The sequence below is a fragment of the Cottoperca gobio genome, chromosome 7 (genome assembly GCF_900634415.1).
Source record: "Cottoperca gobio chromosome 7, fCotGob3.1, whole genome shotgun sequence".
NCBI classification, from domain to species: domain Eukaryota; kingdom Metazoa; phylum Chordata; class Actinopteri; order Perciformes; family Bovichtidae; genus Cottoperca; species Cottoperca gobio.
Window position 1 is genome coordinate 14,773,998 of NC_041361.1, and position 142,693 is coordinate 14,916,690.

The 142,693-nt window shown below is 40.9% G+C and overlaps 11 protein-coding genes across 17 annotated transcripts in view; 7 read left to right on the forward strand and 4 right to left on the reverse strand.

Moving 5' to 3' along the window:
- Window positions 1-395: 395 nt before the first annotated feature.
- ndufa4l2a (NDUFA4 mitochondrial complex associated like 2a) lies at window positions 396-5,692 on the reverse strand. The gene is made up of 5 exons (XM_029435992.1): window positions 5,573-5,692; window positions 5,283-5,355; window positions 2,367-2,452; window positions 1,614-1,674; window positions 396-1,403 (listed from the first exon to the last, which is right to left on the reverse strand). Exons 2-5 carry the CDS (start codon window positions 5,325-5,327, stop codon window positions 1,347-1,349), a joined length of 249 nt encoding a protein of 82 aa, XP_029291852.1. The 5' UTR covers window positions 5,328-5,355; window positions 5,573-5,692; the 3' UTR covers window positions 396-1,346.
- Window positions 5,693-9,938: 4,246 nt separating this feature from the next.
- Window positions 9,939-16,901, reverse strand: actr5 (actin related protein 5). Its single transcript, XM_029436673.1, has 9 exons — window positions 16,476-16,901; window positions 15,388-15,626; window positions 15,089-15,258; window positions 14,247-14,464; window positions 12,168-12,332; window positions 11,692-11,796; window positions 11,364-11,503; window positions 10,980-11,112; window positions 9,939-10,885 (listed from the first exon to the last, which is right to left on the reverse strand). The coding sequence occupies exons 1-9, from the start codon at window positions 16,857-16,859 to the stop codon at window positions 10,553-10,555; spliced, it is 1,887 nt and encodes a 628-aa protein (XP_029292533.1). The 5' UTR covers window positions 16,860-16,901; the 3' UTR covers window positions 9,939-10,552.
- Window positions 16,902-25,684: 8,783 nt separating this feature from the next.
- On the forward strand, window positions 25,685-29,238 carry LOC115011070 (vesicular inhibitory amino acid transporter-like). The gene is made up of 2 exons (XM_029436007.1): window positions 25,685-26,413; window positions 27,189-29,238. The coding sequence occupies exons 1-2, from the start codon at window positions 26,033-26,035 to the stop codon at window positions 28,374-28,376; spliced, it is 1,569 nt and encodes a 522-aa protein (XP_029291867.1). The 5' UTR covers window positions 25,685-26,032; the 3' UTR covers window positions 28,377-29,238.
- A 715-nt stretch (window positions 29,239-29,953) lies between these two features.
- bpifcl (BPI fold containing family C, like) lies at window positions 29,954-40,806 on the forward strand. Its single transcript, XM_029435896.1, has 16 exons — window positions 29,954-30,069; window positions 30,227-30,339; window positions 30,510-30,609; window positions 30,719-30,850; window positions 32,122-32,277; window positions 32,399-32,462; window positions 32,589-32,649; window positions 32,793-32,884; window positions 32,998-33,174; window positions 33,255-33,314; window positions 39,023-39,190; window positions 39,630-39,697; window positions 39,781-39,823; window positions 39,930-39,990; window positions 40,341-40,417; window positions 40,506-40,806. Exons 2-16 carry the CDS (start codon window positions 30,240-30,242, stop codon window positions 40,554-40,556), a joined length of 1,410 nt encoding a protein of 469 aa, XP_029291756.1. The 5' UTR covers window positions 29,954-30,069; window positions 30,227-30,239; the 3' UTR covers window positions 40,557-40,806.
- Window positions 40,807-43,083: 2,277 nt separating this feature from the next.
- On the reverse strand, window positions 43,084-47,991 carry LOC115010549 (PRELI domain containing protein 3B-like). Of its 5 annotated transcripts, none has more exons than XM_029435172.1 (6): window positions 47,801-47,991; window positions 46,552-46,720; window positions 46,167-46,256; window positions 45,541-45,611; window positions 45,243-45,345; window positions 43,084-45,130 (listed from the first exon to the last, which is right to left on the reverse strand). In XM_029435172.1, exons 1-6 carry the CDS (start codon window positions 47,830-47,832, stop codon window positions 45,014-45,016), a joined length of 582 nt encoding a protein of 193 aa, XP_029291032.1. In that variant the 5' UTR covers window positions 47,833-47,991; the 3' UTR covers window positions 43,084-45,013. The 5 variants fall into 5 exon arrangements, with proteins under 5 accessions (XP_029291032.1, XP_029291035.1, XP_029291034.1 ...); XM_029435175.1 differs by lacking the exon at window positions 47,801-47,991 and adding an exon at window positions 47,687-47,705; XM_029435174.1 differs by lacking the exon at window positions 47,801-47,991 and adding an exon at window positions 47,683-47,700.
- A 342-nt stretch (window positions 47,992-48,333) lies between these two features.
- Window positions 48,334-50,335, forward strand: atp5f1e (ATP synthase F1 subunit epsilon). The gene is made up of 3 exons (XM_029435177.1): window positions 48,334-48,444; window positions 48,824-48,948; window positions 50,170-50,335. Coding segments are annotated over exons 1-3 (159 nt in total). The 5' UTR covers window positions 48,334-48,412; the 3' UTR covers window positions 50,172-50,335.
- Window positions 50,336-50,344: 9 nt separating this feature from the next.
- On the reverse strand, window positions 50,345-81,092 carry LOC115010548 (piezo-type mechanosensitive ion channel component 2). The gene is given in 47 exon segments (XM_029435170.1): window positions 50,345-51,443; window positions 52,219-52,444; window positions 52,619-52,698; window positions 52,920-53,036; window positions 53,682-53,851; window positions 54,354-54,446; window positions 55,324-55,512; window positions 55,834-55,981; window positions 56,163-56,321; window positions 56,808-57,022; window positions 57,104-57,251; window positions 57,354-57,486; window positions 58,306-58,351; window positions 58,353-58,514; window positions 58,625-58,813; window positions 59,431-59,689; window positions 59,828-60,151; window positions 60,553-60,714; window positions 60,831-61,030; window positions 62,011-62,157; window positions 62,159-62,178; window positions 62,325-62,405; window positions 63,060-63,180; window positions 63,357-63,469; window positions 63,709-63,774; window positions 64,321-64,409; window positions 64,566-64,655; window positions 66,436-66,595; window positions 67,392-67,488; window positions 67,577-67,820; window positions 69,015-69,180; window positions 71,481-71,582; window positions 72,082-72,286; window positions 72,372-72,572; window positions 73,328-73,492; window positions 73,591-73,767; window positions 73,997-74,172; window positions 74,411-74,523; window positions 74,734-74,766; window positions 75,065-75,106; window positions 75,517-75,681; window positions 75,808-75,956; window positions 77,303-77,362; window positions 77,847-77,968; window positions 78,166-78,274; window positions 80,037-80,303; window positions 81,072-81,092. Coding segments are annotated over 47 exon segments (6,762 nt in total). The 5' UTR covers window positions 81,078-81,092; the 3' UTR covers window positions 50,345-51,187.
- Window positions 81,093-95,054: 13,962 nt separating this feature from the next.
- Window positions 95,055-115,687, forward strand: gnas (GNAS complex locus). Its single transcript, XM_029435506.1, has 12 exons — window positions 95,055-96,713; window positions 100,621-100,693; window positions 104,469-104,523; window positions 104,641-104,760; window positions 108,228-108,325; window positions 111,355-111,409; window positions 111,891-111,964; window positions 112,152-112,210; window positions 112,307-112,427; window positions 112,698-112,828; window positions 113,589-113,656; window positions 114,193-115,687. The coding sequence occupies exons 1-12, from the start codon at window positions 96,575-96,577 to the stop codon at window positions 114,337-114,339; spliced, it is 1,140 nt and encodes a 379-aa protein (XP_029291366.1). The 5' UTR covers window positions 95,055-96,574; the 3' UTR covers window positions 114,340-115,687.
- Window positions 115,688-118,688: 3,001 nt separating this feature from the next.
- Window positions 118,689-129,184, forward strand: LOC115010749 (vesicle-associated membrane protein-associated protein B/C-like). 3 transcript variants are annotated; one of them, XM_029435498.1, is made up of 6 exons: window positions 118,689-119,074; window positions 120,381-120,533; window positions 121,630-121,733; window positions 122,799-122,879; window positions 123,247-123,429; window positions 127,090-129,184. In XM_029435498.1, the coding sequence occupies exons 1-6, from the start codon at window positions 119,017-119,019 to the stop codon at window positions 127,261-127,263; spliced, it is 753 nt and encodes a 250-aa protein (XP_029291358.1). In that variant the 5' UTR covers window positions 118,689-119,016; the 3' UTR covers window positions 127,264-129,184. The 3 variants fall into 3 exon arrangements, with proteins under 3 accessions (XP_029291358.1, XP_029291357.1, XP_029291356.1); XM_029435497.1 differs by lacking the exon at window positions 118,689-119,074 and adding an exon at window positions 119,164-120,064 and having other exon boundaries at window positions 123,298-123,429; XM_029435496.1 differs by lacking the exon at window positions 118,689-119,074 and adding an exon at window positions 119,178-120,064.
- A 2,499-nt stretch (window positions 129,185-131,683) lies between these two features.
- Window positions 131,684-138,329, forward strand: LOC115011265 (charged multivesicular body protein 4c-like). Its single transcript, XM_029436346.1, is given in 6 exon segments — window positions 131,684-131,995; window positions 133,801-133,881; window positions 133,884-133,977; window positions 134,374-134,488; window positions 135,000-135,126; window positions 137,026-138,329. Coding segments are annotated over 6 exon segments (669 nt in total). The 5' UTR covers window positions 131,684-131,808; the 3' UTR covers window positions 137,091-138,329.
- Window positions 138,330-139,528: 1,199 nt separating this feature from the next.
- eif2s2 (eukaryotic translation initiation factor 2, subunit 2 beta) overlaps window positions 139,529-142,693 on the forward strand; it is a 5,889-nt gene continuing 2,724 nt past the window's right edge. The window contains exons 1-5 of the mRNA XM_029436515.1: window positions 139,529-139,686; window positions 141,514-141,697; window positions 141,807-141,907; window positions 142,019-142,148; window positions 142,232-142,332. Coding sequence (XP_029292375.1) covers window positions 139,672-139,686; window positions 141,514-141,697; window positions 141,807-141,907; window positions 142,019-142,148; window positions 142,232-142,332 — 531 coding nt within the window. The 5' untranslated portion in view covers window positions 139,529-139,671. The remainder of the gene's footprint in view (window positions 139,687-141,513; window positions 141,698-141,806; window positions 141,908-142,018; window positions 142,149-142,231; window positions 142,333-142,693) is intronic.

Sequence of the window (142,693 nt, forward strand, 5' to 3'; positions counted from 1 at the left end):
TGTGTGTGTGTGTGTGTGTGTGTGTGTGTGTGTTGTACAGTGTGCTCTGCTGTCATACAACGCCATGCTGGGGACTGCACAGCATCCTGCCTCTGCTGTCGCTGATCAAAGGCGCAGGGCTGCTGTCACACACACTGCTGCATACAGACACACGCACACATGCACGCATACACGCACACACACAAACACACAAACACACAAACACACGTACTGCTAAATGTGGTCATAGAAGCACCAATCAGGCTTTCAAAGTGACAGCTGCACTGCCAACAGATGGATATGTTCCATCAGAGTTACTGATTGTGAATGGGAAACTTAGGATGTGGAAAAAGATCTGTATCTGACTCTGTTGTTCCAAGCATGTGGGCGAGGAAAGACGACAACAAACACTCTCATCCAAACATAAAACAGACATTTTGTTTATTGAAAGAATCCAGCCCAGTTTATACGTCTCTCACTATAACTTACAGTCGTTGCTGAATTTAGTGGCTGCTAAAACAACAATAGCCAAAGCCACAAAGCCAGTTATGAAGAAACACATGAAGACAAACTCACATTCATTTGACCATCATTGCGTTCCAGCAGGCGAATTATATTACATCAAAGGTTGTTTTACATAAAGCTGTACACTTACAACTTATAAAAACATACAGAATTTTCAGCCGCAGAAGAAGATATTTTCACGTTGACATTGAAAAACCTTTAAAAGTGTTGATGTTAGCCCCTTAACTACAAATCATTTATTTTATGCATTTATGCATGCTATGCAGTTTAAACATTTCAGATGTATTTTTCCACTCTGTTCCAGGCAGCTATTTGTCTCCATTCTTGGCAGTCTCCAAACTTTATTAGCAGACACCTGAAGCCTATTTGCATAATCACTGCAGCTTGTGTGAGTCTGATAATTGATTTTCATACGTAACAGAGCGGAAATTAAACCAATAGCTGCCTGAAACATTCAAAATAATACACTAACAAAATGGTTAACAAAACAGTTATCTGTGATGTATAGTATAGTATCCCTTATTTGTATTAAATTGGCTAAACAATGCAATAACATTTGTCTGGTGCAGTGTGCATATGTGTGTCATATATGAGTGTAATTATGTATCCAACTTTTTCCATATTCATATGTGCATTCAGGATCTATTCACTGACAATCCTGATCAAATGTACCAGATCACAAGCACAGAGACACTAAAGGGTTACAGATCCTGATCTAAGATCCATTTCACCTTCCACCTGCAGTGAAGACATCGAGGAGGGAGAAGGAAGGAATCTGAGCCCAGATCGGGATTTTCTGTTTTTCTTCCACTCTGGTCTGTGAGAGGAGGCCAGCGAGATGTTCAGAACTCCGGTCCGTCCTTCTTCAGGCTCTTGTAGTCGGTGGTAACGGCCACAAACTGAAGAAGAAGAAGAAGAAGAAGAAGAAGAAGAAGAAGAAGAAGAAGAAGAAGAAGAAGAAGAAGAAGAAGAAGAAGAAGAAGAAGAAGAAGAAGAAGAAGAAGAAGAAGAAGAAGAAGAAGAAATAAATAAATAATTCTGTATCCCATGCAAACAGAGACGTATAAATCAAATTACACTTAGAATATCATACGAATGTGCTGCATTACCTTGTACTGGTATGTGGGGTCAAGTTTATTCCATGGCTCAGGGTTGTTGGTCTTGTTCCAGCTAAACACACAAATATACGGACAGAATTGGGATAAGTTACTATGGGCTCTTAGATAGACAAATAAAGACCAGCATTCAGTCACAAGTGATCTGATACCCCTGAGAGAGATTCAGGACTCAGCACACAGTATGTGCTTGAAGCCTGCTGTGACACCACCAGGACACTCTTTGATTTCATCAACCGTGTAAAGAATGCACCGTCCTGAGCTCTTGTGAGAAGCACTTCGCTGTTGTTATTGGAGTATCATTATGGGTAAATCAACAGGAGGAGAGGAAGTCCATGCAAGAGGCAGTTCGAGCAAGGATCCCTATAGTCAGTAACGATCATAGAACATTATTAGAATGTTAGCAAATGTCCATTTCAGGATGCAAAGAGGAAGGAAGTTTAACATTCACAATTTCCTTGTTTAAACATCTTCATTTTTTATGGTGGTGTTCACCATCCTGTGACCGCCCTGTAGGGGCTCATTGATTCTTCTTTTGAAATTGTAGTCTAATTTTCCACAAATAATGTGAAAACAGAACTAAACAGTCTAAACCAGAGAAAACGCACATATGGTGATGTATTTCACCTGATGGTCAATCTTCAATATTGACAAAATATAGATAGTTACATCATCAGTTTTTATATCAAATATCAAATACTGACGTATTACATATGATCTGTATTGCATATTATCAGAGGTCCTTACGTGACATGGGGTCCTTTGGCCAACCGGATCAGATACAGAGACGCCCCGCCCATCCCCAAAACGATGAATAAGAACTGGGGGATGAGCTGCAGACACACACAGAGATAATAGAAACATTAAGCTTCACAGATGTTACTTTCTTTAACATGTGATACTGTGCTGCTTATAAATGTCAACACAACCTGAACCTTTCACAATAAGACACCTTGAGTGGTTAACAGTGCGATTCTATTATTCATAGTGTACATAGAGATAATGTTTATAAATATAAGGTTTATAAAGAAGTTATAAATGTCTGGAGGGAGGGAAATTAAAACAAAGACATCTTAAAGAGGAAGTGCACTCCTTCTTCTTAAAGGATAAGGCAGGTAAGGGATGTATAGTCCCCCTTACAATTAAGTTAAATTGAACTTTATTTCAGACGGGTACTTTTTTTAAATGAATTAAACAACACATAAATGTGTTCATAACATTTCTTAATCACAGCATTTAAGGTGGGAAAATTACCAAAAACTTATGTGAGCAAAAAGATTAGACACAAGTTAACAAGCATTTCTAAAACATCACAAGCTCACGCCTCATATAAATGTTGAACAGATGAGCGAGAGGATTGTGCACCTTCCTCTCACCATACACACCAACATCGACACAAGGGAATTACATATTGGGAGTGAATTAAATAAGTGTCAAGACGCCAACCGTCAGCTGTCACACAACCGCAAATATGAGCTCATTCCAAATTCTCTATTAAGTGATTTTTTATTATACTCCACAGGGTTTTCATGAAGTAGGAACTGTCTTTGCTAAAGTAGCTGAGATTTACTGAAGCCTGCAGTTGGACCAGATCCATACTTTATTTTTCACTTCCTGTCTGCTGATTATAGTGCCTGTAACAGCTCTGAGGATTAACAGCTGCCATGTCACCCTGCATCAATCCGATGAACCTGCTGACACAAAGCATTGTGGTGTGTGTACGCGTGTCAGGCAGCGACACACGTACACACACTAATTAATCATCTCGCAACCCCTCAGATTTACCTTGTGACTCTTTGGACGGCCCGACCCTCAGGTTGGGAACCATCGGATTTACAATCTAATTATGTATTATGACATATCACGCAGGGGACATGTTGTTTTGCAGAACAAGTGCTTACTTTTGATAGTTTACAATTGGCTGATAATACTTCTATACTTTTACTATTATGCATGACTTTTACTTATATATTTACATTGTTTGAAGACAGCCAGAGAGAGACCAGCCATGGTTTTGATCATTTAACAAAACGCTTTTTACTGTCAGCTTTTTATCTGCAGCAACACGACCGAATGATCATCACGTCTGTCTTTAATTATTTCTGCCTGTCAAACTCTGTCCGTCTGTCTGACTCCCTTTCCCTGCCACTGAACTCATTCACTTCTTCTAATCACTACTCACTTTGCGTGGTAGAAAGTATCAAAGTATATTCTATATAAAAGTACGGGAATATGATTAAACTACCCGACATGTTGAATAATCACAACCTCAAACATCTGCAGGTGTACAATACATCATACACATTAATGATTTAAAATAACTATATAATATAACAACAGGGGGACAGTATTTTGAGTCGTGAGGGATTTTGGACATCTCAGTGTCAATGTTGCAGCCACCTGTCTGAATTTCTCTCTGACTCCTAAACTTCCTGACTGTCTAACAGCCCGTCTGTCTCTCTGTCTGTCTCTCTGTCTGTCTGCCTGTCTGTCTGTCTGACCAGAGCTCCAACTTGATCAAGGAGCTTTGGTAGAGTCTCACAGGGATTTGCTCCCTGTTGCATCTCTCCCTCTCTCACCCTGTCTGTCTCTCAGGATGATAGACCATATCAAGGAGTCTCACAGGGATTTCCTCCCTGCAGTTTCTCTCTCCCTCTCCTGGGAGGCCGGTGACAAGAAGTTAAAACTCTGTCACTTCGCTCTCTGACAGCAGAGCTGGTTAAAAAAACGAAGAAATAATCCCGTCCCCTGTAGGGAAAACTCATATTTTCAAATGTATTTTTATTCTAAACCACTCGTTTCCTAAATGGTTAGATTTTGTCAGTTTAGATTGAAGATGTTTGTAAAAGTCGTGGGCGTGTTTTTAAAGTCTTAATCCTCTCTCAGTTTGGCTTGGTTGTGAGCCACCGGAGAAATTAACTGCTGACTTAGAGTTCAAATAAGATTAAATGAGACAAAATTAGATTTCTGATCGTGTCAATTAATTGACCAGCACTCTACAAACCCTGCAGGTAATGATCATGATGTATTTCTATTGACTAAAGCTGTAATACTAAATACTAAAACGTAATCAATAGTTAAGCCTAACATTTAACATTTTAACACAAATATTCACTGTGCATTCTTTTCTTAGAGATATACCGAAAATCAATAAATGCATTGAAGGAGGATGTAATATTGTTCATATTAAAGTGATATCATAGAAGACAGGAACACACAACAATTTGGTGTAAACCTATAAAAGCATAAAACAAACTTTAACCTGAGTGTTAAAACCAACTTATCTTCAGCTACAGCCAATACATTACACGTCTATGTCCTATATATAACAATGATTATCTGCACTGGCCCTGTTAAACAAACTAAATGTATTTAAAAAAACTAAAATTCTTCAGTTAACCCAAATGTATTCAAACATTGATGTTGAATAATGTGAGAAATATTAACATTATAGGATTTCTTTTATCCAGTTCATCTGACTCACTATTACAAACACTGGAGCTGTCCAGACACTGACTCTACTCAGAAAGCAAAGAGTTTGTTCATTGCAGCTCAAACTCAAAATGTTGCTACATGTTAAATAATCTTTGGATATGAAAACAGGTTTCTGTCCCTGACATCAAAGTGCTAAACAGAAGCAAACAGAAAATAAAGATTACTTACGCCGGGGTACTTCTTAGCATGATCTACTGCGGCCCGAAATATCATTGCTCCAGTTTATAGAAAGTTGGGAACACTGCATGAAAAGAAAAGAGTGTTTCAGGCCCTTGTTATCTGCAAGCAGCTGTGCACGGACAGGATTCAGACCTGTTGCTCTCTGCATGTGGAGGGAGGAGGGGAGGGGGAGGAGGTAATTTACATCTGATTACAGCTACTTCTTCTCCCTTGTTGTGGTGATTACACTGTGCTGGACACTGTGTGACAGTTTATATTCAAACGATAAAGTTTCATACCAGTGCGTAAATATTAATTTAATATCCAGGCCAGAGACATTTGATCACGTCACGGTGTCCAATCAGAAGAAGTTGTGTAAATCCTGCAGAGACCTCAGAGAGCTTTTTCTTCCTCATTTCCTTCACTGCAGTTTGAAGACTTTTGACCCTTTGGGAGCTGACTGGAGGAAATAGAAAAACAAACACGTTGTCCTTTTTAAGGCCGCTGGAGAATATCTATAGTTCATGAACCTCTTCAGTTGACCTAATCATATCACTAAAGATGCACACAGTGCACATTCAAAAGAAACTGCTGCACCAGAGAGAAAGAGGAGATAAGAGATAAAAAAAAGGTAAATTAGCAGAGTGAATGACCAAGATTCACAACGAGTGTTTGGAAACATGGCAACTCAGCTTGTTGTCCATTAATTGCAAATGAAGTCTTGCAGCTAATGTTTAAAATGTTGGGGAAATTAAAGAAAAACTGTCTGAGAAAGTTCCTTAAGATGTGGTTCAGCCTGGAAAAGATAAGCTCTATATGATAATCAGTTATCCCAGAAGGATGTGTATTTACTTCTTTTCTTTTTCCACACAACCCCAAAAGTAATGATATTACATTACATTTCATTTAGATGACGCTTTTGTCCAAAGCGACTTACATCATGAGGATACAACTCCAAACAGCAAGATATAACTATATCTTATATAAGATATAACTTCCGTCCAAAAGAGGTCAGTGCAACAATGCTTTTCTTTTATCAAAAGAAAACCTCCGAGTCTGTTTAATGAACCAGTGTCTCTGATTCACTGCTCTGCAGTTTAATTGGAAGCTCAAACAAATGCAATTCAATTTGGCACATGAGCGCTTCACTTCACAGTTCACAGACGTGCCATTACCTCCCAGACACCACACGTCCGTCCTCCGATAATGAAGCAGCACTGTAAAGGAAAAACCTATATCTTCATCATTTAGCTTTTAAGTGGCTCTCTTACCAGAGTCACATCTTTGCTTCTTTTGTTTTTAATGAATGAGCTATGAAATGTGCATAAAATAATATGGACAACCTTTAGTTCAAATGATCATTTGCAACACTGGAAGTAGGAGGTTTTTCATAACAGCAGAGGTTCATTATAATGACTTCATCAGCCTTAAGATGAGGTGTCTGCAGACGCTAATAAATCCCAGTGAGACAGGGCCATAGGTTCTTTATGTCCATGTGTAGTAATAGTATTCAAATGAGCTGCTGGAACTATCCTTTAAGTCCCAAATCAGCCTCCACCATGTATGTGTGTGTGCAGCCAGGCAGACTATTCATTGGACAAAAAACAACAACCATTTGAGCACATTCAACCGGAGTTTTACAGCTGTTTTAAAGAGATACTTCATCCCAAATCCACCTTTTCAGTATGAAACACGCCTGTAGGTTTGACAGGTTGCTCTGAAAAGTCACTTACAAAGGATTCCAATGTGACAACCTTTCCCAGTGGTAAAAAAGTATTAAAACATCCACAGAAACTTTTCAAACTGTTCCTGCAACATCAACTTGTCTTCTCAAACCAAAATGCTTATCATGTTCACAATAAATCATTTTCCAAAGATATGGATAAATGCACTGTTTCTGCATTACCCTGTGTCCCAGCTCAAACCTCCACAGCAGTAGAACACATATAGGTGAACAAAATCATTGATTGATTAAAAAGTTTATATAAAGAAATATCATGCTTCGATGGATATTTTGGTACTTTTTTGAGTGTGCTTGTTCTTTATGAGGGAGACCACAAACTTTCATAGACACTTGTTAGGACTACATGAGGGATTTTAAACTCAAAAGATTTTGAGTGGAATATTCCTTAAACAGGAATCCCTGTAAACAATACGGGAAACAGTGCAACAGAAACATTGATTGTTCATAAATGAGACAGAAATACAAACAATGTGTGGCTTTCAGAGGTGCAAAGTAGATATGTACACAAAGTACTGCACTTAAGTACAATGTTGAGGTTGAGTCATTTCATTTTATGCTACTTTATAATGAAACACTGCACTTTTTATTCCACAAACTGTATTTGACAGCTTTAGTTAATGTTTTCTTTTCAGGTTAAGATTATACATTCAAAGTCTATAATCTAAAATATGTTACATTAAACTATTGATCTGAATACTTCTTCCGTCACTGCTGGCTTCAAGCTGCATTACAGCACAGCATTATCAAACTCTCAAAAAATAAATAAAGTTGCAAATCACCCCCAAATATCTAAATAGAAAAAAAAATGTATATGCAGCAAGCTTCAGCGAGAAGGCATGCGCAGTAGGTCAAAGCTAAGCCCTGACCAACTGTAAACAAGGACATGATCCCTCACAGGCTTCCCACCCTCGAACACAAGTGATAGTCGAGATAGTTGGCAAAAGTTTTGTTCCTGTGCAGTGAAGAGCGGCAGGAAGCATGGAGAGTATAGTGAGGTTGTCTGCAACAGAGGTTGTGTTGGATTCCAAGCCGTCTTCACCAACAGGACATTCTGCCAACAGGCTATTTTAAACTCCGTAACCATCAAGACAAAATAAGTGGATCGTGTTGTTCAGAATGTGAGACAGGCTCGAGCTTTACTCAGGAAAATGAAGTAGGATTGTCCAACCATTAAAAAAAAAATCATTGTGCATCTGTCACACAGCAGTCCTTAGTCCTTATTTCCACCTCGCCCCCGACACAGGACTGTGTGACATGAGCTCAGCTCTGCCTGCTGCTGCTGACCTGCAGCACGGAGCTCAAAGATAAATCCTCCTAATTGGACACTAGCCAACACTATGGCACAAACAGGGCCAATGCAGGTCTAAAACAGTGCAGGCGTACCGGCAGCATCCCTTGAGCTGCTTGGTAGAGAATGTATTTCAAAACCTAATGATGACGTTTAATGGTCCTCGCAGGAAATCTGACTTGTACATCGCTGACATGTGGCAGCGTGGCGGAGGTGAAAGCAGGTATGAACATGGATAAAAGTGCAGGGCACCATGACCACCCATCACACGTTTTTGTTGTTGAATTTGAGCTACGACAGATCCTGAAAGGGCTCAGAAGGCCAATACCAACACAGCCACATAATATTGTAAATATCAAATGTCACACATTAGGCCAAACCAAAAGCCACACAATGGCATCCACATTAGCAGAACGCAACGTATGGAAATGAAAAAGTAGAAAAGACATTCTCCATTTTCTTCTTTAATGAAATCTGAAATGTAGTCATTAGAAATGTATCCTGTTTGTTTGCTTTTACACATAAAACATTGCTTTTGTTTTTTCCATTTGAATGTCTCTTACATTTGCTCCAATCAACCTGCAGCCACAGGCCTGTTTTGGCTCTGATTAGCCTCGCTCTGCCCTGCTGTGTGTGTGTGTGTGTGTGTGTGTGTGTGTGTGTGTGTGTGTGTGTGTGCTGTTCGAGGAGACACAGAACAAGCTGTCAGACGGTTTGAACCTCAAGCTGTGGCACAGTTTAATATTTAACATAACTATTAGACCGCAGAAGTCTGCTGGTTTATTAACCAAGAAGCTAACACACCTGCAAGACCCCCGACAGCTCTGCAGTGAGAGGCAAAACCTGCCATTACATGTTCTTGTGACCATTAGGCTGATTGAACTGTGGGTTTGTAGATTATACGATGGACACAGAGAACATTTTGTTTAACTGGCAGAGTTTGCATTAATACAACAACAGTGAATGTGTCTCTTAAAGCTGGCTGACAAAGCAGACTTTGCTGCTATACTTAAGTGTAAAACTCTTGGCTTTTAGAAAATCTACTCAACATTACTACTATAAAAAGGTCAGTCTAATTATATTATAATAGATCTGCTATTGTGAACAAGCTTAGTTGCACTGCAGAGGCTGAAAACAGTACATTTTGTGTTTGTGCCATCTAGTGGTGTACAATTATATTGCAGCAGCTAATCATACATCTATGCAAATATTTTTGGTTTTATTGGTTATGGTTTGGAGAGATTTGGCTGAACTGAAAATAAATGATCAAACATTTTGCTAATGGACATATCGTTTCAGTTATTTATCATGCAAAAACATCAAACGTTCTCTAGTTGCAGCTTCTCAAATGTGAAGATTTGTTTCTCATCACAATAAATTCAACATTTCTGGGGTTTGAAATGTTGGTCGGACAAATTAAGTGTTTCCAGACGCTCTGGGAAACTGTGAGGGGCACATCTCAAAAACTAAGTGATTAATCAAAAACATAAACAATACAGTAATCGGCATTGAAATTAGTTAGTTGGAGCTGTAATCCAGAGTCATGTGGACACCGTTAGTGCGGATTAAAATGTCACATCTGTAACTAGTGGAATCAGCTCCACAACGTCATTCAATCAGAAGCAAACAGCTGTTTCCATCAGTGAATATATATATTTTTTAAACTCACAAACAACAATTTCTATTTACATAATACAAAATATTATCACTGGACCTTTTAAGATCATTCATTTGATGACCATTCAATATGAACGGTCTCTTGTGGTGTCGCAAAGAATTATGAAAATAAAACAAAACAGTCAGGAAGTCATAAAAGTTGGAGACCAAAAACAGATGATTGAGAACAGACAGGAAGTAAAAAGGAAATGATGACTTTGTTGGTACATAGAGGAAAACCTCCATGTCTTAACACTGTAAAAACAGCTACTGCTCATGTAACTTGTATTTCTCAGCTGTGGGTTTCTTCCCAATAGCAAACCACAGTTACAGTTACAATCATGTTTGTGCAGGACCACCTATCTGAATCCTCAACAATAAACATCAAGGTCTTCTTTACCTTTGATTGAATGCATTAGGTTCACACCTGCTTTTTGGGGTTGTTGAAAGGCATGCTGGGAAACATTAGAGGTCACAAACCAATGAAGAAGACAAGTCAAACTGAATGAAAGAAAAAAAAACACTTCATTAAAAAATTATTTCTGGAATTCTTTGAACATCAGAGACTCGTGAGAACGGACAGATCCCAGTTTAGGAGGTAACCATAGAAACATCAGCAGCAACAGTAGGACAGGAGGGAGTCAGGGCAGACGTAACCATAGTGACGGCAGCAGAAGCTCCGGTTGATGTCAGTGTGGTAACCGAGGGCTCGGCGGGGCGAGCAGGAAGTGGTTTGACGATTTTCATGGGAACAAAGACGTTAGAGGCACAGTGCTCGCTGAGGTACTCGCCTCCTTTCTCCTCGTACTCCTGCCTGCTGATCCATCCCTCTGCCGGCCCTCCCTCTCCACCAGGTGGATGCTCCAAGGCCCAGTCTCTTGCCCCGTACCAGGCGTCCAGGGCCGGCTGCAATGCCATTGTTACCTGGGAAGGAGTCAGTCAGTCAGTGGATGCGACTCAGAACACTTTAGTTAGGAGTGTGTGATGATAAACCGTGTTTTAAAAAAGGACCTTGTACCTTGAAGTGTGACTGGAAGGGCCTCATAGCCAGCAGTTCTCTCTCCACTCTCTCCTTCATCCCGGGGTACTGCATGTTCCCTCCTGTCAGAAACACATTGCTCACCAGCGCCTCCTGCTGCTCTGGAGTGTACCTGTAAGACATCAGTGTCACATGACATTCTCTAATGTAACACAACAGAAGTTAATATGAGAAAGATTGTGTTTCAGATGCTAAAGAAAGAATCCAAAAGTACAGTATGTGTGCGATAAAATCAAATGGGCAGAGAGAGAATTTTCACAATCCATGCGTCATGATTTCAGCAGCGTGTATTTATGTGCACCGTACTGTATATGCATGTGTGTGCTTGTCGTTTTTCATGCACCTGATGTACTGTATCATTACCTGGCCAGGACGTACTGCAGCGTCTCCATCAGTCCCATCTGGTCCTCTCCGGTCGGTGAGGGCTGGAAGAGGATCTCTGGACATCGTAGGCGCTCCGTCCCGACAAACAGCTGGTGGTACTCCGCCATATTGAACACGGGCTGGAGACGAGATCGGACGTTAATGTGTGATACCAAAAGTTTCAGCTTTTCAGCAAAGTTTGCTTCCTTACTGCTCTGGCACAAAAACATTATACAGGACAAATGTTCTGCCCCTCAGTAAAGTGACAGATGCACAGCATTGATGACGATCAAAATATCTGTCTGCTCCGGTGTCTCTGTGCCACTACCTGAACCACATTAGCAGGTTTTTCTGGCAGCGTGTCCTCAGGGAAATCAGGATCCATCAGTGCCACTCCGTCTCCCTCGTCCATCGGCTGCTCCAGCTCAGACACCTGGCAGGGAGCAACAGAACAGCCTCAGGCTTCATGTCAGCTGCAGCACATCATCGACTGCAGCAAACAAGGACGGACCCTGTAGAGCCCCGCAGCGCATTCACAGCGATGACATGTAGAGCTTATTAATTATTGGTACATGAAAAGAGAGAGAGAGAGAGAGAGAGAGAGAGAGAGAGAGAGACAGAGACAGAGAGAGAGAGAGAGAGAGAGAGATAGAGACAGAGACAGAGAGAGAGAGAGAGAGAGAGAGAGAGAACCAGACAAATTCTTTTTTTTACTATCTAAATGTGGACAAAGCACTTACAAGATAACAACAAATCAAGACTTCCTGGTTCTGTTTCTCTCTGATTTGGCGGAGTAACACCCACCTCCGTCTTTCCCTCTGCTCCGTCGCTGTGCAGCAGTTTTTGTCTGCCCTGCTCTACAGCCATCTGCAGTTTGTTGATGTACGACTGCAGCTCCTCGGCCGAGTCCATGTTGAGCTCCACCAGGCTCTTGTGAAACTGATCCAACAGGCCGTCCTCCAGCAGCTCCTGAAGAACCAAACCAAAGATCAAACATCAAATCCAAAATGTAGCTAAAGCTTTTTATTCTGGATGTTTTATAGTTATTGTTGTGAACACACACAATTCCTTTGTGGAACAGTTAACCTTTCTTAAAGTGTGTCTATTTGTGACATCAGATCAGTGTTTATCAGATGTAAATGTGTTTTTAAAAGTATTGTTCCCACTATATACAGTATATCTCAAAAGTGAGTACACCCTTTAGATTTTTGCAAATATTCTGTTATATCCTTTCAGGGGATAACATTATCCTACTGAAACTTTGATATAACTTAAAGTAGTCAGTGTGCTGCTTGAATAACAGTATAGATTTATTGTCCTTTGAAAATTACTCAGTACACAGCTGTTAATGTCTAAACAGCTGGCAACAAAAGTGAGTACACCCCATAGTGAACATGTCTAAATTGTGCCCAAAGTGTCAATATTTTGTGTGACCACCATTGTTATCTAGCACTGCTTTAACCCTCCTGGGCATGGAATTCACCAGAGCTGCACAGGTTGCTTCTGGAATCTTCTTCCACGACGACATCACGGAGCGCACGGATGTTGGACACCTTGCACTCCTCCACCTTCCTCTTGAGGATGCCCCACATGTGCTCAATTGGGTTTAGGTCTGGAGACATACTTGGCCAGTCCATCACCTTAACCTTCAGCTTCTTCAGCAAGGCCGTTGTCATCTTGGAGGTGTGTTTAGGGTCATTATCATGTTGGAAAACTGCCCTACGGCCCAGTTTCCGAAGAGAGGGGATCATGCTCTGCTGCAGGATGTCACAGTATATATTGGAATTCATGTGTCCCTCAATGAAATGCAGCTCCCCAGTGCCGGCAGCACTCATGCAGCCCCAGACCATGATGCTGCCACCACCATGCTTGACTGTAGGCAAAACACATTTGTCTTGGTACTCCTTACCAGGGTGCCGCCACACACGCCGGACACCATCTGACCCAAACAGGTTTATTTTGGTCTCATCAGACCACAGGACATGGTTCCAGTAACTCATGTTTTTGGATTCATTGTCTTCAGCAAACTGTTTGCGGGCTTTCTTATGCATCGGTTTCAGAAGGGGCTTCTGTCTGGGGCGACGGCCATACAAACCGATTTGATGCAGTGTGCGGCGTATGGTCTGGGCACTGACAGGCTGACATCCCACTTCTGCAACCTCTGCAGCAATGCTGGAAGCACTCGCACGTCTATTTTTGGAAACCAACCTCTGGATATGACGCTGAGCACGTGGACTCAACTTCTTTGGTCGACCCTGGCGAGGCCTGTTCCGAGTGGAACCTGTCCTGGAAAACCGCTGTATGATCTTAGCCACTGTGCTGCAACTCATTTTCATGGTGTTGGCAATCTTCTTATAGCCAAGGCCATCTTTGTGAAGCGCAATAATCCTTTTTTTCAGCCGCTCAGAGAGTTCCTTGCCATGAGGTGCCATGTTGTCCAGCATTCAGAGAGAATTGTGCCCAAAACACCAAATTTAACAGCCCTGCTTATCATTTACACCTGAATCCTTGTAACACTAACGAGTCACATGACACCAGGGCAGGAAAACAACATCATTGGGCACAATTAGGACATGTTCACTATGGGGTGTACTCACTTTTGTTGCCAGCTGTTTAGACATTAACAGCTGTGTACTGAGTAATTTTCAAAGGACAATAAATCTATACTGTTATTCAAGCAGCACACTGACTACTTTAAGTTATATCAAAGTTTCAGTAGGATAATGTTATCCCCTGAAAGGATATAACAGAATATTTGCAAAAATCTAAACGGTGTACTCACTTTTGAGATATACTGTATATTAAATCTCAAGTCTTACACATATAAATGCCATCTGAAAAACATAAAAACATAAACCGCAAATTATGTAATAGGCCCCTTGCCTGGACTGCCATAAGTCTGTCCAGCCTCTCTTGGTCCTGCAGCAGCTTCTCCTCCCGTCGGCGAGCGTTGATTTCCTGAAGCCGTCGAAGCTGCTGAGCCCGTCTCTCCTGCCTCTCCTCTACGCTCACACAGCCGCCCGGCACCTTAGTCGAAAAAGGAAGCTGCATATGGTGAACCTCCCGCTCATAAAACTCTGGGCTGCGCCACTTTTCCAGCTCTGTGGAGAACGCGGGGAGAAGAGAAGAGGGAATGGAAAGTAAGAAGAAGAAACGGGTTTGCATGCATCTCGATGTTGTCTCCTAGTCTGGCGGCACTTGCATCCCCACCTGCCACATGGACAAAAATGTTGTCTGTGTGGAGTTTATTAACGTTTGGCGGTTCTTTAACGATTCAAAAGCGTGTATGTACTGTATGTATGTATGTATTGTTGGATACGATTTGTCTGATTCAGGTTTCCACACATTATTGCAGTTTGAATGAGGAAGTTGGCATGTCTTCCTTATACAACCGTAGAAGGAACATCTTTCTTCATAAGACAATGTAACATGAGCTGCCTCCTTGTTTATGTTCTCTACCGACTCGTTTTATTTATAAAATAATGTAGTTTAAATTCATTAAAAGCATGGAAGATTTAAAAGGACTATTAAATGCACATATCCTGTCACTGAACACTGCTAACTCACTGGCAGATGCAATTTGCTGTTTTGTTTTAAGTCTATTGTTTGTGTTTTTATGTGAAACTGTTAAGCAGCCGTTTTGGCCAGGACTCCCTCGAAAAATATATTTTAAATCAGAATGGGAATATCCTGGTAAAAACAAAAATGATATGTTTGCACCGTACCTTCATGGTAATCCACAGCAGTGTAACTGTGTTCATGCAGCAGTTCCTCCACGCGGCTGAGTGTGACGGCGGCGAGGTGACCTGGGTATTTCAGCTGGAGGAGGCGCTGCAGGTAGGACGCTGCCTGACTCCCAGCCACGTTCACACGCTTACAGTTCACCGCATCAAACCTTGAAAGAGACAGGAAAGAAGGACACACAGAAAAAGCATTTCTTAGAGAAAAATAATCCAAGTAAGATGATGTTAAATTTAATTTGAAAGGTCAAATACATCACGGAAGACTGTCTGTGAATCCTCACCTGCCGTTGATGACCGGCAGGATGTGTGAACAGTGGTATCCTGACGACAGAACGATGCCGGTGTGTGGTGGCTGGAGGCTCCTTTGAGTGTTATTGTGGTAGAAACTGTACAAGCTGTCCACGCCGTAGGAGACATATGGGACGCGGTAGCACTCAAACAGCAACTCTGACATCATCTGCCGGCAGTGGAGCGGGTTGCCGGGCGCCTCTGTCAGCACAATGGGGTGTGGGACACCATCCTACAAAAGCATGAAGAATGTAATGCTGATTGATCGTCTGGTTGGCATTTAAAACAGAAATGGCAAAATATAACCAGCCTGCATTACTGTAATTAAAACACATCTAATTTTGCAACAAAAACACCTGGGGTTTAAGATTTGTTTTTCTGTTCTTTCCTCAATGAAAATATTAGTTAGCGAGCGGAGGATAGTCCGTCGTCTTTCAACAATAAACACTTTAATTGTTTGTCATTATTTGTATTCACGTGAGGCTGAAAATCCATTAGACATCATTTCCGACTTCCATAAAACATTTGAGAAAATAGATCATCTCTACAAATCATAAGATTCTCGTTACAACCTGTATTATTAAACAATTAATCTACAAATAGAATATATATACATACAGTATGCAAGTAATGATCACATTTGTTTTTAAAAACATTAGAAATGGTACATGTGTATTCAGTGTACACCTGGCACTTTCCTTTGAAGTTAAAAAAAATAATAATATATATATATATATATATATATATATATATATATATATATATATATATATATATATTATATGTATAAGATTAGACATAAAACATCTTATTGTACACAAACAAGTTTTTTTGTATTATCATGGTCATAGATTATCTGTGTAACACTGACCCTACAAATACGTATGTGTTCACTGTTTTGTCTAAACTGGGTTATGCAGAACCAAAAGAGACCCTGGGAATCTAACAGTATTGATAGTAAAAAATAAATGGCTGAATTTAACTTTAACCCAAGCTCACGTTTTAGCGTGATCTTAGAAAAGATGGGTGATAAGTTTTAATGTTGCACCAGCGGACACATCAGTCACCGTCCAGCACTAACCTCAGAGCCGAGACCCAGGTGAGTAAACACATGGTCGAACATGAGCTCCTGGATCTCAAAGTTTACCACCACGTTTCGGTCGAACTGGCTCTTTAGCAGCCACCGCAGCGGCTCCAGGTTTGAGATATCATTACCGATCTGGGTCTCGCTGCGGGCGGCCCCTCTGCTGCGCGCCGCCACCGACCTGAAGAGCAGCCGCGGAGACTCAAACTCCGCCGCTGGAGCCGCCCAGCCGGCCCGGGTCTGGAAGGAGCCGTTATCTATCACTATAGGAGTCGGTGTGTCGGTCAGACACTGAGCGGGGAGTTCAAAAATCGGGTCAGGTGAGGATTTACAGTCCTGAAATGAGAATATTTGATACACCGGTTCATGCTTGGAAGACATTTTGGAAGTGTGTCACTGCAAAATACATCCGAGTGGAGTCTCGGTCTCGTGGACTGATAGTTCCCAATTGATTTTAAATCCCCTATTTCAACATACAGGCAGTGCAACCGTATACATCAATATGTAGAGAGAAATATCAGAGTAGCACTTAACACAAATAAAATAAATATATTAATTATAAACGAGTATAATAAAATACATATTTTGGCTTTAGGTTCCTGTTTAAAAAAAAATGATGTATTGTGCCCATTTAACCGCATTTACAATAAATATGAATTTAGAAAGATATATCCTTTTACCACCAGAGGTCGTACTACCCTCTATGAGCATAAACCCCTCTGAGATAATACACACTGATTTATAGATTTATATTTATAGTTTATTATTTAAGTCAGACTGTATATAAGCGTCATACATTTGTATCTTTTCTAGAAATATTTTAAAATTATAAAATTGCTATGTAGAAAATTGCAATTGCAAATTTGACTTTACCTATTAAATCTCACTGACTATTGTTTAACTAGTCGGAGAAAAGTCATGCTGTGCAGCCACATTTTAAATTCTATAGTGGAGAGACCCCAAAGTTTCCATTTGATGATGCTGAGCCAAATGTTTATCTACAGAGCCATTCCCAATCTGTATGCAAACTAAAAAATATATGTTTCAAGTCTCACTGCCATTTTCTTATCATCAAATGTGGGGTCAACTGAATAAATATGCTAGAAATGGATGAGTCCATTTTGAAGCTACATTCAAACCATGTGAACTGACATTCTCCCTCAGGCCCCGAGATCCCTGATTTCTTTCTGTCTGCCGTCCTGTTACTCTCAGCTGACCGAGTGAAGCCTCAGCTGGTGATGTGGGACACCTGCACATGTGAGCTACTGTACATCCACCCCAGTCTGCTTCAACTCAGACCATTCAGTCAATGCAGATGATCATGTTGGAGATCTAAAACTAATTATTCTGAATTGCATTTTCTCATGCAATTCCCAATGCTAAAATTGATCAAGAATAGTTGTTGATGTGTATTACAGTAGACTAAAGTTAGCTAATGAACAAATATACCAAGAAAAATACTGCTGCTTTCAGCCCATGTGGCTTTACATTGTTGTTTTTATTGGAGTGTGCACTTTCTTTCCATTAAAGGGTAGATAAATGACTGCCTATATATCTAAATTAGCAAAAAAAAGCTTTCTAATTTCCTTCATACCGTTGTTCAGCAATCCATTAATTAACTGAAAATTAACGGCAGAGATCAATTAGATGTATGTATTAAAAATGTTATTTACATTGTTGCATTCAAATGGAGGTTTGTGCAGATTATCTTTTGTTTTTACAAAATATTTGTATCACAGCAGTTTTAATCCTGAACCTATTTCTATGAATCAATAGCCGACTATTCTTTTGTGTATTTTTTTTTATTTTAAATATGAAAAATACTTAGTTTTATAATATGGACAGTGCAGATCTCGAAAGCAAACTGAAATACAATATTTAAAGGAGGATTTCATACAAATGTGCAAAAGCTGATTGTAAATTAGACCCTTTCAAAGGTTAAGCTGCAAATCCATCTTTACAAAAGAACCAATCCACCATACAGAACTTTAATTTCTAATCAAAATCCCAAAGATGCCAAATATGTCAAGCATTTAAGTATGAAGTAATGCACAAGACACAGTATTTCCATTTGTTGTAATGTTGCAGCCATGTACAATGGCTTCTCAGGTTTGAATATTTCAGTCTGCTGCAATATTGAAATGTAAGAACAGCGCAGGGATTTAATGTTGGGTATTTGGGGAACTGTCTCACAAATTTGAATACCTTTGATTTCTGCTGTTAATTAAAAAAAATAAATAATGATATGTTTATAATGTTGCCATTGTTTTACGTTGAGGCTCTATTAGCCTAAAGAATTGCAGAAAGTGTGTTTTCTGGGTGGGTTTATTTCTTGGATAGCACAGATATTTGGGAGCAGAGGATGAAAGAGATGAAGGAAGGAAAGTGTGTGTGGGGTGTTACTGTATGAAGCTTGATGGTGTGTCACTGAAGCACGAGCACAGTTCACTGCTCAGGCACAAAGCTCTAAGTGACTGCCGGCCCCCTCCTCCTGATGCTAATAAGCAGATCTGGGTCAGCTCACCCTCTCAAACACACACAAATACACACGCACGCGCACACACACACATACATGGTACATACCCACTGGTAAGACACACACATCCCCACCCACGCAAACATGCACATACGGTCACATACTCATACAAATACACCCCCATCTCTCTCCTCTCCAACACACACACACACACACACACACACACACACACACACACACTGAAGTCCATTCCTCCCAGGAGGCAAGACGTGACATTGTGTCGCTGTCCGTGCACGATGCTCTGCTTGTTGTGCTTGTCATCCAGGCAGCGGTGATGAGGCGCAGGGGGAACTAATAGGCTACAAGCACTCTGGGACTGCCACGCGTGATGCCAGGCAGCCTCCATTTTGTGGAGGAATGAGCAGACTGTTATTTCCCACTGACGGGGAGGGGAAGGATGAGGGGGAAATCTCATGTTAGATAGGGTCAATCATAAAATTATTCGATAATGTCTTTCATTATTTTTCATTCATTTATTATTGTCTTTTTTAATCATCTATTTTATTTTGGGTGGTTCCCACTGAAGGTGATGTCATTTTAATAAAGAAGTGAATGGAAAATACAATATAGAATTTACCTTTTAATACAATTTCTACTTATATCAATCTATTTATTAGATTGTCTTGTTCATTGATCAAGGGTACCTTGGCAGTAATGGGACAGTTCTCCTCACAGTCAAGCATCAACTCCAGGGATTAGAACCAACAACCCCTCAACCACAAGCTTCTAGAACATGTTGATGTTTTCCACGTCTTCACAAACGCTGTTTTGTGGAGGCACAACGCCTTGCAGAGCTCTCTGAGCGGAAAAAAACATCTGTCAGTGACGATTATGTCTGTGATCATGAATCACAGCATTCTGGAATCATTTGTATTATGTTGTCATGACAACACATAATTCTCATTTGTAAACATCAGTTCTGGAATCAGAAAACATTCCTGTTTTTAGCATTTGAAATGTATCGTTCGCTGCCTTGTGCTATCATCATGTCACAATAAGATTATCAATTCAAATTCAAATGTAATTTATTGGAATGGCCATAATTAAGTAAAGTATTGCATTACATTAATTAATGTGAAGTAACACATTAATCTGTGAAATGTGGGAGGACTATCTGAAAACAGGCCAGAGAAAAGAAAAGAAAGCTCAGTGTGTGTGTGTGTGTGTGTGTGTGTGTGTGTGTGTGTGTATGTGTGTGTGTGTGTGTGTGTGTGTGTGTGTGTGTGTGTGTGTGTGTGTGTGTGGGAGAGAGAGAGAGAGAATGGCGGATGGAGGAAGAGAGGCCAGTTTATGTAACGATCCTGACTCTGAGCACTTCTGATATATCAGAGCCACACTGCGGACAAAACCCCTGCAACCTCCATGACTCTCCTCCGCACCCTGTCATGCCTGCACACACACACACACACACACACACACACACACACACACACACACACACACACACACGCACACACACACACTCACACACACAGAGTCTGTCACTATCGCTCTCTTCAGTCTCTGGCCCTGTAAGCCCAGCAGATCTTTTTGGGCCATAGAGTGATTAATGTGTTTGTGCACCTGTCACTATCCATGCATTCATGTATGTGTGTTTGTATGTGTGAAGGGTATTTCTAAAAAATAAGAGAATTCTAATTTATTAGTGTGTGTGTGTGTGTGTGTGTGTGTGTGTGTGTGTGTGTGTGTGTGTGTGTGTGTGTGTATTTGTGGGTTTGAAGGGTCTAATCAGGGTAATTAAACACCTTAATAAAACATTAATGACATTTTTTTTTCCTCTAGTTAGGTTGAAGTTGGCAGGAGGCTATACTAGGAATTGACCTATCAAACCCCACCCCCGAACAACAATTGTCCAATCATAGCAGCTGTAATAGCAGGCCTGTCCAGCTTTGGATTTCTAAACATGCCATAGTGATGTGCATGAGGCTATAATCAGACTGATATTTGGCATTTAAAGAGTTTGGAGGGTGGTGTCTTATTTAAGCCTTTACAAAATCAACAACACAAGAGCAAAGGTGTAAGGAATGGATTTAACTGTGTCCATCTTCTCTAACGTAAAAGATTTTAGACAGCCAAGCTGGCTAGCTAACAGTGGTAGCCAAGCATTACTTTCAAAGACAAACAACATATCATCAGTTCATTACATTTGTTTTTGTGGTTACAGGTTAGAAAAAGCACCATTCAGGACTGAAAACACACAGTGTGGGAGCAAAGATGCTCTTTATATATCAGCTGTTGATAGTATTATAAGACGCTCAGTCCTTCTCTTTATTTGGTTTGGGGACGTTTACACTCCAGCAACGAGACAAACTCGGTTAGGAAGCTTTACAGTTGCCAAACTCATTGATTATTCCTCATCTCAAATTCTATAAATGTGAAGTACGCTCAGTAGGCGACATGTTAAATGGTCATGGTCCGGGCCACAGATTCTAACTTAAACAAACCTCAATGAGTCAGGCAGACTAGACTAACATATTCAACTAAACTCCTCTGCCCCTGCACCCTCTCTACCAGGAGATGTCCAAACAGCCTACATTTTCTATAAGCATTTAAACCATCCAGTTATCTTAGACTACATTTTAATTACATGTTTTTTTCATTCAATAGGAACAATGCTGCTCTTTCATTTCCGTGTTGGCCTAGCAAAAAGGATGACAGGGATCAAGGTTTAAATTGTTCCAAAAGAGTTGTGTGCAAAAAAACAACAGAAGGGTAAACCAGATGTCAGTCAAGTTGAGTTTGTATGTACATGCCAGCACAGCATGGGAAGAAGACTAATCAGGCAACATTAGTGAAAACACCTTACATTGCTTTTCTGCTAACTATCCCAAAACGCAATGCTCTGCATTTTATTGATGCAGATGTTGAGTTACCTGCCTGTGATGATGCAAAATGGTAATGATTATTATAAGTGTTTGTTCTCTATTGAGTAAACTAAGTGTCTATTATATGGGGAGTCTCTGAATAAGTGAAAAGATCTTTTGTGCAGAGATTCATCTCTGGCTGTCTGTTTATTAGCAGGATATGCAGTATAAAAAACAGATTTTATTTAGAATTGATGGAATCTGAAGAAAGAAGATGTTTTTGGTGTTAACGGTGGAATATTGCTGCCTTATGGCTGTTTACAAATCCCGTATAAAGCCACGCCCATTTTCACTTCAACAGATATTTCACCTTTTTATTTTTTTCGTGCAAAATAGATTTTCACCACTCCTACAAATTGTATCTAATCTTAACCACACGTGGTACGTATTTTTAACATATTTGAATCAGAAGTCAAATATACTGTATATACAGAATAAATGTGTATATATATATATAGACAATTTACAAGTTACAGTGGGAAAAGCTCAGGTGTTACATTATTAACTAATAACATTAATGAATGCTCAGTAAGTCATGACAGTGTGACAGTGAGCCAGCATGCCCAATACATGGACTCTGAAACTGAAGCAGCTAAATGGAATTCAGCCATCATTCATTTTACAGTTTACACCTGTGCTTTTTCTGCTGTGACAAATCAAAATGTCTGCTATGATAAAAAGGCTTATTTTGTAGGAAGGCATTTTGAAAACAAAATCAGCTGACATGTGCATGTCGGCTACAGTAGTCTATCCGCGATCCTGCAAAATGTTGTTCTATTTAACCTGGAGGTGGCGCGAGCGTGAAGCAGCGGTCAGGAGACTGGCACGCTTGAACAATTCATTCAATAATCCCAGGATTTACTTATTCTCCAAACATCATGGTCACCATAAACCAATCAGCATCAGGCCTATCTGATGCAGATGTACCTAAAAATATATATTTTATATTATTAAATAATTTGTCGACTGGGCAGCCTTAGCAGAGGGAAGTGGTCCCGGACTGTTCTGTGTATTTGTCCTTTCCTTTTGTCACTCACTATAGTCACACAAAAGGTTTGGTTTAGTCTTAAATGTTTTAATTATCCTTCCGTCCAGGCAGTCAAGGCTTTCAGACACAAATAAGAAATAACCTGCGCTGGGAAGGAATGAAATCTCGTTTTCTCTCTAAAACATACACACACATTCACACACCCTGTCCAATTACTGTGGCCATGGCAACTATCAGAGATTATTGCTTGCAGTCAGCACTGCACGGCTGTTAGACGATGCTATAAGCCCCTCCGTATCTCGGGCCTCCATACACACACACACACACACACACACACACACACACACACACACACACACACACACACACATACACACACACACACTGAAGCAGGCGTTCTTGCAAGCTCCCCTCTCTGAGTGTATCTTGCTGTCTCTCACTCATACACACACATTGAGCCTGAATTAATCCTTGTCTTTGTAGCCTTAGAAGCTAAATTGGTCGCCCCAGCAACCAATCTTAAAGCCATTTCAAAGAAAAAAGGCAGACTGTCATGAGGAATTACATCTATCGTGTTCGAGAGAGTTTGATGTGGCCTGGTATATTGTTTCATTAATATTTGCAAAACAGATTTATATTTCGCCAAAAAAAATGTCTACATGTCTTTCTTTCAAATTTCCCCATGGATGTAGAAGCGGTATTATTTGTTCATATTTAGGGTGAGGCAGCATGTATTTCGCGTGCTTGCGTTTTTCTGTACGCGCGTGTGTGTGACATTTGCAGCCGATCCTCTGTCCCAGCGTTAGCCCGGGGATTGCGCATGTGATGGGGGAGGGAGAGGCGCCACAAGGACTCTCCCTGTTTCCTCACTGTCCTACACACACACACACACACACACACACACACACACACACACACACACACACACACACACACACACACACACACACACACACACACACACACACACACATACACACATACCCCCAGACTTGGATGACACACACTCACTAACAAACACTATGTTGGCCGGAGCATAAATAGCAGCTGGCAAAGCAGCCCAAGCCAAGCATGAAAATATGCGGAACTTTCTCTGTCCTCTGGCTGGCTTCTAAATTTAGACCTCTCATCCATGTTGCGTTTTTTTTCTGGCAATGCTGCTCGTAAAATATTATTATATTATTCTTAGTACTTGTCTCTCTCTCTGTGACAATTTCTATGCAACATCTTTTTTTTGCTTTACATATCCCTAACTAACAGATTATTTTTAATATTTTTTAAAAGCTCATAAATGGCTGAGATAAATCATTTTGCAGCCTTCCTGCCACAGCAGGCTACAACAGGCTGCAAAAATGTGATGACACTTTTGCTCAACCGTGTCACAGCAGATTATGGAGGAAGAGACGAGGTGCTTCGTATTCCCGAGGATTAGAATTGAGGTGGAGAATAAACAACCTTCACCCTGAGATTTTTTCCACTGTGCAGATATTTAGTAAATACATCCCACTGCAAGACAATAATTAATATAGCTATAATGTGTGTTAAATAGGTAGACTCTTTTTACTTTTGTGAGAAAAAGAAAAAAAGGGCTGAGGAGGAGTCTGACCCGTTTTTTCTTTCTGTGTTTAAGGAGCTGTCCGTGGTGCTGTCGGGCTCTGCAGCATCCAGGCCAGCTGCAAGATGTTCATCATATCAGCAACGAGTTGCATTCCTTCACAACCTGCTGAACATGCTCATCTGGAATCAAGCTGTTAAATGAGCTAGACATTTTAAAAATCTATACATGTATGCATTCGTGAGAAACTAACTCAAACACGCAGATATGGAATATGGGTTTTAAATATTTTAATATAAGCAAAGGTGGGACGTATTTTGTATTGAAATACTTGAATTATATGTTTTCCTAATTTGTTTATAAGGACGTGTGTAAGAACAAATAATAAAACATTGTTGGAAAATGCATTCAGATATTTGTATGATTATATGTATAATTTAGAAAGACAATTTCATCATTACTTTAAAATGTTAGTCTATTTGTGGAATATTAGACATTTTGTCTTTACATTGCAGAACATATCCATGAGATGTATGTGTGCGACGACTGCCGGCTGTGTATGTGACGCAAGTAGGATATGCTGCAGTGTGCGGGCTTCATTTCACACATTTAAGATTGATTTCAAATGTTACAATACCTTTGAGCAGGTCAGGCGGGACAGTTAAAATGTTGTCAAACGAAATAAAATAGATAATTGTTGCACTGATAGTCTATATAGTTAATTTATATATGGCGTTTATTATATTTGTTGCATTGTAGATATCGCACATACAACTGCAGATCAATGTACGAATTCAAAAAGGATATAGGCCTATGCTATAATTCAATAGACTACATGTTGAAATGTTGATGCAGGGGTCTTTTAGATATTTATTTAGCATGAAGGGCCGCTGTTTGTTGTCTGTCGACCTGTTGACAGAGTGCAGCATGAAATCAGGTGACATGTTTGATCTCTTCATTCATGCATAATGTCGCGAGCAATCCTGTAATACTGCCTTTAAATGACCTGCCGGGTTATCTTCGTGAGTCGTGACCACTCTGCCGGTGAATTAAAGTCTCTCTCTCTCTCTCTCTCTCTCTCTCTCTCTCTCTCTCTCTCTCTCCCTCTCGTGACAGTTCTGCTGTGCGCGAGCTGTTACTCTGGCACTCTATGCGGACACGTGCACGCTCCTCTCCCTCTCTCTCCTCTCTTTCAGTGATGCAGTCAGAGATTCCAGCGCTCGCGCTGTCACCTACAGGACCCCCAACTGACAAAAAAGTGCAACATTTTCTTTTTTAACGACAAATGAGGACATATTTTCCCTTTTGTCTCTGTTTTGGGGTGTTTCCTCGTTGAGGCAGATGCCAAGGAATGTTTTTTTTTTTGAGGGAGTAATATGGATGAGCAAGCCAAGGAAAGCGGCTGAGGATTTTTAACGGTTTGGGTGACACGGTTAGCAGCCGTTAGAGGGCTGGTTAGCTTACTTTGCGACGACATCGAAGAGGCAACAGGCATGACTTTACAGTATCAGTGAAAAAAAAGCGAACAAATCAACTTGCATGCATCTGCCTCTCTGCTTTTTACTCGGTAATAGCATTTTCACTTGAAGAACGTATTTTATTCGGGTAAAGATGGCTCACCTAATACGACACAAGCTCACCAACAAGCTGACCAATGCGGCCCACACGGTGTCCAACAAATCTCAGGCCAAGGTCAGCGGGGTGTTCGCCCGGCTGGGCTTCCAGGCCGCCACGGACGAGGAGGGTGTGGGTTTCGTCGAGTGCGACGACTTGGATTATGACTACAGGCAAGGGATGCAAATGGATGTCCTTCAGGGAGAAGAGGAAGGGGGACACATGGAGGGCGAGGGGGAGCTGGATGGAGACAGCCACTACCAGAGGGACGGCACCGGCCATGGGCCCTCGGGCCTGAAGACAGCAGGCTCGCTGGATGAGGATAAACCACAAATCACGACATGGGAAGCTGGCTGGAACGTCACCAACGCCATTCAGGTACATTATGATTACTTTCATTTTGCATCTTTGCAGGCAAAAACACCATGTGCTGCATGGTTCAGGCCTGCAGCTGGACCAAAAGTCACCTTGAAGAATTTCATATTTTAAGATGAATCTTTTAAGATTTTCTTTAGAGTGGGATGTGCATAATTTCACACAATCCAAGATAAGAATAAAGCATTATGTTCAATATTTCGAAATAAATATGTTGAGCTTTTAATGTATTTAAAAGTGCGTAATTGTGTCATAATTAAATGCAGGCTTCAATTCAACGTTTAATTCATGGTTTGAGAGGGAATTCATTGCATCCAATGGGTGAATTTATTTATTCAAATCTTTTTATCAGTGGAGCTGCAGGCAGGGCCTGCGTGGCTCTGATAGCCCTGAGGCTGAATGGCGCCCACGTGCTTATCAGGGTCTCCATCAAATTGAAATTGTAATCAAATTAATTTAAAATTTCGTTTTTAAATTGTCTTTTTAATTGTGCTAATTCGATTCAGCATTTATCCTGCGCAAACGGAAGGCCTGTTTTTCAAGGGCAAGGCGAATGCAAAAATAATTGTGTGAGGCAGACATTGGAAATTAATCAGCTGTGATAAATCAAACATTTCTGCCTTACTATTATCTTAATGCGCAAAATATTTTTTTGTTTTGTTACTATTATTATGTAAGTTGTGAGCTGTGTGAGTCATTGCATGCCCGGGCTGACTCGGCCTGTCACTGCGATGTGGGCCTCGTCCATTACCCCTCAACTGCGCTTCTCTGTCCGCAGGGCATGTTCGTCCTCGGCCTGCCGTACGCCATCCTCCACGGTGGCTACCTCGGTCTCTTCCTCATTATCTTCGCCGCTGTGGTGTGCTGCTACACCGGAAAAATCCTCATCGCGTGTCTGTACGAGGAGAACGAGGACGGCATAAAAGTGCGCGTGAGGGACTCCTACGTGGACATCGCCAATGCCTGCTGCGCGCCCCGCTTCCCCGCGCTGGGCGGGCACGTTGTGAACGTGGCTCAGATCATCGAGCTGGTCATGACCTGCATCCTTTACGTTGTGGTCAGCGGCAACCTGATGGTCAACAGCTTCCCGGGGTTCCCCGTCTCCCAGAAAGCTTGGTCTGTGGTGGCCACGGTCGCGCTCCTGCCCTGTGCTTTCCTGAAGAACCTCAAGGCCGTGTCCAAGTTCAGCTTGCTCTGCACTCTGGCGCACTTCGTCATCAACGTCCTTGTGATTGCCTACTGCCTCTCCAGGGCGCGCGACTGGGCCTGGGACAAGGTCAAGTTTTACATCGATGTGAAGAAATTCCCCATTTCAATCGGCATCATCGTGTTCAGCTACACCTCCCAGATCTTCCTCCCCTCCCTGGAGGGAAACATGCAGAAGCCCAGCGAGTTCCACTGCATGATGGAGTGGACTCACATCTCAGCCTGCGTCCTCAAGGGCCTCTTCGCCCTGGTGGCCTACTTGACTTGGGCAGACGCCACCAAAGAGGTCATCACGGATAACCTGCCTTCAACCATCCGGGCTGTGGTGAACATCTTCCTCGTCTCCAAGGCGCTGTTATCTTACCCGCTGCCCTTCTTTGCTGCAGTGGAGGTTCTGGAGAAATCCTTTTTCCAGGATGGCGGCAGAGCCATCTTCCCTGACTGCTACGGCCCTGGTGGGCAGTTGAAATCGTGGGGTCTGGGCCTGCGAATTACCCTGGTAGTCTTCACCTTGCTTATGGCCGTCTTTGTCCCCCATTTCGCCCTCCTTATGGGTTTAACTGGGAGCCTCACTGGCGCTGGCCTGTGCTTCCTCCTGCCAAGCCTCTTCCACCTGAAGCTCCAGTGGAGGAATCTCCTGTGGCACCACGTCTTCTTCGACGTTGCCATTTTTGTTATTGGTGGCATATGCGCCATATCTGGCTTCATTCACTCGGTTGAAGGGCTCATAGAGGCGTACAGGTACAATATCCACGACTGAGAGCTTCAGAGATGACCTTTATTGAATAGTGATGTCCTAAAATGCCGCACTCCGGCAGGTTGTCATGACGCAGACCTTATCAAAACATCACGTTCACCACTTGACGAAGAAGCTCATGAGGAGGATTATTTGTGTGAAATGTACATCTTTTTATTTTTGCCTTCGTGATAATGTGCAATAATAAACTCTACAATCATAGTGTAAAGTAGTATACTCATTCCAGATAACATGTTTTATTAACTGGACAGAGGAATACAACCTCCGCATGAAAGGGGGGGATTAAATAAGCGGCCATTAACAAGCCTGTCCAGGTATCAGTCTTCATGCAAAGTTGTCAAAGATCCAGTGAAAATGTCCGCCATGGGTCTTACTGTGAGTGTGTACGTGTTTATATCTGGGGAATGAAATATGTGAAAAACAATGGAGTGAATATGTTATTGGTTTTTGAGCTGCTAGATATTTCATTAATCCCATTTCAGAGAAAATATAACACCAAGGCACCCATCAGGTGCTCTGTGGATTATAATAAACCATGAATAACGTATGTGTAGTTGTTTAAACAGAATTGGGGTTTTTTTCAGTTTGTTTTTGTGTTTTACTTTCCATCTTATGCCTATAGTAGTCCTCGTTGGTTCGTTTGTTTTCTTGGTGTTACAAGTGTCATTCTGGATGAAGTGAATTCAAAGTGCAAGCAAGTGGGTCCTAATTGTGTTATATGATAAAAAAAAAAATGTCTGTCTGATAATATTCTCTTCCTATTGAACTTGTTAATTGTGATTTAATGGAAGTAATCATGGTGTGTGAGACAAAGAGTATGTGTTGAATTAAGAGATAAATAAATCAAATATTTTATGGCTGGTGATTCTAATGTTTCCTTGAAATGTAGCCAGGGACGACTGAGAAGTCATCCTGGGCTCTGTTTAACTTCCTCTTTACAAAGTGAATTACTTCTTCTTAACACAACAATGTGAGGATTCAAAAAGAAGACTGTTTTGTATCGAGCAGCATGCAGCTACATTTCCCCATTTAAACAATTCCTGACCGAGTGCAGAGGCCTCCAAAACATCATGTGAAGAGTTCATTTGCAAAAAGAAAGATGAAAGCCATTCTTAAAATAATGAAACCAACACTACTTTGATTGATATTCCCTTGCATGGTATTAAAGAATAATAACTTTTTCTTAGGAAAACGAAAAATACATTTTGATATTTTCTCAACACAAAAAAAAAACGTGATTGAGGAAAATACATTAAAACTGAGATATTTTGCAACTGAATCCTTCATGTAGCAATCGGGTGAAAACTTGGCACCGGTGATATCAATAATACCATTGCAGTCAGCTGGGAACCTCCAGGAGGCTGCTCAAGTAACTTCTCTCTAATAAAAATCAATTATCAATCATTTGATTAACACAGAAAGGGCAGAATCAAACAATAGTTTCCTGTTCTTCACACACACACACACACACACACACACACACACACACACACACACACACACACACACACACACGCACACGCACACACACACACACAGCATACACCAAACCAAAACCAGAATGTGTGACTTAAGTTTCACTTCTCAGTAACAGAGAAGTGAAAGCTTCAGCAGGTGACTCAACAGCAGAGAAACAGTGAAGACTTTTGTTAAGGAGTCGACTTTCAACTTGGCAGATCATCCTGCAGTAATTCAGGTACGCTACATACAATCACTTCAACAGATTTACTGAGAGTGTTTGATTTGATTTATATTTCACACTAAAATGTAATTGTCTCAGTAGTTCTGTGTGCAGAGTTTTGTGGTTACATTTAAGCTCACATGTTGTATTTCGTACATTGCTTGCACCACAGGGGACCCAGGAAAATGCTTCCACCGGTGATAGTTGTGTTCATGCTCATCTCTTTTACCTGTGGAGAAAATCCTGCTGTACAAGTCATCCTGACTAACAAAGGACTTCAGTACGGTAAGGCAATGTGAGATGGAGTTATTCCCTCCGTTTTTAAGTTTATTTAAATCTAAAACAACTACTTCATGGTGCGTTAGATTGCTTTAAGTCTCTTTTAATAAAGAACCCAACAAAATCGTACACGAGACATGTTTCATTCACAACTGTACACGTGCTGTTCGTCCCAGGAAAGCATGTCGGTGCAGGATGGATTCAGGACACGTTGGAGCATGTCACTCTCCCTGACATCAATGGAGACGTCTTAGGCATACACTACACACTAACAGGGTAGGATTACATTCCTCAATATATTCTTTTATACTTCATTTATTTCATTAGACATTTTTACATCACTCAGATCTGTGTCCTGTCTTTGCTCTCCCCATGTGCACTGTAGCATCACCATAACAAAGTGTGACTTTCCAGAGCCGTCTCTTGAGTTCAAGCAGGACAACACAGGATTCAAGGCATCCATCTCAGGCCTCAGTGTTGCACTGACCGGCGGGTGGATGACAAACTTTGGTATAATGTGAGTTTCCCCTGATGGAAGTGGTGGAAGACGTACTCAAATCCTTTCGAGTAAATGTAGCGATACTACAGCGATGCACAGTGTTACAAGTAAAAGTCCTGCATTCAAAATCTTACTTCAGTAAAAGTACAAAAGTATTAGCATCAAAATATAGCTTACTTTAAATACCAAAAGTAAAAGTACTCGTTGCAAAATAACAAGTTACTAAAGTTATCAAAAACATGTAGTTGAGTAGAAGTATAAAGTAGCATGAAATGGAAATACTCAAGTAAAGTACAAGTACCTCAGAATTGTACCTAAGTACAGTACTTGACTAAATGTACTTAGTTACTTTCCACCACTAGTGATATTTCTTAGATTATCCTCTTATTACATACAAAACTATAATTGAAATGTATAAGTCACACAATTCAGTTTCGAAAAAGACATTTACTTAGAGGCTGAATGAGGAAGTGATATTAAGATTCAAAACACCCTTTTTATTTTAGTTAATCTGAGGTCAGTTAGAAAAGGAAGTGACTCCTTAAAAGTAGCATGTGAGTGTCTCGCTGCATTGTTTTAACTCCTGTCCTTGTGTGGAGCTATGGTTTACTGTCGGTCTTTAAGTCACAAAACAATAAAAAATGTTTTACTGTAAATTAGTTATTAAATCCAGAACTTCCCGTACTATCCTGAATCAAAATCAGTTCGATTATTTAGGCTGATGTCAGCGATGTAGACAGAGATCAGTGGTTAATAACTTCCAAAAAGAAGGTTATATGATCAATATATATGCATCTTAAAACTGGCACAAAGTTTGTTGTGCTCTTTCACACTGTGATGTTGGTGACTTCCTGTTCTTTCACACTGATGAGGCCACTTCAGTGTCAGTATGTAACTACACTATCATCCACCCAGTTATTGATGCATGTGGAAGTAACAGTTAACTGGGGGTATTAATATGCACCTTTTAACATGCAGTTTAATCAAAGCATATAGAAGAAACAAGAAAAACAGTGACAAGGTCTATGGACTACAGAGCCGTGCCCATTCTTTAATTGTGATTTTAATATGATTTATAACTTTCTTCTAACTCCATATTTAGTATTTGGTCACTAATTACAACATTTAAACAGCAATAATAAATGACCATTTAATGCACTGTTAACATGGAAGCATGGGAGGAAAAATAAGACTTTCATAATTAAGATAGATTTGCAATCAGGTGTTATTCACAATGCATGTATAACACGTTAGAACTTGGGAGACACTGACTGTGTTTGTGTTTTCAGACATGACGGAGGAACATTCGATTTGGCTATATTTACTATGGATGTGACCTCGGTAGTGGAGCTGGGGAAAGATGCTAACGGCCATCTGTCGGTCACCAGTGTCAGCTGTGATGCTCAGGTTGCAGATGTGGACATACAATTTCACGGTGGAGAAAGGTAGAGTGGAACAGAGAGAGAGAGAGAGAGAGAGAGAGAGAGAGAGAGAGAGAGAGAGAGAGAGAGAGAGAGAAAAGACATGATGTTGAGACATAAGACCTGCATTTTAATTTGTCAATAGTTGGATCTTCAATCCTTTTGTGGAGCATTTCAAGGGGCGTATCAAGAGTGAAATACAGAGCACAGTGAGTGTTTAATTACATTTATCAGTGGCGGCTCTATTTATGCTGTAGGATCATCAGATAATGCTCACTGTACAGATTTTGATGGTGAGCATTGCAGAAAAATGTGCCTTGTTTTTTCCTCCTCAGATATGCCCAAATGTGAAGGAATCCATTGTGAACTTGGAGCACCATCTACAGGCCATGAACGGTAATGCAGCATAATGAATGGCCTTTCAAAGTCTGAGACTGGTTTACTGTTACTTTACTTTAAGCCAATAACATAAATTACAGTCAGGAATTTAAATATCTAAAGAGATAATTCAGTCTACATATGATTTTTATTCTCATCAGTTTCCTTTGATGTGGATGAAGACTTCGCTTTTGCCCTCCCTCTCACCGGCGTACCCGTCGTGAATGCGTCAAGTTTGAATCTGGGTCTTAAGGTCAGGATACACACTATCTGTAATCTATTTTCTTACTGTGGAAATTCAAATAACCATAATTTAAAGCAGTGATTAAAAGCAGTAATTAATCGTTTGCAACTCTTTATTTAAAGGGAGAGTTCTACAATATAAAGACTCACGCAGAGCCTCCCTTTGAGGCCCAGCCTTTCACAGTGCCTGAGCAGCCGGGCTACATGTTGTCATTGGGCCTGTCTGAATTCACCGTGAACTCTGCCACGTATGGATTCTACTCTGCTGGATGGCTTCAGACCCTCATCACTGACAGCATGGTTAGTGCACCTGAAGCTTAAGCATTGACCACTTTCTGCCCTAAACCATGTCTGTGGTTAACACGTTGTTTCATCATCAGATACCTTCATACCTCCACGTGCATCTAAACACCAGCTCAATGGGGCCTTACATTCCTCAGGTAAGTGGACGTGTAAGAGCGTTACAACCACACTGGAGAGTTTCATTAACTCACTGTGTGGTTGGCTTTATGCCAGCATGCAGTGTCACAGATCTGACAGAGAGACTTGACTAAAGATGCTTGGTATGAACAGGACTAAATGACTGCATTGTGGTTCAACAATTATTTTTGAATGGATAACAATCACAGCAACAGCTTGAGGTTTATACATTATAAAGTCATCAAGCATGTAAAACCGCAGCCTTATCAGCTCAGATTTCTTTGTGAACATGTGGCTTCCATAGGGAGCAAATACGTCAAATAAAAAATACAGTGCACATTGTATCTGAGAATAGTTCTTTTATAGATATGATTTTACATTTGATTGGCTGTTTGCATTACATTATCGACACATAAGCAAATGACTGTGTGAGAAAATAAATCAGAATCCGAATTATTTTTATTGCCACGTAGACCTACAAGGAATTTGCTGTGGTCATTGGTGCAAAAGAAAAACAATTGGTGCATAAAAATATAAATAATTGGCTGTTTGCATTACATTATATTATTTCAACACATAATCAAATGACTTTATGTGTGAGAAAAAAATAGCTGTAACTCCAAGACCCATGTTAAAACAACATTTATATTTCATATTCAAAAAGCAGCACTACTTCTGAAATGTACTCCCCCATACCTCTATGATAAACGCAATAAAAAGCATATTTACATACAATAGACACCATAACAGTGATATTGCTCTTAATACTAGTGTGGGTTAAATGCAGTCTAAATGTCACTGTGTGTGCCGTGCTGTGTACATGTGTGACGATAAAAAGAGGATTCAAATGAATCATTTGAAATCAAAAGTGATGTCACCACTTAAAATCCCAATATCATGTTGTGGCATGGGGAACCCAAGAAGCCATGGATATCATTTCATTGTTGTCAGTAAAGAGGTTTTCCACATTAATGCAGGTTCTTCTCATTCTACATCACACTTTTACTCTTCTTTATCTTGACCTGCGTTACTGATTACTTGCTCCTGTTTAACTAATGAGTTCCTTTCCTTTTCTTTTCACTTTCCTCTAGAATAAAGCCCAATGTCCCCATAAACACAAAGAATAGAACAAGACACTTGATTACAAACCAAATGACTTCCCAGAAGGTTGAGCTTTCTGTGGCTACTTCTGTAACTTTCTCTGCAGGAACCATAGTTCTCACTTCATGTTTGACCTCTTTCATGAACTCAATCAGCAGTTTCTCCATCACAACTCCGCTCTCCTCTTCTCCTGAACTTGTCTGCAGCACAATTTTCACATTATTTGTCACATGCGTATCTGAAAAAGAAATGTTACTTGTTAGCAGACATTTATAAATGATTCGCAGGAATATGTTAGAGCCTATTTGAAATAATTAGAAAGTTGTAGTACCTCTGGAAAAACCAGTGCAGCAGAGATAGAGTATTCCTGCCACCACCGCGAAGAAAACTAACAATTGGAGTGTTGAAGCTTCTTTTGGAGATGAAGTCTGAGGGGAACTGAAACAAGAGTAGCGTGGCTTCAGGAAATATTCAGAACCCTTCACCGTTTGCCCCCTTTGTGTAGTAGATGCAATTTTAAATGGATAAAAGTCTACATTCAACATCCCATAATAACAAAGTCAAAGCATGTTTTTAGAAATCTTTGCAAAAGTATTAAAAATCAAAAACTGTAATCTCTCATTTACTCCAAATTGTGCTCAGGTGCATCAATTTAATTGGAGCCCAGCTGTGGAAAAGTGAATTGATCGGACGTAGTTTCTAAAGACATACACCTGTGTATTTAAGGTCCCGCATTCCACACTTTATGTCAGGAGTAAAACCAAGACATGAAGTCCAAGGAACTCTCTGTAGTCCTCTGCGGTTAAATAGTGGCACGGCATAGATCAGGGCAAGGGTATCAATCAATTTCTAAAGATCTGAGTGTTCACAGGGGCACAGTGGCCTATAATCGTTAAATGGAAGAAGTTTGGAACCATTAGGACTCTTCTGAGAGTTGGCCATCCTGCCAACACGTGCCTCGGCCAGGGAGGTGACCAAGAAACCATCAATTCCCAATGAACTACAGTATACGCTATTTTTACTTCAGGATTTGCATTTCTCAACAATGCCACAATATACATAGCTTTATAGGTCCATTCAAGTTCGATTGGAGCTGAAATTTGACATATTTCTTACTACTACTACTCTTGAGTGGATCCGTATCATGATAGTCTTGCCCTTCCTAAACATTTGATACATGGTTTTTAATTAAGTACAAAATATATTTTTTAAAGTTACCATTAGTGCGTACAGTAAAAGGTGTACAGTAAAGCTCTGAAAAAAAATTGTAACGTTTTTTGGGGAAACACAACAGCCTTTAACAAACAAATGAACATGTAATAAATGAATCAAATGAAAATAAATATTCAAGCTGCCTTAGCTGACATCTTACCCGACACTAAGATTAGGAGGGGAATCCATAGACTTGCCACACTCTGACATGCCCCCATCGTTACTTGAAAAAAGAAAAACAAACAATATACAAATAAATACTTAACTGACCAAATACTGAGTATCCTCAGTTGACATCTTAACGAGGGATGTAATCCAGATGTAATCCAGAAACATACTTTCAATAGAAATTCTTTGTTTTCTACTTTTTGTGTGCAAAAAGTTGTGTCGATGTTTTTTTATGTTCAGAATCTGCTATTAAAAATGATACATTAACACGCATAATATCACATCCAGGCAGGACACATTAAATCACATGTACATAAAAGCCTTATGCTCCTTGACATGTGCAAGATTACAGAGAGCCCAAATAAAAAACAACCAGAGCCGACATTGTTCAAACATACCTCGGACAAGAGTCATCGTTGAAGTTGTTACAAAGATATCCGTTATCTTTGTGCAACCTGTGGAGAATATAAAGTGCATATCACTTTAAACATCAACTGCAATCCAGAAACATAGTTATTTTCTACTTCCGGTGTGCAAAGGGCGGTTATTTGTGTTTGGTTTTTATGAGCAGAAACTGCTATTAAAAAAGGGTGAAATAACACACATCATATCACTTACATACAGGACACATAAAACACATTTACATAAAACCCCTGCTGATGACATTTGCAAGATTACAGCGAGCCCGAGTGAAAACCAACCAGAGCCGAGGAGACAGTCAGCTGTTTAGCTGGAAAACGAGAAAAACTTTACCGCTAATGTTAAAACAAGCGTGTTAATTTCACAGCTAAACAGCACACGAAGATACGCTTATGAAACATATTGAGGAGACAGATAGACAAGGTCACACTCGTGATTGATATTTGATCGGCGCTGCAAAGTTAACTGCGTCAGACTCCTCGGCTCGGATACTTGTTTTAGCAAACGCCTTTAGACGCACTACGAGCAGAGAGAGGACCATGATGTTTAATAAAGTTAATCAAGGTAAAGTGAGGTACCACTGAAACACTTTCTGTTTAGTCGTGGGCGTCCAATCGTTTCTTGTCATCTTGTCTTTTCACTGACTGCAATAAAAAGAGAAAACAGACATTGCAGAAAAACACAAACATGATTTCAGTATAGCGCAGTTTGATGACCCAGACTGAGTGGAGGAAGGGAACAGAGGAACATTGTTACCTTTAAATCTTTAAATCTTCCTGCAGCTGTAGTTTGACCAGTCTGCTCATAAAATGGCGGTGCGCACTTGTTTTTAGACAAGTAAATGTCACATGACACTCACTTCGTTTTTGTTAAAGATGGCTCCTACACCACGTTTTTTAGATTAATAGTACACTTCATATCTGTAAATTAACAATATCATATTTAAGATTAATACAAAGAGGTTGAAACGATCCTTACCTTAAGAGCAGTGGAGACTCATTGGTACTGTCGACACACACACACACACACACACACACCCACCCACACACACACACACACTCCCAGCAGGGCAAATGACCACTGTAGTTGTCTGTCATGAACATTGTTGAATATCAGATTTGACATTACACTCTCATAGATGGTTAAGATATTTAGCACACAGTAATTATCCATTTAAAACTTCCTGATATACAGTGGATATAAAAAGTCTACACACTCTTATGAAATTGCAGGTTTTTGAAACGTAAAGACAGAAATAACAACAACGTACATTTCAGACTTGTTCCATCTTTAATGTGATCTTCCAACAAACAAAAATCCAGAAAGAAAAACAAAGAAGAGATTATTAGGACATTTTTAAATAAAAAAACCACAACACCCTGATTGCATAAGTCTGCACACCCTTTCATAGTGGGGGCTGTGAGCTGTGTTCAAAGTTAACCAATCACATTCAAAATCATGCCTGTAGGTAAATAGCATACACCTTCCATCCATGAAAGTGATTCTGGTTAAAACCAGAGTAAAGTCAGCTGTTGCTGAAGTATTTGCTTGAATGTTTGGTGTTGCATCCTACTGGGAGAGCCATGGACCACAAAGAGTTACCAAAGAAACTGCAAAATCTAATAATTGAAAAGTACAAATCAGGAGAGGGATATAAAAGAGTATCGAAGGCATTGCATGCACCGTGGAGCACTGTCAACCCCATCATCAATAAGTGGAGAAGATGTGGCACCACAGAGACATTGCAAAGATCAGGACGAGCCTCCAAAGTTGATGAGAGGATGAAGAGAAGACTTATCAGGGAGGCGACCAAGAGGCCAACGGCAACATTGAAGGAACTACAGGAATTTCTGGCAGGTACTGGTCACTCCTTGCATGTGACCCCCATCTCCTGTATTCTGCACATGTCTGGGCCATGGGGTCGGGTGGCAAGACGGGAACCCTTTCTTACAAAAATAAATATCAAAGCCCGTTTGAGTCACCCCAAACCACGTGGGAAAATGTGTTGTGGTCTGACGAGACAAAGGTTGAACCTTTCGGCCTTAATTCTAAAAGATATGTTTGGCGCTAAGCAAATACAGCTCATCATCCAAGGAACACCACACCGCCTGTGAAGCGTGGTGGTGGCAGCATCACGCTTTGGGGCTGCTTCTCTTCAGCTGGGTCGGGGGCTCTTGTCAAATATCAAGATATTCTGGCACAAAACCTGCCGTCAGAAAGCTGAAGATGAAGATGAAGATGAAGATGAAGAGGAATTTCACGTTCCAACATGACAATGACACAAAGTCGACCAAGGCGTGGCTTCAGAAAAGGAAAGTCAAAGTCTTGGAATGGCCCAGTCAGAGCCCGGACCTCCATCCCATTGAAAACATGTGGAATGCCCTAAAGAGAGCCGTACACAGGAGATCCCCTCGCAACTTGAACTTTTCTGCAAAGAAGAGTGGGATACAATTCATCAAAGTCTCGATGTGCAAAGTTAATAGAGACTTATTCACAAAGACTTGCTGCTGTAATAAATGCAAAAGGGGCTTCCACAAAGTATTAGTTGGGTGGGGTGTGCAGACTTATGCAATCAGGGTGTTTTTTATTTATTTAAAAATGTCCTAATAATGTTTGTTGGAAGATCACATTAAAGATGGAACAAGTCTGACATTTACGTTGTTGTTATTTCTGTGTTTACATTTCAAAAACCTGCAATTTCATAAGAGTGTGTAGACTTTTTATATCCACTGTAGAATCCAAACTGTTCACCCTGCTGCTGTTCATGAACACATGTTCTTAAAGTTGAATTAATACATTGTTTACCATTCACTTTCTCTCTCTGCAGCTTCCCAAGATGTTTCCTGGTCTTCTGATGAATCTGCAGGTTTATGCCAGACAGGTGCCGATGTTTTCCTTCCAGCCCGATGTCGTTAAACTGGCCCTCCAGGGCGCCGTGAAGGCCTTCGCCATCCAGACAAATCACACCCAGACCCCACTGTTCAAACTCAATGTTGTGAGTACTTTTTATTTTATTTTTTTACATTTATGCCAACAATAACATATCAAAGTAGTTTTATGGTGGATATTCAAGTACACTCACACCTTGCAGATGCCCAGTATGTTGTTATATCTGTGCCTTAATCCTGAGCGCATTTTGAACAAAAAACATCTTTTGCATGCACATAAATTGTATTTCGTAAAGAAATTGTTATCGCTCAAATAACTATGTATTTGAGCAAACAAAAACCTACACAAAAGGAACACATGCAGGTGATTTTGGGTTTTAGACAACAAGGGACTTTATGTAAATGTTCATGTAATCATTCAGTCCACTGTAGATTAATTTAATTAGTGCATTAGGGATTTCTGACAAGTCATAGACTGAACAACAACTGACAGATTAATGATAATGATTAATAAAAATAACCATTGGTCATTTAAACCTCTTTCAGGACTCAAACTTCAGCGGTAAAATGTGGGTTGCTGGTGGAAGACTGAAGGGCTCCATGGCACTGGAGAAGTGAGCATCACCATGTTTTAAAACGCACACCTGAGCCTGCAGTTCACAAACTCAAAGTAATGATATTTCCTTCTTTCAAACAGTTTTTCACTGACGCTGGCAGCGAGTGAAGTGGGACCCTTTAAGGTACACGACGCATAACTCCACCACATAATATGTCACAGGAAAACTTATGTGTGCACTGAGGAGAGTCAAACGCAGACTGTAACGGATCACACGTTTCTCTTTGCAGACCGACACTTTGGAAGGTTTCACCAGAATGGGAATGAAGTTCGGCCTCATGAAACTGAACAGTGAGTCTTTTTTGTGTTCAGTTATCTGAGAGCGTGAAATGAAAGATGATCACTTATCATTTAAATAAGCGTATAAAAGTTATAAAAATCTGCTTTGCTCAAGGACACTTGGACTCAAAGTGGGAGTGTAGGCTTGTTTTAATATTCCAAGTTTATCTGGGAGAAAATAGGAACTAAATGTTTATAATGTTCAGTATGAACCTATGTGGTATCTATTAACATAGAGCTACACAGAGGGAAGCAGAATATGCCCATACAATGCTGTATTGATCCAACATACTGAACATAGTGTATACATGTAAAGACTACTTTACATGTTCCTTGTCTTCACATGTGCTTTTCTGTTTCAGTGGAACTGGACAAAGGTGTTGTTTTACCCAGAATGAGACACGCACAGCTGGTCAACACAGTTCTGGGGGTGGAAGAGGTCAGTGTTCGTAAATGATTACACAATAATGTTAGGTTAAGTAAGCAGCATTTTATGTTGGGCTGATCATTGTCTTTATTTCTAACAGGGATTTATAGCCATCTCTTCAGATGCTGAGGTGTTAACAGACTTCCACTGACATCAGACCGGTCTGTTCAACTCAAACATGTCAACTCATCTCGGTTCAGACTCAGGCCTACATAATCAAAACGTGCTAATCTACAGCCCTCATGTCAAATCTGCAGTAATTCATTATTCATTTAGATATGCTTATAACATGTTCAGCCTCAAATCTAATCTTTGTTGTGTATGTATTCAAATTGAATATTTTTTTAAAGTGCATTCTCCATTTATATCAAAATAAGATAATAAAGGGGTTAAAAAATGTATTTATCTTTTACATACTTCATTTCCACTAATAGAGAAAAGAAAGCGGTAGATTTTATATTCAGGTCATTACATTATAGGATTTTTAATCACTGATCTCGGTTTATGGCAGGCTAAGAACATAATTATGAGCAGCAAGGGAGCAGGAGAGAAACACTGTAATGGGACCCGAGACACAATATAGCAGAGGTCACTGCAGACCGCGATACGTCTCCACACCAGATATAAATGTTTGAGTGTGAGCTCTCCCACAGGCCAGAGGTCAGCTTGTACGGACCTTCAGCTTACAATCACAAGAGGGGATCAGACATCATTAGACACCTGAACTCACAGGGGAATAGTCTTACATTTGGGGAAAGCCGTTGACTCTTACAGAAGTGCTTGAAAGAAGATGAGGGGAGCTTGAGTTAATATTGTAAGTGCTGGGCTTCACTGTTTCAGGTCAGCATGCTCTCAACTGTGCTGCATACTCTGTCAGAGACGATAGCATACACACCGCCTCCACTTTAATATCACCCACTCGCCATAGGAGCTTCCTTCAACGGTAATGGGGGAGCAGACTGCTCACTTTCGCTGTGTGGACGCCACGTTTCCCCGTACACATGGACGCCGATTTAATCAGACATGTCTCAACTTGGGAGTTGTTAAAATGGGTGGGCAAAGTGTGCTGGGTTTGATTCTGTTTTAATATCTTTATCCGGAGTGTGGGTGTACACATGCAAGCTTTTTGTGCAGGTCAAGTGTTAGTTCAGCGATAATGGGAGATAGATTTAAAGAGAGCTCACGTCTGCAGCGGGGGTTCCCAACCTTTTGACTGTACCGCTGCTGTCAGATGAACTAAAGTACCACTGTATCGACACAACCCTTCATGTTCCATGGGTACATTTGAATTTAAAAACTAACTGGATGATATTTAACACTAATTATATAAAAGTTGACATAGTTTCAATATACAATTATGATGGTGTTTAATGTCAACAATGTCTCCATTAGTTAGTTATCTTAAAGTATTGGATAAATGTTAACTATTCTTCCATAACTTTTACTTCTCTGCTCGCCTGCTTTTGCTAGTTTTCACACACCGTCATAACTTCTTTATGCGTTTGTGTGTTACAGCTCAATATGTGGATATATTTTTAAAATTAAATGATAGTTTCTATTTTGGTCAAATTAGTTGAGGTACTCTACAATCTTTCTAAGTACCCCCATGGCCTCTGTAGTATCCCCCTGGTGTACAAGTACCCGTGGACTACTTAAGCAATAGCTCACGACAGGCCGTGGTATATGGTCATTATATCACAGTTAAGGGCCGTGGTTCAACCCCCTTAACTGTGATATAATGACCATATATCACAGTCTGAAGTGAGCTATTGCTTTTATAAAACGGTTACCAAGTGTGGCAATATGAAAGAAAAATACACACTCCAATTTAAATAATTTTTATTATTAAATAATGATGTTCAAAATAAAATAGTCCCTCCGTTGCCTTCTGTACAAAACATAGTGTTGTTGCATAGCAACCACCTCGCACTAACAGCTCTGCTCTTCACGTAGCTCTGCATGTCGTCTTTTAGGGGCTGTTTTCTCTGGAGATAGGCACTGATCAATCCACTCCTCCAGAGTAAAGCTTTGTAAGTTTCTTTCTTAACGGACGTAATTTAACAGCTGTAACGGTTGTAGCTTTTTCTCAGACGCGGAGGGATACTGACTTGTTGTGAAAAGTAACTACAATTATACCCGTGATATACGCTCATTATACCACGGCTAAGAACCAATCAGATTGCTTGATTTGACATGTCCGTTTTATAAAGTACTTTATATACTTTCTTGCTACTACTTAATTTTTATTTGAACGCAACAATTGAACAATGTCCAACTTCATCAGCTGCTATCCTCAGGGCTTTTATTTTCTCGAAGGACCCTGCCTATCACAGATGAATGATTAGACTCGCTGTGACAGTCATGTCAGTGCCCCCTCCCTGAACTCTCCGAGGCAATAAAGCCAAGGAGGTGAGAGTTTGGTCGGGGGTTATGGTCTTAAAACACAAATATCTAAATCATGGCACCCACACTCCTCTGAGCAACGTGGTGCCCAATCTGGCCATAGAATATCCAGAAGCTATTTCACAAGCCAAAGATTGCATAACAATCGACCCTCTGGTCAGATATTACTCATTGAACTGAATGCCTCTTTGCTGATGAAGATGGTTACACATCAAGAGTTCAAGTGGAAGTTGAGACATTTAAATAAATGTAAAAATAAATAACTCACCCCCATATTCATGAAACAATGACATCTCTTTATTTTAGAACATTTCAGTCTGCACTCTTTAGATTATGTTACATGTTCACATTCTTGGAATGTAACACCACCAAAATAGAAATAGAAATTACAGCCACCGTTCCTAAAATGTTCCCCATAGAAAAACGTCACATTTCAATAATGAAGCGAGACACTGGAGGACACCGACTGGCTGAGTCAGACAGGAGTTAGTTAATCATGAACAAGCTTTTAAAAAGAAGCTCAGCTGAACTGGAAGTGGGTGTGACTGACCGATTGACCTACTGTAGATAAATAGAGATCCACTGAACTAACTGAGGCCGTGAAAGTCGAGCAGGATATCGACTGTGGAGCATCTCAGAAGACTTGTGATGCTCAGCACCATCAACACGCATCGTTGATGCAAACTTTAATCCAACTGTCCTTATTAAAAGTTCTAAAGAAAAGGGAAGGACGAACAAAGTTACAAAGCTATTATGGCGCCTTCATCTCTATATGAAGGAAAACAGGGAAACTATGTAGCACCTGAGAGTCCGCTGTGGGATAAAGAAGGGAAATGTATAAGAACACCACAAGCTTTTAAAATCAACCTTTGTTAATGTTCACCAATACAAATGTACTATAAATAACACCATCTATAGGCCGTGTGGAAACAAATGGAAAGAGCATACCAAGTAGGTTTGTTGATTGTTAAAGTGTTTTGGGGTATTAAATCGGAACACTTATTTTAATCTTCACATATTATGTTGGCACGCTCAGGGATCCTGAGCGTAGCCCTGCAGAGCTCCTTCTAAGCTGGCGAACATTCACAACATATTAAAAACACTGCGTCATGTGGATCAGTGCTCATACTCATTTTTGCAGCTCTGCACTTTAACAACTTACTGCCTTTTTAAATGCATTCAAGTCCGCATGCTAATAAGTTAGACATTCGTGTACGCACATTTTTATACTGCAACACATAACTATACAGCACATCATCAGCGTAAGAGAAGAAGGCAAGAGAGACTTGAAGTGAAGAAACTCGTACCTAGAACAAGACCAGAACATCTGAAGTCCACCATGCTGACACACACAATTCTTTTAAAGGTTTTGACGAATAACAAACTTAAGTAAATCCAAACCCTAAGTATTACAGCACCTTGCAAGTACACCCACAAACTGGCTTTCCTGTCGGGCCACTTAACCTGAACGCAGATCTGACTGTCAGACGAGAGTTCTTCGTCCCCTGAGCTGCAACAGTTTTCACTACAAACTGTTCACACTGCAACTCGGCACAAATACATCTGGGAGAAAGTCCAGGTGGGACAAACATCTAGACTCAGGACTGGAGAATAAAAGCCTGGAGCTTCGATGCGACAGCTGACGCAGTGACTGCTATACTTTCTGAGTCTGTTTGCTATGGTGGCTTTTTTGTTTTTGAGATATTTTGGTCTGTTCTGCTGTACAAAGCAAGGTAAGACGATCCAGAAAACGTCAGTAAAAATTAGAAAAAGTACTTAATTTCAGTCGTTGCAAGTACTCAACTTGCTTACAAGGATTTGAAAACAATAAAAAGAGAAAGATGAAGGGGAGGAAGACAGAAAAGAAGAAATCGATGAGATGATGTGGAGGCACGGTGTGATTTTTTTTTTTTAAAGAGCTTTAACATCACAAGAATAAGTTTATGAGCTTCAAGTGCAGTCCAATTCAACCCTGTTTGTTTTGTTTTCTAAACCGTCATCAGCTCAACACTCCCCGTCGCTGCCCACTGCAGCGAGTATCAAACCTGTCGCCGCAGACTGCTGAGGGACAAACGCACACGAAAAAACGTACGCAGGACCAGTGGGGCTGTGGTTATTATGCTGTGTTGGCAGATTAGGTGAGGGGAAATGTCTGAGAGGTCCATCGATTCATGATGGCGGAGAAAGCAGCGGGGGAGGCCGGGATCATTTGTCTGCGACAGCTGCTGCCATTGGAGCACGTATAGTACCGCGAGCAGTCGCCGCCAACTCCTCGATTTCTGTGTTTAATCTTCTGATGACCCACTCCATCGCCTCCCGACCCTGAGACAGACAGAGGGAGTTAGAAAACCTAATGTGTAGTGACGGACAGGCGCATTAGTTCTCAAAAGAAATATTATGAAGAGTTATCGCGAGGTTATTCGGTCGGCTTCACCTTTCCAGCGTTGACAGAGATGGTCTTTGCCATGAGACCCTCGAGGTAGCTGCTCAGACTGATTCCTTTCACACTGATCATAGCCTCCTGTGTCAGCACCGTCCTGAACACCACAAAGTGATTACAGCTGTTATAATCTTCTCATTAAAACTACCAACAAAAGCCATCACTCATTCTTAGTAATTAAACTTCAACTGAAACATACTCAGGTCTAAGCATACGTGCAGGACAAAACTAGAAAGAAATGAAACACTGATAATACATTTCATATTTATAAAAGAAAAACTGAGTCGCTCACTTTTCAGAATCCTGCGGATGTGGCTTGTACGTCAACTTCTCGTCCACAGATACCAGGTTAGTGAAGGAGATCTGAATGGACAAGATAAAGTAAGCCTTAATCTTACACAGCATTTACATCATCTACAGCTGCTGCTGCGAGCACAGATTCATAAAGCCCCAGACGCTGATCCTGTCGCTCTTTAAAGACCTTAACGATGGCTCCAGCAATTAGGAACAGTATTTACACCTGTGAGTTTGCAAAGAATATGTGTTTAAGTAAATTGATATCTAAATAAACTTTTCACCAAAGTGTCACTCCTAACATGACATTAACCAAACCAACAATCAGGAAGTTAAAAGTCTTCCACTGTGGCCGTTATGTGAAAGGCTACTTAATGAAAATCAGGTGCCGGGTCCAACTGAGCAACAAATCAATCCTGTTCTGCAGAGATATAAAAGTTACACTAGAAACAACATGTGAAGTCCAGATTTAAAGACGTATTAACAAACACAATAACTTCCTGTAATCGATCGTATGATAAAGAGTCTATGTATTTGTTTTCTGTCCTACTAAACACGGACACTCGCGCTGCTGTAAGTGTTGTTAGGCATCAACGATGATCCATGTCACTCAGCAGTACTTACATTTGTAGATTTCAGCTCAAAGCTTTTCTCTTTGGGGTCCACCACTGAATGTTCCTGAACATAAGTGCATGTTCTCGTTACCCCGAACATCTGCAGGAAAAGGACACAACTCAGGATTGGTTTAAATCCTTACATTAAACGGGAACAAAACCCCAAACATCTGTCTGACCGATCAATAACGAAAACTATTGTCTTGAGTTTCTGTTTTAATTATTGAGTCGTGTTTTTGAATTTCTTTATCTTGAGAGTCCAGCAACCAATTCTGGGCAGTTGACTTTTATACAGCGGCAAACTGAGGATAAACGATATCATCTCTAACACGTCTATCATCGTTCAAAATGTAAGCATCACTGCAGCTCGAGCGTGTAGTTATCATGCAACTCACAGACTTGGCCATGCCGGGGAGCCCCCACTCTGTGCTGAGCAGGCGGGTGCTGTGTAACCGTCCCTCTGTGTCCACGCTTCGGTCCAGAACATCCACACCAAACACACCGGGGTTCATGGGGTTGGGGTACTTCTGCATCGCCGCCTTGGTCACCGTCTCCCATGGGTGGCTGTTAAAACCAATATTAACATTAGAAACAGCAAGTTCCTAAGGGCCATTTAACACTCTGGAATATTTACATTGTACTACAAAGTGGTGAGGTTTAAACCCACCAATAAAGCAACATGCATTGCTAAGACATGTGACAACATGTTGGAAATCAGACGCATCGAGTGTGTCATTGAGCCCATTTTCGCCACTTACAGACAAATCACTTTGGAGATCTGTCTAAAGCTTAACGCAAACACGTCGGTTATTTAATGATTAACCTAATGCAAACACTTTAAAATAATCCTGAATGTGCGTCACTCATTATACAAAGAAGCAGCAGTAACAACATGATCAAGTGCAGAGATATGATCGGAATCAAAATGGAGGAATCATCTAAATACTGGGGCAGACTGACAGGAGGAGGAACGCCCCTCCGCGCCATCACATCCATCAACATGGATTTAACAAGAAACTTCTGGACCAGTCACACACCTAACGCTATTGTTGTCTGGTGAGCAGAAACACACGGACATGAGCGGGATCTGTGTGTTTGATGGCTCTCTCCAGCCCGTCAGCCACACCGTTATGTAACGCTCATGACCGCGGTACATAATATCACATTCAGCGGCAGATGGTGTCCTTGTGATAAAGACGAGACGCATTTAAACCACAAGAAGACTTTTTACCCTTATAGCTACTTGCTGATGAAACATTTCAATAACCTTTAAAGTTTAAAATGACGCACACGGCTGAGAAACGTTAACGTTACAACATCTGATAGCCAAAGTTAGCTTGAAGGCTAACAGCTAAACTTCAAGTACATTCCGCTAGCTAAAGAGGTTTACTTCAAATGCACAAAGAACAACAAGCGCAGATATCTGTTGAATGAACGTCAAACAAAATGGCGAATGAAGGTCACATTTACTAACATAAACGACAAACACTTAGGTAACTTAGCGCAGGGATTTTGTGTTAAGTTACCCAACTTATGAGCAACCTTAGCAGCTAAGGAGGCTAGCAGCTGCGACCGTCTGGAGAATAAACTACAACTTATCATACGAAAGGAAACCAGTCACTAAACAGACACAAACCGACTCACTTGAAAATGTGCTCTGACGCCCAGATCTTCATTTTGTTAGGCTTTTCTGTCAGAGCTCGGGACCCGGGACGCCGAATGACAGCGTGACCGAGGTGAGGAAGGAAGTAGGAGCTGAAGGAGAAACCTCTAATGGACGACCCTCCCCCTGGTGGGGCAGACAGGTGCTGCTCTCACATGCACAACCATCTCCTCCACAACAATTCATCAACACTTTAGTACAGACTCAGGGTAAGAGATAGAATCAATTACAAAAACATATCCGATGAGCAATACTGTTATTGTATACAGTGCTATATTTAATATATATATTTTTATCTATCTCTCTTTTTTACACACAATCTTCTTTTTCACATCTCTGAAAAAATTACGAAAAACCAATATATTACAAACAAACGATACAATAAGGACGATATTGTTTTAGACCTAATGGAACAATCATAAAACAAACATTTAACAATTTAAAATAGTCTGGGGGCGGGACAAGTGACCGTCAAAGCTGTCAATCATGATCAAACACTGTTTTTATTGGGTAGGGGAAAAGACCGACGTCGATACAAAACAACGTCATCACGCATATATCCGAACTGTCCTTGAAGCCATAACACAAGCAAGATGGTTGCATACTGGAGACAGGCAGGCCTCAGGTAAAAAACAGATATAAATGTATGGCTGCAGAGTTAGCTTTGTAGTCAGTGTTGACCACATTATTGTAAATAAGGATTTGTGATTAGAATGGAATATTTTTATGAAGTTATTGTTGCTGTTCCGTCTATTAAGTCCCTCAGAGGGCGACATAGCTAACGTATAATAGCTTCAGCTAGCATTTCCACCAATGTGTTTAACTTATGGCGCTAACGTTATCTGATAACTGTTCAAAATGTGACGCTTTCTGCCAATGCATGTTATCATGTCATTATTTGTTATTAAAGAAGCAGTTGGGTTTTTCACTGCCAGTGCTGTTTGCCCTTTAGCATGCGGCTAACGTGTGTGTGTGTGTGTGTGTGTGTGTATGTGTCTCTGCAGCTACATCCGCTTCTCCGCTATCTGCGCTACCGCTGTGCGGGCTGCGATGAAGCCGCAGTTTAAAGCCGCGGCATTGAAGGCCGTAGAATCCAACGTCAAAGTCTACAAACCCAAAAAAGCAGCATGTAAGTTCATTAAATAATAAGTTACCAACACTGGAGAAGAACTCTCCTCATATCGGCACTTATATGAGTCATTGCCCCTGACTGTTTCAAGGAGCTGTGACATTGAATGGTGACAGTGGTGGATGAAGTACTTAGTTTCTAATGTTGCTGTACAAGGTAAAGTCTAAACGTTACCAGCTATATTATATACAGTACAGTATCGCAGTGACCGTACTTGTTTAGCTGAATAGTCCCTTTCGGAGTGCTGTCTTCAATTCAGTTTATCCCAAAAACAATCGGTACAATCATAGGACGTAATGGAGATGCGTAAAATCCGACCATGATAAACAGTTTGAAGCTTGAGAATAAGGGCCCAGACACTGAGCAGATAGTATTTAATATATGCATGTGTAAACTAACACGTTATCGAGATTGGAAAAAAGTGCATGCATTATACAGTAACTCTTACAAACTTAAAAAAGCATAAGAATAACCCAAGACTCATAATGCATAAAACCAGGACTATTTAAATGTATTTCAGAGTAGAGTAATTACCGTAGTTTATATTGCCATTAGGGTATTCAAGCTTATATTTTAATAACCGCTACTGCCTTAAGCCCTTTTTGAAAACTAATGAAATTTTTATACTCTTGTCAAACTCCTTCATACCTGTGGACCTCTGCAAACATCTGTCTGTGTTGTTAAATTGGAATATTATTACTCACGCATGTATCATCATTGTAATGTTGGCTCTAATCAAGGTAGAGATAATTTATAACTCATTCATGTATGAGTATTTAAATCTATAACAATGGATTGTCTTTTTTGGAAACATGCATAGCATCTTGTGTATGCTAAATCTTAATCTTCAAAGTAACTAATAATTGGACAGTGGGAGGTTTTGGTCTTTGGAACATTGTTACCGGTCGACCAAGGCAAGGTCGTTCATTCAGTGTACTTGGGTAAAATAATTCTAGATCAAGGCTCCCTGTACTTTCTAAACTGATGCACAATACCTTGCTGACCCTGTGTATGAAGTCTCTGCACATTACTGCTATTTTTGAACCTCTTCAGTACAAATTTGGACTTTCAAGACTTTGTCTTTGAAATATTACATTTAAAAGTTAATTTAACCTCCAAGTAGATTAACTCTAATCCTCTCACTTATATGAATGACTCTCTTGTTCTGTTTGCGATACAAAATAATTTTCCGTAATGTTTCTATACTCTGTTTCCCTAAAGGATCTGAGACTGATGTCCATAGTTTCCCCTGAGTTTTGAGGTCCTTTCACTGTCCTGTCCTGCACTACATGGAAAAGGAAAAAAAGATGGATGACATCAAGTTGACCTGAATGAATTTGCTGTACTCACCCTTACATTTGTAATTAAAATGGATATCTGAAATGCATTTGTTCCTTGTATTCTTGCCTTGTTGGTGAATATAGTATTTACAGCACTGCAGAACGAGACACTGGAGCATTTCTGTCTGTAACAATGTTTATTTTGGTATAAATAAATCAGTGCAGTAGCCTACAGTCATATACAGAAACATGGTATTTACAGAGGTATGTGTGTTGACCTAATGTGGTATCAATGGTTTGTTGAAAATTCCTTGATTCTGTAAGAATCTAAGTTGAGGGATAGGGTGTCATGTGCACTGTACTCTAACTCAATCCAAAATCATTAGAAGTGCATGCATTGCCTCGTGGGCTGGAAATATATTATAGCAAATGACAACCGACAGGCACTTTATTTGTTTAACTAGTTCAGATTAATTGGTGCCGTAACATGACCGTTAGAATTCTGATAGAAAATTACTTATTTAGCTTTTTCTTAGGAAGTTGGGTATTCTTAGGTATTGTTGGCTAACAAACATGTCAGACAAGTGAATCCAGCAATTAATGACTTCATTGAAACATAATCAAAGCAGGAAGTGTCGGTAAGAATATTTTTTTATAGTATGAAAAGCGTTTGATCTATTTTCATATATAAGTGATCAGTTTTAGAAAAATTCTCTGCTCTTTCCACTAGAGGTCAGAGGTCAAGATTAGCAGCAGGATCAGAAAGGGACTCAAAGGGCACTTCAGCAGGGTTCTTGACTACAACTTTATCACAAGTGCCCCCTGCTGCTCCATTTACCACAAATGAAAAATAAAACTACTACTGCACCAAATGTTATTTGCTCTAATACATCCATTTTGAGTGAGAGTTCAGTGTGGACACGTCTACACAAAGGTGGCGTTGGTCCACGTCCCAAACCCTAGCTGTCTTTCTTCTCTCTGGTCATCTTGATCATGGTCTCCGGCGATCGGTAGAGGAAGATGAGTTTCTCAAACAGCGTCTCCTCCAGCTCCATCTCTCCCGTTTCCCGCACCACGAAAATATCCGTGCAGAGCTTCAGGACCCGATCCACACACGGCAACTCCTCGAACATGATGGACCTGGAGATCCCGTTGAAGAACTCCCTGACAAACTTTCCTATGACCAGCACCACTGACATGTACAGGCCTACGATGCTGCGGTGAAGAGGAGCAGAGAGTTCGGATAAGTCTGTGAGACATACAACTGCGAGCGCACAACAGCTGACGAGGTGGGAGCGACCACTGGAGAGTTTAATAATAATAATAATTAAAAACTTTATTCATATACCACCTTCCAGACAAGGGTGTAGTTCTGAAGAAATGAGGATACATCCAAACAGACAAATTCAAACAAATGCAAATAATGCGCAATAAAACCAGACAATCAAATTAATAACAAAAAGAGACGCAGCAAATAGCAAGAACAGGAATGCTAAGAACAATACATAATGTACAATAAATATAACAAAGGAAGACATAAGAAAAATTAATCATGTAAAAGATAAAAGTACGAGTAACAGTTAGTTAAAGGCAATGCTGAATAAATAAGTTAATTATCATTTAGAAATGTCTCAGGGAGGGGATTCCATAGTTTTGATGCACAGCTGAAAAAACTGAGCTGCAGATTTTCTTTGTGTGATATTTTGTGTTTAAAAAAATGGCAGCAGAAGATCAGAGAGTCTGTGAAGGATTATAAAACAACAAACACTATTAATGTAGGCCAGTCACAAACCATTAAGAGCAAGTAAAATAACTTTAAAATCAATTGTAAAAGACACTGGGAGCTGGTGCAGGTTAAACTGTGCTGATATGCGTTCTCCTTCTTGTTCTAGTGAAAAGCCTGTCAGCAGAGTTCTGAATTAAGTGTTTATTAATGGTACCTTTACAATATTTCTCTGTCACAATGCAGGTGTGATGTCTTGTTACCTACCCGTGTCCGGCCAGAAAGCCCAGACTGGAGGGGCTGACTTTATCACTGAACACCACGACCTCTATGCTGTGACACTTGTGGTGGGAGAAGGCGAGAACCGGGGAGCACTCCTCCACCATCCACCACTGGGCTGCCCCTTTCTCTGAGCCTGCGCTGACCTGCTGAAGCTTCACTGACATGGGTCTGAAGAAAGAGTGCGCCTGCAGTTCTGGGCGGTCCGAGTGTCCTGAGGGAAGACATGCCGCAGTTAAATCAAACTGCATGTTTTAAACAAGAGATCCCTCGGGTCAGCTGATCCTTATCCAAGATGGATGCCTTTCGATATTATAAGTACAATGCAGTTATAATTTATAAAAGAAGAATCTGCAGTATGGTCAATGAGCAATAAACTGTAACTCGCCTACTTTCATCCTGGTCGCCATTTTGGACTCTGGTCCTTTGGGACCCCTGAGGAACTTCGGCAGCAGAGAGTTAATGAACCTAAAGGACAGAATAACATAGTTTAACACCTTTTGAGCTCAAGTGGAGAAAATATTTAGCACTGTTGCACATAAAGGGACATACAGTATTTCAGCTCATGTAGTGCCATGCTTACTAAAGCATTGTTAGAGTTCATGTTTGTTTGATTTCATTTGATTTAATTCTCTTACATTAACATCTTTAGTATGTAATGAAAACTGTCTGGTTGTGTGGTAACTCACACAGGTTTGCTGCTGTTGCCTTTGAGCATGTGCACTATCCCTTCCCTCAAGGCGTTGTCCTCAAACTTCACAGTGTGTTCTCCCACCGTCTCCACAACCATGGAAATGGACGCATTCCTGAGAAGGAAGGAGAAGAGCAGCGTTAAGTGACACATGTGCCAAAGTTCATCCAGTGTTATGTGCATCTGAGCAAAATGCAGCCGAATGTAGTTGCTGAACAGTTTAATGAAGAAATCGACATGAAGAATGAACAAAGTAAAAAGAAGCGTCTCTCTTTATAGTCAAATTAAACTTAATACATTTCTGAATCCCCTAATATAACATTATATAAATGGACAGGCATGTAATGCACAGATGCATGAGTCTGTATCTTAATGAGTTGAATTATTTCTTCTATATGTCAAACAATGAAGGGCTCACAAACTGACCAAAATACAGAGCAGAATAAGTAGAAACAAACCCCACTTGTGAAACAGAAAGTAATACCATTTATTAAAGCTTCACATTTCAGAAAAATAATCATTTATCAGTGCTTGTGCATACCAAGGAATGTATTTCGAGCCAGTGCACGCTCATATTGCTCACAAGCATTTGACAATGACGTATACCAGCCCACTGGATCTGCATTGCACTATGAAACACACACACACACACACACAGCACAAGCAGACACACACACACACACACACACACACACACACACACACACACACACACACACACACACACACACACAGCACAAGCAGACACACACACACTGACCTGAGCAGCGTCCAGCGTAAGGTCATGTATACATGAGTGGAGTTGCTGAGCTCTTGTATCATGGCCGCTCGACTGGCCGGGCTGATGCTCCACAGCAGACTGGCGTCACTCTTGATCTTAGCGACAATAATGTCGTCTGCCCCGTAGTTCATTATGAACTGCATGGCGGACTGGGAGAGAGAGAAGTGGATTAGAGTTCCGCAGTTATTTCAATAAATGTGCTGAAATTAATGAAATCCTCATTTCTCTTTTCATATTTCCCTGAGTTTCTTTTCTCAATGCTTGTTACGTCTTGTGTGTCTTGAATTGCCTTGATGTTGAAAGGTGCTTCACAAATAACCTTGTCTTTGCATCTTAACCATTTGTCCACCAGGAGGCCCCAAAACAATCCCTTCTTTAGTATCAACAAACTGCAGCCTGACATTAAAATACTGAATACTAATATTGAAAACACTTGAGCTTCCTGGTGTCGCAACACAATCATCATGATGTGTTTAACACGAGCAGTTATGTTACCCTGTCATAAAGAGAGACAAATACAAACATTTGCATTTCAAATATAATTAAAACCCATATTTAGACAAAAAGACACTCTAAGACACTCTAAGAACCTGCACTGTTCCAATAAATATCGTCTCATTTCTGAGTTTGGTGTTTACAGTAAAATCTTACCGGATGCGTTGCGTAGACTTTGGTGAGTCGGTTGAATCCAGATTGTGTGTACGGAACCAAATTCTGCTCCTGGGCGCTCATAGTGAAGAGAGGCTGTGGAAACACAATCCGACACACTCATGAGTAAAACACACACACACACACACACACACACACACACACACACACACACACACACACACACACACACACACACACACACACACAGCACAAACACACACACACACTTGAGATGGACAGTGACAATCACCTGACCTGCACAGTTAGAGGTAAAAACGTAATCACTGTATAAACCTTGTGGTACTGCAGGGCAGTGGCTGTCTTCAGCAACGTCTGTCGGTCTGCTCCTTTGGTCCAGACTGAAATATCCTCAGAACTTCAGGATGGATTGCCATGCAGTTTTCTACAGACATTCATTGTCCCCAGAGGATGCATCCTAGTAACTTAGGTGATCCTTACTTATTCTCTAGCGCCAACATGAGGTTGACATTTGTGGTGTGGAGTGTAATGTAACAACTATTGGATGGATGATCATTAAACGATCATTTGGAACACACGTTCTAGTTCCCTTTAGATAATCCTCTGAGTGTTCATCTAGCGCCATCGTCTTTGTCCAACACTTTCCCATCACCCTTAGCTGTACTTAACAAGCTAATTAACAAAGGTTAGCATGCTAACATGCTAAACAACGATGGTGACCATGTTAATCGTTATTGTTAGCATTTAGCTCAAAACAGTAAAGCCGAATGAGCCACAAGCATGGCTGTGGACTCTTAGTGTAAATGATGGAGACCTGCATTTCTTTACTGTAGCACTTCAAGCAAAAAGTGACTTTGCTGTTTCACCTTTAGCAAGAATCCCTCGATGAATATGAGCAGCCAGCTAGCTTCAGTGTTTTAGAATACAAGCACTCAAACACTAAAAGTTGAGAAGCGTGCACACAGTTTACTGTCCTCGTTTCCATCCTGACCTCGTATCCCGCGATGCTGAGCTGGATGGAGACTTCCACCGGCTGGTTGGTCACTCCGGCTGCTGACTGGACCAGTGACATGAAGAGGAGCGGGAACCAGATGATACTGATGAGAGCGAAGATGATGAATCCTCCCATCCCGTATTTCACCACCTTCTTCTTCTTCTGCCCTGGAGTGTGGGGGTATTTCTGGACGAGTAACAATTACATTACTAAAGTCTTCAGCTTATAAATTATACATTTTAAAAAGACAAATGTTGGTCACAATTTATCAGATCGATGCTTTCAAATTGCATATTTTGACCAGCAGTCAAACATTTAAATGTACTTAGTTGATACCTCCTCTTATTTTAGAAGATACATCCCTGAAGAGACACATCTTAATGTCATTTTAAACCTCAAGGCGGAGAATTACGTACTTAATACACCTTTTCTTATCATTTAAATATAACTTTGAGTGTGTGGTACTGTAGTAATAGTACAGCGAGCAGCACTATAGCTGTTATTTACTTTCTCGGACTCCCTCCAGCACTTGAGGATGAATATGTTTGCATAGATGTCTTCAACACAAATCCAACTGGAGAGAGACAGAGTGGTGTCGGTCCAGACCCAGTCCATCACCGCCCTCAACTCTGTCAGGAAGGGAACCAAACGGAAGCTGGAGGAGGAGATGAGAGGATTTATCAGGGAAATGAAGGAAAGTATATCACCACCATAAAAACAAACACTCTCAAGTGTTGACCACAAGTGTTGAGAGTGTAGAAAATGTGTCTTAATTCAGTAAAGTTACAATAACTGATGCTGTTAATGGAGTTATTTGTATTAATTAAATGTCTCACCCTTGGAAGAGGAAGAGGTTCAGGTAGTTGAAGTTCTTGGTGAGGAAGTTGCCCAGGATGCGGTTTGGGTAGCCACATTTGATCTGGTAGGCAGACAGGCCGAAGTAGATACACTTCACAAAGTACCAGAGCTGAGCAATACAGTTCCTGTTGAACCTCCTGTGGAGCGAAAAAAAGACACGATGAGAGAAGAAGATAACATATAAGATCTTTTTCATTTTCAAGTTCAACAAACAAATTGTTTTCTTTTTATTAAGTCTTGAATAACTGGCATTAGAGATCAGTAGGTGTGGGTTAATTCTTCAAGGTAACATTTTTCATTTAAGTTATTTACTATACTGAAATTAAATAAAAGATAACAAAGATAATGTCATAATGTTCTGTGAAAAAAAAACTGCCCCTCCACTTACTCTTGGAAATGATTTTATTTGTTATCTTTTCTATCACACAGGTGTTTATAAAGCCTGTAGAGTAAAAGACTTTGTTTTCTTGTTCTGTGACCAAAGATAAAGATATTTCTGCAGTTCAAGACCCAACAGAGAGCAGATAACTCAGATTAAGTTTGTATTTTAAACACAATTAACAGGTAATGAAATGTTAGTCATAGTGAGGAATGAGGAGAATAATAAAAACTCCGTTGATGACCTCTCTGTGACCCCGGGGAGGATGAAGAACATCCAGAAGTGTATGCCGAACACCAGCACCACCTGGAAAACACACTTTCCCAGCAGGGACTTCTTCAGGTAGAGGGCCCGGTCCACTATCATGGTGCCGAACTGCATGAGCAGCATGACCAGGAAGGCCTCTGGAACCTGATCCTCCGACAGAGACTCTGAGATGTCGGCCCCTGCAGAATATTTCTAGAGAGACAAAGATCAGCATGATTGTGTCGTACTGCACATAACATGCACTGAAGGTGTGAATATTGTTGGGCATCTGACCCCAAAAGCCGAGTATCCATATATAGTGACGATGAAGTTCACTACTTCGATGACAAACATGACCGCGTAGACGTCACACACAGGACTGTAGTCTGGGTGGATGATGTCATAGAAAAACTGTCTTATGGGTAAGTAAATGTGAAGGGCGCTGTAGAAGAAACAGAACATAGAGCGTCAAAACACATTTTTCTCCAAGCACAAACTCTACATGTGAGACGGTTAAAATGTGTGGAGGTTTATCTTAACGCACACTTCTATGATGGCAGCTTTGGCCTGCAGCATCCTCTCTTTGATCAGCTGTCTGATCCTCTGCTTCCTGGTCAGTGGAACCTTGTTTCTCTGCCCTCTCTTCTTGTTCCTTTGCTGCTTCTTGGGCTTCCCTTCTCAAGTAAAAAAAGGAACGTGAAATGAAGAAATGTTAGTCATAAATGGTGATTAACGTCACACTACGGAGCCCCTCTTTGGTCACATGGTAGAAAACTAACTGTAAATCCGTGCAAAAGGATTTTTAAAACATGCCCTCGGATTTACAATCTGTGCATATGTTTACTTAAATAAAATGTTTAAACTGCTAATGGAGTATTCTCTTAATATGAATACTTAGCAATATTTTCTGTATATTAAGTATTGCTACTTTTATGTAAATAAAGGATCTGGCTTCTTGTTCCACCACTGAGAACAGGAAGACTATTCAATAAAACAATAAACATGTAAATTATTAAGTAGGAAATGAATGAATCAATAAATATATCAGCAGTGTGCCAAACATAAAGAGAGTCCCAAATCAATATATATAGAAAGCAAAATGTGCTATATGGAAATAAAATCACTATAAACGTGAAAGTGACTACACTGCATGATGGGATATGACTCCCTCTAGGAAGATTACAGTACCCTATTAAATTGATATAAATGCCTAAAAATACAATCAGGTCACTAAATGTAGGCTGCTGTCCTTGTATCACAGACTCATTATCAGTTCCCTTTAGATATTAATGGAAATAATGATCCAGCAGATAAAATGGCACAAAGGTAAGATCATATTAAACGTACGGAACCCAGTGAAATCTGTGAATCCGAGGGCACAGAGGCGTCTTATGGTGGAAATAAAAGTTAAGGAAAGGTTCTCACAGCGACCCTCAGACCTCAGACCAACTGGTCAGATTTGGATCAAAGTATCTCAATCTTTTCTGAATATTCACCATCAGATTCTGCTGAGTCGCCTCTCCTTCCTCTGCAGAACAGGGATGGAGGTGGAGGCCTGCAAAGGGAGGAACTTCAGCCGGCGTTGAGTTTTCTCTTTGCTGCCCGTCTTATCTCCTCCCATCATCTTCTTCTTGTCCACCTTCTTCTTCATCTTCTTGAAAAAATCAGGCATCTCAACCTCTTTGTTGTCCCACAGCCCGTGGCACTACGCAGTCATGGACACAAAAATAACTTTAACATGCAAAACGAGCTGCATGGCAACAATGCTTCTGCTCCGGTACAGGACGTACGGCAGCAGGCGGGTGGGAGCATTACCTTGAGAATAGAGCGGTGGAAGAACAGAGCGAGCAGCTGAATGAGGTCGAAGAGGACGTAGCCATCTTTCTTCTCCACCCCGATGATGTTGGGCAGAGCGAAGGGCCGGTCTGCGTTGATGCCTCGGTAGGCAGAAGTGGTCCAGGGGAAGAAACCAAACTGGAAGAAGTACTTCACCACAACAGTCAGCTGAGCGCAACAGAGAAGAGAGTTCTGGATCATACATCAGCTTAAACAATTCATAGCAAATGATAAACTAGATAATGTTTTCTCCAAAACTAATTGATGTTCTTTTTTCTGTACTTTTCTGTAATTTCTCAGACTTCACTCTGTCACGCTGTCTCTGGAGCCACTAAAGGCTTTCTTCTACACTTGTGCAGTAGTTCTCCCAAAGACCTGTAACAGACCTTCATGTGTAAAATCAGTGAATTCGGACCACATTAGCCATACTACCTTCCTACTGAGGACCATCCACCACTATTATATGAACTTCACATACATTTCATCAATGTCACCATGTTTTAGAAGACCCTTGGCGTCATAAGAGCTCATAAAGCCAGAAAACGTTACGGTCATATCTGTTTTTATACAGTACCAGTCAAACGTTGTGAATTGAGTCATTTTTTAACTTTGAATTAATTAGTTCTAACTCGGTATTGTATTGTTTTTTTTAATGTGTGTGTACAGCACCTTGAACCTACCTGTGCTTTATAAATAAAACTGTCTGTTTGTTCTAAAATGATTATTAAAGATGAGAATGATTGAAGATGATGTCGAACACACCACACGGCGCTGTAATAACCCACCTCTGTGTAGATTATGGCGGTCATCCAGAAGCGTTTGGTGGGCCGGGGCACAGACAGCATGGCCCAGAGGAAGATGAGAATGGGCAGGATGAGGGAGAGGAACGACGCTGTCACGATGTGGTTGAGGATGATGACAAAGTAGCAGAGCATCTCCGACTTGGACACCATGGTGTTATAGAGGGCGAACAGCAGCTTCAGCGGCCTCGGCAACTTCACAAAAAACTTATCGGACTCTGAGATCTCGTCATGCTCAAACATACTACAGACAGGATGCAGGGAAGGGAAGAAAAGACAGAAATAATAATCATATTAATAATAATAATGTTGGGCAGCAGCTTGTCTCTCTCTTGCAAAAGATAAAAAATGCTTTCAACCAAAAGGTTATTTGTGTACTGACTTGTTAAGCAGCAGCTCACTGGCTGTGAGGTTCCTCGTTTCCTGACTCAGAGGTACAGGAGATCCTGGGAGGTCGAGGCTTTTCTCTCTGTCACTCTCCCTGAAGCACAGTGAGGTGCATTCTGGGTAATCAGCGCATTCATCTTCTTCTCTCTGCCGCGCTTCTTCATTAAGCTCTTCCATCTCCACCTCATGGTCTTCCTCTTGCCGTTCCTCTTCCTCCGTCGCTTCTTGTTCTCGCTCACGTTTCGTCTCAGCCTCCGCTTCCTCCTCCTCATCCTCTTCTTGTTTGGGATCTATCTTTTGAGGGGCGCCATCTTCAGAGCTAGGATAGAGACAGGGACAACTTCAACAATCAGATGGAGAGATGGTTATGCAAAGTTTTAAAGAGTTGAGGGAAGTCCAGATTTACCATAGACAAATCATTTGCATCTCATTTACATATGTACAATATAATTACTTACATGTATCATGAAACGCGAGGGAGAGGTGCACAATCAGTAAAGTAAAGCACACTTGCCAGCAAAAAGTATTATTAATATTTTTTATTTGCACACACTTCATGAAATCTGGAGAGGAAAGGTCAGGAAGCCACAGAGTTAGACAACAGAACTCGATCCTGAACTTAAGGAGAAAAACAAACAATAAAAAATAAGGAACGCAAAAATGAGCAGAAAAATAAACCTGTTTTTAAAAACTGTCCGTAACCAAAGATTTGTGCCTCACCTTGGTGAAAGTTCAACAGTCTCAAAGGTGGTCAGGTCGATGTTGGCTGTTTTCAGGAGCCTCCGTCTGAGCTGGTCAGCAGCAGGCAACACGGCGGGAGGCTCGTCCAGCTCCTCCTGGGTCGGCTGCCGGGAGCCGAGCATCGTCTCGTCTGTCATACAGCTGAAGGTGAGCAGAGCGAGCGGTAAGAAGGCTATTCATTTTCGCACACATTAGAGGAAACACAGTCGAAGCAGGAAAGAGAATAAAAACGTGAGAGAGGTAAATATGTCCAGTACCTGGAAACACTGCTGCCCCAGGACACTTTGGAGGCTTGGTTCTTCAGCTTGGCATAGGCGTGGTGTGAGGAGGGGACGTCGGGCGGGGAGGAGGGGGGAGGCAGGAAGTCATCTAGGTCGTCTTGAGATGAAAGCGTGTTCTGACGGGATATCCAGTTTTCATAAAACTGCTTCACACTCTCCTGGTTCACCTCTTTACCCTGCAGAGAGAGAGAGGGGGGGGTGTAGCCGACCCAAAACATAGCGTGGGATACTGAACCATACGTTTGTTTATCAGTATAACATAATAACATCAGTGATGTTATTAGCAACACCTGCGCTTTTCCCGCTTTAACGAGCCAAAATGTCTGCTGTGAATGATGTTTTTTTTTCTCAGCACAGCTGAGCAGAGGACTGATCGACAGAACTGAGTAATGATCAGGTTCAATAATTGATCAATTAAATGAATAAACTAAATATTAAAAAATGATTTTGACAGACAGACAGAGATACAGACAGACAGACAGACAGACAGACAGACAGACAGAGATACAGACAGACAGAGATACAGACAGACAGACAGACAGACAGAGATACAGACAGACAGACAGACAGACAGACAGACAGAGAGACAGACAGACAGACAGACAGACAGACAGACAGACAGAGATACAGACAGACAGACAGACAGACAGAGATACAGACAGACAGACAGACAGACAGAGATACAGACAGACAGACAGACAGACAGACAGACAGACAGACAGAGATACAGACAGACAGACAGAGATACAGACAGACAGACAGAGATACAGACAGACAGACAGAGATACAGACAGACAGACAGACAGACAGACATTTTTTTTAAACATGGGTAAATGTTTGATTTTTCAAGTAGAAGTGAAATATCTCAGATTTTCATTGCACATGGTTATTTTCACATTCTGTAACTAACTGAATATTTATAGTTATTCATCAGAATGAAACAGGAAAACACACTTACTGTGTGCAGTACTGTAACTTTTCACACATTATTTACTTATTAGCTTCAGTTTGTCACTAAAAATCCATAAAATTCATAATAAGACAAAGATGTTACTCTTGGGTTGAAGTTGTTTGTGCCTATTTTTAAAGATTAAACCTGTTTTTGTGGCTCGTCTTGAGGCTTAAACCCCATCAGCTCCACATCCTCTCCTCTCACCTTATTTTTCTGTTGACTGAGTAACGCGCGCTCGAAGCGCAGCACCTTGGAAATGTCGAGGCTTTCTTTACAGAACGAGTTCAGGCACTCCGTCAGGTCGTCAAGAAGAGACTTAACGAACACAATGCTGAACTTCAAGGTGTTGACTGACGCGCTGCAGGATGTTTTCTGTGAGCAGAGTGTGAATGTGTTGGTAGATAAAAGGTTTTCCCTGCTCTTGTATGCTTATTACAGCAAATAGAAAGTCGTTCAGTTACAAACAACATTCCTTTCACTCAGAAGTTTACTTGTGCTAGAATCGCATGTTTGTTTACCTTTCTCCTCCTCTGCCTCTTCCTCTTCCTCCAAAGTGCTTTCATCCAGTTCATCCTCACTAGAGTCCGCTCTATCAATGCCTGGAACAAAGAAGATTTATTGTCAGATTGCTGTCAAATTCGGGATTCTGGTGACCTCCTGAACTCTCCTCTCGCTCCACGATCAGGACAGAATATCTGTGAACACCAAGGTACCAAAAATAAATCTGTCCAGACCTGGGCTGCGATCGAATATCCTTTTTTGTATCTGTAAGTATCTGTCCTAATGACGAGGTCAAGGAGAAGTGGGTAGGAAAGGCCACATTTCTTTTTACTATTCAAGCTCAGCCCTGACCTTTCCTCAGGGCCCATAATGTCCCCTTTACACGAGAAATATTCAAATCTGATGGATAGAATAAAGCAACATTTTAATTAATGGCCCTTTCCATTAGGGCAGGAGAAACCTTGGAAACAAGATACTGTATCTTTTAGTCGGATGCCTTTACATTTTCCAAGCATATTCATGCTCCGCAGAGGGCAAACCTTTAGATGTTAATGACCATCTATCAAACCTGGGACCTTCCAGTCTCACAATAGTCTCTAAAACCATCTCATATAACAAACAGCATGAAACAAGCTTTTGTTCATAGAAGCCACTCTGACCTCTGAATTCAAACACTGATATAATTATTCGATTATTAAAGACGACAGGAGGATTGGACGCTGTTACGTAGACACCACATGTTGCTCTCTCACCTTGCTGTCTCTGCAGCTCTCTCTTTGCTCTCTTCTTCTCTTCCTTCTTTATTTGTTTCTTCTCCTTCTTCAGGTCCTTCAGAGCCGATTTAGAGCTGTTGACCCAGGCGTCGTAGGCCAACTGGGATTATCAAAGAAAGCAAATACAACTCTCCACTAATGATGATACAACACAGCAACAACTATTTCAGTGTACACTTTTCAAGAACGACCATTAAGCATATGGAAAACATTTGTGGAATGAATTCAAATGTATCGTTTTCATTCGTCATCATTCGTCGTTTTTCTGGCTCTCACCTGGAAAGCAGATTTCTTCTTTGGTGGTGGTTGCTCTTCATTTTTCTCTGTAACTTCCTCCTCTTCCTCCTCGCTGTCACTCTCAAACAGGTGGTAGCCACAGTTGTTTTCCACTGCATAAAACAGAGCAGTGTCAAAACTGCATCACTATGCAAACTGTTGAGTTTTTGAGAAAGGCATCGGATCCAAAGCTGCTCCAGTACAGCGGCTCAGTGTCTGTATCTACTGTTTCATAAGATAACCCGGGTCAGAAACATCTCTGACAAGAAGGAGGACTTTGAGAAGAAAAGCTGAGAACGTGCAGAGCTCTGAGCACTGAGCAGTGTTTAGGCTGTGTAATGTTGCTGCTCACCTCCAGGCTGAGACACCCAAGGCTTCCACCATTTCCCAGCATCTCTCTTTGCCTTCTCATCGTCACCTGGAAAACAGATCAAATGTTTTAGTTAGTGCAGATATTTGTTTCCTAAAGTAAACACTTAAACAAGTACAGATCTAAGTGAAAAGTGCATTATAAAATAGAGCTGAACAATTAATCAGAATTCTATCGGGATCATAATAGTGCAGTATCCAAAAAAGCAATATGTGTTAAATGCAAAACATGTGTACTTAATTCTGAATCAAGTGTTGTGGTGCTGCAGCCCCGGGCAATCTTTATTTTGGTTCCGATCCTCGCAAACAAATCACACCATGATCTTTTAAAATATATTTTTCAATGAAAATGAGAATAATGTCCAATATCATACAGCTCTATTATAAAACACTCCATGTTGATTATCTTTCATCATAAAACCAATTATGTGTCTGAATTTAGCTCAAATTTATATCGACAGAAAACAAGCACATTTTTGTATTTTCTGAAAAGATCTTTCCTGTCACAACAAAGACACTTTTTAGAAATGTGTCTGTGTGTATGCTTTGCTGGTTTATCAACAGTAACAACAGAGAATAAATGAACTTTAGTTACTCAGTGTCTCCTGCTCCTGAACAGCAGGAAGAGCAGGTGTGTCTGCTGCTGCAGGCTTGCTCTTCTGTTTGGATTTGATCTTCTCCATCCTGCAGGAAGAAGGTGGAAAGGATACAATGGTGAATGATGTGGTTTGTCATTGAAACTGGGTCCATTTATTCATTCATTTAGAAGTGAGAACAGCTGTTGTTGTAAATGTACTTTAAACTGACACTATGCTGTTTAATGTGTTTAATGTGTCTTACTGCTTCTTCAGCGTCTGCACAGATTTCTTCTCCTCCTCCAGTCTGGCTGCTACCTCCTTCTTCACTCTGGCCTCAAACAGCTCAGCGCCCCTGAGAGAGGTAGAGAGAGGTAGAGAGAGGAGGAGAGAGGAGAAAAGAGGTAGAGAGAGGAGGAGAGAGGAGGAGAGAGGAGGAGAGAGGTAGAGAGAGGTAGAGAGAGGTGGAGAGAGGTGGAGAGAGGAGGAGAGAGGTATAGAGAGGTTAGTAGAGAGAGGTGGCGCGAGAGAGGAGGCGAGAGGTAGAGGAGGTTAGATTAGAGCGTGGTGGTGAGCGAGGGTGGAGCAGAGGAGGAGAAGAGGTTATCGAGAGAGGAGGCAGAGAGGAGGAGAAGAGGTGGAATGAGAGGTAGAGAGAGGTAAGCGGTAGAGAGAGGTGGAGAGAGGAGGAGAGAGGTATAGAGAGGTAGAGAGAGGAGGAGAGAGGAGGAGAGAGGTGGAGAGAGGTAGAGAGAGGTAGAGAGAGGTAGAGAGAGGTGGAGAGAGGAGGAGAGAGGTGGAGAGAGGTAGAGAGAGGTAGAGAGAGGAGGAGAGAGGAGGAGAGAGGTAGAGAGAGGTAGAGAGAGGTGGAGAGAGGAGGAGAGAGGTAGAGAGAGGTAGAGAGAGGTGGAGAGAGGAGGAGAGAGGAGGTATAGAGAGGTAGAGAGAGGAGGAGAGAGGTGGAGAGAGGTAGAGAGAGGTGGAGAGAGGAGGAGAGAGGTATAGAGAGGTAGAGAGAGGTAGAGTAGAGAGCGGAGGAGAGAGGTGGAGAGAGTGGCGGAGAGGTAGGAGAGAGTAGAGAGAGGTAGGGAGAGAGGTGGGATGAGTGAGGCGAGAGAGGTGGAGAGCGGTAGAGAGAGAGGAGAGAGGTGGAGAGAGGTGGAGAGGTGGAGAGAGGTGGAGAGAGGAGGAGAGGTGGGAGAGAGGTGGAGAGGTGGAGAGGTGGAGAGAGGTGGAGAGGTGGAGAGAGGGGCGGGGAGAGAGGTAGGAGAGAGGTGGAGAGAGGGAGAGAGAGGAGGAGAGAGGTGGAGAGAGGGGGAGAGAGGGGAGAGAGGGGAGAGGAGGAGAGAGGAGGAGAGAGTAGGAGAGAGAGGAGGAGAGAGGTAGAGAGAGTAGGAGAGAGGTGGAGAGAGGTGGAGAGAGGTATAGAGAGGTAGAGAGAGGTGGAGAGAGGAGGAGAGAGGTGGAGAGAGGTGGAGAGAGGAGGAGAGAGGTGGAAGAGAGGAGGAGAGAGGTGGAGAGAGGGAGAGAGGTGAGAGAGAGGAGGAGAGAGAGGAGAGAGGTGGAGCGAGAGGTGGAGAGGTGGAGAGAGGTGGAGAGAGGAGGAGAGGTGGAGAGAGGGTGGAGAGGTGGAGAGAGGAGGAGAGAGGTGGAGAGGTGGAGAGGGGGAGAGAGGTGGAGAGGTGGAGAGAGGAGGCGAGGTGGAGAGAGGAGGAGAGAGGTAGGAGAGAGGTGGAGAGAGGAGGAGAGAGGTGGAGAGAGGAGGAGAGGTGGAGAGAGGTGGAGAGAGGTGGAGAGAGGTGGAGAGAGGAGAGAGGAGGAGAGAGGTGGAGAGAGGTGGAGAGAGGTGGAGAGAGGAGGAGAGAGGTTAGAGAGCGAGTAGGAGAGAGTAGGAGAGAGGTGGAGAGAGGTAGGAGAGAGGTAGGAGAGAGTAGGAGAGAGGAGGAGAGAGGTGGAGAGAGGAGGAGAGAGGTAGAGAGAGGGAGAGAGGGAGGAGGAGAGGAGGAGAGAGGTAGAGAGAGGTGGAGAGAGACAAAGTTATTTTAATTTTTCAAACCTTTACCCCTCGTTGTCATGTGTTAACTTAACTGTAAAGTGCACTCGCTGCTGCTTCACAGTATGTTAGGAGAACAGACCTGGAGGCTAATATCTTAGAGGACTTGAGGTCAGACACCACGTAGAGGAAGTAGTAGCTGAGGAAGACCCTCCTCTGTGCCAGGAGGACAGTGAAGCAGATCGCATCCCAGACGATGCCGGCCTCCCCCTCCGGCAGCTCACACCCATCGTCAGTAGCGGCTGACGGGACGGAGAGAAATACGTTATACTCTGAATAATTTGACAAAAGTATTGAAGTTTTTATACTTTTACTCTCCAGACGTCTGAATCAAGATTTCAAACATTTTCTCTCAAATAAAAGAGTTGGCTGTATCATGAAGGCTCTCCCTTTATACATCGAGATGTTTCTAGACTCTGACATACACATTTATAAATATGAGAAACAATCTTATAAGTAGTGTGTCTTTTTTCCTTTTTGTGATTTGATGAAGCTAACTCTTTTAGGAGGGTTGTTTCTGTAGATGTATTCAACATTTCTTCTCTTTTTCCTCTAACGTAATACAATCAGTTTGAAAGTAGTGGATTCTTGTATATGGGATGATGAGTCTGAAGTATTAGAAGTATGGCTTTTGTATTACTTTTTCTAATGTACTTTCTCAATATACTTTTTTGAATTGTTAGTTGTCAATTTGTTTTTTTTTATGTTTTATCAGCTGGATTTTGGGTTTGGTTTCATTTATCAAGCATTCTAACGAACATTGTAATTATTTAACTTTCGTGGTATGGCTTAAGTGTGCAGGTGTTACCTTTCTCCTCAAAAGACTATTAAGGAATATCAAATGGTGCTGAGTCATTTCTCAGTTCTGTTTTCTGCATCCTCTACAGACTACAACTCTAACTTTAGTCTAACATTAACTCTTTATTTTTAATATTACTATCAACCAAATGTGGTAACACCTGCGTACTATACAGTACAAACACAAGAATGTGCTGAGATTTAAGATGTCGTTTATCATCATCTGTAACGGACACTTACGGACGTCGTAGCCATTGATGGTGCAGAACATGCTGAAGGCCTGAATTAACCAGCAGCAGTTCTTCAACAGGCTGTCCAGGTAGGCACAAGACCCGAGCTGTTCACAAAAAACACAGGAATGGCTTCTATAAGATTCTATAATTTAGTTTAAAAGCCGTGTTTAAAAACACTGTGTGGTAACTCACAGACAGCAGGTTCTTCATGGCGATCACAAAGCAGGTGTATCCGATGAGCCAGTCCCACAGTCGCAGGATGTATCTGACGGGCTGCATCAACACGCTGCCTCCAAACAACATGAAGTAGAAACAGGCCACCAGGTAGCCCAGACAGAAGATGTTGATCCGCGTGGTGCCGGTGATGAAGATGAGGCACAGCACCAGCCAGAAGAAATAGCTGAAAACAAAAACCTTCGCCATGTCGAGGTAGCACCTGAGGAGCAGACAGAGAGAAAGAGAAGCATCAAAAGAAAAACATGCTGCCAGAACAGATGAAAAGATTTCTTGCATAACTGTGAGAAATATATGAGCACCAGAGATTTTTGTAAATACTATAGTATAGTTACTATATATAGCTTTCTGAGAGTGATGTCAATCTTCTCGTCCAAGAAAGTGAATTTCCAAAACTATTTATTTCCCACGTGTGTGAATGATTGTTGATTTTATTGTTGTAACAGGCTACATGCTAATTCTTTGTTTTTGATTGATCTGTAAATGTTTCTTGATTAATCGATTATATATTAAAGTCAATATGAAATATTTTATTTTATTTTTTTACTGGAAAAAAAGAACAACAATTCCCTTAGCAAGTTTCAAAAAGGTACCTAAGTGATATAAATTACATTTAAATAATAGATTATCAAAACGGTTGATTCATTTCCAGTCATTGACTTATTACAAATAAAGACATTCAGCATTATCATGATTGTTGTTCATTCATTATTACAGTAAGCCCATTTATCTATGAGACCGAGACTACATGTTGATGGATGATCTATTCACATCAAAAATACAATCAACGACTCAGACGGCAACTTCATCAGCCAATGAAGCAACACAGCGTCTTTGAATTGTTAATAAATCTGCTGAAGGCTCGCAGCAGAAAGTGAAATAACGGGAGACGTCCGTAAGTGCTTATCCAGCAGTTTCAGTTTACCAGAACAGCTTTCAGGAGTTTGAAAACACACATAAATTAATGATCTAACTCGACTCCTTAATGCTCCTTAAATGACCACAAACCAGCGCGATGGACACAAAATATTCTCCACCTGCAGTTTAACCTCCAGTGCAGGAAGCTGTTTGAAGAGATTAATTTAGTTTCCTGTTCTTATCTCGGGTCTATAAACTTAGACTCTGAGGGTGAGGACGTCCAGGGAGAGGAGGAAATAAATTGTCTGTCTACACAAAGTTATATTATTGTATATTGTATATATGTTATATTTTTAACATCTGCCCTACTTTAGTCTTCACAAGATTTCACTGCTTCTCTGTAATTGCTGTGTGTATGACATGACGTTAAAGAAACTTGAAATCGTCAACATATTTAGATGTAATAAAATAAAATACTTCTCAAGAAAACGTATAAGATGAAAAAATAGATTAAAAAGACCTGGCTGTTGTTTCTGACCTGCAGTGAAGGAAGTTATCAACAGGTATGAACTGGTTGAAGGAACAAGGGTCCAGACTACGGCTGATCTCAACATTGTCTCCAGCCAGCAGTCGCACCACCGCTCGGTTCTCCTCCTCAAACACCTGCCACTGCAGAGACGAGCAGAGCAACAGGAGGTGGTCATCTGCAGGAGCAGGAGAGAGAGCAGGGGGTCAACATCTTACATCTTACATAAGGAAGAAGAGGAGAGGAGAGGAGAGAAGAGAGAGAAGAGAAGAGGAGAGAGAAGAGAAGAGGAGAGGAGAAAAGAGAATATGAGAGGAGAAGAGAAGGAGAAAAGATGTGAGAAGATGAGTAGAGAAGACGAGGAGAGGAGAGGAGATGAGAAGAGGAGAGAAGAGGAGGAGAGAGAGGAGGAGAGAGAAGAGAGGAGAGAGAAGAGAGGAGAGAGAGGAGAGAAGAGAGGGAGAGGAAGAAGAGGAGAGGAGAGGAGAGAAGGGAGGGGAGAGAAAAGGGGGGAGAGAAGAGGAGAGAAGAGGGGAGGAGAGAAGAGGAGGAGAGAGGAGAGAGAGGAGAGGAGGAGAGGAGGAGAGAGAGGAGGAGGAGAGGAGAGAGAGGAGGAGAGAAGAGAAGAGGGAGGAGAGGAGGAGGAGAGGAGGAGAGAAGAGTAGAGGAGGAGGAGGAGGAGAGAAGAGGAGAGAGAGGAGAGAGGAAAGAGAGGAGGAGAGAAGAAGGAAGGAGGAGAGAGGAGAGAGGAGAGGAGAGAGAGGAGAAGAGGAGGAAGGAAGAGGAGGAGAAAGAGGAGGTGAGGAGGGAGAGGAGAGGGAGGAGGACGATGGAGAGATGGGGAGAGGAGAGGAGACGAGAGAGTGAGAGGGAGAAGACTGAGAGAAGAGGAGAGGAGAGGGAGGGATGAGCGACGAGAGAGAGGAGGGAGGAGAGAGAAGAAGAGGAGAGAGAGAGAGGTAGAGAGATAAAACGAGAAGACGGGGGAGGGAGAGGGAGGGAGAGCGGACGAGGAGAGGAGAGGAGGAGAGAGAAGAGGGGAGGAGAGCGAGAGGCGGAGAGCGGAGAGAGACGAGAGGGAGAGTGGGAGAAGAGCGGAGGAGGGGAGAGGAGGTGAGGAGAAGAGAGAGGAGGGGAGAGGGAGAGAGAGAGCGCGAGGATGAGGAGGAGAGAAGAGAGAGGGAGAAGGCAGAAGAGAGAGAGGAGAGAGAGGAGAGAGAGGAGGAGAGGAAGAGAAGAGGAGGGAGGAGAGAGAGAGAGGAAGGAGAGAGGGGAGAGGGAGAGGAGGAGAGAAGGAGAGGAAAGGAGGAGAAGACAAGGGAGGAGGAGAGAGGAGGAGAGGAGGAGGAGAGAGGGAGAGAAGAAGAGAGAGGGAGGAGAGAAGAAGGAGAGGAGAGAGGAGGAGGAGGAGAGAGAAGAGAGAGGAGAGAAGAGGAAGAGGAGAGGAGGAAGAGGAGGATGAAGAGGAGAGAAGAGGAGGAGAGAAGAGGAGGAGAGAAGAGGAGGAGAGAAGAGGAGAGGAGGAGAGAAGAGGAGAGAAGAGGAGGAGAGAAGAGGAGAGAAGAGGAGAGGAGAGAAGAGGAGGAGAGAAGAAGAGGAGAGAAGAGGAGGAGAGAGGAGGAGAGGAGGAGAGAAGAGGAGAGAAGAGGAGGAGAGAAGAGAAGAGGAGAGGAGAGAAGAGGAGGAGAGAGAGGAGGAGAGAAGAGAAGAGAGAAGAGGAGGAGAGAGAGAAAAGAAGAGGAGGAGGAGGAGAGAAGAGGAGGAGAGAAGAGGAGGAGAGAAGAGGAGGAGAGAAGAGAGGAGAGAAGAGAGAGGAGAGAAGAGGATGAGAAGAGAGAGAGAAGAGAAGAGAAGAGAAGAGAAGAGGAGAGAAGAGGAGAAGAGGAGAGAAGGAGAGAAGAGAAGAGGAGAGGAGGAGAGAAGAGAGAAGAGGAGGAGAGAAGAAGAGAGAGAGGAGCAGAGGATAGAAGAGAAGAGAAGAGAAGAGGAGGAGAAGAAGAGGAGAGAAGAGGAAGAGAGAAGAAGAGAGGAGAGGAGGAGAGAAGAGGAGAGAAGAGAAGGAGAGAAGAGAAGAGGAGAGGAGAGAAGAGGAGGAGAGAGGAGGATAGAAGAGAAGAGAAGAGAGGAGGAGGAGAGAAAAGAAGAGGAGAGAAGAGGAGGAGAGAAGAAGAGGAGATAAGAAGAGAGGAGGAGAGGAGGAGAGAAGAGGAGAGAAGAGAAGGAGAGAAGAGAAGAGGAGAGGAGAGAAGAGGAGGAGAGAATAGGATAGAAGAGAAGAGAAGAGGAGGAGAGAAGAGAAGAGGAGAGGAGGAGAGAAGAGGAGAAGAGAGAAGAGGAGGAGAGAAGAGGAGAGGAGGAGAGAAGAGGAGGAGAGAGAAGAAGAGAGGAGGAGAAGAGGAGAGAAGAGGAGAGAAGAAGAGGAGAAAAGAGGAGAGGATGAGAAGAGGAGGATGAAAGGAGAGGAGGAGATAAACTCACAGAAGATGAATGAAGGATTGGGGCTCATGGCGAAGTCAGGCAGGTAAAACCACTTGATAATATTAGAGGTCAAAGGTTGAACTGTGGTTCTCCAGGGGTAATCTGGTAAGAAAATAGAATAAAGACATTTATGATATTGATGTTGACGACCAAGCAAAAACTGGTTCCAGCTTCTCAAATGTGAGAGGCTTTTCCTCGTCACATATGACAGTAAACTGAATATCCTTGGGTTTCGGACTGATGATTGGATTAATGAAGCAATTTGAAGATTTTAACTTGGACCCCATTTATAATCTTTCACTATTTTTTACTAGTTGTCTTTCACTATCTCATAGAACAAAGAATTAAAGGTTTAATCAAAACAATAATCAGATGAATTGATCAAATCAGTGTAGCTGGTACTACGTCACTCTTTTATCATTCACTGCTCCAGTTCCTCATCTGTTGTTTCAAAGCAAACTGCTGTTGCTTTTCACAAAAATGCATCATTTTCTGCGTGTTAGTGGCCTTACCATATGGTGTTTAAAAATAGGAACTGGGTATATAATTAAATCAATAGTTTGTATATACAGAAATCACAGAATTATTCAAAAGTCCATACCAACACAGACAGCGGGAGGGATGCCGATGCAGAGCAGGTACTGCAGCACCATGAGCCCTGCAGTAAAGCAGCAGTATTTAGGCCACACCTCCCCGATGGCCTTCCTGCGTCGCCGCGACAGAACAGCCAATAAGGCGCAGGAATGGAGCAGGGCATAGAAATCCATCCTCTGACCAATCACATTGACCGCCATGATTAAACTGATCTAAAGAGAAGTGTATGCATGTTAAGAAGACAATGGCAACAGCAGTTCAGATTCACAGACACACACTTCTGCCCCGGAAAAGTACCTCCAGTCCAAATTTGTAGAAGCAGAAGTTGATGTAGTACTTGATGCAGGGCAGGACGCCGTGATCCAGGTGCTGCCTCGTGATGCCCTGGAAGATGATGCTGAAGGGCGGGGCCTTCAGGTCGTTATGGAGACGGAAGTAGAGCTGGTGCCGATGGACCGTCGCCTCGAACACCAGCAGCCCGAGAACCAGCAGGTGGTTCTACAACACAGAACACACTTTACAGAGAAGAGCTGATCTGGGACACAATCCAATGGTGGGACTTCAGCGAAAACATTTCAAACTCAATGTGCAACTCTGGAGTTCAGTTTTATGTCTTTCTATCTGTAAGGTCTGAATTGTTTGGTCCTGGTCCTCTGTCTCCATTTTAATAAGCTTCATAATATGAGGTTGGAGGGAAGTAGCACAAACCACCAAATACTCTGGTAGTATCAGATTAACGTTCACATTCCTACATCTTGGACACATCCCAGTAAAGAAGATCCCTACCTTCTGAAGAGCTTGCTAGAGGCAAGTGAAAAAGGCCATTAAAAAATACTGTCTTTAGAAAAACTGTCCCACTGCTGGTGTGATCACCATCACAGATCAGATCACCATATTATCTATAGATCAGACTCCATACAGAAAAAACGGTGTGGAAATGTTTTTTTAGCCAATAATTATTATTATTGTATTCTTCCATAATTATTGTGTTTACCGTGTGTGATATTTAATTCTAAATTAGACTAATTTGCCTTGATTCAATGGCCGTCCCATGACCTCAGTATTGTTTGGTTTTTGCATTCTGTCCTAAAAAAAGTTTTAGTTTTTGCAGTTTTACCCAGTGAATAAATGTAATACACTTCATTATATATAATGAAATCCAAAAGCAGCTTTGTGTGATGGTTGTCATTTTAAAAGAAATGTCAAAGATGATTGAAGATAGAAGATTGACTTTGGCAGGTTTGTCACCGTACCCTGAGACAGGGGAGGATCCTGCCCTCACATTTACGCAGCGCTCCGCACCAGTAGACGGGGTCGACAGGCTCGGTGTAGAGAATAGACCTGCTGAGCAGCTCCAGCATGTTCCCCGTCAGCTCCACCCCATCATCCAAACCCGAGCTGTTGGACGCCGCCAGTCCCTGAGATACAAATGACGTTAAAGCCCACTGACGGAGGATCCAGCTGTGTTCAGCCTTAGATGTAACTGTTAGAAACACACACAGTGACGGACACTCACAGCTGTGCAGTTGGAGGAGTAATCGAGGGGTTTGATGACCTTGAGCTGGTAAAACATCTTGCACACCACCATGACGCAGGCCCACACCGCGGAGATGCTGGATGCGGCCGGTCGTAACCGTGGGAACGGGAGTGCAAACACCCACAGAACCAGGAAGAGCAAGTTCATCAGAGAAACCTGTGAAAAATCACATGGTTTCACTTTCTTACCTGAACTGAGATAGTGAGCACAGAACTTGATCTTGGTTACAGAGATTCTTCAAGTCAAAAACATTATTAATTAAAGGCTAAAGGCACATACCTACAGATTGTCACACACACACACACACACACACACACACACACACACACACACACACACACACACACACACACACACACAAGCACAGATTTATTTAACATCCCACCTCTTGCAGTGACACCCAGATGATGCCAGAGGACACGATTTTGAGGCTGTGGAGCTCCAGCAGCCTCCAGCTCTGCTCCTGCAGCCTGTAGAGTCCTGACTGAGCCTGAATCACCAGCAGGCTCGCCCGGTCCACAATCACAATCCACTTGTCCTCACGACTGCTGGGCACAGTTTCTGGGAGGAATAGAAGGAAGCAGAGTATAGAGAAGGACATCAGACATCATTCGAACATCATCTCTCATACGGCTCAGACGGCAAAGACAATCGTGTACGATACACTGCGATAAGAAGAGGAAGAGGAGAACATAACACAAAGGTTTTGTGCAAACATATTGTTGTAAGAGAGCACATCTTTTAATTTGTCCCGATCCTCATCGACCTAACGAAAGGAGGCTGAAGAGGCTGCAGTTACCTTCCTCTGTTTTCTCCTCCTGCCCCTCCGCTCCTTTCTCTGAGGAGCTCTGTAATCCGACGCTGTCCAGAGTCTCCTGACTTTTCCCATTTCCCATTTGCTCCTTCACAAGCCTGGAGGACAAGAGGAAATGTCTTAAATATTTACACAATTATTGGAAAACCATACTCAGAGAAACTTACAAAGCCTGAGAAAGAAGGAGTTCTGAGTCAGGCTCAAGAGTCGCATTGTTGGTTGTCACAGGGAATGTAAGTATGAATATGAATTATACACCAAAAAGATATAATAAAGTATGAGAATCAAGAGTCGAACAACAGCCTTACCTTTTCTGGATCTTTTCAATGTTTTCTTTAATGCTGGGAATCAAATAAAAGTAAGTTACGAACTTTACGGAGAGTATTACTGATATTTCTGTTACTGTGATGAAGACTGAGAACCATCAATAATCATTTCACCGTCACGTCTCTAATTAACTCAATGTTTAATTATTGTGACTAAGCAGAACTTATTGTTCTTCGTATATGATTCGCAGGCACTACATTTACACCATATGTGGCCAGATCCCTGATTAAACACTGATTATATCTCCAGGCAATAAATCAACTGTGTTACATACAGTTGACTGTGCTGAGATTAAATAAATGCAGCTCTTACGTCTCAGATATCACGTTGACTGAACTCCTGAGCTCTTCTTCTCTGGGTGGAGAGAAGGAGACAAATAAAGACAAATGAGACAAACAGAAAAATACAACATGTTTAGCAGTCAACCACAACTTATAGGAAGTACACACAGAAACAACAGGTTGTGCTTGTTTTAACATCCAAGAAACAAAGGCACTTCCAGTCATCAATGGTTCTGGTTCATACGAAGCAGGCTCGGTAATTAGTTGGTTTTATTTGTACTGTTTTGAATATATCATGTAAGATAGGTAAAACTGCTTCCATTTACATAGACAATTAGCCACATTGGCTGTTTGATATTTACCAGATGTAGCTTATGTTCTTTCATAGTGATTTTGTGCTTTTTCTTGAGTCACTTTTAATATAAGTGATTTTTATTTCTGCTTGCTAGATACATTTAGTGATACTGTCACTTGCCGTCTCACCTGGAAGCCTGTCTGACTGGTATGTTGTCGAGGTCAGTGAGAGTCAGGAAGTCTGAGTTGAAGTAGTGCAGCTGGAGGATACAAGCCAATAGGAACACAGCAGGAAGCAGGATACGTGCAAACAGCTCCACTGTGTCGTACCGCTCCAAACCCAGGTCACGAAGACTGAGAAGTCACACATGTGTAATGACATGATGACAAACGAGAAGTTTCTGTTGTCTGATAAAATTCACCATCAAACAATTAATGTTATGCTTCATTCCCAAAAAGACTCTTTAAAAAGAAACTCACCCTTCCTCCGACATGCCCATGATCTGTCTGAACAGCCCGGACACACTTCTGAACTGATACATGTAGATGGCGATTAACACCACCATGGAGTACCCGACCACCACCGCCCAGAACGTCTTCAGCACCCGACGCCACACGTTGTAGCGGATCTTAAGAGGAGAGAAAACAGACAGTGATACAGGAACCTTTACTCTGAAGCCACAGCTCTTTAACTCATTATTTTCTCAACTTTTTCTACTGTTTCGCTCATCGTAATTAAATTCTGTTTCTGCATTTAAAACGGACAGTTCATTATTTTTCCTCTCGCCAACGAGTGAGCAGGAGCGTCCCGTCCATGAGTAGATGCACGCTTCCTTCTGCGCGGTGATACGGTTGGCAGGTGCAGAAGAAATAAAATAGTTCCTACATGAAACTGCCCACCACAACGTCTGTGGATTATCTTGAGTTACTAGGTCGGCGTTTTTGGGAAGAGACATTGCTGGTAAGTTTTCCAAAAGAATGTTTTTGCCACTTTAAACACCACAAGCCGAGTGCCATCTAGTGTCATCATATTGGAGGACAGACATCTCCACGGCCGATATCTCTAACACTCTGCAACTCACACCAAAACAATCTAGATTCATAAACAGCACTACAGGTAAGAGAAAACATATGTATTTTTTATTTTGGTGTTAACCTTATTATTGGCTCTAAATTTTAAACTAATTTCAACTTCTTCTACTGGGGCATTCATTTTAATCTAATTCCCTGTTTCCGTATTCAATAACTGCTGGAGTTACTTAATCAGAATTCATGAGTTTGACTTCCAGTATTGAGACACTTTAAAACACAGTATGTCCTGAATGTTTAGCATCTTCTAAACATCAACATAACATAATAACAGTGTGTATGTAAAACACCAGGGTGTTGCTGATGTTGTCCGAACAGACAAATGGTGTTGTCTTGTTTTACGTTGCCGCCGCAGCCATTAGGCCTTCCTGTAATTGCCTACCATGTTTCTAAAAGGTCAGCAGAAACATAAGATGGGGGAGAAAAAAAACAGGAAAACAGCAGCAAAAAAAAAAAAGGCTGTGTACGTGTTCATGAGTCAAAATCAATACTTTTAACTGTAAAATAGTATCGATGAGCGCGCAAGTTTATATAAGAGCCGAGCGTTTTTATGCGCAAACAACAGCTGAATGAGTCACTGATGATAATTTAGGATCCATCACATTACTCTGTAAGATGACCCTGAAACTATAGTGGCTTTGTGTGTTACGCAACAACGTCTCAGCTATAAAAGCAGATTTCCTCTGCACTTATTGAGCCCAGCGATCTCAATATCACATTTACCATCTACTCAGAGAATAAATACATAATAGGTCATTTTCTCACCGAGGTGTAACAAACATGTGATTGCTATACGAGACTCAGGGTGTTGTATGAGTTACAGCTTCACTGGAGAATCTGGGTAAATAAAATCTCTATTACCAGCCAGATTACCGAAATCACTTACATGGTAGAGGACAACACAGAAGAGGAAGAGGACAATGTAGAGGATCTTGTAGACGACCACCTAAGCAAGTGAAACATGGACACAATTAGGTACATTATATTCAAATATACAGTAAAGAGGAAAATTAATAATAATGAAAAATATTTTTTTTCATTCTTCACCTCAGCTTTTTTTTTTGTTATACAAATCATCATATCATGAACTGTACCCAAGTACTGTACCTGTAAACGTTTAGAAGATCACAGACGATTATAGAGTGTTTGACGGGCAAATGCACATTATATTAAGTGGAATGGTGACTGATTGCATTACAGGAGCTTTAAATTATCACTGTGGGAAACTTTGGTCACATTAGAGGATAAAATGTTGACACTAACGGGTAAAGATTATCAATCGTTTTCCCTGAAGCCCGCAGCAGAATAATTGCATGCAGTTTATAATGCCAGTGACATTCACTGTAGTGTCCTGAATTCATATCAAGCCCTCAGACATGACATGAAGGGGACTTCTACCATTCTTAGTTTTTAAGTCTGTCAATAGATACCTTTCCAGAGAAGCTGATCACAAAGAACATGGAGCAGCAGAAGAGGATCCAATATTTCACCAGGATCTCTTTCACTCCTGAGATCAGCATCGCTACCAGAGGTGATGGCGGACTTTCCTCCGCTGATACCCCAAGAAGAGAAGGAAGAGGAGAGACAGGAAAGAATTGATGAACAGAAGGAGAATAGGATGCGAAGGGAGACATTTTTAACTTCACAGCCTGGGTACATGTCAAGATGTTTTTGTGTACACAGGTCTTATTACTTATTTTCTAACACACTAGTTGCAATCTTAACAAAAGCAATTTGAAAATAAATTACGTGGCACGACTTTGACTTCATTTAAAGATTCCTCCTTTAAGCTCTGCTCCTCCTGTCTCTCCTTTAGCTGCTGACGAAACATCAACCAGAAGCTGAAGCTGTAGAAGACCTGCGGCACACAGTGTATCATGAGTACAAAACATGCAGTTCACACGCACTGTTGTACCATCTGCTGTAGTACACATAGTTAGGTTCTCATTAATAATTGTGTAACAACTATCTGTAGTAAAAACAAAAGCTTGCTACCAAAATAATAAATTGCAAAAAATAACATGTCAATTCTCAGACAAGGACGGAGTTTGAACTCCATTAATTGATCTGAAAGTTGGCAGCCGTGGTAAGAGCTCATCATCTTGTGTAAATGCTAAGAAGATTAACTGTAGCGCTTCCTGTCCCACCTGCTTTAAAGACCATGAGAACCCATTTTAATCAGCTTCGTAATATAAGCGATGGGATCCTACATGAACACACTATCTGACAAAGTTGGAACAAGCCTGGTTTATTCCACATGGGATATTTCTGTGTTCCTGTCACTGGTCCAACATGTGTGGTATTTCCATGCACCAATCTTAATTCAACAATATCAAAATTAAAATCAGAATCTGATGACAGTAACCGGGATGTATGCTCATGTTGTCAGGAAGATGCCACTGTTAATCAAATCTGATCCACTCCCACAAAGTCTGCATGGAAATGAGCCATGTTAAACAATGAGTCATTATAAGGAAGACTGTTTGTATAATTCTAAACCTATCTTGCTTAATGGGATAGAGAAATAGTTTCTTTAGGTGCTTAAACATAGAAGAACTACACATGAGCTCTATCTGAAAAGAAATCATTCACACAATAAAACCTGTGTAAGTGTATACCACAGTGTAATATTATACATATAAAATACTCTGATTCAAGTAAAAGTCCTACATTTAAGTAAAGTATTAGCATCAACAATATACTTCAAGTACCTAAAGTAAAAGTACTGCAGAATATAATATCACTGCAATATTGTGTCACTAATGTTGCAGCTGGTAAAGGTGGGGCTAATTTCAATTTCTTTATATAGTTTAAAGGTATCTTAATCCATAATAATACATGTATCAGTTGATTTAAATGTTGTATTATTAAAGTAACTAAAGTGGCAAAGTAACTAGTAACTAATGTTGTCAAATACATTTAACAGAGTAAAACCAGTGGTTGAAAGTATCTAAGTATTGTACTTTAGCACAATTTCCAGGTGCTTGTATTTCCATTTTCTGTTACTTTATACATCTACTCCGATATATTTTGGAGGCAAATATTGTTCTTTTTACTTCACTACAATTATTTGACAGCTTTAGTTACTAGTTAATTTGCAGATCTAGATTATTATAATAAATCAACTAATCAATTATGATATATTATTCTAGATTAAACTACCCAGCAGTATATACAATTATTAAAATGAGCTCCACATTTACCAACTGCAACATTTAAGTGATGAACACATTCATGCATTAATAATTACAGTCCAGTAATATAATGTATATGATTCTGAAATGGGACATTCTGCATAATGAGTACTTGTACTTTTGAAGTATATTTCGATGCTAATACTTTTGATCTTTCACCTCCTAGAGTTTGAATGCAGGACTTTGACTTGTAGTATGAATACTTATACAAATTGATTGACAAAATGTAGTGCAGTAGAAGTTTAAATTAGTATAAAATGGAAGTACTTCAGTAAAGTACCTAAAAATTATACTTCAGTTAAGTATAATGTGCTAAATTACATTTCGCCATTGCTTATCCTACTCGTGCTTTCCCCCAAATTTTCCCATGACCTCATGACGTGTTTAATTGAGGTTCGTGTCATTTTACCCCCCTCAGCGCCTCACCTTTGCTCCCAGGTGGACACAGGGTGCAGGGTGGTAGCTGTTCAGGTCAAAGTCTTTTATCACAGTCTGGGGCAGACCGGGGTACAGTTCGGCCCGGCTCAGACGCAGCCCGCTCAGGAAGCCCAGCAGCAGCAGCACGGTGCCGTACACGGCCAGGAACGGGGCGGACAGCATGGCGTAGCGGCGACGGTCCCGCATCATCCAAATTATACAGGACCACACCAGCAGGGCAAAAGTCAGCCAGCTGTTGTAGGTGATACTCCACACCTAAATATACATATCGTTGATATAATGACATTGTTGAAGCCGAATAAGTTATTGATATCATGCGTTTGAACTGTTGCTTTTGCATTTTCTATGAACGAGTTTAGGCGGCGCTACGTAACGTTACTAAACTAACGTTACTAAGCTAACGTTACTAAGCAACCGTTAGCTAATGAGCTTACCGTTCTTGCTAAACATAAGATTTTAATGTTAAGGTTGATGTCTGCGCTGTTTTCCACTTCATTTATTTGCATTTTGTTAAGATAATGCCAGCAGGTAAGCTAAACTAGCAAACAAGTTGTCAAACTAACAGTTATATTGTTGTGAATCCTCTAAACGTCAAAACGTTGCTAATGCTAATATGCTGTGCTAACTTTATTAGCCTTCTCTTATAATATTGTACATTTAATATCTTTTGGGTTTTTGGAAAACCAATTAAATCAATAATGAAAAGATAGTTAAAGGTGTAAACAAATATATCTTACTCTACCTATATTATCTTTTATAATAGATTGTTTCATTTGTATTAAAATCGTTATAGTATTTTATACTTATCTGTACAAACCTCTTTTGTCGGCCCCTTGCAGTGCTGTAACATATGAACCCGCTTTATATTATCTACACTAGCCTACTGAGATACTTATGCTACACCTACACCAGAACAATGTTTCCTTTTCAGTTGTTTCTCTTCTGCTGACCTCCATGATTGTGCTATCCATGGTTTCTAAAAGACTCGCCACACACACTCAAATCAATGTTAGTTTAGGTTACCATCATGATTATAAGGGCGCAGACATAGCTGTGTTTTTGCAGCAGCCGTCCAAAGATGACCAGGCCGTTTGGGCCTGAGGGTGGAGGTGAGGTCTCTGTTAGAGTGTTAAAGTCCTCTAAACACTTTTCACCCATGTCTCCCTCGCCCTCTGTCTCTAGCACAGGGAGGGGAAAAGTTAAGAATGAAAGAGTTTTAGTAAACTGACCAAACAGGCTAATGTATGTATTGCTGAGATTTTTTTTATAGGAAAACCTTGCATACAGTCGATCTATACAAACTAATGAAAGCAGTTGTTGCTGAGGTAGCTTAGAGATTTAAGTGTGATGATTACCATGTGATGGAGAGTCTTTGCCTTCATACTGTGGTGGAGGGTAACTTTGGACATCTTGCCAGGAACTCCCCGCAATTAAAATCATTGGCTGAGGAAGGAGAGCACATCATACTATACATTTAGACCAGTATTCAGATGGCTCACCTTATTATCGCTCAAAAACATGATTAATCTTGAAAAAATATTTAGCAATAAAATGACTCACCTCGTCAGGCAGATAGATTTCATCATCCGTGCTGCTCAAAAGCTGAAAATACAGAGACTCTAAGGTTGGTTATGAATATATTGTTACATGGCAATTTTGAAATGCTCACTTGTTTAGGCCAGAGGTTAAATAGCAGTAAAATTATGACATCTGTACAGAGTAGTCTGTGTAGATGATATTATTATCCAGAACACCTAACAATGAGCACAACAGTTTAATATGGATCACTGACATAATTTCATGTTTGTAGGTTACCTCCTTCTTATCTCCTGTGATGAAGATGACCCTGGAGAAGCTCGGAGGAACCTCTGGACTTTCTGCTGGACTCTCACACTCCTCATCATCAATAGTATCCTGAGAAACATGTAAGTTAATATCATCTGTATGTTTAGCACTGGAAGTAATTCTAGTAGAATTCCAATTGTGCCCGTCGTGGTAGCAGTGGCAGTAGTAGTAGTATTTAACATCGTCAACTATATAAAATATCCTGTCAAGTACCAACTTCACACATAATAGAACATAATTCCCATAAATATACCCACACAAACCTCCTCCGTGATGTGGACCCATTTGTGCAGCAGAGCCACCAGTGTGTAGTAGAGCAGCAGTAAAACCAAAGGGTTGATGAAGTCAGGCCAGCTGACATGTGGGTGCAGACCAAGAGTGTGCAGGTCTGAACTGTTGGTTCTGACAACTCCTGTCATCCCAAACAACCTGGGACAGGTAGAGGGGGAGGAGTGCAGGGTGGAGTTGGAAAGGAGGGATGGTGGGAGACAGAGTTAGATAGGAATAAGAATAAATGTGATCTTGTGTTTTGTCAAACCTAAAAGAGAGGGCAAAAGAGATAAAGCAACCTGGAAGAAGTAGTGCAATTTAAATAAAGCCATTAGTAAAAGGTTTAAATCTTTCTTATCTGGCAAAATCTATCTTTATCTCATCTCCACACCCAATACTATGTAACGTAAATAAATAAAAAAGCCAAAGTGAATGATGCAAAGTGAATTTAAATGGTAATAATTCCACATTTGAGGTAATTGAAGATAAATCCTGAACAAAAGAAAACAGGTGCAGGTGTACTGTGAAAATGTATTCGTTCCATGACCTCATTCTGATAAGGATGCACCTTGCATTTAAGTATTCGTCCTTAGTTATTCACCGAAACACTGGGAGCCCATCATTTTTATTTGTGTTGGGGTGGCATAAGATTGAACCAGCATGAAATTGCTTGTAATGACTTCTGTACCTGGCGTAGACATCCTCTGGGGGTACAAGCTGCTGGGACAGAGGCAGCTGGTAGAGGTAGAGAGCCAGCAGGTGTCCTCCGCTGAAGATGGTCATCATCACACACAGGGAGCTGAAGAGTAGCAGGCTGATGGAGCGGCTGAACACCCACCACCACACCAGCCCGAGAAACACCCCGAAATACACACCTGAGGTGAGGGATGGCAGCGTGATACCTGCACACACACACACACACACACACACACACACACACACACACACACACACACACACACACACACACACACACACACACACACACACACAACACACACAGTATGACAAGCCACTAGTAGACAAAACTTCTCGGGACACTACAAGCAAAACACATGTTTTTTCTACACGGGTCAATCTTGAGAGTTTGCGCTATTTTGCTTCCACATGTCGTATTTCAAGCTAGTGAAAATAAAACATCCAAAATACTTACTTTATGTGTTTATATTACTCGGTTTACGCGTCTATTTACGCCTGTGATTTCTCCTAAATTCACCAAAAGTTAGCATTAGATCATGACTCTTGCATATTATATGTAATCAGCTGGGAAAGTTTCATGGGGATATCTAATAGTTAGAATGTGTACCCTATTCACATGTAGTGTCTTGCAAAATGTATGGGATTTTACAATACATGTCTTTAAAGGCCGCTTTCTGAAAATTAGTCTTTTTCTCATACTGTACACTGAGCCAGTTATCTAATTTTTCTGATTTATGGAGTGATACAAAGAAATATCTATCTCTGAAAAAACCTTTGACTTTAATATGTCAACAAAATAAAACAAGAATTTTGAACCTGGCGTTATCCAATGTTCAGATTTCTGTTCTGTAAATGTACACAAATTAGTACATATTTAATAACATAATACCTCATATGCGTATTATAACATAACATTTCAGAAAACTTGTAATTAAAAAAGAATTGTCTTAATGTAAATAATCAACTGGGGAAGTTTGATGGAGATATCTATTAGTTAAATTTTTTACCATATTCACGTTTAGTGTCTCCACTTAATACTACAATACACCTGCATGCTCACACCAGCTGCTGTGTTGTACCTGCCAGTCCCAGCAGTAGAGTCACCACCACTTTCCCCGCTGTGTTCATGATGGCTGACAGCAGCAGCCTCAGTCCGGCTGCAAACGCTATCAGCTTCTGGACAAACTGGGGCGTTTCCGACTGAACCGGCACCGTAGTCTCATCTGAGCTGTCAAAGGATGAGTCCTCTGTGTCACTTGCTCCCTCAGACTCCGTTTCAGAGGTTTCCACTTCCTGCCAGACCCACGTAAAAAATCTGATTGATATCAATGTGCTTTCTAACGCATTGTAAAGTAACAGTTGATGAGTGACCACGGTTACCTCAGGGTCAGACGGCGGTATTCCATTCTCATGCAGACTGACTTGGGGCCCAGGGCGCAGGAGTTTTTTGCACAGCCTCAGTATGAAGAGGGAAGAGAAGAGGAGGCCTACATCAGGGGCCAGGAGACGCACGATGTTCCCAGGGTCAACCAAGCTGAATCTGGAAACACACAAGCATTATCATAGGTTTGATCTTCACTGATCTCCATTCATACCAGAAAGGTACGAAAATATAATTGCTGAGACTATGTTCCCTGAAATAGGAATGCCAAGTGTGCTCCCTTACCTTATAATGCCCAAATGGTAGAGGACATCCTCCCAGTGGCCACTGACTGTTAAAAAATAACACGGTCATCAGGCTGGGAACAAAACTGTTTTTCTTGTCCCTGAAAGATTTACATTTTTACATTGTCCTTTTTCAACCAATATTTCCTTGAAGTCTACTCACAGGACTGGGCAAATGTTATCTACAAAAACACTGTTAGTCTCGAGTTTGGTTTTTACCTTGCGGAGGGATGTAGGCGAAGGGGATCTGCATGAAACACTGCAGGCTCAGGAGGGTCAAACTAGTACAGATGATCAGCCACAAGAACTGACCCGTTTTACCTGAAGAGAGCAGCAAATAAGAGAAACCAGGACAGAACAAAAGCCCATTTAGAGTTCTCTTAGATCTGATGGTACACACACACACACACACACACACACACACACACACACACACACACACACACACACACACACACACACACACACACGCTCACACACTAATTGATGGACCCTGTTCTTCTCTTCAAGACATTTTTTCAGTAGAATATTGTCTCAGACACAGTTGGCAGTTTTTTAAATTGAACTGGTTCTGTCTCTTTGTGAGCACTTTTACAGATCAATAAGTCAGCTGAAGTGAGAAGTGCGAGTCTGGGTACCCAAGTGTTACGGAGGTGGAGTATCCAAGCGGAAGTTTCTTACAAAGAAGCCCAACATATCTTTTGAAGCATTAGTAATTATTATTATTATAATAACCTAGGCTGTGTGTCCATTTTCTTTCAGAGCACCATGGCCTTTTTTATTTAGAGCGCTCAAACGTTTTGTGAGGAAGCTCAAAGCGCTTCTAGTTCAAAATCTCTGAACTCTTTGAAATCCGTTAATGTTTCTGAAGATACAACGTCTGTAGAAATCAAAAGAAGTTCGGGTTATCAACAACCAATCTCACTTCCTGTCATTTCTGTCTTAGTAGTGATTCTGAAAGTTATTTTCCGGTAGATTACAAGACTTACAACTGGGAACATTTAGGTTAATAAATGTTTGATTGACCGACGTCTCAGCGTATATCACCTTGGCGGCCGTCGAATAGTCTTTTTTGTTTAGGAAGGTTCCCTGCTGAGGGAAATGACCTGGAAGTGTCTAAGTGGCAGCCATGATAAGAGCTGATCGGATTCCCTAAATGCAAAGTAAAGGTGCCTCAATGCTTTCTTTTTTTTAATCTCCTTTAGCATAGGGAACACTGGATCATCGTTTACCAAAGGAAAGGAGATAATGCCGTCGTACAATTCCTTGCGGCAGCAACTTTAAAAGCAACGCAACATTCTGCCGTCAATAACTTTAATTGTACACTATGGATGAATTTCAAACATCCTTTTTTAGAGGTGTAATTCTGTTTTGGACAGGAATTCTTACTTACAGCATCGAGTTTGTCACTGTACTAGTTTTCTATGAAAATCTGTAGCTAGCCTGGTGTAAGTGCAGTCAGATCCTCTTAGCACTGTGGTTGTCTTTCCTTGATCTCAGGACGTTTTCCATCGAGGTCAAGGAAAAGTGGTTTGGAAATATCATATACTTTAATACATTTATTCAATTACATTAAATATAATAATCAAATGCTGGAAATGGGTAGCTTTACAATCATTTTGTTAGTTTTAAACAAATGCACCAGTTCACAATCTCGCTCTGGAGTTTGACGCTTGTAATCAAAAGGTTGGAGATACAAAAGCAGAAATAGCTGATGTGGCTCGACATTAGCTGAGCCTGCAAATGTGCTGTTGATGTTCAGGTTTTTTACTAAAAGCCTCGTTTCACTTAAACCTCTCTGCTTCCCAATAAGGGAGACACACATGCACTCTCCCAAGTATATGTGGATGTACAAAAAACCTCATGAAACAAATGCACGCAGGATGTACACACACACACACACACACACACTTGACCACTTAGCCCAAGGAGAGCGAGATCATATTAGGGAGATGAAGATAACTGTTGGATCTATGAAGCTTTCAAAGATAAGCTGAAAGGCAAACAATTTTTCGATGGAGGGACGGAAAGTAAAAGAAAGAAAAATGCTGTCAATATGCTGACATCTCATCTTTTAATTCCTCACTGTAATTACCAGGCTATGTATAATTGATTTGACCGTTACAACCGCATCCCCTTTACAAAGTACTTCGAGGGAGGAGTACAGATACTTTAATTCACCAGAATGCAATGATCAATACAGAAAAAGCGCACACACATGCTGCAAGCACACACACACACTTACTCAATATAATCTATCGTGCTTTATCGCCGCTCCTCTCCCTCTTTGTTTTTCTCTACAACAAACTTTGACGGAACAATTACAAGTTGATTTATAATTTAAGAGTTTACAGTTCAGCTAATTTACAAAGAAAATCCATCAAATCAAAACTCAATAAATGACAGAAAAGGGTATATAAGCCCAAAATAAGATATCAACTCACTGGAATAAATACATATATACATATATATATATATATATATATATATATATATATATATATATATATATATACATATATACATATATATACATATATATATATATACATATATATATATATATATATACACTACCTCAATAATAGAGGAAATATTATTTTAATATGATGAACTTAAATTGCAGGCACAACTGACTGAAACTTTGAAAAAACAAAATGATTTTAAAGCAGGTGTAGATGTTTGTAACTGGGTCAGAGCAAAAACCTGTAAAATCATGATTATGATGTAATTTCTCTCACCTTTCATGGTGACCATGGTGGGGTTGGGCAGCAGCGGCAAGGTGAGCAAAAACAGGAAATACACCACTGACAGACCATTGTAGCGGAACGAAGAAGCTGAGGTGCAAAGAACACAAATACTTCATGTGTTTAATAGAAATGCTTTGAATTACTTGGTTCACTTGTCCACAGAAAACATAAAAAATAATTGTATTTCTTCTTTATATCACAAACAGGTCACATTAACAACCAAAGAAACAAAGAAGAATTTAAACTGCGTAGGTGTAACCTGCCTCTTGTCTAATTTTAAATGTTTTAAGATAATACAGAATACTAATCTAAAATGAAATTACCAAAGTTCATCTCAACCACCAAGTGACGTGTTTTAGAATTAACACTGAAGAAAACATAGAATTGAGAAACCTGTGACCGGAAAGACATTTTTAGCAGAGGTGGAAGTACTGAAGTAAAAGTAGTGAGTACTGATGCCACCGTGTAGAAATGTACAAGTTGCATTAATAGTAAAATTACAAAAGTATTAGCATCAAAATAAACTTAATTTACCAAAAGTAAAACTACTGATAATGCAGAATAACACATATCGTTTTATTGTATTATAATTATTGATGAATTAATGTGTTCTTTACTTTAATGTTGCAGCTGATAAAGGTAGAGCGCACTATATAACTGTAATTACTTGTTACACTGCTGGGTGGCTTGTTTAATTCACCCTCGGGGATCAATAAAGTCCTTATCTTAACCCATAATAATACATGATAATGTATTTGCTGATTATATATTTTGTAATATTAATCTGTATCTGCAAAACAACTTGTAATTGAAGTGAATAAATAAATGTAGTGAAAAGGAGAATATTTGCCTGTGGGGAAGTATAAAGTAAACAGAAAAGTATCAAAATTGTACTTAAGTATTGAGTAAATGTACACAGTACCTGGATTTCACACTTTATCACATTTTAAATGTTTTACACATTTGCTTTTTCCTGTCATCCTATATTTGGTAACCTAAGAGGAACCCGACTGTTCTTATGATGAATACAAGAACGGTGTGAAAACATTTTGACCATCAGCAAATCACGTGTAAAATCTTTTAACACTTTTTCAAAAATGAAGAAACACACTCAAGACTCATATATCATAAGATATGAATGCAACCTAACTAGAAAGTCATTTTAATCCCTGAAACTGAATCAGTGTTGCACAGTTTCCTCAGTACTACTCAGCAAAAGACCAGCTGTCTGCAACAAGAAGCACACATGTACTGGCTTTACTACAATAACACTACCTCATCGACACGCTGCTTTCAATGCAACCCTTTTCCACTATGAGGAGGAATTATAACCAATATATTTAAATGAACCCAATGCCAATACTCAAAAATAATTCAAAGTAATTTGATTCAAAGTAGGATTTTTCATCATCTCCAGTAGAAACCTAACGATAAGTCTAACTCTGAGCAAAAGACCTGAAGTTGCTGCAGAAATACCATTTTGTTTATTTAAACCTAATTTACCTAATAAACCTCTCTAACTGAACTCTGGACAGGAACACACAAGAAATGTTGTTTCTATCAGCGTAAGTGCATCTGAATAAAACTAATTAAACAGACTCACCAGTCAGCAGGAGCAGTGGTAGTAATAAGTTATAGAGCATCCCCACCACGAGGTCCCCGGCCATGTCTCCTTCTTTGTGTCAGAGACACCCAAACAGCTCCTTTAGATACTATCAGCAACGTGAAGAAGAACATCTGTGAAGCCTCAAAAGCATCCTGCAATACAACAGTGAAAATACAGGAAATATATCTTGAGTCCAACACACTGTAACAAAACCGAGATGATGGCAGTCCAGTGACGAGCAGCACTGAGAGAGCGGAGAATCGTGTTTTAAAATTGTGTGAAGAGGATCTTTGCTTTTGTCTTTGTCACACCCTCCTTTCCCTCCCTCACCTCTCTCTCTCTGTCTCTCTCTGTTTCTCTCTCTCTCCCTCACCTCTCTCTGTCTCTCTCTCTCTCCCTCTCTCTGTCTCTCCCAGACATAATGGGTTGTAACCCAGCATCTCTGTTACTATGCTCATATTGAGGCGAGTCTAACTCAGGAGAATATCCTCTATCACTACATGAATGCTTAAAACCAGGCCGACAGACAGCAGAGACAAACGGTGACTTTCGACACACAATATTATGACGGTTTTGACTGTGATTGTACTTAAAAGTGTGTGTTTTTTTCTGTCTGCATTCATTCACTCACTATGTTGAAATCACAGTGTGATTTTTTTATTTCTGATAGCCAGACGGATACTCACACAGCACGGTGTTTGTTTCCGTACAGCCTCGCCAGGCTGGCTCATCATATTTGCGCTGTGGGGCGAAGGGAAGTGTATCTAATATTCATGGCTGCGAGGCCATTAAGAGCTGGTGTGACTACAGAAGAATGATCAATGCGAGGACTGGGACGAGCAAAAAACATTAACTTTAATCCAGAGTATATGAGAAAACATTTCACTATCACTCCAAGGAAATCCGTAAACTATGTTTTTGTCTTTCAAATGACTTTTTTTCTCCATAGTATAAACTAACAACATAAACCTGCTAAAAGAGCAGCTGAGTCTGCACAAGTGTTGTAGGAGTGAGTCGAAGAAATCGGTTAATTACTGTTTTATTACCAGTGAAAGACATTTATAGAGCTTTTTATTAAACTAATCTCCTTTTCAAGCAGGGCATTTATGCATTGAATGCTGTAAAGTCGATTCAATCTTAAGAGGAACTGAATATTATTCTGTGTTGTACAGTGTGTGCTGTTTAATTTTACTTTGATTCCATTATGTGAAGCACATCAATACAGGGTCAGTGTGGATCAGTACAAGCATTCACTTGCTGCTTAAGAAACCGAAAAATAGCTCAAAGCTTGGGTGGGTAATGTATAAAAATACTCCTTACATCCCGACAGCAATCAATAAATCAAAAATAATCTGCTATCTGTGGCTGTCGCGGGACATCAGTCTGGTTCCTGCCTGTCTACGCTCTGCTCAGCACTCATTGCACCCGAGTCTTCCACAAGCTGCTAGCTTGACAGTTGTGAGTATTAACAATAGCCATGTTCGTCGTTTAAGTTCATTTTGGGGGAGAGGCTTTGGAGCACTTTGTAATGTTGAGTTTTAGAGACATACAATGTAATCTTATATTTTATTCTTACTACAGTTTTACTTCAACTTTACTTTACAAGCTTTACTTAAGTTTGAATTAAGACTCATTCAGCGACCTTTCAGTAAAGTGTTAAGTGGGTGTAATCAACTGAGTTGTGGGTATTAATATTTACTTGATAAAGAACAGGATTATTTATATGCAGAAATAACGTTTCTGACTAGAGCTGCAACAATTAGCCGTTCAAGTCATTTTTCAAACTCACCCGCCTGTTATTTATGAGGATTTGCTTTTCTCAAGTCTTACGGGATAGTAAATGGAATCAAAATAAATCTGGTTTTAGGAAATGGTGACGATCATTTTAAACAATTTTCTCACATTTTATAGACAATAGTTTAAGTGATAATACAAGTAATCGTTAGTTGGAGCTCGACTTACGTCTGTTGTATTTAAGCCAAAAACACTATTTTGGGAACATAGTGTTGAAAAGAAGCAACTTTGGGTTCACACAGTTACAAAGGAAACCAAACAGGAGCTGCAGTTGTTTTCTTCTTAGTTTTACAGAACGCTCAGAATACCACAACATTAATTCATTGATCTCCATGTAATCATTTTAACACAATCCAGACGATCCTAACCTTCTTAACTAAGCCCAAACTAAACTAATACATTGCTTGTGTGTATTTGTCTGTAGATTATGATGCTCCTCTGTGGACAGATAAACCCTCAGAGTCAATGAGAGGAAATAACACAAACAATTACTCCTCAGCAGTAGATCTAAATTGATTTGGATGAGAATGAGTGCTGAGTAGGCAGCAAACATTTCATGATGGTGCAGTTAGAAAGCGGACATGCTGAGGAAAGGGTCTTGGGTGCTGATGTAGGGGGAGAAAGCGTGTGTGTGTGTTTTCAACTGTTTATCTATTTATGAGACATAGAGGATATAAATATGCAGAAAACAGTTTGAGAAGTTCTTACTTGTCTCAGGAATGTTGTCAAAGTTTTATTTTAAGATCCGAATCGGGTGTAGATGGGACTGAATCAAAGTTTGATCGATAATTGTTTATCAGTTTGTGTGCAAGAAAAAAATTGCAAAGTGATCAGTCTTGTTTAAGCAAAGAAAATGGCTCGCTGGCTGGCTCGCTGGCTCGCTGGCTTGCTGGCACGCCGACGCATGATCGTGAAATTCTTAAACATTTTTAGTGCTCTGGTTTTGATGAGTGCTGAGCCAATATCGATCCGTTGCCGGGAAAAGTCTCACATCAGTTCCTCTAACATTTGAATATTGTCCAACCTCCATCACTGTTGCACTTCTCCCTGTTACCTTCTGCAACACAAAACTGTGTCCAAACTGTTGATACTACACACTCACAGTGTGAACATTGTAGTATGTGCACTATTAGTATGTAAAATGAATGAGTGAAAAGTTTGTGAATGCAAAGGACACAGAAGAAAAGGCAGAAGAGCAGTAGCCAGTATTTGGAAATGTAATTCAAATGTATCTTTTGTCTTAACACGTTCATGATAAAGGTAACAGAAAGCTAAACAGGAAGCCACAATGTTCTACGAAGGGGCGCTGTAATTATAGCTTTCTTTACACGGTATGCTTAGACTGAATGTAAACTAATGTTGACAAAACTAGCCCAGAAGACGAGTGAAGGAATGTTGATGAACTTAATTTCTATTTGTGTGTCTTGTCTCTCCACTTATTAATAATCACTTCATAAAGGTGATGTACAGAGAAATGTATTGATTATATATCGTGAAAACTAAGCTGGGGGAAAGAGGCGTGGCAGTAATGTCTTTCATGTTAGTCCAACAGATGGGAGGCGGCTCCTCAGAGATTTCGACTGATTTGGCCTCAAGCTCCGGAGAGCAGCAGGTCAGCACAACACTCACTACCACAGCACACCGCAAAACCCAGAGGACAGCTGGGGGAGTCGGCTTTTAGTCCGCTCACAGATGCATTTCACTCTTAATGTTACCGAGACAAATCATCTCTGTCCTGTTTTGTGCTTTTGTAACTGGTGGAGTCTGACGGTTTGGGTTCAGGATACAGGGTGTTAAGTCGGATAAAGAGAAGGAAATAAATCAGCTACTTTTCACGAGAGGAAGTATGATGCATCGTGGTTAACAGAACAGAAAATGCTTGCCTCAACAAACAGCAAGGCATCTTGATGTTTTTTTAAGCATTGTGTGCTCCTACAATAAACCTATATTGTAACAACACTACAGGAATTAAATATAAAGTGTACATTCTGAATGAATTGAATTACATGTTGAATTGTCAATTTTAAATATTTTTTATTGACGTTAAGATTTCTGTTTAGTCTGTTTAGACTGGGAATTTAGCAGGCAGCTGATTTAACTTTGCAATGTCACTTCACAAAATTCTTTGTTAAATCAAAGATTTTCTTATTTACATGTTTACATATGAATATATGACAAGTGTGCAGCTGTTTGGGGTGAGTTGGCAGCAAAGAAATAAACCCCAAACCTGCTGCTCAGAGTTAGAGGACTGCTGCCACCTAGCGTTCAACAGACGCAACAGAGCTGGTGGTCTCCCCTGTGACTATTATTAACCCTTGTATTGATCAATTTGAAGAACTATGATTACATTTAAAATGTATTGATGTTTTAAGTTAAACTCACATTGGGTCAGAAACTAATTGTTGTTATTTAATCAGTGTTATATTTTGCAAACATGTTCATTTATTTAAATTATAAAACCTCTCAAAAAGGACATATGAACATTTATTTACTATAACAACTTGTTTAAACATTATTAAGCTATAAACATTATCAGGCTGATGTATGTTTGCGTAAAAAGAGTTAAATGAATAATTTGTGATATTGGTAAGCAGTGATAGTAACATCAGTATAGCTCAGTTTATAAACAATAAAAACACTCAGGGACCACCTAACTCCCCAAATATCCAAAAACAAAAGGCCTGCTTACCACTCCAACAATATATTACAAATGAAATCAACAATACAAATAAAATACGGATTCTACAAGCATTTTACACATCATATGAAACATAGACTACATGTATTACTGAGTTTATGTCCGTACAGAGCCGCAACTTACCCAAGCAAGATCATTTGCTACTGAGAGATATGCAAAATGCAAACTGTGAGGGCGCCTTGTCATGCGTCATGTGTTTCTTAAATTCATCACGTTTTCACTCAAAATATCCTGAAGGTTTCCCAATGTAATCCTTGTGTTTACTCTCAAAATGTCGCTTGATCTTGGCACAAAACACAGTGTGGATTGGGATCCTCTTCATCTCCAGTCGCTGTCATATTTCCTCTTCACTTTAGCGCTGGACTTTCCGCGTTCAAGCCGAGTTTCACAGCTTTCAGCCGGGTGGAGGTTGGACGGCGAACGGCTCTCCTGGGACTCAGTAACGCACACAACACCACTTGTTGTCGCTGCGACTGAACCACTTGTAGCTGCTGAATCACCTGCATCAGGACGATGCACCTTCACTGTCGCGTCAGATTTTTTGATTTAATTTTCTTGACCTTGTCTACAGCCATCGATCCATCTTGTCAGGTGACCGCGGCTCAAATTGACCGCGCAGATCATTTATGACGTAAGATCGTAAAACAAACCTACGTAGCTACACTACATCTATGCTACACTCTAGTCTATACAAGTCATTTTTAAACAGTTTGAAAGACTGGTATAGGTCAGAGGACATTAAGTTTTTCATCGTCTTCTCACTTTAGTCTCTAATATAATAAGCTTCATAGAGATTGCAGGGCTATGCTATTGGCATAGATGTACCTGTTAACATATTAAACTGGTATTATTGTTAACCAGTCAGTATATTGTGCATGCACAGCAATGCCTTCAAGTGCCCACACAGTATGAACTCCTGGGTTCAGTTACTTACTGTGTGCAGTTTGCATGTCCTCTCGGTATCAATGGGTTTCCTTCAGCTGCTCCTGTTTCCTCCCTCAGTCCAAAGACATGCAGGTTATATAAATTGGAAACGTATGGAGCACACACCTAGGTGGAAATGTGTTCTTCTGATTGTGTTGCCTTGTAATAAACGGGCCCAGGCTCTCACCTAAAACATGCTGGGTGTTGAATGACAGAAAGCTGGATGGGCAAATGTGGCCCCATGATATTTACTTATGAATCCTGTTACCAAATTAGATATAAAAGACCAATGTTTGTTTAATGCTTGTTTTTAATTAAAGGTGACATGTATTATGGTTGATGTTATTATTAGATTGTGTATTGATGATGCTTCAAACAAACACATTATACAGACATATACTACTACAACTGGAAATAAAATATTCAGACGTCATTAAAAGTTCCTTGATATCACCCATATTTGTAAAAACAGCAAAACAGACTTGTGTTTTCAATCATGATCACTTGAGAAACATAGAAAAAGCTAATTTGTCATCAATATCACAATTTTCTCTTGTGGATATCTACTATAGTGGATATGTATAGCTCTGGCAGCCCCCTGGCAGCCCCCTGGCCCCGCAGCTGTACTCTTTGACTCCCACCCTTCAAACCGTGTGCGGTCGATTTCTTTGAAGAGGGCGCCGTTTTCTCCGCAGAGCCGCGCCGCTGACGCTGCTCCGCGCCCGGGCCACGTGACGAGGCGAAGCGGCCTCTCCTCTCCTCCTCTCTCGGTCCTTCCTTCCCAGGGTTCAATGAGCGCTGTGTGGCCCCACCCCGTCTCTCTTCAGCGCTGTCTATCTCCTCAATGTAAGCTACTATTCTCGGAGAGAGAGAAAGGGAGAAAATAATAACCTCCAAGAATTGGTTATTCCTGTCTTTCACCTTCCACGACCAGCGGCCAGGAGGGGAGCGGCCTTCGCGGTGGGAATGTGCTGCTACAACAACCCCGCGTCCTATTTTTTTGTGAATGTAAATGCACATGCAGTCTCAAGCCTGTAGCCTATTTACCCACCTCGGATTCAAGAGGAATATATATGTTTGTATGAGAGTGTGTATGTGTGTACATATAGGTCTTATGTAGGCTATACAAACTGAGCCTGACAGCGGGGGTTGCTTTTTCACCTGCAAGAAACGTGGATACAAAATCGAGGGATTTTCACATCTTGGTCACGTTTTCTTTTTTCTTTTTTTTTTTCTTAAATGATTTTTTTCCTTGGAGGGGTTCATCGGAGCCGAGCTGGGAATTAAAAAAATAAAGTATCGGTGCGCAGTTTTGGAGGCTCGGTGGTGATGTGAGGGGCTGATAACACATTTCAGCAACAAAAGCGAGGGGCAGGGAGAGAGAGAAGGCCCTTTGCAGGAGAAAACACAGCAAGGAACAGCCATCACAAATAAGGAGGACAAATCGGGGAATCCAGCCGAAAAGACAACCGCAGTGAGTTTGGAGCTGTTTCGGGTTGATTTGATGCAGCGAATGAAAATGAGCCGGATGACGACGGAAGCAATGAGAATATCACACATGTAGCTCGTTTAAGTGTAAATATTGTTTTCCTTCCTCCTGTCCTGCTGGGCCCCCCGACCAAGACAGCCGTCGGGGAGACAGAGAAATAGATACAGTATAAGTGTACACCTATGGAAATGTTTATCATGAAAGGAGACGTGGAAACGAGCCGCGCCACAGCACGAGCGAGGTTTTCGGACACGCCGAGTTCGGCTCCTTGTCACGGGCAGCAGTGAGACGCAAGACCCGGGCTTTTGGAGATGCAAATTAGGCTCATTATTCTGCCTCTGTTCGAGGTGAAACCCCGATTTTTGGTGTCTTAACAGACGTTGTGGAATATAATTGTTAACGTTACACAGTCGACGGGGGGAGAGAGTGGGGAGAACAAAACAAAAACTGTACTGCATGTGAAGGAGGAAAAGCCCGAGCAGGATTCAGCAAACTGAGAAGGCGGCCTCGGTGTCGTCAGCAACAGTATCCTGCCCTTTCTCTGACAGCAACATACGCGTTATGGACACATAATTTCTACAGGGCTGCACCACGGACAGTTTTTGGAGCAGGCCAGGGACGTTAAACGGTGTAAATGTGGTTGACATTGCTGCCAAATCCGCATGTCAAACGAGGGATCTAGACTAGTTTAGTTTATTTATTTTTCTTTCTACATACCCTCTCCACCTCCACTTCTTCTTCCACCTCCTCCCCTGGACCCCCTTTTTTCTTTTTTCTTGCGGGAAGATGGGTTGTTTGGGCAACAGTAAGACCGAAGACCAGAGAAATGAGGAGAAGGCACAAAGAGAAGCCAACAAAAAGATAGAGAAGCAGCTCCAAAAAGACAAGCAGATATACAGAGCAACACACAGACTACTACTTTTAGGTGAGTTTGATTTTTTTATTTGTTTTATATATGCTATGTTTTCTATGCTTGCAGCTTTACAGGCAAGTCCTCAGTGTGCACAGTTGAGGCTCTGCTTCCTCCCTGCATAACCTTCTGGGATGTTGTTTTGGGAAACATTGTCAACAGTGTGACTTTGCCATTGCATAAGGCTGAAAATGCAGCACTGTGCTGGGTTTTCAGAATGTTGTTGTCAAATTGACAGTCTACCACTACCAACACATGCAGTAGCAGGTTGATTTGAGAGTATAGAGTGATGTAGAGGTGTAAGGTGGGTAAACTGCTGTCAGTGGTCATCATAGGAGAAACAACCACTCGCATCAATAACAACTGGGGGTTATCGTCATTTATAGTTAATTTATGCATGTCAACAGAACCTATCCTTTTTCAGCTGCATTAGTTTGGGACTATATTTTCTGCCATGCATGTAGGCCTGAAAAGTTAAACTAACACTAGTTACTATACAGTTTGTGGGTGTGTAGCCCAAACAGTGTCTTAAGACAATGGGACAGTGAGACTCTCTAATGTAGAGGTGTGTGTGAGTGAACTGGAGGTGGGCTGGGTCTCTACATTACATAAGAGACAACTTTCCCCGCCGTGCTCTCTCCTGCACCCTCCTCGTATGTCCATTTGCAGGCTTACCACCAGGAAGCTGTGGTGCTCTTTGTCAAAATCATAATATTTGATTACAGCGAGGGCGAGTATTGTGCGACACGCCTGTATTTATGTTGGGGAGGAAGTTGTGGTGACTTTAGGAAAGCAGAAGGACAGGACCCACATGAAAACCAAAACAAAGATGTCTGCCATAAAGTTAGTCGCCTCTCATTTATATAATCTATTTGTTTGACTTCATCGCAGATCTGTGATTCTGCTTATTTTGGGTGATATGTTTTAACAGTGAACAAAGACAAATTAAGCATCTTAATTCAAACCCTGTGCAGCTGAAAAACGGTCTGCCAGGCCTCGTGCTTGGTTTGTATCAATGTTGGGAAAAGATATATCTGAGTGAGTACAATCCATATTCTTACATAAAGAATCTAGCTGTGAAAGTGGCACTAAGGAAGCGAAACATGGTCAGTTAATCTTTATGTTAATTGTAGGTGACACACAAATGTTGGCCATCTGTTTGCAGTGTGTCTGTCCACCCGGCTGAAGTTGTTGATCATTGGATTATGTTGCTCAGTATAATTGTGACCTGCGACTACAACTACAACTAACATTGGATTAAATGGATCACCTAATTAAAGTGTTAATGAGTTTGTGGCTCCTGTTGGCAAAGTTGTTTCACTTTGAAGAAAGTGAAAAGGAGAGATGACACTATGTGTTGTATTGAGGGGTCGCAGTTCTTTTAAGTCAATTTAAACACTTTTACAGACTCTCCATACCAAAGATATGACGACCTTCAGGTAACATTCTAACCAAAATCGACCTATTGGGCTCTATCTCTTAATCAGACATTTTATTTATCTTTTATATTTATTTTACCTAATCTGACCCAAGATTCAGTTAGATGTTTTATTAGCCATGCATTTGTGTGACAATCCACAATTGAGGTGAACTTTTTGGTCAAATCATTGCAAGTATTTGAATTGAGTGCACTTCTAATGCAAGATAACAACACTTTATGCAAATCAAAGAGACAATGCTATGTGCTCAACGCTCCGGCAATGTTTTTTATATGGTGATGTGACAGTTATTAAACTTAACACTTTTGCATCTTTACATTCCTGACTTTTTCTCTGACCTATTGCACAGTTAACACCTGTGTCTGCGTTACAGTGGTAACTTGATACTCTGATGTATTTCCATGTCTCTGGTTCAGAATAGATTAATTTACCACTGATGTTATCAGGAAACGTGTCATTAAAGTTCTAGATCCTTCAGAGTGGACCAGATATACCAGCACCATGCTAGCTGCTAACATCATAACACATGAGTGTTCTTTCATCACCTCTGTCTCTCTGTACCTGATCTGTATCATGTTGGATGAGAGTTACAGGCAGATTTTTGAATTTGTTATTTTGGAAGTATGACTCTTTCAGTAGCATACATGCAGCCATACCACTGATGGTCCGGTTCCTCTTGTAGCATTCAAAAACTCTACTTTTGCCATTGGTTTGCTTAGCAGCACATAACCCAGCCCAACTTCTCAAATGCATCAGTGTTTTAGGATTCCTTGCAACTGTACAATAACTTTGCGCAAATATTTTAAAGGCTGAAAATATCTTTTAACATGCTGCCTTGCGTGGACATTTGTACTATGGTCACAGTTCTGGTACTCAAAAAGATTCAGGTTCAATACCACACTTGATTGAGTGCGTGTTCTTCCAACGTGCAACCCAAAATGGTTTCTCGTACACAAGACGGACAAGCTACACAATTTTGCTTTACTTTCTTGCAGGTATTTTGCAAGATGCTGTGTGGTTTCTGCTTCATCATGCAGTGTGGGAAAAGACAGGGAGATGGGAGAGAAAGAGGAGAAGTGACATTGTGACATGAGGTCATCAGTCAGATTTAAGAGCATGATGTTTTGAGCTCATGTGCTGTAGCTTGCTGAGCCACCAACATGCCCAATCTTGAAATGAGACACAAGGTGGTACAAGGACTTTGTATAAGCTTCTACATTTAGGTTTTTAAATGTCTTATTTTATTTATTGGTTTATTTAACGGGTACACTGGTACATTTACAACAGTGTGTATTAATGTACAGAGTTAGCTGAAAGCCCATTTGTAGTCCCTGGACAGATGTTGCATACCTAAAACAAGAATGGAAGATGATAAAAGGTTATTTAGAAAAAGGGATTTTAAATGGTTTAAAAGAGCAATAATAAAAAGGGAGTATTAACGTGTATAAAATAAATCGCTCACTTTCTTCACTTGTAAGAAAAAGACTCAATATTAGCTTAAATGTCCGGTTACGATTTATATTTTTGCAGATTATTGCATTTTTCACTACTTTATTTTTTATTCTATAAAACCTGTACAGAGTATTTGGATCCCTTGCTTAAAATAAAAGGTATTTGATTCAGGGAAAGTTATGAGTCATTGTTAATCTTCACTTCAGCTGTAAAGATAAAATGAAGATAGAGAGGAGTAGAAGGCTGAATGAAGAGATGTTTAAGGTCTGAGGCAGGAAAGGCATCGGGCCGTGTGAAAGCTGCAACTTGTTGAGCTTTAAGCTGCTCGCCCTTCATGCAGTTGAACATACTGCAGGCGTGGCAGCATTACAGACAGAGATGTGAGTTTGCTAGCAACACTAAACTATTCTCTCATAATGCTTTTTAGCAGCATCAGTTTGATAATTTTTGCCATTTACTATTTATTGACAGCCAAATACCACAGAAATGAACGGTGTTTGTTTTCCTTACAGGACATAAAGACCTATGAGGAGTTGTTTTAATTAATTTAACACTACAACACCTGCTTTTGAAGGGAAATGTTTAAACATGCTTTTGTAAAGCTAAAGTCTAAAGGCAGTCATCATCCGGTCTAAAAATGTAATCTTGTGATTGTGATCACAGTATCTAGTGGAATAATACAGTTTATTATTTCAGCCATGACCATGCAGCACTGTCCTTGCTTCTCCTCCAAGTTTTCCCAGATAACGTCACAGTCATGTATGAAATTTGCTGTTTCTTCATTGAAAGCTTCCTGCAGGGCATAATAAGTCACAGCCCAAACAAAACGGCTTATGAACATCCAAAAACCTTTTTAGTGAGGTATAGTGCTTGTATCCACATACAGTATACTACTGTACACATACGGCAAAGGGACATTTCAGACAAATGTGTGTGTGTGTGGTCTATATCCCAACACTGTGTGTGTGTGTGTGTTTTGTTTCACACGTCAACAGATTCCTAATTTTCCTCTTTCTCTTTCTCTTTTTCAGGAGCTGGAGAGTCAGGAAAGAGCACCATAGTGAAACAGATGAGGATCCTACATGTCAACGGATTCAATGCAGAGTAAGCATGACATGAGTAAAGGCCTACTAGCTAAAGTAGCTGAACACGAGCCTTGTATCCAAAGTCTGTTGAAATATTGAACAATTGGCCCAGCATTGCAATATACGGACGGCCACCTTTTTGGAGGAGCCTTTACAATGAGAAAGACCTGTGCTTTTATTTTGAAAAGACAGTGTAGTAGCCTAGTCAGACTGCAATGCAGAAATGGAGCCTGGAGCTTTGAAGTTATGTATAAAATAAGATGTGTCAATATTGGCAGGTAGGGAGGACTGACACTTGTGATTGTTTTGACTAAAAGTGGCTATTGAGCTAATCCATCTAGCAGCTCCATGTAAAGTTAATCCAGATGTCAGTACTGTCTCACCTCAGTAAAGAGAATATTTAATACTGAATTAATTGAGCTCAAATTTTAGTACAGTTTTTAAACACACAAGCATCTGGAATAACTTTTCCAGATATTCTGTGACATTAGAAGACTCCCAGCTTACTGTCCGAACTAAACGTTCTCCTGCTTTTCACTTTCATTGATTTGTCAATCTTTTTCATTTTCAGTTCTTTAATTTACTCTCTAGAAACGCAGTTCTCAAGTATTTCTTTTGGTTTCCGGATCACATCCCTGACTTGTGCTTGTTTCAATAAGCCAAATGGAAAGTTTCATTTGTGTGCGAGTGTGTCAGTGTCTCGGCGTGTATTGGTCTGGTGATTGTGATGGGGATGGAAGCGTCTTTGCAAGGAAAGACTAGAAAATCAGCACGTGTGTGTGTGTGTGTGTGTGTGTGTGTGTGTGTGTGTGTGTGTGTGTGTGTGTGTGTGTGTGTGTGTGTGTGTGTGTGTGTGTGTGTGTGTGTGTGTGTGTGTGTGTGTGTGTGTGTGTGTGTGTGTGTGTGTGTGTGTGTGTGTGTGTGTGTGTGTGTGTGTGCAAACACATACGGGCATCATCACTTCCATTTCCGATATGTGACATTGCGTGGATTATCTGGTTGATTTCTTTTTGTTTACCAAGCCATGTATGGCTCCTTTTTTGTTTTCCTTTTATGTGTAGTAAACTTCATATATGACGCTCCGTTTGTATCTGCCTGACTGTTCTACTTTGAATGTGAAGTCAGATTTCATCTTTTAAGTTCATAACAATAAATCACCTTTTTGTTTTTTGAAGATTTGCTAAAAACCTAAACAACAAGCCAGTTGCTTGTGGGTCTTCACATGACAAGCATAGTAATATGTTTTAATAAGCCTGGATCCTGAGGCAGGACATACGTTTACTGATGTGGGACTGAAAGAGTTCAGTAACGCCTGTGATAAAAGATTTTGGGTGAATGGATTGAGTGTTGTGGTAACCTACGGGTCAGAGTAATTGGCTTGTGACCGGAAGACTGCTGGTTCCAATTGCTGGCCTGATTTAAGACATTTTTATGAATGACTGAGTCAGCCCTCTCTATTCTTCTCAACTATGACTAAACTGCTGTTGGACGAGGCATTTAACTGCCAGCCTCATCACCAGAGCTGTTAAGTGGTCAAGAGCTGAGGACTGCAAATGTGTGGGACAGTTGTTGTTTTTTTTATCGCTGAAAAGAATCTATAAAAAAAACCTCATGGATCTATAAAGAGAGCTGGATACAGCGTTGAGGCGGGGCCCCGTTCATTCCTATGAAAGTTGCCTTTAACCCCTCCTCCCAACCGCCAGCTCTCAGCTCGCCCACACTCTCAATTCTGTTATTAGTGAGTCTTACAACTTTTAAGACATAATGATTTTAAATGAGGGCTATTAAAGTGTTTGTACGTTTGATTTATTTCAAGAACATTTATCTGCTGATTTACAGAAATCTCTTTCCCAATGCAAGTCTTTGGGAAAAACTCTTTTTGGGCTCAATGGTAACACGTGATGGACCCGGAAGTTGTGATTCCACGGTTTGGCCACTATAAAAATGTGTCACTATTAAACAATCTAAATTGCCTTGCTTTCTTTCTTTCTTTCTTTTTTCATCTTCTATCCTGTGATGGGACTATTTCTTGCCATTGTATTGACTAAATGATTGATTAGTTAACTGAAAATAAAACCAATACATTAATCGCTAGTCCTCTGTCGAAGCTCAAAGCAAGAATTTATCAACCAGCAATGTCTGAAGTTGCCGTGCCATTATTTGTGCGTTCATGGGACACTGGTGCTTCGAGACAATGAACATAAATTAGATTATTTTGATTTTGTAGACAAATCCATATCCTGACACATTGAGTAATATCACAACATTTTAATTATTGTGATATTGATTTCAGCCCCAGTACCTGTCATCTGCATTTATCCACCTTAATGTATCACCAGACGTCGTCACTGAAGCATGTTGTGTCATGTCTTCTCCACTCTCACCACACACAGGCATGCAGTCGTACTCTCATGATTGGAGCGCACTCACACACCACCACCTTGTGACTATCAGGTTGTCTTACCCCCTTCTTTTCTCTCTGTCTCTTTCCATTACCGTTTGTCAACAAGTATTACGCAAATAGTATAGTTTGTCGTAATTGTATTGTAAGTCTACGTGTATTTTTCGGTCCATTCCATAAAAACGGGGAAAAGTGGAACAGTGTAAATCAAGCCTTTGTATACCAAATTTGTGGATTTTGTTCTTGGCATTCCTCTTTTCAAAAGTGCAGTTTCTAGTAATTATAATAATATTTTTTTAATGTTGATGTTATTGTCGCATCTGATAGAGAGCAAATGTTGTGATAGATATCTATGAAAGCTGTGTGTGTGTGTGTGTGTGTGTGCGCGCTTGACGAAGAGTCTCTTGCTACTTGAGTGTCTTTGACTGCAGGTGGCGATATTGACATGTCTAACTGCTACTGCAATTGCTTTCCTTGTATAAAAGAGGCACAAATTGCCATGTGTAGAGCTTGTTGACCGTAACAAAACAGCTCCCCCATGTGGGCAACCTGCAGCCTGTTCAAATATAGGGGGGTGCATTTGTGAGCGACATTTACGTCAGTTTGTCCCTGGTGAAAAGTAAAAACTGGCACAAAACAAAGGGGCCCATCTCGCCCTTTGTCATTGACATAGAACTATTGTAAACACGATGCGCTGTTGTCCTGGCAGGCTCAAGGTGAAAGATAGTCTGGCTCTCTGGTTGCCTTTTAATAGAAACAGTTCTGTCACAGAGAGTCCAAATGTCTTGTACAAACAGCAGACAGACATAATTTCTCTGCCACGCGTGCCAATGAAGGTCTATTTACCCTTCCCAGATCAAAAACAAACTCAATGCAGCTCACTGTAGTCTGCCATGTCACGGTAACATGGAACTCCTTCCCTGTCCTTTTTTTAACTTCACTAAGATAATACTTGCTAACTAAACCCTTGTTTGTGTTTAAAATAAGAGCATGCTATCTATGATGGCCGGTTATAAGCTGCTCAGACAGTTTGTAGTGTCCCTGTTTTAGACTGACATTTGTGACAGACAGTTCTTGTGCTGTAATTATCAGATTCTTTCAGATTTATGTCTATATCTTTTAATATTTGTATTACTTACTGCATTTAAACAGCTATTTCCACAAACAGTTTTATCTTATTTTTGTGATTATTGTAGTTTTCATGGGAGAAAATCTGCATAAAAGCTAATACTGTGTACAGACAAAATCATAAGTCATTGATAAATTAAAGAGGCTCTTCCTGAACTTTATGGTAGTGAAATAATAAAGAACTGTAGCAATGAAGAAACTCTTAAGTCTGTGTTACTGTTGTGCATCAATAACACGATTGTCACTGACTCTGTGTCTGTTTCAGAGAGAAAAAGCAGAAAATTCACGACATCAAGAATAATATTAAAGAAGCCATTGAGGTAAGTGGTGAAAACCCCAGAATAGCTCTAGATGCTTCGTTCAAAATTCCTCAGCATGTTCCGTCTCTCTGTCCGCCGCACTTAAAGGTATTTTGTGTTGTGTTGTGTTTGTGATAGACCATAGTAACAGCTATGAGCACCCTGGCACCGCCGGTGCGGTTGGCGTGCCCACAGAACCAGTACCGGATCGAATACATCCTCAACCTCGTCAGCCAGAAGGACTTTGAGTTTCCATCTGTGAGTAGTACAATATCACACACACGCACACACACACACACCTTTCACACCATTTTTTTACAGTAGTTGTTTATGCGTGTAGTTTTGCAATGAATTTGAATATTTTAACGAATATTTCACCCTTTTTGTTTTTCCCCCCCAAAAGTGGGCTGGATGGCTAAAGTATAGCCGTGGCCAGTATGATACATTAGCAACAGGTGCACATGGTCGGTAATAGTCCCAACATCCCAGGTGATAATCCCCTGACACGGGTAACAAACACAGAGGTTTACTAATGACCTGATGGGTAACGTCTGTGTGAGTTTTATATTCTCAGTGGGACATAACTAATTGTCCGAGCCATGAGACTAAACCGTGGAGTCTGGGACTCTCACTGTTTCTCCACAGCCACCTGCGGGGCCGGGCTTAATTCACTTTTCAATTTACTAAGTCTCACATATAAATACAAGGTGTAGTAATGGGAATTCATTTTCTTTTAACATCCTGCCACTATATGACTATATGATGAGTTTATGTCGTCATGGAGATTCTGTCTTACCAAATTATGATCAAATATTAAGACTTACACCACAGGTCCCCCTTGTACTGTACATGATTGAATTTTGGAGCAACTTGACACATACGTTTGCTTATTAATTAGAGAGTGTTTTTTTTAATGTTTAGCCCATTTATCACTAACCGTATTATATCTTTTTAACTAAGCTCCTGGCAACCTCTGATTTCAGAAAATAATATGAAAGCCAAATCTTGAAACATGCTTGAACAAGGTGATTCCTAACATTGACCAGAATAAATCTCATCACACATTGTTCAAACTTCTGACATGTGTTTGAATGCAGATGAAAGTGTGGATTAATTTGAACAGTCTGCCGGTGTGGCACAAACGGGAGACTTGAGAGGCATCAGCTGAGCAGTGTTTTCACAACCTCCGTTTGTTTGTTTTTAAGGAACACTTTAATCTGTGCTCGAACTACATTTCCACATTGATCATTTTGTTTGTTTTTGAACTGATTGATAGGAAATGAATAGAAACAATGATAATCCTAAAATAGGATCTGAATTCAAATGTCTTAGAAACCCTGTTGCTGCACTCAGCCGTAATGTTGTGATTTAAAGTAAATGAGCTAAAACACATAAAAACACTGGCCTTGTCCTTCATTGTTTGGAGGCACAGAGTTCATGTTAATAGCGTCCACGTGTTATGAGAAGATGGGTATTTTGACTAGCCTGCTAATCAATGCATTCATTGGCGTAACGACCTGATCAACCCAACAGCTTCTGTTTAATGTATGATTTTGATTATGTAGGAAACATTTCCTTGTTTCTTTCCACACAGTCATAGATGACGACCTGCATCAAACAGGGTCAGCTGTCCTACCAAAGCAGGCACACACATCAACCCTGCTGAAGTGTCCTTGAGCAAGACACTTGTTGCTTCCCAGCTCCAGTGGTTCTGTTATTGCTTCTTCTCCTTATGAGGAGTCATTTGGATGTATATAACGTGCGCATTGACCGAAATGCAACTAACACACCAGGTTCAATTTAGAAATGCAGTCATGCAGAGACTTGGATGTGTGTTCGTACGACCAAACAGGTTTTATATAACTCAAAGGTTTAACCACAATAGCTAAATCTCTTATGTCAAAATGAAGGCAAATGTAAAAATGTATCTACACAGATTGTAAACGTCTGTTGGATAGTCTGCTACTTTTTAATGGTTTCATCTCTGGCCCACAATATGTACACACTCACACACACAAATAGTTTCACATCCCAGTGGCTATGATTGACATTTGACACCTTCATTTGAACTTTCACTTCACTTATGATCAACAGTACAGAAATATAGATCAGACAAAGTTGAGGGCAGCACATGTACAGTATGTAAGTCAATTCACGAGATACATTGATTTATTTACATGGTGGCACCAACACTCAAGTCTTATAATAATAATAATAATAATAATAATAATAATAATAATAATAATAATAATAATAATAATAATTTATAATGAGAGAGCAGACGGCAAATGAATGTCTTACTCTGCAACACTTCCTTAAGACACATCAGCTGTTTCAGAAATCAAATCTGTGAGTTTTCCTCTGCTGGGTGCGCTCTTTAACCACTAAATCACTCGGCTGCGCCAGGAATTCCACTCATGCTGCACTGTTGGGAAGCAATTATTTGTTTGCGGTTGCTGTTTGGCTTTACTTGACGAGCACAGCATAGTTTCCAAGTTATAAAGCAGGATAGCGAAAGTGTATTCTGCGTGTGTGTGTGTGTGTGTGTGTGTGTGTGTGTGTGTGTGTGTGTGTGTGTGTGTGTGTGTGTGTGTGTGTGTGTGTGTGTGTGTGTGTGTGTGTGTGTGTGTGTGTGTGTGTGTGTGTGTGTGTGAGAGACTGGGACAGGGACAGACTTATATAGACAGATATTCCCACTCTGGAACAAGGAAGTAGCCTGTGTTTGACCTGAATCAGGAAAGTTCATGGACACATAAACCACAAGGTTCCTGTTAATTCGTTTGAACAGCCCTACGCATACAACACACTGCTGAGTCACTCTAGTTAGCCTGCACTTTATCTGTTTCTTTACATCCACATACCTGTTTGTAAATAATCTCCTGATGTGCAATCATAAAACAAAACAAGAAAAGCAGCAAATCCCAATTTGTTTTTTGCAATTTTGCTTGATAAATGACCTAAATGTACCTAAAACTATTTTTTAAATGTCAAGTTAATTAATTGATTATTTATTTGAGTTAATGCACACACAAAGGCCTAATTCCATTTCATGCTCGGCCCTTAAAACTCTCTCTAAATATCTACCGCTGTATGTTTTAAGAACTCCCTTTTAATTGGGAGCAGTTTGGGTCCCACAGTTATACTGAGTCTCTTTTATGGTGCTGTTGACATATGTGGCACATTCTGTTTGTTGTTAGAAGTTAATGAGCAAGTTACCTGCTCACGTGTGCACCTGGATCACTGTGTGTTCAACAACTTTACAACATCATTGAAATGAAATGTACAGAGGCCACCTGTCAGTACAAAGAATGCCAGAAGAAGTGAAGTGGGTAACCCATGCAGTGTCCCAGGATGTAAATGAGTCTATAGTGCCTGTGTATAGTGAGGCGTCTCTTTCCCTCCACCACTATTTACCTTTCCAGACCTGTACACAGGCATCGCCTAGGCACAACGTAGACTGCATGTCGTGTCAACAAAAACGCTGAGTGCCCGGTGCCCTGGGACACGCATCATGGACGACGCACGTCCCTGTCCTCCTTTCTTTCTTCTCACCGTCATGTGGTGTAAGATGCACAGCCAATAATACAAAATGTCTCCTACTTTTAGGAACACTTTCCTTCTTTGAAAACTGAGTGTGTTTTTGACCAAACACACACATTAAGAATGAATATGTTGCTCTTCTGTGACCGACAGTCGTCATTAATGTATTTCTGTTTCCTCCTCAGGAGTTTTACGACCATGCTAAGACACTGTGGCAGGATGAGGGGGTCAGGGCGTGCTTCGAGAGGTCCAACGAGTACCAGCTAATCGACTGTGCACAATAGTAAGTAACGACGTGGTGCGCCTGTACTAATTGCTCATTTTAAATTAGAATATTTACGAAGCTTCAGAAGGGTGTTGAGGTTTGTAGTTGGCGGTGATGTAATATTGGATTTAGGGTTACGATTAATGATTATTTTCTCCTTAAAGGATTCATTATTGTGTTTTTAAAATTGGTTTGTTTTCGTTCACTCGGCTCAGATTACAAGTGAACCAGGTGAAGCCCAGCTGGCCCTTCTGTGATGTTCAGTTACACCGTGTGGAAACTTAACCACTTTTAAACCAATTATTGACAAAGTGGAAGGTTGTATTATTGGCAAACATGGCTCTGCTGATACATTTTGTGAAGTAATTCCTGTAAATGATTAAAACAGGAGCCTTTTGTTCAGGTTTCAGAAAAACCACCCGTTCTAGCATTAAAGGTAAAAAGGAAGTCGCATCATCCGGATTCCTGTTCCTGGAAACCAGATTTTACAGTTCTACTTTTACAGTTCTCAAAAGGAGAAGTCATTATGCAGATTAAATACCACAAACATGCCTGACGTTAACTTTCAGACAGCTTTACAGTGATGTGTTGTGTATTTTACTAGATACATTCTTAGATGTACAGTTCATAAAGGTGCTATCGGATTCTGTTCTTCAGTAACATCTAGTGGCAGCTGTAAGACTGCAGAGCTTTGTGTCCTTTAGTAACTTCAGAGATGTGACTTAATGTTATTGTGAGGTTATTTTACAGTGAACAAGCTGACCTGAATCCATTTTCACCGTGTTCTATATTTCCTTCCTGTATAAACTGACTGGCGGATATTAGGGCAATGCGCAGACATCTTTGCTTGTCCAACCAATATTGGAGTCAGTTTGTAAAATAACATTCTCAAACATTTGTAAATCTCAGACGGCTGCTGTGTCTCTTATGTGCAGGAGCCACTAAACAGTTTCTTTATTGATGTGCACGTTCAACGGACGGACATTTTGTCAGATACAGTTTTAACTACATGCAGTTGACAGTATGTGTTATTTATATACGGCCAACACTGATTTCTGTTCTCTGCCTGGCTTTTTCCCAAAGCATCTTTCACCCTGTATAGTCTCCAAAACAAAACCTTTTCATTGTCATCTCTAAATGATACACATGTATTTTTGTATAGCTTGCACAAGGCATCTTAAATGTGTTCACAGCTCAGAGTTGAGTGTCTCGTTACCATTTCCACAGCAAAGGCAGGTAAAATAGTAGAATATATTTCATGTAACAGCAGTTTGCAGTGTTTGGGAGCAAACATGGCCGAGGCTGAGTCATCTACAGATCACAGGATGTTTAGAGGAGGAGAAGGGGTGTTGTGTGAGGAGGATACTATCCCTGCTGAGCTGTGCACTACGATCCTGCAGCCTGAACTGCTTTTCACCAGTAAATCACACTTGGTTGAATATTTTGTACGTTTAATTTAGAATTTAGGTTGTTTTGGTGTTTTTGAAAGTAAACACGAGGAGGCTCTCTCCCTCCCGTTTCTCCCTCAGGTGGTTGAGATGGTACAGTCCAGACTTTTGTTCCCTCCCTCCTCTCGCTCACACATTCAGCATAAAAACAGACAAGCTCAACCTGCTCTTGCTTTCTTATTCTTCTTTTCTCCATCTCCATCTGTCTGTCTGTCTTCTTTCAGTCCGGTCGCACTAGATTGGGAGCTGATAGACTATTAATAGCGTCTGTGGTTGGGTCTCCATGGTTACCACGCTGGAGGCCAGGGCGCTGGGGAGCTATTTTTGAAATCTGCTCTGTAATGTCAGACGGACGCCACAGCGCTTTCATTCTCCGTCCTCCTCTCCCCCTCGGTGTCTTTCCTTCTTTCACATGCACTTTCTCGTGCACGCTCAGTACATTGCACACATTAGGATTGTTTTGACCAGTCTGATGTTTCTTTGGACATTAAAAGGTGAAATGGACCGGGAGATTTGAATAAATGGCAGACGCTGCACATGGCCTAACTTCTCCCACTTAATAACTTCAGTTAAACCATTTTGTCAGTAGAAAAGCGCATTAAAGGAATAATAGTGCCACACACTGCTCTCTGCGTTTGCTTGTGTAGAAGAGCAATACTTACATAAGTGAAGAAAAACAAGTCTGGAATTTCTTTTGGACACGCGTGTGCTCTGCTTGATCACTCTTAAGTATGTTTATTCCACGTGCAGCTGCGTTTTGACATTGGACCAGTGCTTTAGTGTTTTCCTGGCTCTTGAATGAGCAGGATGCCCCGACCGACAAATCACAATATCATTTATGTCAGTTTGAATGGAAAGTGTCAGTCGTATGTTGAACATTTTGTATCTAAGGATGCATGCAGAAAACAACTGCTGCACTTCATATGATATCCCAGCTGATGTGTATGAGTTATCATTTTATTTAACTCATTTGTACCCAAAGACTATATTTAGTATGATAAGGAGAAATGCCACAACATTTGTTCTGAAGTTTTGAAATCTGGTTAGGAACATACTTTGGGCAAGTATCAAACGGTACAACAACATTTTTGATCACATGTTTACACTACATATGTTTGCACATCTTTTGATATGTATGTATTATGTATTTTCTTAACACCCTTAAGTCTTTGGGAACGCAGGACGACAGTTTGTTCCTATAATATAATGGAATATATAGAAAACACAGTAGTTCCCTCCAAGGGCCCACAAATAAATACTACATAATAAGAAAAAAAGATTTGACTCATTTTGAAGATTTCTTCAGATTTGTGCTGAGGCAAGCCCACAGAGCACTTCCACCAAAGGACATTCACACACTTTCAGTTATGGGCACAAATGGGTTAATCAAACTTTTTAAATGTTGGGACAGGCTGTTGAAGAGATGATGCTCGCTGCAGAAAAGTGCTCCGTCATGTTTGGAAACTGTTCTTTTAGTTGTTGGTTACTGATTGTTGTGCCTGAGCACATCTGTACAAGTCTTCTACAATGAGACCACAATCAGTAATCTTATCTCCGTAACGTTGTTCTTACTTGTGCTTTTTTCTTCTCTCTCTTCAGCTTTCTAGACAAGATTGAGATTGTGAAACAGAATGACTACACTCCTACAGATCAGGTGGGTGAATCTCTGCCACCACAAAGTGAAAATAATGTTATCGCATTATACCGTATAACTTAAGTCTATAACGGTTAATAATGAGCACCTAATAACCTTTACTCATATTTAATAGTGCACACCCATGTTTGAGAGTAGAAAGGAGCGGAGTTGGATCTTGATGTAATTGGTGCATTTGTTTTCAGTTGAAATGTTTGACCTGGAGTATACCAGCTTCTTCACTGTTATTATCACACATTTTACGTTATTTTCCAAAACATCAAAGATGAATCTTATGTCCCAGGTTGCCCTATGCAAAGCGTAGAAAGCAGCAGCAAATAAAAACATCTCGTGTCCCAGTTTCTCCCAGTTTTTCACCCTGATCTAGAAAATAAGTCCAGGGCACGGAAACCATTTTGCAGAATGTAAAGCTCGCTCCAGTAATCACTCATTATGATCTGAGGAACCTTTTTGTTACAATTTCTGTTGTTTGTTTCGCCAGGATTTGCTGCGGTGCAGAGTTCTGACTTCAGGCATCTTTGAGACGAGATTCCAAGTGGACAAAGTTAATTTCCAGTGAGTAAAAATCTAAAGAAAAGGGCAGTGAAATTATAAATGTTTATTACAATCACTACACATTTTCAGTATTTGTCAGTGTTAAACATGTACAGTGACTCAGGATATAAACAAATGAGAATTTATGTACCGTTTCTCCACACGATGGCAGTATTTCACCTGTTAACCTCTTGTTTGATCCACACAGTATGTTTGATGTTGGCGGTCAAAGAGACGAACGCCGGAAATGGATTCAGTGCTTTAACGGTAACTTGTGATGGTTTCTGCCTCCTCTCACATCGCTCAGCTCAAGTCTTTTGCCTCTCACTGTGTCTGATCTATCCCCGCGCCTCTTATCCTCAGATGTAACAGCCATCATCTTCGTGGTGGCCAGTAGCAGTTACAACATGGTGATCAGAGAGGACAATCAGACCAACCGTTTACAGGAGGCCCTCAACCTCTTCAAGAACATCTGGAACAACAGGTGAAGACCCACAGATGCAACATCTGCATGTTTTCTGTCCCTCTGTAGAAGTGAAGTGGAAGAAATACTCCGATCCTTTACAGAAATAAAAGTACCCATACCACACTGTGAAAATACCCCACTACAAGTAAAAGTCCTGCATTTAAAACCTTACTTCTTTAAGTGTTATCAGCTAAATGTACTTGAAGTCTCAGAGAAATGTTTTCTTCTTGTGTCTCTTCACACAGACACAGTTTGTGTGTGAAGTTCATGCTGTTTTGTTGTCTTCAGGTGGCTACGGACCATTTCTGTCATCTTGTTCCTAAATAAACAGGACCTGCTAGCAGAGAAGGTGCTGGCAGGGAAGTCCAAAATCGAGGAATACTTTCCTGAATTTGCTCGCTACACCACACCTGATGATGGTGAGCAGTAGCACCACAGTTGTTATTACTTCCAGACACTTTCTGACCTCAGACATACATTAACAGGGAGGTGTGAACGTAGTTCACCATTAATGCTCAGCAACACTGTTCATAGCAGTAGCTGTACAAATACAGCTGGTCTCTTTCACCTTGTAAATATCTCCTTTTGAAACGGCGTCTTTATTTCAGGACGTTATCTAATTATTGTTTGTAAAGTAGGGTGACCAGACTCCCCACACTGCCTCAAAGAGTCCCAGCTGGAAACTTGTCTCTGAAAAATGTCCCAGTTTTACAGCACCTGTGCCAAACATGCCCCAGTTTTTTTAAAATCCCTTGCTCGTCGCAATGATAGTTTCCTGAGCATGCAGAAACAGCCCTGTGCTTCTACAGGGATACACCAACACACGGGGATAGTTCTGCGTTTTGTGTGAAGTCACGCTCTTTTCTTTTGTTTTTCTCCACATTAAAACAGCTGTGCAAATACCAGCACAAACTTGCTATTTCTCCAAAAAACTAGATCTGTGAGAGACAGTGCATCTAGCCTCATTGACCACAAGAGGACATCCTTGACTTTGAGAGTTATTTACTTACTAATTAACTTTTTACATAATTACTCTCATCATAATGTATACCTGCTTACTACTGAATGCCCGAAAAAGCCAGTTTCCATGCTGGTTGTTGTATGATCTTTCATGTTTGCACAGCCCCCACCTGGAGGACTTTATGTCATAAGAAATGTGGTTTCTTTCTCCTCTTTCAGCGACACCAGAGCCTGGAGAAGATCCGCGTGTTACAAGGGCAAAGTACTTCATAAGAGATGAATTCCTGGTGAGTGCAACAGGCATAGGTTTATTTTTGTGCTTTGTAATATGCAAACTGTAAAAGGCAAGTCTGGTAACAGTGTATATTGTTTGTTATTGTTAACTAATAACAATAAACTGATGCCTTTAACAAGTATTGTTATAATAGTCTGATACTATCTTATCTCTCTACTATATACCTCAAAATCTTTCATTTATCGCACAGACCTGCTGCTGTCAATCATTTTAGGAAACAATTTGACTTTTTTTATGAAACTTTAAATTTGTTGTGACATGTTTATTTTAAAGTATCTACAGGAAGAACCAATGAGCTGAGACACAGACAGGGTTGGAAAGTGTTGAGTCAGTTTCATGGGAGTTGTTGACAATTCTATTGGCTTAATATGGTATGACCATTAATGCGTCTGTGCACTGTACTTGTTTGCTTTACATCATCTATTTTGAAGTGCTCCTGGAGAAAACCTCACCAGTCAATCAGAAACTGTCATGTTTGTCGTATAGTTGGTGATGTAGTTTCTCACTTTTTCCTTTCTCCATCTACAGAGGATCAGCACAGCAAGCGGGGACGGGAGGCACTACTGTTACCCCCACTTCACCTGCGCCGTCGACACGGAAAACATCCGCCGTGTCTTCAACGACTGTCGAGACATCATCCAGCGGATGCACCTGCGGCAGTACGAGCTGTTGTGATGGGAGAAAAAACACATCGGACTATGAAAAACCCTGAACCCTGAGTCTCTGAACTCCCCTCTTACACAGGAGGGTGCGAGCTCTTGTGAAGGAACAGGGGCCAAAACACACACGCACACGCACACAACCACAACCACACACACACACACACACACACTTACAGTAAACACACCCTGAACCTAGAACTTCCCCTGATGCAAACTCCATACCTGCAGTAGACAGAGCTATTTTGATGGAAGAGTTTTAGGGGCTAACGCCTAAACAGACTCTGAGCCCAGCATAGTCCCAGCTCTCAACATCATATATCGACCCCTCATACACGTTACCCTCACCTTTCTAGAAGCCCAGAGCGGCCCAGTCTGGACTGTACTTCCTGCAGTGAGGGGATTGTGAGATTCCCTCTTGTTGAGGTCGGGATGAAAACTGAGCGAGCTGCTACTTCAGTGCAACTGGGAAAGAGATGACTCTTGAATTACTGCAAATGGAGAATAGACATGTCACAACAGATCAGCTGAACACTGTATCTAACAAAAAAAGCACTGTGCTCAGGACTCAAATCCTTCCTATCACTTACACACATCCATAAATCCGACCACCGGATCTGCTCTCACACAGAAACGCATCACACATGCTTTTTACTGGACTGCACAACAGGCTGGTTGAGCTGTCGGCTGATTTATCCTGGCACCGTGCTTTGAGATTAAGTGACTGCGCAGACTAAGTGGACCAGGGGTGTTTTGTGATCAGTCGAGGCAGCAGGGGGGCAGGGGTTCACAAAAACAGGATAGACTACGATGTGAATTTCTCTGATGGAGTCTAGACACGTTTGACAAGAGAAGACAGTCCTTCGACTTCTCCACAGAACTGTTTTGCCACCTGACTTTGCCTTGTTGGTAGTGGAGCAAAGCGTGCGGAGGACACATTGAGTTTAAAACAAAAAGAAACAAAAAAATAACTTTTATGGAGCTTAACTAACGGAGGGCAAAATAAAAGCATCCTTCTACAGTACAGTACCATATAAGTTGAAGAGAACTCTCATCTTGTCATGATTGACCCTGTTTTACTGTCTCCACAGCTGTTTTTGTCTGTGTAGACTTTTGTGCCATTGTGCCATGTGCGCTCTCTTTCTTTATCTTTACTCTCTCTGTCTCTGTCGTTCTCTCCCTTTTTTCACGCCTGTTCTTTCTCCTCTGATGATTTTACTCCCCCTCCCCCCTTCAATTTCTCCCTCACTCCTCGTCCTCACCATCACCTTCATCTGCACTTCTACCTTCCTGGCAGTGCTCTTTTGTTTTAAGAGAAAATAAAATATAATAATCCTGGAATATTAAAAAAGAACAACAACAAACAGGACACTAATTTCTTTTCTTTTTTTTCTCGTGTGGTCAAACACCTCTCTGCCATTCCTCCATCTTTCCTCTTCTCTCCTCCCTCCCCGACCTCTTGCTCCTTTGTATGTCTGTCTTCACATTACTGCTGAACTATTATTCTTGTACAGACTGTAAAATGTATTATTTTGTACAACTTTATTGAAAAAAATAACTTTTAGAAGATCCCTGTGCCTTGATCACGACTGTACGTGTGTAATGAGCTAAAGTGGGTGTCATACTGCGCTGTATAGCTTGGCCAATCCCCTCCTAACTCCAAGCCTCCCTCTCTCTCTCTATCTCTCGCTCTCTCTCTCTAGCTATGTATCTCTCTCTCTCTTTGTCTCTCTCTCTCCTCCGGCTCTCCGTCCTCTCTCTCACGCTCTCTCTCTCTGCTGTTCTCTCTCTCTCTCTCTGCCACCCTCTCTCTCTCTCTGCCGTCCTCTCTCTCTCTCTCTGCCGCCCTCTCTGCCACCCTCTCTCTCTCTCTGCCGTCCTCTCAGCCTCTCTCTCTCTCTCTGCCACTCTCTCTCTCTGCCACTCTCTCTCTCTCTGCCACCCTCTCTCTCTCTGCCACCCTCTCTCTCCTCCTCTCTCTCTCTCTCTGCCGTACTCTCTCTCTCCTCCGTCCTCTCTCTCTCTCTCTCTGCCGTACTCTCTCTCTCCTCCGTCCTCTCTCTCTGCCACCCTCTCTCTCTCTCTGCCGTCCTCGCTCTCTCTCTCTCTCTCTCCTCCGTCTCTCTCTCACGCTCTCTTCGGGGACGGAGGACAACCATTCGTAGCTTTTGTAGTTTTATTTCTCGCCCCTATTCTCTCTTTATGATTTAAATGTCTATTTTTGAATCCATATACCCCAAAAAGATAAATATATGAAATGTATATGGGTTTTAAAAAAAGTATTTTATTAGAATCAAATGAACCTTGACAAATTGTACACTTGATAGTGTGCGTATTGCTATAACTTAAATCCTTTCAACTGAAGTTGTGTTCAGGTTTCTTTTCTTTTCTTTCGTTGACATCTGTGAAGGACATTTTGAAGGGTTACAGAGGAGATGACGGGTGCAAAACATTGCTTGTTTCTACACCTCTTATTCTTTTGCTTAAAAAAAAAAAGGACAAAAAATAAATAAATTTCAGTTTATTTTCGGATGAGGGGGGTCCTCCTTCCTAGCCTTGCAGAGCAGAGGCAGCCTGTACAGTATCAGCATCTCCTTTCAGTGCCCTAGTCTTCATTTAATGTGTACATCAAATATGGGTCTCTACTCTCTGAACAGACGCTCTAAGAAATAAAGTTGTTTTTTGGTGCAGACAGCAACAGGTCTGTGATTACACATGTAAACACTCACAGACACGGGCAACACTACTCTCTACTTTCTCATTTACAGTACGCTGTATTTCTGCAATCTTGTTCCTAAATGTTCATCAGCCAGAAGGGTTGTAAATCCACGCTAGAGGAAGTGAAGTTTCCTGTTCGCTTACCAGTCATTTCCTCTACAGATATGCAGCGTATGTATTTATTGGGACAACCATGGAGGTTGTAAAGCCAGTTTCTGATAGGAGGGCCTTCGGTTTTATAAGTCAACAATGTGGAAATTCAGGTTGAACGTGAAATAGCAAAGTCATAAAGGTTTAACTGGTGAGCCTTTGTCCTGCAGTTGGCTCCTCAGTGAATCCCTGAAGAGAAAAATGTAGAGTGAACCGGTTCTGAGTATCCAACTTCATACTGGAAAAACAAAGCCTGATACCTATTATTATTTTTACTTTTCATCCCTTTTATACACCCCAAAGGAACGTTTTGTGCCCAGGATGCTTGATATACATAGTGGATATTCACAAGTATCTAATCTCTAAGTGTTTTATAGCCCGGCTGAATTTACAAATACAACATTTTCCTTGTTAAAATGCTCTATTTGATGCTTTTTGGGGGCAGTTGTGCTTAATGTACAGGAGCTAATTCCCTCTGTTTAGTGGGCCAACAACTTTAGTGAAGTTTCAGTTGATGCGGAGGTAAGTAGAACATTACATCATTTTGTTTTGGTGTGAATTGTTGCTTTAAGTATACAGGAAAAGATGCAACAAAAGCACCGCCCTTACATTAATTTTCTTTGACATGTAGAGTACGATGGCAGCATTATTTCCCCCAAGGATGAAAAAACATCTGTATATTAAATTAAATATAAACTTTAGACTGCAATTTCCTGCTGATGGAACACTGTTGGACGAGTCGACAATGAAGACATGTCTTTAATATGAAATTAAACTAATAACAATATCGAAACAATATATATATATATGTGATTTTAGGTTCTACCAGGGAACTTCTCATGAGGAATGTTGTGCCAGAAAAGACATGCGAGTGTTTTTTTCTTCTTTTTTTAAAGGAGGATTTGATGCTAAGTCTCCTTAGCAGGGCCGGAGCTGCTTATGAGGACATTATGATCGTGTCCTAAATCATTTTGGGGTATTACAATTAAAACATAGCATAGTGGATATTTTATTGGCTGGTTCCATTATTGTTTAGACTCGATTAATTTAAAAGTTACTACTTTTAGGCCCAACTAAATAATCAAAGGCTTAAGCATTTCTCCCATGGGTGGAGAAGACTTAGAAACAGAACAGTCAAGTTGGGAAATACAATTTACAAAAAGCCTAACTAAACGGTTGATGGAATAAACAAAATAAAAAATGACTGAGTAAAAAGGTTACCCAAAAATATACATTTGTCCAAATCAAATCACAATGTTAGTCAAAGACATAGATCATGTAAAACATGTGGAAATGTTAGCGTTTGGAGGACTATCATGGCTTCAGTATTTCTGAAATACTGTCTACGTCACTGGTTAATATTCTTTCTGATTACTTTATCAACGTAGTGTTTCAAAGTGCTGCTCAGTCTCAGTCTCACACTGGTGCATGTTGGGGTGTCTTTGTCACCGTTAATGTGTATGAATTTAGAGATTTGTCTTCGAGGTGTGAACGTTTGTTTTCGCAACGGTCAAGTAACCACGTGACATTTCGCAGCAGCCCGGCCCCTCGCGTGACGTCGTCCTCCTTCCTTCCCGTCTCTTCGTTGCTAGCAGAGTTAGCACTAGCACGTTAGCCTCTAGCAGCTGTCGGTGGCAGTCAGTCAGTCAGCCAGCCAGCCAGTCCGAGTGGTGGTGCATTTGCAATCATCACTCCTCCCTCCCTCCCGTAGATAGACCGTGGACAGCCGGGTTGTTTCTTCGGGAGCCAGCTGCTTCCCCTCCTCGGGCTACCTGCGGTAAAATATCGTTGTCCTCGCCGTCACGACAGGAAGAAGCTCTGGGACATGGCCAGAACAGAACAAGTCCTGGTGCTAGAGCCACACCACGAACTCAAATTCAGAGGTAACGTTGAACTAGAGGGCAGGGCCGGGGGGCTAGGTAGCTAACGAAGAAGCCGTTAATGACAACTATATATATATATTTCTGCATTAACCAGTTAACGTTTACTATTGTGTCGTTATTTGTTGCTGCTACTATTTAATTAGACGGACACTAGCTGGCTGTAAATTGTGTGTTGGACAGCAGTGGCGATGACAGGTGAAACGACACTGTGTGCGACGATGCTAACTATCTAACTAGCTAGGTAGCATTCAGCTAACCCAGTGCTAGCTGTCATTGCAGCGTCAGGGCAGGCCCGCCGTCCCATTTCTCTAATTTACTCATTTGCTCCCTATGCTTTGCCTTTTATTCTCTGACAGCATGTGAAACACCGTGATGTGATCTAACACTTGATATACGCCTTCTTCTCGATGTTGTTGCGAACGCCCGGCTGCCAAGAAGTGACTATATTCTAGCAATTTCTAAATCAGGATGTCATTGCTCTCCCGTATTAACATGCTTATTTCACAACATAATAAGCTAGCAAGCTGTGATTGGGAGATTTACCGTTTTACTCTCACTGTGCAACCTAAATTCCTTTCCAGCTTTCCTATATCCAGGCAGAAAGATTGTGAAAATACAGACTGAGCTGGTATGCCAGGAATAATGGCTCCTTCTGAGATTTTGGGTGTGATATTGCTGTAGAAATGGGTCAAGTGATGGCCTAAGGTGATGGAATAGTAGCTGGTTGTTTCCTGATTGATTATTGCAGAGCTTTGAATGCAAAGATAACCTAGGGGAAGATACATACGCCCACTCACTTACTGATGCACAGTGTATCTGAAAAGAGCCGAAAGCACAGTGAGGTTATTTGTCCAACACACAGTTTAAAAAAAAAACCAAGGTTCAGTTTCCAAAAGAGGTTGAATAATACATTAAACATGGTCAGACGGTGTGAAGGGCAATGCTGTGAGGGTGATCTACATGCTACTCAAGCAACAAGAAAACATAGAAGTAAGTTTTCTACAGTGTCAGGTTTTGGCTGAGGGCGGGGCATGAATAATAAAGTAAAGGCTTTTGCTGCTCTTTCCATCGTTTTAATGTTTAATGGGCTCTGTTAATGCAGGATGTGTGGAGTCCCTCACAAACACTACTCATACATTTATCCTTGCTGACACACAATGTGTGTATACTCTATATCATACATGCCCACTCAGTTGTTTTTCTTAACCAGGAACCTAAGCCATGCACACAAATGACAAACAAACACCCAAACTAATAAATGTACATGCACCCTTGATTCAGTGCTGCTTCTCTGTGTCCTTCTCAGGCCCGTTTACAGATGTCGTCACTGCCACTCTGAAGCTCACCAACCCCACAGAGAGAAATGTGTGTTTCAAAGTCAAGACAACCGCGCCTCGCAGATACTGTGTGCGCCCAAACAGTGGCATCATTGACGCTGGAAACTCCGTCAATGTTTCTGGTTCGTAAACATTTTTGCATCTTCTGGCAACATTGGTGCAAAGCCCGGTCAAAGTTCAAAACCCACAGAATGGTTTTCACGTCTTATTCAGAGAGTTCTGTGATACTGATGCAATCAGATGTCTGTATTTTTGACCTAGTGGCTTAATAATGTGATTATCTCTGGTTGCTTTCAGACAATATGTCTAAATTAGGGCTAGGTATTAGGTATCTGAGGAAAAAATCACTACATTTGTGGATCGAATGGCCGAGAAAAAGGAGGCATTTATTGATAATTTCACCCAGCAGCAACACAAACATGTTTAGAAAATGGTATCATTTTTCTTGAATAGAAGGAGAAAACTGTGTTAAAGCTATATCAAGCCACCAGCCAGCATGTATTGCATTTCGGCACCAAAATAAATCTTCTACCAGTCATTGTACATCAGTAGAGCTGTTAGAAATATTGTTGAAAAATCACCAGGAGGCATATCTGTATAATCTTTACAGGTAACTACAATCCCAACAAAAATATATTTTTAAAACCTGCTTATTCTCATCACATTCCAAATAGTTTTAGAATAAAAGAAGAATTGAGAATGATAACATAGTTGTGTTGTTAAATTGAAGAAATATCATTACATCAAATAAATATTCACACCTATCATAACATATAATTAGTATTTGTAATGAACCTCGTATGTTTTATGGATATTGTAATATTTATTTTCCCCTCAAAGCCCATCAGTCTCCCTGCGAGGTTTGACGGTGATTTCAGGGGGAAGCCTCAACAGCTCAGTAATGTCTAAAAGCTCTAAAAGACAGTTTTAGTAATTAGAGTTCTTTGAATGAAAGCAGTCCTACGCCTCTAGCGTCTGCATTACTGTCATGGAAATCAAAGTGATCATCTGAATTCCTAACGTCCATTACAGCAGAATCATTGGACTCTTCAGTGAATAAGTAAATGATTTTCCAGGCAGTTCAGTGTAACCAAAATCATAAACCTGACTGATGTCTTTTCATTTGCAGGTTGCATAATAGTTGTTATGGTCCAATACAGGAAGTTACTCTTTCCCTAATGTTCTTGCTCTCCATTCTGTTATTGTTTTGGTCCACAGTTATGCTCCAGCCGTTTGACTACGACCCCAATGAAAAGAGTAAACACAAATTCATGGTGCAGTCCATGCTGGCTCCCTACGACATGACTGACATGGAAGGAGTTGTGAGTAGAGCATAAGATATGATTTGTTGTTTTATATTGTTGTTGATATACTTTGTTATTCCTTACACTATGTAACTGTGGACCCCGAGTTGTTCTTGTTGAACCACACTGTAGGCACTTTCATCTTTCCGATGAACTACCTGCAGCTGAACTCTTGAATAGTGCCGTTTACATGTGTCTGTCCCATTTTGCAGAAACTGTTTGGAAACATTTATAATAAAAGTCCCAAATCTCAAAATGTGATTCTTATAGATCAGGGGTGTCAAACATACAGTCCGAGGACCCGAACCAGCCCGCCAAAGAGTCCAATCCAGCGCATTAGATAACTTCGCAAACTGTAAAACTTGCAGAGAAGTCATTAATTCCAATTTTGTAAATCAAATGCACTGCTTTTTCTTATTTTCACCATTGTGGCTCGTGCTGTCCTCAGAGTAGCGGACCCCATGCTCGATATGCTTTTAAAGATCCCACATACTTACGTTCAGGCTCGGCTGCTGTCCATGCAAGAGCCTGCTAGTGTAAAGGTCAAGGTTTCTTTTAAAATGGACCAGTTCCTATTTCTTCACAGAGGTAAATGGGAAGCCAGTGTGCTTTGTCTTTATAGCCCCTTGCAGTGCTCAAAGAATATAATATTCGGCGCCACTATCAGACTCATCATGGTGAAAAACACAGAGAAGATGAATGAATGGTTGGCAGGTTGGAGGAAACATCAGTCTGTTTTTAGTCGGAGCTGAGAGATCAGCGAGACATCTCAGTCTTGTTAATGGATTGTGAACATTTTCACAATGAACTTCTTTACACGATAAGAAAGGGAAACATTTAGAGGGTTTGTTATTTATAGGTTATTATGTAATAGTTTTAGTGGTTGGCCCACTTGAGATCAAATTGTGCTGTATGTGGCACATGAACTAAAACTAGTTTGACATCCATGTTCTAGATCATTTCCTGTGAAGTAAAGACTTGTAATTACACGAAAGATGAACAGAACTAATCTGATGCTAAAGAGTCTTGGTATGAACTCTCACGGTATTTTCTTCCTGTCTGTCTCGATGTTCTTGCCCACAGTGGAAGGAGGCGAAGCCTGACGAGCTGATGGATTCAAAGTTGAGATGTGCATTTGAGATGCCACTAGAAAATGACAAAACTGTAAGTCTAACTCTTTGGTTGATGGGCATTTCATGTGCTACTGTAAGCATTCAATCATTAAGTGTCGGGTGTAGGTTCACAAAAATCACATTTTCCCACATTGTCTCATGTAGTTAAAAATAATGCAGACTAGATTTTAAAGAATAAAATCCGATTCACACTGCATGTCTCCTTAGAGTTAATTCTTTTATCTGTTGCTCAGTGTGTTCTCGGTCTGGTACCCATCAGCAACACATCACTGTATCACCCATTACATGCTTTTTGTATGATTTATTTGAGTGAACTTTCATCTCACTCCCTTCCACGTCTCTGCATGTCTCTTCATCCCCCTTCCTTCCTCTCGCCCACCCTCACTCTCTCTCCACAGCGTGAGAGTGAAACCAACAAAACTGTGTATTCCTCTACCTCCTCTGTTAAGACTGAGCTCTCCTCGCTGCCCAAGTCCGCCAGTGCCTCGCTGGATGACGGAGAGGTGAAGAAGATCATGGAGGAGTGCAAGCGGCTGCAGATGGAGGTGCAGAGGCTACGGGAAGAAAACAAACAGATCAGGGTGAGAGGCACAAAAACAAAGAGGCAATCCGTCTGCGTTTTCTTTCAGCCTTTATCATACACAGAAAGAGCTTCATTCTCAAACGTGTTGTCTACTGTTTGAAAGATAAAACCATCTGACATAAAATACAAAAAAACAAATGTATTTTAATTGAAATGACGGCCATTATAGAACCAGAGGTAAACATTTCTTTCGTAGACTTACACCGTGTGAGACTGAACCAGTTTCTCTGAAAATCATTCCAGTCATTGTATGAATGGTATTATTTTGTTCTTTTACTCTTCAATACAGCAAAAATCAAATCTGTCTTTTATATTTTCTGATATCATTGTGACCTATAACACATTCAGCACCAGTGCCAGGAATAATGTTCTCTCTTTCAGGGGTGAGTGCAACAACCTCTAAATCAGGGTTCTCAGCGGGGCGGAAGCAATATCTTTGAAAGGGGGTGTTTTTGGGGGGGCGTTTGTTTTATAGGCTCTGCTATGTTGTTAAATCTAAGATTTGAACAAAAGAGCGAGGCAAAGTCCTTGTAAGTGTAAATTTACGTGGCAATAAACCAAATTCTGAATTGATTCCGACCAGTGTTCAGGCAACTTGGTGTTGTTTTTACATTTTTATTTTGCTGAGCGATAAAGTGCTGCTTTAAAAAACAACATCACCCCCTCAGCTGCCGCTGCTCGAAAGCATGAATGTATTCCGAAGGATACACCTTGAACACCGTGTTATGACGTGGTTACAGATTTACAAGAGCGGTGCTCCGCTGACCAGCCTCCAGACACACACCCTGTAACACTATTCAATTCAAGTGGCTTTATTGACATAACTGTATACAAAAGTCTACAACGTTGCAAACGCACATTAACACAAACCAAACATAATAAATATAAGTAAACAATTTTCTAAAACAATATTCAAACCAGACACCTGCCAGCTGCGCCACAGTAACGCCATCAGCCGGCTTGATTCCAGCTGGGACAGCATTAATTTTTTTATATGCCAATAAGTGCTGTAGGTACGTGACGTGTGACCCGCGCAAAAGTAATAAGATACATTTGTATTTTCATTTATTTTTGCTTTTTCCCGCAAACAACATATAGCTTATCTGAGAAATGGCACAGAGTAAAACGAAATGCCGCCAGTATTCTGAATGTGTGCCTTGCCCCGCCAATGCACAACTTCTGATGTGCTTATTGTGCAAAAAGGTTTCCTCAAACGAGGCCATGAAACCCTCATCGTCTCCAGGAGCACCTTATCAAGATGCACCCGGAGAAAGCACACAAGGAGCGTCCCACCAGCCAGAGTGACGGCGTGTTACTGGTGTCATACAACATTTCCCCGCTCATAGCTAAACGTGGACAGCCGTTCACAATCGGAGAGAAGTTGGTGCTCCCTGCCATCAAAGAGGTCATCTCTACGGTGATGGAGCGTGATCCCACACAGGTGCTGAAATCGCTCCCACTCAGCAATGACGCCCTGCTGATGGCCTATGTCCGCTATAGCGCCTCCAACAGTAAGGAGAAGGCTGAGGAACTCTTGTTTTCAAAATATCTCGAAACGAGTCAAGGGCCAGACCATTTTTAATGCGCTTCATGCGTATCCGGAGGAGAAGTCAATTCCCATTAGCAACATCCTGGCATGCGCCACTGATGGTGCCCCCTCCATGGTTGGCAGGTACCGTGGCTTCACCGCTCTGCTGAAGGAGCAGGTCCCCGCACGTCCTCGCAGTCAACTGTGTCTTGCACCGCCACAACCTAGTGGCCAAATCTAAAACTCCAGCTCTTCGCGATTCTCTTAATATTGCAGTCAAGGCAATAAACAAAATAAAAGCCCGTGCCCTGAATGACAGACTGTTCCGACAGCTGTGTCAGAAAAATGATGAGACATGTGAGCGTCTTCTTCTCCACACTGATGTCCGCTGGCTCTCAAAATGAAACTGCCTTGCTCGTTTTTGTGAGCTGTTTGACAGCATCGTGGAGTTCCTGGGGCAGGTTGATGCAGATCTCGGGGGGGAAAAGGTGTTGTCCAGCCGCTGCGACATCATGTACCTTGCAGACTTTGTTGAAACGGTCACACTAAAGCTGCAAGGAAATGGCATAACCCTGGTCCAGTGCAAGGCAGTCCTCCACAGTCACCTCCAGGCTGGATCTGTACAGGCAGAGCATGAGCAGCTGACCATAGTGATACTTAATTTCAGAAACATCACTAAATAGATATAATAGGCCCGCTGTTATTACAATTACACTAATATATTTTATTTCTATGAATACTTTATGTTGTAATGTTTATTATATTGAAAATATAGGCCCAGAGTGTAATATGTGAACGAATCTTTAAATGTTTTTATTCAGGAAAATGAATCTACAATTTCAGAACTTAAAGCTAACATAATCATCAAATATTTTAGTACATTTTTTTATTTAACTCATTAAGTATTCTAGCGTCCAAATACAAAGAACAAGCAATACAATAACCAATTTAAAATGGAATCGTATGGTCTGCATCGAGAACGATTTGCTGGTTATACTCATTGCTGGTGTCTGAGGCACTTACCAATGACCGCCTCCTCATTACATCGACCAAATGTATTTATAGAGCCCAATATCACAAATTATACATTTGTCTCAGTGTGCTTTACAGACTGTACAGGTTACGACACCCTCTGTCCTTAGACCCTCGCATCGCACAAGGAAAAACTTCCTAAAAGAAACCCCATAATTAAAGGGGGAACATGTTAGAAACCTCAGGGAGAGCAACTGAGGAGGGATCCCTCCCCCAGGACGGACAGACGTGCAATAGATGTCGTGTGTACAGGATAAACAACATAGTACAAATACAACATCCATGTGACAGAAATGATGACACCTGATGGATGATTAAGGCGGACATGGAGATCCGCTTCAAGGACCTCCTGGACCTCGATGTTCCCGTCTGGGTGGTGCAGCCCTTTCAGGCAGACATGAACAAATGCGAGCCCGCTATCCAGGAGCATCTTATCGACATTCAGATGAGGCCCAGGCTACTTTCCTCACCTCTGGCTGGGGCAGCATGTGGGTCAAATATGCCGAACGTTACCCAGCTCTCTGGGAGAAGATCAAGCTGCTTCTTCTTTCCTTTCCCACAACATATCTGGTTGATCAGGGATTCAGCCAGGTCCTCCACATGCAGTCCAAGTACCAGAATCGCTTGGACTTGATGGCCTCCGGCGCACTACGGCTGAAACTAACTTCTCTGCAACCCGCAGCGAAGAAACTGACTGAGAAACACCAAGCGCAGGGCTCACACTAACTATGAAAGCAAGTTAGCTTTTTTCTTTTTAAAGTTGAGAGGAATCGTTGCTATTTTCCAGTAGCCTCAGACTTGTTCCTTTTTGTTGGCTGCTCGTGCAAATTGTTTTGCATTTCTGTTAGACCGCTGTGTTTAACACCAATTAAAGGTTGAATGTCTGACCCGTTTCTGATTGGCTGCAGTCTATAACACCGATTTTAAAGTTTGATTCTCAAACTTCTTACCGTTGCATTTGTTTAACACGGCTTGTGATTGGACATTTCTGACAGTACTTTAAGGCCGCAATATTATACCTGCTTTCAACAACGCTCTGAGCGCGTTTGTGTGTATGCTGAGCTGCTCTGACAGTATCTCTGACTCTGTCGTTCTCAGGAGGACGACGGGCTGCGGAAGAGAAAGGTGACCTCAATGGGCGCTCCTCACTCTTCTTCCTCCTCCGCCATGGCGACCTCGGCCATGAGGGACGAAGGCCTAAGCACCCGCGTCCTGGCGCTCTGCGTGCTCTTCTTTGTCATTGGAGTCATCATTGGCAAGCTGGCCCTGTAGAGACACAGACAGACAGAGCACAGTGACGGACGGACGGCGTGCTCGGGAGGACACGTGTCAATGACGGCAACGGGGATGTCTTATGGGTTTATGTTGGTTTCTCTTTCTTTTCTGTTTTTTTGTTTTAAAATATAAAAGGCAATATCACAATGGTTTGTCTGGATGGAAAATAATTTAACGTGTAAAAAAAGAATGAGGGAAGGCGATCCCAAGTTAAACCATGAGTGCAAGTTTTTGTCACAGGTCTTGCCTTTCTTTTTGTTTTTTAAATACCACCTCTGATCTGTTCTTTCCGTCCATCCCTCCTTCCTTAAATGATCTTCCGCAACTTGCACAGGTAACAGTTAGTGGTGTGTGTGGAAGTGGCTTCACGCTGGCTGAATGTCTAAAGTCTTTCATTGATTCTTTATTGATTCTTAAGTCTTCAAGTTCCTCACTCACTTTGTCTATAAGAAAGATCTAACACTTCTCTTCTGATAATCTCTCTTCCACTTATTACTGATAATCTGCAAGGAGAGGTGAACACACGTGATCAGTGAAAGACTTTTTTTCTAGATTCAAACTCAATGTAATGTCTTCTAAACAGTATGTGGTAAAAACAAATGTGAGCCAGTAGAAGCTGTGTGTGTGCGTGTGTGTGTGTGCGCGTGCGTGTGTCTTCTTGATTTCGACTGCGTGTGGATGTTTTTATGTGAGGAGACCACAAATGGTGAAATCGCAGGCTGTTTTAGAATGAAGGAAGAGGGGTGGTTTGAAAACAAATCTGTCATCTGAACAGATTTCCTGCTTGCAACAGAAAAATGGGGGTCTTTGTTGAAAATTCAGATTAGAACTTGATCATTTTTGTTGCTGGTCAGACCTGGAAATCTGTAGAAATACAATTTGTTTTTGGGTAATTTGTAAAATGATAACCTTGTAAAGTCAAGAATACGATAAATAAATTCATGCTGCACAGTGATCTAGTTAAAAAAACAACTAATTTAGTTCAAGACATCAGATTTTCCCAGTTAACACTTTAATTTTCCTAATAATTCCTTCTTCAGGTTGAGAGACAGGCACGAGACAAAAACAACAATCTTCCCCCTTAAAGCAGTGAACTTGTCACGCAAAACCATCTCGGACATTTTCAATATATAACATACAGTATGTAACAATAGCTTTGGCCACCTTGTTTAATTTTGGCCATGGAGTATTGTATTTGCGTCCTCTAGTGTATTACAGCAGTTGTTTGCTTTTTTCTTTCTTATATTATCACGTAGCCACGATGCTTCTGTTGTTTATAATATTCACATGCACTATATTCGAGTGTCCACTCTTCAGTCTGCATGAAATGACCTGGATTTATTATGATTATTAATTTTTTGAGTGAAGTTATATTGGCAAAACAAAAAAAAATACTGTCTTCTCAAAAGGGACCATCTTGAGTCTGGTTTATCAGTATGTGTGTGTGTGTGTGTGTTTTGTTTCCTTTGGATTATCTTTTTCTTTTGTTTGGTGTCGGGCTCCGGTGGTCGTGAGATAACTGAGACAACACAGCTGTATTATCTCGGCTGTCACATGACCATCTAAGCAGGTTGTTAAAGAGAAAAAAAAGAATAAATATCTGTATTTTTCGTTGCCTGAGGGAGCTTGGGGAGCAGAGAAGTGGGAATGCGGGCGGCTGGGACGAGGACTGACCTGTGAATACACTACATTAAAGAGAAAAAAAGGCATCAGCGCTTCAGATCACACATGCAAAGATACAGTCACAACAATGTAATCTCACAGTAATTGGATACTCTTTTGTATGTACATAAAAATAAAAGGACTTAAAAAGATAACTGGCAAAGTTATTAACATACTGTAGTAAAGGAAGAAAATAATTAAACAACCACCATGGATCATGTAGCATCATAATGAATTAAAATACATATACCCCCAACTGTCTGCTTCTGTGAAAAGTTTACTCTTTTTTTCTTCATTTAGTTTAGATTCGACCAGAGACTGTAAAGTGTGTGTGTGTGTGTGTTAACTCAGTTTGTAGTAAAGAGCCACTAAGCCAATGCACTTATTAAAGGTCATGCAGTACTGAAACACAATGAAAATATATTAAACTGCTCTTAATGAATTTAAGGCAACTGATCCTTGACTTGTTTTCAATCCTTTTTAAAAATCCTTTTAGATCCCCTCCCGACTTGCTATAGGACATAAATAAGAATTATTTGATATGAATGATTTTTTTAAAAAGATGTAGGTTCTTGGATCAAAATTCTAGTCATTGAAAAATCATCTACAAATGTATTCTCAGTGTACTTGCACTGGAGGCTTCATACATCCACATCACATGAGTGTAAGCTTCAAGTTGTGAAGTGACAGATCCTGCTTTAGAAGTGGCTGACAAAGATTTTTAGATACATTTATATATTTAGAAAGATATAAGTCAGTGGCAGGTGAGGTGAAAACTTAAATTCAGACCCTGAGTTTGAAACTGCAACAACGTTCTGCACAGTGAAGCTCAAATATTCCAAGTGAAGCAAAATAGCGTTTTGAGTGGAGGGGGTCTTTAAAGCCGTCAGTGATGATAACGCAGAAGATCAGCAAATTCCAAGTTCACATATATAATATGGTAAATATCTTAAGTTTGGAAACCTAAACTTTGCAAAATCTTGTTCTTTTATTTTTATTTTTTACTAGATCTTAGTGAAATAAGCACATAAATAAATCCAGTATTCTTGATTATGAGCATACTTTAATGATACAAAAAAGAGCATTTTCTTTTGTATATTATTACTCAATCCAGCCTTTTATTATGCATACCTTTGTGTGCTGGATGTATTCTGACAGCTGATGGAAAACACCTGCCATGACCAGTGACAAACCTTATTCTTTAGAGTGACGTTTAGTCTCTTTTTGTTCTTGTTTTGTGTCCCTTTGTAGTCATTTTATGTCTTTTTTTGGATGTTTTGTCCCTTTTCATAGTCAGTTCTGGGTCTCTTTGTGTCTCTTTGTGGTCGTTTTATATTTCTTTGTGATCATTTTGAGTCTCTTCCTGGTTGGTATGTTTCTCTCATGGATGTATTTTTATCCATGGTGTCTGTTTGAGTAACATTCTTTACAGGCGAAGGTCAGAGGGGCCCCTGACACTTTTGGCTTGTGCCCAGTATGCATCAGAGCATTACGCTCCCAGACTGCAGGGTTACTTGTAGGTTCCTAGAGTCTCTAAGAGTACAATGGGAGCCAGAGCCTTCAGCTATCAAGCTCCTCTCCAGTGGAACCAGCTTCCAGTTTGTGTTCGGGAGGCAGACACCCTCTCCACATTTAAGAGTAGGCTAAAGACTTTCCTTTTTGATAAAGCTTATAGTCAGGGCTGGCTCAGGCTTGCCTTGGATCAGCCCCTAGTTATGCTGCTATAGGCTTAGACTGCCGGGGGACATCCTCCCTGCTCTCCTTCTCTTCCTCTCTCCTCAACTCTCTCTCTTCTTCTCCCTCTCTATCTGTATGCATTTATGTAAATGTATGTTACTAACTCATCATCCGGGGCATCATCCCCAGAGTTTCTGTGTCTCATGTGGCAGGTTGGCACTGATAAAGTTTACGTCAGGATCAGGAATCGTGACAGCGCCTGCTGCCCTGGTCCTGCTGGACACCGGGAAGCCTTTTTGACATTTTCCTGGATTCATCCAAACTTTCTCTTTTTCAACACACATCATTTCTGTCAAATGTTGTATTTGTACTATGTTGTTTATCCTGTACACACGACATCTATTGCACGTCTGTCCGTCCTGGGAGAGGGATCCCTCCTCAGTCTCTCCCTGCGGTTTCTTCAATTTTTCCCCCTTTAATTATGGGGTTTCTTTTAGGAAGTTTTTCCTTGTGCGATGCGAGGGTCTAAGGACAGAGGGTGTCGTGTCCTGTATAGTCTGTAAAGCACACTGAGACAAATGTATAATTTGTGATATTGGGCTATATAAATAAATTTGATTTGATTTGATCATCAGTAATCCAAAAATGGGCACAGAACAGGTAAAATCGAAAGTATGTTGAAATAAAGAATAAATAAACAAATAGATAATAAAATGATTCAGTAAGATCAGTCGGTCTTTCCAAGTTCAGTTCTGACTTGTGGTGGCCTAGTGGTCTGGTGGTACGGCTTCCAAATACAACACCAGATAGTTGAGAGTTCAATACCAGGGCTGCCACCATTGTGCCCCTGAGCAAGGCACTTAACCCTGAGTTGCTCCAGGAGGACTGTCCCTGTAGTTAGTTCACTGTAAGTCGCTCTGGATAAGAGGTATGCTAAATGACCTGTAATGAAAAAGTAAAGCGACACAGTAATGGTGAGTGTCCAGCAGGTGGGGACAGAGATCGACAAGCCCCACCCACCTCATAGGGCAATATGACGTCACCGGGCCTTTTCCAGGAAGTTAAAAAACGTCAACAATCAGGCCAGGGCGAAGTGTCAGTGTAGCCTAGCAGCGAGGTAGCTAAGCTTGCTTTCTCGTGTGTTTAGCAAATTTTTTGATTTTTTTTTTTTTATATAAATAGTGTAATTGTAGCACCCCAGATATGTCGTTGTTTGCTAAAATATTTGGAGGAGGAGGAGGAAAAGGAGGAAAGGGACCGAGCCCACAGGAGGCGATCCAGAAACTCCGAGAGACGGAGGACATGCTAACGAAGAAACAGGAATTTTTAGAGAAAAAGATCGATCAGGAACTGCAAATTGCCAAGAAAAACGGCACGAAAAACAAAAGAGGTGAGATACCAGGGCGTATGTTGTGATAGTGTCTACGCCTTTCGTGTCAAAGTGCCTGGTCAACAACCCTAAGCTAAATGTTAGCCTGTTAGCTAAGTTGGCTAACTTTCCCCAGCTGTCAGAAGTGTTGGCAGCTTCACCCACAGTCCTTATCACAGAGACAAGTAGATGTCATGTCGATGGTGTGTGATATTTGATTATTTAATGATTAATTATCTTTGACTTCTTTTTACTGAGGTAACGCTAGTCTTGACTTTTTCCTGTGATGGTCATTTTCTCGTCCGATTGATCAGTGGCCATTTAAAAATCAAAAAGGTGTGGCCCAAGCGGTTCTATTAACTGTTAGATATCCTACTGCAGATAGACTGGCAATAAAAATATTGCCTCAGTGTGTCAGGACAAGGGCTCAGCGTCGGAGTTGCACATGTTAAAAGGACGTGATCACTGTCAGAGGTGGGCGTGTTTGCACCTTGTTAAGAAGTCTGCATAGAAACCACAGCGGGTCCTACAGCTGCCTGACACACTGTTATAGAAGCTAATGGTGCAAGAAACAAATGCAAAGTATCACAATATTCACGTTGTTTACCAGTAATGACGGGCCACATGGAAACACAAGTATTACATTAAATAGAAGACCCCATTCTTTCTTTTTTTCTCGAAAGTATTTGTATTACTGGGTATGTAGGTACGGTATCCAACGGCACAACGTCAACACATATCTCCATGGTTCATATTTTCATGCAAAAAGATCAACATATAGGTTTATTTATGTCAGACTAACTGGACATCAACTAGAGCAAGGAAGTCAAACTGGTATGTTGATATGGCAAAGTTTGACATTTTGGACTGAGGCTGGCTGTAGAAGAAAGATGTGAATCTGGTGGGTTGGTTGTTATATTTATTGTGATTTTTACTTGTGTGTAAATGGGCTGATTTTTGGGCTGATGTCACTGCTAGACTATTGACCTAGACGTCACAGAAAATGAAGGATAAATCCTCTGGGATCATGAATAGATAAATGGTGCATAACATGGAAGTATGGGTAGTAGTTTTGAACACACCTGAAAAGCATGAAAGTGTTGATTAAGAATTTATTAAAATTGACCTGATGTGCAAAATCAAAGGCAATTAAAACCAGTAAGAAGAAAATTGAATAAAATAGTAATAAAGTTTACCAATAAAAAAAAAGAATAATAGGACTTAAAACCAATAAAAGAAGCAAGAATACAATGAAATAATAATTAAGACTGGCAAACCAGACTGCTGAAAGGCGCAGATAAAGAGGAATGTTTTCAGTTCAGTTTTAAATGGCGATAGCTGTGGAGAACATCTGATGTGAAGAATCACTCAAGGTTCATAAAGAAGTTGGTGTTACAATGCAGTGCATTAAAAGAAAAAAAGCTTGGTTTTGTACTTGGCTTGAATACTTTGTGTACATTGACCTTGCCCTAAGTATTTCCTCCTCCAGCTCCACAAAGGTTGACAGAATGAGTCAACGCTGCCTGTCTGATAGTTTCACTGCAGCAGGTGTGAGTTAGTGGTTGTGGTCATGTGACCACAGAGGCTGATTCATTTCTACTTTTTCCATCTCATCAGTGCCCGTCACAAGCTATAACTAATTGTCCTCCTCGTTGACCTGAAAGAGTGCAATATTTGCTGACTAACACTGTAAATGTTTAACCATTTATTCAAAGAAATCCTCATGATTCACAGTTTTACTTCACTGTCATTGAATGTCATTTCTACGCAGTCAGTCTATTTTTGTGACAATCCTTTAATGGTTTTTTCTGTCTTTTTGTCCACAGCGGCTCTGCAGGCTTTGAAAAGAAAGAAGCGATATGAGAAGCAGCTCGCCCAGATCGACGGCACGCTGTCGACCATCGAGTTCCAAGAGAGGCTCTGGAGAACGCCAACACCAACACTGAAGTGCTCAAGAACATGGGCTTCGCTGCCAAGGCCATGAAGTCTGCTCATGAAAACATGTAAGAGCGAGCACCCAGTCACTTTACAAGTGGACTGAAGTGAAGTGCAGCCCTCTGCTTCCTAATTGCCTTCGTGGGCGATCAATAGAAAGATTATGAGGCACATGCTTTAATTATATTTAAATGCAGAGGATTTGACCCGTATGAAGTAATACCTCCCTAATCCAAACCATCAACACCGGACGTTATCAGTGACAGGCTCAAAAGTAATATGAAGTATATGATCAAGACTCATACACATTTCCTAAATACTCCTAACTCTGCCAACTTATCGCTCGCTCGCTCTCTGTCTGTGTGTGTGTGTGTGTGTGTGTGTGTGTGTGTGTGTGTGTGTGTGCGTGTGCGTGTGCGTGCGCATGCTCTGTTTTACTCACATACGAATGCTTGTTGTTTCAGGGACATTGACAAGGTGGACGACCTGATGCAGGACATCACAGAGCAGCAGGAGCTGGCCCAGGAAATCTCCGACGCCATCTCTAAACCTGTCGGCTTTGGAGAAGAGTTTGATGAGGTGGGCGACATTTGTGAAGAGGACATGTTTTTATTCTGTGTTTAACATACGGTAATAAATGATGGACCGATGAAAACACAAAGTTCAGCACAATCCCAGAGACTGTCCAGCGTTGTTTTGAGACTCACCAGGTTAAACAGTTTGTTGACTTCTACGCGTCTTGAGTCATTACTTGGGCATTAAGTCTGCCTGGTGTCTGAATGGTCTGACTCATAGACCAACTTCTCCACAGTTGATGGTATTCACTCATTTGGGGACAATATGGCAGAAAGAATGAATACACTCTTTCTCCAATTCTCAGTCAACTAACTTGAAGTATTTTTGATTAAACTCTCAGCGAGACGTTTTACTCACCAAGTGTACAGACACACAAGATAAGGTGCAGATTATACCACGCGGGAAATAAAAAGAACATTTTATATGTTATCTGTATTTTCTTTACTAGGATCAATATCTTTGCGGTTTTGGTTTTGCATGAATTATTTAGTAATCCTCATCGTTTCTTTGTCAGGATGAGCTGCTGGCGGAGCTGGACGAGCTGGAACAGGAGGAGCTGGACAAAAACCTTCTGGAGATCGGGGGACCGGAGAACGTCCCCCTCCCCAACGTGCCTTCTTCTTCATTACCTTCCAGACCTGGTAAGAGCATTTTGAAAATCTGATACAAGAACTTTAAAGGAATAGTTCCTCACTCTGGGAAATATGGTTGTTAGCTTTCTGGCAGAGAGTTAGATGAGACCATTTTGCCGTTTTACGTGGGAATATTTCTCGGCTCTGCGCATTTTCTAAGTAACCAGAGGAGACTGGAGGAGTTTTTACTCCTCGCTGTTTGTGTGAGTTAAATGAAGGAGATATAAAACTTGTTAATTAGAGATGGTACACAGATCTTATGACCACTGGACAGAACCAGGCGAGCGGTTTCTTTATGCTTAGAAACCGTACAAACTAGAGACGCACCGATAAGGAATTTCAGGACCCATAATAATACAAGCGATAATTATCTGTTTGTTGTGGCCGATACCATAACAGATTATATTGATTTTACAAATGTAAAGACATATACTGTACATACATATTTTCAATTGAAACGTTTAAAAAAAGTTATTATAAATTAGTTTGTAATAACCTTAGTTTATTTTTTAATACATAGACTAATTAATAATCGACATTACTTATTGACAAGCGTGTTTTTCAAATGAAGCTTTGAATGTCTTTACGTGTGTGTGTGTGTGTGTGTGTGTGTCTCACCCCAATACATCCCATAATCCCCGTACACAACAGGGTCTTACTGCGATTCCTTGTCATCCACATTATTATCAAATGTAATTATTGTGTGATTTTCCACTATCGGAACAATAACAACGAATTAATTTTCATACTTATCGGCGAGTAATATATCGACCACCGATGTATTCTGCATCCCTGGCACGGACATGGCGATCAATCTTCTCGTCTAACTCTTCGCCAGAAGGACAATATTCATATTTTTCAAAATGTCAAATGTTTGCTTTAAGCTCAGCTGTTAAAGTAAACGTTTGAGGTTACTAACCTTTATTTTACCAGGATAGGTCTCATTGAGATTAAAAATCTCTTTCTCAAGAGTGTCCTGGCCAAAATAGGCAGCAGCACAGTTACAGACAAAAAAACCAATCACAATCACAACATTAATTAAAACATTTACAGACAGAGCGCTCTGCTTCAATGTGTTTGAGAGTCTCTGAGCTTCAGCTCATTCTGCAGCTGGTTCCAAGCAGCCGGAGCAGCGTAACTAAAAGCCCTTTTCCCAAGTTCTGTACGGACCTTTGGGACAGTTAAAAGAAACAAGTCCTCGGAGCGAAGCCGATACAGTCCACTGCATTTCCTACTAATGTAGATCCTTAGGTCTTGTGAAAGAGTACCCAGAATAGCTTTATAAATAAGGATGTGCCAGTGTTTCAGTCTACGGGAGGTCAGGGAAGACCATCCAACACGAGCATATAAGGTGCAGTGGTGCGTCAGGGTTTTGAGATTTGTTATGAATCTCAGTGCCCCGTGGTCGACGGTATCCAGAGAGCTGAGGCACTGAGACGATGCATTCATATAAACAACATCTCCATAGTCCAGCACAGACAGAAACGTTGCAGAGACTAATCTCTTTCTGGCCTCGAAAGAAAAACAGGACTTGTTTCTAAAATAAAAACCTCATTTTATTCTTAATTTTTTCAAAGGTTCTAAAATGTGAGGTTTAAAAGAAAGAGAATCGTCAGTGATAACAACAAGATACTTGAACTGAGACACAGATTCAATCTCAGAACCCTGTGAAGTGGCGATAGGAGGGAGGTTCAAGTGTTTGGTTTTTGCTTTCGAGATCATCATGAGCTTAGTCTTTGCAGCATTTAAAACAAGTTTCAAATCACGCAAGTTACATTGTACAATGTTAAAAGCAGTCTGGAGCTGACAGGTAGAGGCGGATCCTGGAAACCAGCTGAGATCAGTCTAACATGACCGTACCATTTCACTCCCATCTCTAACAACTGTTGTGTCTTTTCACCCCCAAAGCCAAGAAAGAGGAGGACGAGGACGACATGGAGGACCTGCAGCGCTGGGCGATGGAAGCCATGTAATCGCAGCATACCTGCATCAGAAAGGGAAGAAGAAGGAGCCAGGGGGAATGAATGGACTGATAGGATGTTGTGTATGAGTATATTTTTGTGTGTCTGATGACAGCTGACTTTATGTAACACTACGAAAAAGCGACAATGCTGTAGACTTTGTTTCCCCTGTCCCCTTCACAAATACAGAGACCCCTGTGTGTCAGGGGCTTTTATATTGAAGCTCTATCACCTAATATTTTTTTCCCCTCAATTTTAACACAATACTAGCACTTAATGGTCATTGTACTGGGCAGGGCTGTTTCAGTGCACACAGAGTTCATACTGAGGTGTAATATTGTGAGCTCTGTGGTGCAATAAAGGAGTTGTTATCAGATCAGTGTAACCTGCTGCGTGGCTAACGTCACTGGAGGACAGGGGGATTTTCATGGAGGCTTAATCCTCACAGATCTGTTTCCGACATATTTACTTGTGTTTGTGGCGTTAAACTGGCTGGATGTTTATTTTTTCTTTCTCCCTTCTTGACAGAAATAACAGTCCTTTGCTCAGTTTTTTTGTTAATGCTGTTGAAAATAGGAGAACAGCTGAGCATGAGCTGGATGATAAGCTATGAGCTGTGTGTTTGCCAGAATCCGAACCTCTTCTTTTGTTTCAGGCTGCGCGCTTTGTCCCTTTTCCCTCCTCCTCTTCGCCTCCTGTCGCCACTTCAGGCACTTCTCCTTCCCTCAAAGGCGTTCCCACCAGTGGTTCTTGTTATTTGGTGTAAATATCCCAAATGTTTCTCTTTTTTATATACTGTATTTCTGCCGTCACTGAGAGGTTCTGTCGAGGTTGTGTGAAGCATGAAGCAATTTGGAAATCACGATACAGATCACAACGCACGGCTAGAAAGAGAGATGTTAAACCTCGCAGTTTCATCCGACTCTGTCTGTCTCGGTCCTTCTCGTAAGGATTTTTGTTTCAAATTGTATAATGTTGAAAAAATAATAATAATAAACTATTGTCACACCTTATTAACTACATCTTGAAGGAGATGGTGCTTTGTAAAAGATTAGATTATAGTCAATCTACAACATTTTGGAGTTTAAAGAGTTAATTTCTTTTAGTTTTTTCAAAGTCATGATGTACATTTTTTACATAGAAAAAAAACCCTTAACACAGTACGAATGGACAAGCATGTTTGCATTTATATGTTTTATTTATCCAGATGAGAGTATTATTTGCAAAATCATTAAAGGTTTTCAATTCTTTTATTGTAGTTTTGTCATCTATAATAATGTCAGAACATTTTCCAGAGCCCCATATCCCAAAGATATTCAATCTACAATCCACGAAAAACAGCAAATCCTCACATTTGAGAAGCTGGAGCCGTCCCATTTGTGGCATTTTAACTTAAAAACGATTTCAAAATACTTTCCATTGAATCTTTCGTCGATCAACTACTCAATTAATGGGCACATCGTTGTAGTTGTGGTTCAAATCAACACAGAGACACAAAGATGTAGGCCATTGTATACACGCATTTTCTGATAAATCTCAAGCAACATATGAGGAAATACATTCTAAGTACACTAAAATTAGAACATGTAAGTAATGAGATGTTAATCCCTAGTATTGTATGTTTTATTTACAATTTGCATTAAAGAATTTACTAATTTACAGGACTCCCAAAGTCATTACATTACAGGTCATTTAGCAGACGCTCTTATCCAGAGCGACTTACAGTGAACTAACTACAGGGACAGTCCCCCCGGAGCAACTCAGGGTCTCTTGCTCAGGGGCACAATGGTGGCAGCCCTAGTATTTAACTCACAACTTTCCGGTTTTCTATTTGGACAGTAACCCTGAATGACCTCTTGGCCTGGTCCCTCTTTATAAAATAGATATTTGAATTCAATGGTACAATCCTGTTTATATAAATGCATAATAAAAATGAGGCACCTCTAGCAGACAGTAGTACCTTACCAATAGTATATTTCTAGCTGTCCTCTCTATTGGACAACATGTCCCACCCCCTCCAGGACACTGTGTCCGCACTGTGCAGCTCCTTCAGTGACAGGCTGCTTCACCCGCGGTGTCTCACGGAGAGATACCGTAGGTCCTTTCTCCCTGCAGCGGTCAGACTGTACCATCACCACGGCCCCTGGTAGACCACCGCACCAAGAACAGACTATTTTACCACTATTGGTGCAATTATCACTGCCATGTGCAATATTCACTTTTTATAATTTAATAACCACGTGATAAAATGAGCAGTCCACGATAATGCCCTTTTTAAATCTTTAAAGAAAATACCTTAGATGGAGAAAAAAAAGACTAGTAATTTTCAAAGTCACTGCATTAACTTTATTTATAATCTGATTTTTATATGGAAGACTTTTCTAACCTTTTCGCAGCAGTTTTGTTTGTAAAATGTTGCTCTTGAACATCCAAATGGAGCGCAACGTCGCAAAGTTATCGCGTCAGGATTTGGCGACTCCACGCATGCGTACTGCGGATCCAACGCTGATGCAAGATATTTTCGGCGCAGCATTGTGGGACTGATCGAGGGACAAAAAGTAGCCGGATTTCAGTCACTTTTCAGCCCGCAAACATGTCTGGAGACGAGGTAAATCATCTCGGGTTATCCACAATTTAGTCCGTGTTGGTGTGTAGACTTGTTGGGTGAAAGTATGTGAATTATCGCGTCAGATGGGTGTTGAGACGACTTTGGGCCTCGGCACTGCTGCTCCTCCCTGTCCGCCGCACCAGCTCTCACATGGCTGCAGCCGAGCTAGCAACGGCCCTGACTGCCAAAATGACACGAAAGCATCCAGAACACCTCTTTATCACGATATATCACATCGTGCAGATTAATAATTCTCATCGTGGTTTATCAATCCGCCCTGTCACAGCTGCTGGGTAACTCAAATCATACGTTTGACGTTAGCTAGCTAGCGTTAGCCGGTCGGTAACTAAGCTGCGGCGCTAACGGCCAGTGTTACCAGAAACAAAAAAGCTACCGTTACGTTGCATTAACGTTAAATAACGGTAGCTCTGTTTTAGTCTAGATAGACAGTTTTCACCGAGACAGAGTTGTGACAGATATAATTGTCAGAAACACTATCATAATTAAATATCACGAAATGAATCAATTTAACGTGTCATTGGGGTTCATCCCCATGATCCCTCTGTGTGCTATGTTCTTTAGATAAACTCACATTTGAGGAGATTCGTGTTTTAAAATGACGAACAAATGAAGTGAGACGTTTCAAATGCAGTTTGAATGAGATGTTTTCTTCTTCACATCAGCCAATGTGGCGATAATGTCTTAATATAAGAAAACTATCTTGCCCGCAAATTTAAAGGGCGTAGGTTTCAAAGACTTTAAAAACAGTAGTCTATAAGCTGGAGGAGGATGAGTTCAACTTTGATTTAGAGAAACATTGTTGAGAGCAAAAAACCCTTTTAAAACCCTCGTTTAGTGTCATATTAAGAGGATGTTAAGCTGGGGGAACATATGCAAATCAGTTTATTTATATAGCACATGTATCACACCGACGTATAGAAAGCAATAATACATTTTAAGAGAAATAAAATAGAAATTAACAGCAGATTATAAAGCAGTAAGACTTCCGACCCACATGAACATACTTCCATGCAATTTCAGATGTGTTCAAAAAAATGTGTTTTTTTTTATTGTCATTAGTAACATAAGTTATGTGGGTGTGATGACAAACCAGTCATTCAGCAGTTACAGTATTTCAGAAAATTGCATCAGTTGACTGAGATAACAATAAGAGGAAGATCTCCAAACATCAATGTTGAAGCTATTTATTACTCTGAATCTGTCAGGTGTCTCTTGTGGGGCTTCATTTAGATTATTTTCAATAAAGATTCATCTATTATTTTCTGCATCAATTGTTTAATTAGTGATATTTTAAGTTGACATGTTTAGATTTCTTGTTTTGTCTGACAAACTGTCCAAATATATTCAATTAACTATCATTAAAGTCAAATAGTCCAATTTGAGATTCTGTGACCAGAGCGTTTTTGGCATTTTTGCTAAACATGACACAAACTGAGATTCATTTTGCAGATTAATTTTCTGTCAATTGACTATTCAATGTCTTTAATTTTCTATTGCAGGACAATTTAGACAGCAGTTAGACAGTAGCCGAGTCACTGTTTTATATCAGAGCACAACATATGTAACATCACTTAACTTTAGTTTAGTGTTACCAGTTGATTTAGTAAAAAAATAACCTTTTTAAGAAAAACATAGCTGTAATACATTAAACACAAAACATTTCTAATCACAGAAGTGGAAGCTCAGACAAAACCAAATTAAATGAGCAATTTATAAAAAAGAACAAATTATTTATCACAAGGCAAGAAGTTAAAACATGTCACAGTTGTAAAACTTAATTTTCTCTTTTCTTTTCCTCCGCTTCAGATGATTTTTGACCCTAACATGACCAAGAAGAAGAAGAAGAAGAAGAAGCCCTTCATGCTGGATGAGGAAGGAGGAGAGGGGGTCGGAGGAGAAGAGGCCAAGGAGGTGGAAGCGAAGGAGGCCGAACCAGAGACTGGAGACGACCGGGAGATGGATATAGATGAAGATGAAATCAGGAAGAAAGGTTAGAACGAAAAGAGAGACGTGTCCGTCTGTTCTTCACAAGAGATGTTGCATCGTATGTTTAACTCAGCCGGCATTAAATTGGAATTCATTTGTTTTGTCTTCTCCAGAGCCGTCCGATGATTTGAACGACTTGAACTTCTTCAACCAGAAGAAAAAGAAGAAGAAGCCCAAGAAAGTATTTGAAAACGAAGTCGAGGAGGGATTAAAGGTTAGTCACTGCTAAAGCACCACCACTCTCTCTTTCTTGTCTTAACCACATTCACACGGCCATTTCTCGTCAACTCCTTGCTGAGTTTCACTTCTCATTGGTCCGACTCAGGAGCTGAAAATTGAAGGAGAGCAGACAGAGGTGCTGGATGAGGACAACCTGGATCTGATGCTGCCTACCAAAAAGAAGAAGACAAAGAAAGTGGACTTTGACGAAGGCGAACTACTGGAGAAGGATGACCGTGAGAATAACTCCCCTCGCATTTTAAAGCGGAGAACTAAAGGAAGAGACGAGTAATAATAAGTTTGTATGATGTGTTTCCAGCATTGGAGGATGATGAGGGGAAAAACAACGATGGGATCTCCTTCAGCTCCATCACGGGACCGTCCTGGTCCGGCTCTGAAAGAGACTACTCTTATGATGAGGTGGGACAAATGTAAAAATGTATTTTCATCCACTCAAAACGTCATACTTCCTTGTTGTGTGTGTGCTCAAGCGGAAAAGAAAGTTGCATCGAAGAATGTGGCGCAATGAGGGAGGAAAAACCAGGAAGGGATCTTAATTATAACCAATTTCATTTCCTGTGAACTAGAACAAATACAAAACTTTAGTTGTTTTGTACTGTTGCCTGCTAAGTTATGTTATTGCTGTTATGTGTGCTTAAATATGAACACACAAACATAATGCACACATTTTTAGATTTGGTGTCAAGTCCTGAGCTCATCATCATATCATGGTTGTCGTGAATAAACGTCCATTAAGCCACTTAGAAATCACAGGAATAAG

Bases quoted from the DNA above. Each gene is read 5' to 3' on its own strand.
- ndufa4l2a (XM_029435992.1), bottom strand. From the start codon at position 5,327: ATGATATTTCGGGCCGCAGTAGATCATGCTAAGAAGTACCCCGGC. The intron at 2,453-5,282 runs GTAAGTAATCTT...GTGTGTCTGCAG, and splicing joins ATGCTAAGAAGTACCCCGGC to CTCATCCCCCAGTTCTTATT. The intron at 1,675-2,366 runs GTAAGGACCTCT...TTGTGTGTTTAG, and splicing joins GCCAAAGGACCCCATGTCAC to CTGGAACAAGACCAACAACC.
- LOC115010549 (XM_029435171.1), bottom strand. From the start codon at position 47,363: ATGCGTCTCGTCTTTATCACAAGGACACCATCTGCCGCTGAATGTGAT. The intron at 45,612-46,166 runs GTAAGTACTGCT...TTGTCCATTCAG, and splicing joins TTGAGCTGAAATCTACAAAT to ATCTCCTTCACTAACCTGGT. The intron at 45,131-45,242 runs GTGAAGCCGACC...TGTCTGTCTCAG, and splicing joins TCTCTGTCAACGCTGGAAAG to GGTCGGGAGGCGATGGAGTG.
- LOC115011070 (XM_029436007.1), top strand. From the start codon at position 26,033: ATGGCTCACCTAATACGACACAAGCTCACCAACAAGCTGACCAATGCG. The intron at 26,414-27,188 runs GTACATTATGAT...CTCTGTCCGCAG, and splicing joins ACGTCACCAACGCCATTCAG to GGCATGTTCGTCCTCGGCCT.
- actr5 (XM_029436673.1), bottom strand. From the start codon at position 16,859: ATGTCTTCCAAGCATGAACCGGTGTATCAAATATTCTCATTTCAGGAC. The intron at 15,259-15,387 runs GTGAGGATTCAC...GTCTCTTTCAAG, and splicing joins CTGCCGGTCATCAACGGCAG to GTTTGATGCGGTGAACTGTA. The intron at 11,113-11,363 runs GTAATGATACAG...GATGTCTTACAG, and splicing joins CTGCAGTACGTCCTGGCCAG to GTACACTCCAGAGCAGCAGG.
- bpifcl (XM_029435896.1), top strand. From the start codon at position 30,240: ATGCTTCCACCGGTGATAGTTGTGTTCATGCTCATCTCTTTTACCTGT. The intron at 33,175-33,254 runs GTTAGTGCACCT...TTTCATCATCAG, and splicing joins CCCTCATCACTGACAGCATG to ATACCTTCATACCTCCACGT. The intron at 39,191-39,629 runs GTGAGTACTTTT...AACCTCTTTCAG, and splicing joins CACTGTTCAAACTCAATGTT to GACTCAAACTTCAGCGGTAA.
- LOC115010749 (XM_029435496.1), top strand. From the start codon at position 119,878: ATGCACAGTGTATCTGAAAAGAGCCGAAAGCACAGTGAGGTTATTTGT. The intron at 120,534-121,629 runs GTTCGTAAACAT...TTTGGTCCACAG, and splicing joins AAACTCCGTCAATGTTTCTG to TTATGCTCCAGCCGTTTGAC. The intron at 121,734-122,798 runs GTGAGTAGAGCA...TCTTGCCCACAG, and splicing joins TGACTGACATGGAAGGAGTT to TGGAAGGAGGCGAAGCCTGA.
- gnas (XM_029435506.1), top strand. From the start codon at position 96,575: ATGGGTTGTTTGGGCAACAGTAAGACCGAAGACCAGAGAAATGAGGAG. The intron at 104,524-104,640 runs GTAAGTGGTGAA...TGTTTGTGATAG, and splicing joins ATATTAAAGAAGCCATTGAG to ACCATAGTAACAGCTATGAG. The intron at 113,657-114,192 runs GTGAGTGCAACA...CTCCATCTACAG, and splicing joins TCATAAGAGATGAATTCCTG to AGGATCAGCACAGCAAGCGG.
- atp5f1e (XM_029435177.1), top strand. From the start codon at position 48,413: ATGGTTGCATACTGGAGACAGGCAGGCCTCAG. The intron at 48,445-48,823 runs GTAAAAAACAGA...GTGTCTCTGCAG, and splicing joins TGGAGACAGGCAGGCCTCAG to CTACATCCGCTTCTCCGCTA.